Consider the following 133,593-nt stretch of genomic DNA (forward strand, 5'->3'; position numbering starts at 1 on the left):
GCAGTAACGAAAGCCACCTGACAAGTGCAACAATGCTTAATTATTAATTAATAACAGGGCGTGAATTTTTCACTTTGGCGACCAAATCCTGAAGATAAGTCACCAAATTGGCGACTAGAATGTTTCATCATAACCTTACCTAGAGATATAGTGAATTAAAAAGGTTTGCAAAGATAAATCCGCAGCAAACTTCCTCGTTAAGTTTGTTTCCAAAACGCAACACATGCATCTCGATCGATAACTAGACGCCATCTTAGATTTAGGTGATCTTGAATGACATGTATATCATCCATCCTAGTGTCCACTTTGTAGCACGTTAAAGAATAGGACGATTCTTCTGACTTTGGACACTTACGTCTGTTTAGGATGAGTCCGTTTGATTTAATTTCGAACACTTGCATATAATTTTCTTTGATTCCCTTTGATCAGGATCAACTGCGTACGTTTTCAGACAGTTTTTTAAATAAAGGGTTTCGACAACTGTTTTAATAAATAAGCTGCTGCTGACGATGTAACTGGCAGCCATGCCCAGTAAAGTCGTAAGGTGAAACCCAAACTGGAGAGCCTGCTCACAGGCGAAACAGATGGCGGTAAGAAGTCCTGTAGGCGGCGGCAGATCGACGGTTACCGGCTTTTATTGAGACCTCTCTCTTTTGGCCGTTCTAAGGAGAAAGAGAAAAAATTTCCCTTGTTGAATTAGTGATTAATTTTGACTTCAAAAACAGAAAGAAAACGTTCTTTCGGCCTTCTTGACTTTTAAAGCGTATGTTCTCTCGTTTTTAATTTATTTGGAAGAAGATTGGTGACTGGGATGCACTAAGGAACAAAGAATGGTAGGCATGTATGATTCATATCTTGGAAAATATACATGAAAGCGGCGTTTTAGGTTCGAGGTACGTGAAAAAACAATAAATACGACGGTTAAACAAATTGTATTGCACTAGATCACTGAAAAGTGTTGCCTAATACCGTGTTTATTCGATTAAACGCCGCGGCGTTTATAAATTTTTCGCGATTCGAGTGCGGCGTTCAGTTTAAAACCCAATTCGTTAACAATGTGTGTTCTTGAAAGCTGTAGATTGAAACACGCATTGTTTGAAGATGCTGAAGTCCCAGTTTTCAGCGTCATAGTTTGTTATTCTGATGCATAATACATTGTAAGTGAAACGAGAATATATACATCGAACAAATCGTATATATTTATTGCACTAGATGATTGAAAAGTGTCGTCTAACGAAAAAATTGACGTTACAGATAACGCAGTGTGAATGAAAAGATAAAAGATTTTGTCTAAAGAGAGTAACTTTTTCACTCTATAACTGTATTTAGTGGTATGAGTCTTACTGCTAAATGCACAAAAGAGCAAAAAGAACAACTGGTGTAAGGCGATGTGTTTGTGTATTTTTGGCAGTTATTCAACATGATTCGTTTGAGAGAGCGAATTACAGGTGAGCTGCATTCAGTCTCAGATAGCTACATGTCGTTATAAGGATTTTTCCCTTAAGTTCCTTGCTAGGTCAAAACATTTTTTAAGGACATAGATTAAAAAATTCATACTTCTACACGTAATCAAATGAATTTCACAGTCCTCTTCCCTTCATTAGGAGCCTAGCAACGCAGGCTACGGTTTTCTGATGGGGTCAATTATTCATAATTTATAGGCAGAATGTATAAAACATGTATTTAGAGCTAAAATTTTATTCATAAAAAGCTCAGTTGTCATTCAATTTTAAAAGGAACTTGCTGTTCTGCTCTATGTCAAACTTTTATCATTCAAAATTCTTTTGTATATAATAAGAGCCATTACCTACATATATTTTTGATATTAGTATTTGGATGGGAGGGAGAATTAGGAAAATTATAACTGCCAGTGAGGGGAGGAATCTGGTATATTTTCTCAACGTCCGTCGACAGAATCAGGTGCTCTTAAACATTTCTGCATTATTCTCAATTGAGGAAGCATTCTTGTCTTCTTAATACGCAAGAAATATTTTGCTCACAAGATTTTTAACAATGTATAAAGCGCCCTGATTATTATTCAGTGCATTTTCGCTGCACCTGAATGAAGAATTTAATATGCCTTAAATACATGTGTTGTCAATCAACCCTACGTGTGAGTTCTTGAGATGACACCTCTCTGCGTGTGAAGTGAGGGAACTTTAAAAAAACAACCGGCGCCCAAGTGATTATAAATTGGTCTATATTCATAGGAATAGCTGGCCTTAATCCTTTAGAAATTTATTACTGCATATCATTAAATGCATTGAAGCCTCTTAGTTTACAATTTTCTGGAGAATAAAAAGCCATATGCTTTGTAGAAGTCAAAATTTGAAGGCAAAAATCAACCTCCTTTTGTTCCTAATGAAAATTTTACATGCAAAATTAAATTCGTTTAATTATATTTAAAACACAAGTGTTTTCTATAGCACTCTTTACAAAAGTTTTAATTTGCAATTTCTAGTTCTGGTTTGAGTTGGCTTTATTTGTTATTATAATTTTTTGTGTCTTATCTGAAACTGTCAACTGTTCGACGTTTATGGAAAATACGACAGTGTGCACATCAGAATATTAGATCTCAAACATTTTCTTACCATTAAAAATCAACATGTTTTTGGTTACTATTATTCGTTTACGTAATGATTTCTCTTGGTTTAACGACGAGCGGAAGTTTGTTCTATAATTTGTCTTCCGCGTACTCGAAAAGTGCGATTAAATGCTTCATAGAATTTGCTGTTTCGCAAACAATAAACCCACGGGTCGATTGCCGCGGAAGTAAAAGCAACCGCCTCGACAATAGTCCAAACCTTATGATACATGGTGGAGTAAACCACATATTTGCTCAAATATTGAGTGAAAGAAGTCACTAGACTCGGCAGCCAGCAAACAACGAATAGTCCCACCACAATACTAACTGTTTTAGCAGCTTTTAAGTTCTGTTTTCGTCTGTTCACGGATTCTTGATTCTGTAAAGTGACAACATTTATTCTCCTGGACTGCGTCGCAGAGGCTTTCAATATTCGAATGGAACAGAACACAATGATGATCATAGGAATTAACACTGTTATGATTGTAAAAGACAACCACAACTCAATAGAATCATCTCTCACAAAAAACCTTGAACAGGGGAGAAGAAACGACAAGACCCATACAGAAGCTATGATGAGATAACTTCTCGTGTTAGTAAGAAGCTCTTGATAGCGGAGCGGATGAATGATGGTAATATACCTGTCCAGACTAATGCAGCATAGGTTGAACGTTGTAGCTACAGTGGTGTGTATCCACAGATAATCAATAGCTTTACCGTAAGTTTTCAGATAACTGTCTTCGTCATAATTGATGCACCTGGCCGTTGCCCATACAGGGTTTATAACAAGTCCTACCGACAAGTCCGCCACAGCCAATGAAGCAATGAAAAAATTCGAAATTATTCTGAGGGAATGATTTCTGGCGATCAACCATAAGACAACAGTGTTGCCAATTACGGCCACCAGACCTGTGACACTGAACCAGGCTGCTAAAATGATCCTTTCTTCTTGGTTAAACTCTTCAATGATGCTGTTCATATTTCAACGGCGTCTTTCACAGGACTGCATGCGAACTTGGCGTGAATCCTCTAATATAAGATGACAAAAAGGGTTCATAGATTTAGTACAATTTTAATAGATTTCACATATTGTTGAGTCCAACTGATAAAAATCACCATCGAAGAACATAATTAATTATTTAGGAAACACCGGTGGCCTGCTTTCAACTGCAGTGCCTGAGTGGTGAATCATTTTCAACTTTGCTATGCTGTCGCTCTCGCAACAGTGTTAACTGGCAACCTCTCAAATTTCTCATTAACTAAATTTTTGGAAGGACGCAAGTCGAATAATATGTCGAATGTTGTTACTGAATAATCATTTCGCCCGTCAAAACATTCAACAACGGTCAATTGTAATACAAATGGCCAGTATTTGCAAGCAAGGTGACAAAACTACCCCATGTCGAATGAAAACATGACGTCCCACTCAAGTGAGAAATAACAAATTTGATGTTTGTACTACAATTCCTTCCCGTCATGGAAAAATTCTAGTCTATAGAATTTGAAGCTACACGAGTGCACCAGACTGCCAATTAGAAGATCATGAAGACGAAAGCTTAAAATGAAGAAGCGCGCTGTATTTATATTAGCCTCTGTATGATCTCTTTAGTAGTTCTTTGACATTCATGTTGTTCTAAAGGTCTATCAAGTCTTTCCTTCTCTTCTTGCAGTGCCTTCGTTAATGCTGGTAAACTATGTATGTCGTATCATAAATATTTACAAGATCAATTGATAAAATCAACTACAAGTCATGTTTTCATGACGATTCTGCTCTCTTTCTTTTTTCTCAAACTCGCTTTTTACTGGTCTTGAAGAGCGCAGACAAACAACTTTACAGTTACAATTTTACTTACCCGACTACTTGCCCTTTTAACGTCAGTGTAAATTTGGCCCCACCGGAAAAATCCACATTGATTAACGAGGTAAGATCACAGAAATGTTTCCAGAATTCTGACTAAAAACGGAAAGGAACGGGATCACATTGAGCCTGTGCATATCAATATTCTTCTGGTGTAGCTATAAATAATTTAAATGCGGCAATTGTTCAAACGGCAAACACATCATTTTGTTTACTCAGTTCCCTTTATTTATTCCATGAATGCAACATTATCTGTTTGTCAAGAGAAAGTCTTTTTGCCTAACGTATACAAAATAGATGCAAGAAGATTGATTTCTTACCCACCGAGCGCGAGGGCCGTACTGAGGATTATTGGCCCAAGGTAATGGCAGAGCCGACCGAGCACAGCGAGGTCCGTACTGAGACGACCGAGAGCCAAGATTCCTCAGTACAACTCGAGCTAGCGAGGTTAGTAGATAGTTTATCATATGGCACTCGGATTAAACTTGTTTCTTTTGAATTTGCTGGATTTCAAGAACTTTAAAAAATTAAACGATTTATCTAGACTAAGTAAGCCCATGTTACAATAAATTTTTCATGTAATTTTCTGGCACGTGTTGTTCAACCATGAGCATTTACGATAAAGATTCAGTTGATAACTCTCCAATTACTTGCTATAAAATTCTTTGTAAACACTGCCAAGTTCAGAAAACTTCATATAATATCAACTTAAACGAAATTTCGTCTGGATCGCTGATAAGTTTTTCTCATACTATTTTCCTATTTCTGATTTTGGAACATAATTTATTGCAATTACTTGGATTAGTTTCCTGGCCAATGGCCATTGCTTCAACACCCCGAGGAAATATCATCGAAAGTCTCTGAAAAACAACCTCTGTAAAACAAAATCGTCCACTGAAAAATTCCACTGAAAAACAAAGGTCAATTCTACCCAATTACCAAGTTAAATACTAAACCTTTGCCGAAAAAAAATAACTTATAACTTAGGTAATAAATGATTGACAAGCCTAATGGTTTAAGAAATTAATATTCATTCCCAAGTGAAAAGCTTTTATAGTTTTGACAACAACTTAATTCAGTGTAACCAGCTGTTTCCCTAAACTTGAAAATAATTATTTACCGAGCAACTATCTTACCAAGCTACTCTAGATGTTTCTTTTTTTCAGCGGATAGCCTGAAAACAATTATTGTGTGTTATGAATATATACAGTCAGGTCCCTGCAGTCTTTGAACCAAAGACGGTGTCGTTCCTCAAATATAGTCTTTTAAGAAATCGAAATGAGCGTGATAATGCTTCATAGAACTCGTTGTTTCGCAAACAATACACCCATGGGTTGAATGCAGATGAGGTAAACGCCACTGATTCAACAAATATCTACACGGAGTAGTAGGCTGAGTTATAGGACACTTTGTTGCTGAAATAGTGCGCGAAACCAGTGATAGGATTTGGAAACCAGGAAACCACAAATAGCCCCACTATGATACTAACTGTTTTAGCAGCCTTGTAGTTCTTTTTAATTCTTCTAAAAATGTCTTGATGAAATGTGTCGATTTCTCTATCAAACTTTGTTTTTACTTCTTGTCAAAAATGTTCGAAGAAAGTGAATTGTCCATTACTTTGGACAAACTTTTAAATTAAGTTGCAGACCTCAGTTAAATGTCCAAGTACTGTTTACTACGATGCGGATGTGGTTTAAGCCAGACTTTCGTCGCTATTGTTTCGATCTTTTGTTATGTTCATACCGTGAATATGAAAGCGATCTTCGCAGTAATGAATACTACTTGAGCAGTAGTGAAATATATGACTTTCATATATTTACCGTCATTTATGTTCATACCATTTTGTCATATTATCTTTTCCGTGGGAAATGACCGTTGTTATTAATTCCCTGCTGTCAAGCATTGTTTCTCTTGACCGATGGTTTTCGCTACAGCTTATTTGCATTAATATTTTGTTTATAGCTCGAAAGACAGATCTGCGTGGCCACTTAGCATCAAATTGTTTTCACTGTTTTTATTGGACTCGCATGACGGACCTCGCCTCGCTCGGTAAAGAAATAGAAATGACAAAAAGGGGACTCAGAATTTTTTCTTTGTCCCACGCTCGTAACAAGACGAAAAAACCATCTTTCTTTATTTCTTTACCGAGCTCAAAACTTACCACCTCTCTTATTTCTACCTACAAACATTACGCTATCGACATTGCTGATCTTAGCAGTATGCAAGAAGCGTGTCATGAAACTCGTAATAGACCTCGCTCACTGTGGAGTCACTGTGACTCAGTGGTTACAGCATCTGAGCGCAAAATCCGAAGGCCTGAGGTTCAGTTCCTCATGGGGACTCTGAATTTTTTCTTTGTCCCACGCTCGTGACGAGATGAAAAAAAATCTTTCTCTATTGAATGTCTGTCATGAAAATTAAATTGGCCGATATGGTTAGTCCGTTATCAAGACGACTACTTTTTCCCCATATGAAGATATTTTGCATATGCGTGGACTTATTTTAACTAGCCACAGCGGGGCTTTCCTACAATGTTGTCAAAAATATGTCCAAATGGGTTCTCGAGTTTGGAAGAGTTGTGCTGCAAATTCATTTCCTCGTGACAGCTTTGACAAATGCAGCAAAAAAAAAAAAGAAATGAAGAAACTTCCTATAAGCAATCTACTACCCAGGAAAAGGTTCGAGGCCGATTTAAAATATAATTCATGAAGGAGTCTCTTTTTGAAAACACCTTTAATTCAGCTGTGATTAGTTTGAAGAGACTAACAAACGAGATCAAAATGGCTTTCAGGAGAAAGTCAAGATGGCGCACGTGAAAAAACCAAGTACTGTTCTAAATAAGTTCAACCATTGACTGCTTTAACTTCGAAAAAACTGTTCTGAGTAATCAGACCACTGAAGGTCTATACAATTCTTAATTTTTTCAGGCCTGTATAGAAATACTGGCTAATCCTTATTTGTGATGCGAGTCGTTTAAGTCCTGTTAAAGCTATTTTGATTTGTGTCTGACAAATCCGAGTTTTGGATCGAGCCTTACCGTCTCAAGGCAATCAGTTGTTCCTTTGGGAAATAAATGATATGTCCACTATGTGTGGTTAAGCTTTCATATATTTGAAACATAAGAAATTGCCAGTATATCCATTGTTTTTTCATCAATATCTCATAACTTTAAATTTTAACAGAAGCTGAATTCAACCCTAGTAAAGTAACGAATGCTTTTCATGAAAATGTAATTGGCCGATTTGATAAGCCCATTTACCATGACGACTGTTACCTGCACATTGAAGACATAAATGGTATATTCAGCGTGCGTGTTTAACTTTTCACTTATCTGAATATCTATATAACAATCGTAGTTACGAAAGTTTGGCCTAAATCTTAGTCTGTGGACTAGGGGAGTGAATAACATTTCCAGTAAAACATTTATAAGCCATTAGCAAAGTACCACTTGAGATGCGCAAAGTTTTGGGAAAAAAGCTGCTTTTGGCGGCACCAGTGGGAACAATGAACAAGATGAACTAAGTATGTGTAGTGCGCTGAAGATTGTTCTACAGCTGAGTGATAAAGCAGCGACCAACGAAACTCAGAAATTTGCGATTCAGTTTCGTGTTAATCCTTATTACCTGTTAAGAAAATGGGATATTAAATGTTGTAGACGTAAAAGCGCAATGTTCAAAGGTGCCCCCCTTCCGGCTCTTAAAATGCTATATTTTCTAGGGCTTATATATAACGAGATAAAAGTGTTGCCGAAAAAGCTTTAAGAGTGAATGTGCTTTACAAAATTCCTTGTGTTTTTTGACAGACCGCTATTTGAAAGCCACACCTGACCCTTCACTCAAGAATTTTGAACTGTAGCTGAACAGCAGAGTCGACACTATTTAATAGCTGAGGCGATTCAACCCAGTGTTCGTTAGGATTTGTATTAGAGGTATCTGACAAATGCTGTTGAATCTAAATAGCTAAATCGCAGCAGGGTCTAATCTGTTTTGCAGTCGACATTGGGATGGACAAAATTTTCTCCCTTGGTTTTGCACATCTCCTGCCGTCTCGTAAGTGGTTCTTTCCATATATCTTCCAATCGCTCTGACGAAGGGCTAACGCTCGAAACGTCAGCTTTTTTACTCTTTACGGTGGCTAATTTACGTCTTCAACCCAGTTGTTAACACTAACTTACCTGCTATACTCTCCCACCGACGCAGCACCACAGTTTCTTTAGAAACTTACCCCTTTATTCTTTCCATATAACCGACTCTGGAAAATCTTTTGATTTTAGTCTCCCTTGAAAAGGACACATCCCTCCATCCGCCATCAAAACTTCTGCTTCGCACTTTGACAATAACCGATCTTTATTCCGGCCTCATTTCAAAGCCGCTAACGTTTACCCTACTCTTGTCTGCTATCACCTAAAAGTGGCGGACCCTCTGTCGTACGGCTAAATATTCTGTATGTGTAGTTACCACGATTTTCTCAGCGGTATCCCTTTTGATTCTAACCTCCATGGCAGTTGACAAACTCCAGGCCCTTAAACAGGAATTAGATATAGCGGCAAATTGCAAATGTCAAGAGAATACGCGTGATCGTCCTGTTAATGCGGATGAAAAGCACTCTAATCGGTTTACTTTACCTTTGGAACATGACATTATATTTCCTTTTCGCTGAACTATTTATAGCAATACTGGTGATGATTTCAACCTTCTACTTCTTACTTTCGAGTAAAATTTATCGCGTTTCCTCAGTGGAATTTCCTAAGATTTGCTGGACCGTTAAACATATTTTTGCCCTTCCTGGTGCCTGTACATGTTGATTATGATTCCATAAGCTCAAATTTAAGATAGTGGAAGAAAACACAAATTGCAAATAGCGAGGAAACTGCCCTTGTAACTCCTATTTTTTTCGGCTTTTAAGGGATCGGCAGGACAATTTTCACAAATTGGGAAAATTTTTAGAGATTTCACCGAGACAAATTGAAGAAAATCAAAGGTAAAGCCAAATTATCGCTGGCGAGCGCCTCTCTTCGTGGAGCCATCGCTTAATAACGAAAGTCATTTTGACAATATTTACAACAGTAAACGATAGTCCGAACCTTACTCATTGCCTTTTGATGGCTTTTAGTGACCATGAAAGGCGAAAACATAAACATTTTCTAGAAAAATATTACGCTGGCGCGCGCCAACATTCAGCAAAAACCCTATGGAGCCTCCTTAAGAGATAGTTGATGGTTTTGAAATGAGCTGTTAGGCCCAGTCTTACAGGCGCTAAGCTATATCCTGTTTTACTGACTGATGGTGATTTGAATTATTGGCTAAATATTGATCAGTGTCGTATCAATAAAAGGGAATGGTGTTATCTTTCTCGACTCAGTGCATCGTGCGCTCCATAACTTCTTGTTTCTAACAGATATCCGCCCACATTTGTACGAAAGATACCAACGACAAAAAGATCAACAACAAATGAAGAGCTCGCGCAAGATTTCAAATTTACAGTGTTTCTGCCCTACATTAAAGGTGTCTCAGAGGTTCTTCGTCGCTACTTACAGCAACAAGGACTGCACACAGTCTCTAGATCTGACACGCGCGATATCGATGCTCAAGTCACTCTAAAGCGTTGCCATAAAATATAAACCCATTTAATTTGTTTTCTCTTTCGAGATATCAACAACAAATCGATAGAAATAAGCAGTAACGAAACACCTGACAAGTGCAACAATGCTTAATTATTAATTAATAACAGGGCGTGAATTTTTCACTTTGGCGACCAAATCCTGAAGATAAGTCGCCAAATTGGCGACTAGAATGTTTCATCATAACCTTACCAAGAGATATAGTGAATTAAAAAGGTTTGCAAAGATAAATCCGCAGCAAACTTCCTCGTTAAGTTTGTTTCCAAAACGCAACACATGCATCTCGATCGATAACTAGACGCCATCTTGGATTTAGGTGATCTTGAATGACATGTATATCATCCATCCTAGTGTCCACTTTGTAGCACGTTAAAGATCTTTTTCCTAGCTTAATTTTGTTGTGTCTATTTAGAACGTTGACAGCGTAAAAAAAAGGTTTTGATCACTTTGCATAGAAATGATAACGACAAATGGACCTTATAAACATTATAAACGACGGCAAAAATAGCTCCGGAAGATTAACTTCTACTAATCAACATCAGAGCCAACAGTGTCGCGACGAATTGGCAGTCAAAGTCTCAAAAATTAATTTCAAATGTCACACAGAGTGAAGTACAATTCGTAATCAGCAAATGTCTTTGATCAGAAGGGGAACTGAAGGTTGATATAGAATATCGGCGAAGAGGAAATGAACGCCTCCTGGCGAGCGCAACAATGCCTAACAGCATGTAACTAATAATAACGATCACTTCGCATAAAAATAATGATGACAAAACGTTAAAAAAAAATTTAAAGATATGACCAATATCTGCCGAGAACAGAATTCGACCAATCAACGTCAAAACTTTAAAAAATTTCTAAAGATATGACCAATATCTGCCGAGAACTGAATTCGACCAATGAACGTCAAAGCCAACTATATCTTGACGAATTGACAGCCGATGTCTCATGAATGAATTTCAAATAACACTCTAGATTAGGTAAAATTCGTAATCAGAAAACGTTTTTGATCAGAAGAGAAACAGGAGGTCGATAAAGAAGTCGACGCTGTAGAAATGAACGACACACGCACTTCGGGAAATCAAGGTAAACCGCTACCGTTAGAGGCAAAGATCGCTTTAGCAACGTGGTTGGGTGTCGCAGGTTTAGTGACAATAGTTGGAAATGGAATTGTCCTGTGGTTGATTTCCAAAAAAAGATCTCTAAGAACAATGTCTAACCTATTCCTGACCTCGTTGGCCGCTGCAGACTTTTTAGTAGGACTTGTTATAGACCCAGTCTGGATAGTCATACGATGTTTGGGTTATAATTCTAATAAAGCCTACATTGAAACCTTCGGTAGGGGTATAGATTATCTGTGGATCCACACTACTGTGGCAACAACATTTAACTTATGCTGTGTTAGCCTGGACAGGTATGTAGCCATCATTCATCCTCTGCGCTACCACGATTTTCTCACCAACAGAAGATGTTATTTACTGATAGCTAATGTATGGTTTATGTCCCTTGTCTTACCCTGCTCAAGGTTCATGGTTCAGGATATAACAGCTTTATCAACATTGTATATATCATTTACAGTTATGACAATATTATTTCCAATGTCTATAATCATGTTCTGTTCTATTCGAATTTTAAAAGCCGCCTTAGGGCATTACAATAGCATAAACCCGACGAGCAGCTGTGAGCAGAATCAAGACATTATTAGAAGAACTAAAAAGAACTACAAGGCTGCTAAAACAGTTAGTATCATAGTGGGGCTATTTGTGGTTTCCTGGTTGCCAAGTCTCATAACTGGTTTTGTACATTACTTCAATACCAAAGGGTCTCATAACGCAAACTACTACACCGTGTGGACATTTGTTGAAACAACAGCGTTTACTTCATCGGCAATCAACCCATGGGTGTATTGTTTGAGAAACGACGAGTTCTATGAAGCACTATCACGCACATTTCGATTTCTTGAAAGACGGTGATTTGGAGAAATGTTTTGTCTTCAGTTCAGAGACCGTTCAAACGGGGAGCTGGCTGTTTAAATTCATAACGCATAACTGATATTTCGTAAAACAAAAATGAAGAGTAGCTTAGTTAGTTGGTAACTGTTCCCCCTAGAGACTGGCCTAAAACTGATTTTCAAGTTTGTGAAAACAACTGCACGGTTACACTAAATCAAGTTGTTGTCAAACTCAGAAACGGCTTGAATATAAATTTCCTAACTCCATCCAACCTGTGAATAATAATTACCTATTCAATTATTCTAGCTTTAGCCGCAAATTTTTTTTTGGGTTAGAATTGATTTTCACTTTTCAGGGAAGTTTTCGTTGACTTTTTGTAGTACAGATGTTTTAGAGAGTAATATGTCAATATTTTCTTTGGGTACGGAAGCATTAAGTTCATTACCACGAAAGTGTGTGTGTTTTTCAATCAATATTCAGAAAACAGGCTATGGAAATAATAATTAAAAAGACATCATTTATTCAGACGGTACCTCTTTGAAGTCGGTATTACATCACGTTTTCTTTAAATGTTTACAAGGGATTGTATTGCAAGTCAAGAGAAAGTTGCTAACCGGATCTTTGTAGTGTAAAAATATATTTCCCTAACAAAGACATATTTCAGAGGCCAAGAATGGTTATATCCCTACCCTTTTGCTAATTATTAAGGTCTCTCTGAGTAAAGGCCAGAAGTAAGGAAATTGTTGTGTGAACTACACTCGTTAACCCCTCACCCAACCTTTTTTACATGACGTGGTTGATGAAAGGGTAAGTTGTAGGGTAAGCAAAACTTTGCTGTGGAGTTGTTTATCGATGCTTGAACATGATCAGTAGGGAGCGTATAATGAACTTAACAAACAATAAAGTGATTAGAATCTACGATTGATCATATTTATATTTACGACTACCTGTTACGCACCGTCTATAGCTTACCAGCATAAATAAAACCACTGTAAGAAAAGAAGGGGAGATTTGACGAACCTTAAAAATCACCTTGAATATCTGGGAGGTCTTTTAAAGAAAACATACAAAGACTAAAACTATTAAATAAAGCGCAATTCTACATCTTTTATCGTCATGGAGATCTTCTGTTTGGGAACCTGCTGCTTCTGTAGCACAGACAACTCTGCGTCAGCGGACAGCGACGGGAATTGGAAAGAGTGTACCTTATTGAATCGATCCGCCTACTAATTATTCCCCTTGGCGGAAACCATAGAAAATAGGGTGGATCTCCGCTAACGGAAGAAACAAGAAGGGAAGTAGACCATGACCATTGCGGCCATAAAGTGACATTACAAATATAATATCGGACCTTGTTAATGCCAAACAAACGGACACCCTGCTCTCCCGCGGAGAAATGGAGATTTGACAATACTGATCCGCACTGCTCTGCTGCTTTGGTCGTATCTCCGTTGATTTGCAAATTAAGACAAATTTCTTTGCCGAGAGTCCATTATTGTGCATGGTGCATTTGCTTGAGAGAGAGGGAAAACAAAAGAAAAATCTAAATTTCCCCCTTGACAAGGGTCAGCGTCCGCTTATGAGAGAGTGTCCGTCTCCGGGAGTGTGTTAAAACAGAGTTCAATTGGGAAGTAAAACGGGAACAAGATGCATAACTACGTGAACTCGGGCTTCTTACGGAGTCTCGAACTATAATACGCGCTTGGTAAAATATCTAGTGAACTCCCTCAATGTTCGTTCCTTGAATCTTAATATGCAATACGCGAATCCGATAAGCGGTTTTCTACCGGTTTTACGGCTGATTATTTAGATTGACAGAGGTCTCCTCGATCTTATGGTTCTACTTCACCCATTTGGTGACCTATTATTTATATATATATATATATTAATAGTGTATCATATGAATGTAACATTGCAGCTCGGAAGACTTTGGTATACTTGGAAGAATACACTTGTAAACAAATTCCTTTAGTTTTGTGCTCTTGGTCCTCAGACATTTCAGGATTCGCACTGGTATTTTACTGGATTCTCGATCACGTCTAAATACACGATAATGTCTACGTAGCAGTAAATAGCTGTTATAACATAACGCGCGTGCTCGCCCTATATAAGTCCTATTGAGCTGCTATGAACAAAATCTTTATTTACGCACGCCCGTGCGTAAATAAGATGACGTGAGCATTTTTTTTTACCTGGGTTCAGAGTTTCCGTCCTGTTAAGCTGAAGTGCAGTTTTCCTTATCTTTGAAATATGGAAGAAACCAGCGAAAAACTTCCCAATTTTACTATCGGCATTGACCTTTCAGATCCTTATCCAACAAGCAACAAAACTAAAGCCGAAAAAAACTCGCAAGTTGCCCGTTTCGCAAATTTGTCGGAAGACCAGCTGCAGCAAATTTTGGCCGAAAGACATTCACTGGGAACAAAAAAAGGTCACCAATAGGTCATTAATAACATTTAGAGGTAAAATTTTCGCTTTTATTGTTGTTTTTAAATTTGTTTAACCTGGGGAATAAAGTACACAGTTGTTGATTGGGAATTTACCAAAACCAAAATAATCACAATTGCACTCTATCACAATAAAAGGCTTCTTCGCGCAGATCCTTGCTGTCGCTCTGTTATAAAAGAATTTACTCATGCTTTTAGCCGTGCGTATATCGAGTTATGGATGCACTTGGGAAGTTTGGAGAGCACTCAAAAAGCTAGAGTTACCCTCGGCTGCGCCTCGAGCTACTCTTACGCATTTTTCGTGCTCTCCAAACTTCCCGCGTGCATCCACAACTCGATACACGCACGCTAAGCATGAACAAATTCTTAAATGTGATATTGCACAACCCTTGATAGAACGTTCACTCATAATAGTTCGCTCGTAAATTGATCTCTCATAAAGTTCGCGGACTGCGGGTTTACCCCGAACTGTGTTTACCTTTGTACGTGTTTTTATCGCCTTAGACTCCATACTATTCACTCTTTCTTGGTTCAGCGACAACACCTTCGATAAATCCGCCATTGCCCAACCGTGTGAGCATTCTATGCTGACTACGCATGCACTTCAGCACGTACCCTCACGCGTGCGCTTCAGCGAGACGGCAATTTGTGATTGAACGACAACACTAACAAGAAAGCCCAATTTATAACTCATTCTGCGCAGCCCGAGAAGTGAATGAGTTGCCAGTAATCGGATCCTCATGTTTGCGCAGAGATTTCTGGGTTCCCCACTGGAAACACATTACAGCTCGCTAGAAAGAAATGTATGTCGAAAGGTTGTTTGAACAACCATGAAATATGTGCTAAAATATACCGATTAACTTTTGCCATGCGCAAGGTTTATCGTAAACTTGATATGGCGTAATGGTCTTGAAATTTAGAAATATTACCTATAAATCGCCAAGAAATAACTCACCAAAGCCTTTTCATTATTTTTAACGCGTGTTAAGTCTACGTGGTAATTCTATTTTGATCAAGGCAAAGTAAGAGAGGATAAAGTATCCCCTCTAGGCCAAAAATAATTGACATTATAGTGAAATTATGGCACTCGTCGTTTAAAAAACTTCTTTAATTTCTTGTCCTATCGTTTGAAATGTTTGTAGACGTGAGTTTTTGTAAGTGGATAAGATGTTAGGGCCAATCTAAATTTTTTGTGACGAGTACAACACTGTATTTTCGGTGACCGTCGAACAGTGGGGAGTCTCAGACCTCACACACGAATTATAATAACAAATAACTTAAAAAAAAAAAAAAATTTTAAATAAAATCAAAACGATGTTAATTTTTTCTTTAAAGCTTTAACAACTGCATAGCCTCTTAACTTAGAGGCCCTAATTTATTCAGTTTGATGATGTGCAATAAGAAATATTTTTTAAGAGGAATGATTGCGATTCTTACGAGTTTAGAACGATTGGTATCCACTAGTTTAGGCGCCGGCTAGTTTTTCAAATCTCCAAACTTCATACACAAAAAGGTCTTCTTTTTAGTCACCATGCCCATAGGGTAAACTGACATCGCATATGTGTGGGGTGTATAGGTACTGTATAAATGCACTGCCGATCGACTGAAAAAAAAAAATTTCAGTCATGCTTAGTATAAAATTATAACGTTAAATTATTTTGGGATCTCAAACATAAATTATCACTGGTCTCTTTAATACAAACGTTCTAGTGTCCGTAAAATAATTTTTTTAATTTTCTTTAATCTTCGGCCTTCTAATCTAACGCGATCTGAAATACTTTTCACTGATCGTGTAAAACACGATTTATCTAGACGATTTATTTTCGTTACACATAATTATATGAATGCATATTAGATTTAAGTTGAGAAACCAGTGAAAAATTATGTTATGGTTTCCTTCACTGCTCCTCGAATTCCCTTTTCCAGCGGTAGGACTTGATTCAGCGACGAGTTGGGTTTCACTAAACATACGGCAAGTGCTTCAGCCAGGAAAAGCGACGAGTTTAGCTCTTGAATAAGGATTATAGCTGTCACAACACAAAAAGGAAGATAACAGACTGCGAATGTAAGGTGAACTTATAGCCGAGCATCGATGACCGTCTTTTTATATCGCGTCATGTTTGGCGAGGTTCCTGCTCTTTTCCCTGCTAATTCATTCTGCACTTGCATTTATTGACGTCGAATGGTGCAAAATATTCTGGAGTAGGAATGCGTTGAAATCATCAGCTCTAATGTCATCAATACTTCGCTTGAAAGGAGGAATGATATCGTATTCTAAAGCTAAAAGTAGGCCGACCGCAACATTTTCATCTATATAAACAGGACGACCGTGAGAGTTCTCCTGACAATTTCAACTTGCCCATATCTTATCCCTAAGAACAGGGCGAGGAGTCTCTCCACTGCAATGGAGGTCAGTGTCGCTAGAGATACACCAAAGAAAACCGTGGTCACGATATATGCAGAATTTTTAGCCTTACGACAAAGGGTCCAGTTTTCCGTAATAAGAGACAAAAATATTGTCATCGCTAACGGCTGTGAAATGAGGCCAGCGCAAAGATCGGTAATCGTCAAATTGCGAAGCAAAATTTTCCATGTTGGACGAAGGGATGCGTCCTTTTGAAGTGCGACCAGAATCACAAGGTTTTTCATTTCAAGCTGAGAGGATCTTCACTGCATATGTTTTCCCACCAGCGTGGGACAACAACAAAAATCTGAACAATAAATCGAATCCCAAACCTCCGAGTTTCGGGGCGCGATGCAGTTCACCACTCAGGTAGTTAGACATGGGTGCTACGTCACTGCTAAGTTCATATATGACAAGCATTAGTTTGGATGACCCTTATGAGCATGAACCCACTTTTATTCATTAGCCCATGAAAATAAAGCTCTTAAAACGTGGAGCAGCGGTACCTCTGAATACCGCAAAATTAAATATCACAAACTGTTAACGAAAGAAGCTGTTACTCGTCTAAAGACCATTTTTAAGTGTTTTTACGGACAACAATCATTTCAAGCTAAGATGATCGTCACAGAAACACTCTAGTTAAAAGAACAACTGGCAACTCTTAAAACCCAGAGCAGCGCCACCTTTTTAAAAATGCGCATTTACAAGTGTAGCACTCCAAGAACCACACAATGCCAGCAAAACGATAACTAACGAACTCTTTTATACGTTTTCTCACCAACGTGGGTCAACAACAAAAATCTTAAAAAGAAATCGAATCCCAAACTCTGGGTTTCGGGCCTCTCAGCCACAGAACAATGCGTGCTGCGTCTCATACTACGTTCATATATGACAATCATTCGTTTGGATCGCCATAACCCCGATAAAAAGAAATTGCATTGCATACATCTACTTTTATTCATCAGCCTCTAGATAATAAAGCACTTAAAACGTAGAACAGCGGCACCTTTACACGGTGCAAAATTTAATATCACAAATTGCTAACGAAAGAAGTTGTCGCGCGTCTAATGACCATTTTAAAATTTTTCACGGAAAAATTTACCTTTTTCCTTAGAAGTTGACTACTGCAAAGCCTATGGTTCTTTAATACGGGAAAATTTTAAATCTAAGAGCAATAATGCACTTAATGATGTGCAATGCTTAACTTTTAAAGGAGGAATGATTGCAGCTATTACAAACTTGGAACGATCGGCTACGCAAAGAGGTATTCTTTGAAGTACTCTTATGTCGAGTTGATTGACATGGCATATACGTGAGGACTATTTCAGAGATTCTTTCAGATTTAAATTCTACGTAAATGCATTTCACATGCGGAGCAACAAAAATCATGTCATTCTTTGTATCAGACATGGTCCTCATTTAATGTTTCTATGAAGTTTTAAAATTCTAATGTTCGATCAATTTGCGAACTTCTATGAACGTTCGATTGAATGAGTTTCAAGCAAGATTTTTTCCCAACGCGCCCGGGTTACCTGGGCGATAAATTATGATTGTCTCTCAAATTCAAACTTTGTGGTGTTCATCAAGAGATTATAATCTCTTGTGTCCGTTGAATACTTTTCTTCAAGTGCAAAAGTATGAATTTATGGAATCTTTAGCCTTAAACAAATATTTGGATTCAACAAGGAACTATCGGCAACTTTAATAATCGCCAAACTCTGTCCCATAAAATTATCACAGCTTTTCCATTTTTTCCATTACACTTGTTCATTAAGAAAGAAGTTATTGCATGACACCCCCAACACATTTGTCTACTGCTCTAAGACGTATTTTGTTCTTTACATTTACTACATCCATTTTGAAACCACTGCTAATCCTTGTAATCTGATTGGCTCTCATTAGCGCGATTTATTCACGAGTCGCACCATTTTTGCTCTAAATCGCATCTTTTTCAAGCCAGTGAAAAACCTTTACTACTACTTGACTGTTTAAAGAAACCAAAAATATTAGGGGAAAATGAAAGACAAATTTTGCAACTTTTCACAAACCACAAGATTTCGTTACGCAAACCGTTATGTATATCAAGTTTACGTGCATATAGAAGAATAAATTTCTGTTATAATTTCTTCACTGATCTTCGATTTCGCTTGATTTTCCAGCAATAAAGGACAGGATTCAGAAAGAATTTGACGTAAACTAAACATAATGCAAGCTCTTCGGCCAGGAAAGGAGTGGAGGTAAGCCTTAGGATAAGGATTACAACCGTCACTACAGTAAAGGGACGATAACCGACTGCTAATATAAGTTGAACCCACAAAGCATTGATGACCTTCTTTTCATACCGCATCATGTTTGATGAGGTTCCTTTTTTTTCCCAGTCAATTCACCCTGCACCCGTATTTGCTGACTTCGAGTGACGTGAAAGATTCTGGAGAAGGAATACGTTGAGATCATCAGCTCTAATATTATCAATACTCCACTTGAAAGTAGATATGATATCTTTTTCCAAAGGTAGGTGGAACCAACCACACTGAATTCTTTCACCCATATTGGTAGATCGGCACTGCAAACTCTTGCCTGTATCTCGTCCCTGATAACAGGGCGAGGAGTCTGTACACCGAAACACTATTAAGGATAAAGGAACATGTAAGACGGCGTGAAATTTGTAAACTGAGTGAGGTAATCTTCTCCAACCCAGTGTCGATTTTAAAACAAATTAGACCTAGAGATTAAGTTACATAAGTTCAACATAACTTTCAAGATACCTCTCATACAGGTCTTAATTAAAATTGGGTTTAAAGGTTTCGTTGCCAGCATAAAATAGGGTCAATTCTGCTGTTTAGCAACAGTTCAAAATTCTTGAGTGAAAAGGTCAAAGGAGAGGTTTGTCCGAAACATCGCTAATTAAGTACTAGGGATTATAACTATCATTTCAAGCTGAGAGGAACTCCCTTGCCACTTGGTTTTCACTGCAACACTCACATTTATCAGTTCATGCATTGTAGTAAGCTCCCGCGCACCTTTTAACAATGCATGTTTACATGTATATGCAGCATTGAAATAAACACTCATTGCTAGGGAAACGATCATTAACGAAAGTTTGAATACGTTTTTTACCAGTAGGGGACAACAAGAACAACGACAACAGAACGCTTAAGAAGAAATCGAATCCCAAATTTTTGGGATTTTAAAGTGTCAGCAAACGGAAAATTCATTTTCACCCCTCTAAACCTTAATCATTTAAACACATAACAAGTTAACGACGCGCACTGAATACATATGCCATAAATATCTTCATACATCGGCTGATTGAATTCTCACGAAAGGGCATCTGTTACTTTACCAAAATTATTTTACAAGTTCGAATTCAACCTTTTTGAGACCAAATATTTTTAGCGTTATTTTTTATTTCGGAGGTTGAAGTAGCATTTCACCTACGCGATGGAGATCGATTCTTTGTATTTCTTTTTTTCGTGCATTATTTTTATACTCGTTTTGAATTTATGTATTTCATTAATATTTATAAGATAAACCAAATATTACAAGTCCGATCGATCGTGGGTACAATTTATCAAAACTCGTACATAAAATTTGAATCCATGCACTGCCATTCGAAATCTTTAGTATCATCTTAAGAACCCATTCACTCTGCTTTCTCTTTTGAAGTACAATGTCATCGACATAAATTTAAACTTAAGCAAGTGTGAGAGTCACTTGACAAGCGCAACAATGCTTACCAGCAGGCAGTTATTAACAAAGATCACTTTGCATAAATATGATAATAACAAAACGTTAAAACCATTTCTAAGGATGTTAAAAATAGCTGCGGAGAACTAACTTCAAACAATCAATATCTTGATAAATTGATAAAATGTCCCTCTATGTAAGGTATGATTTTTAATTAGAAAACGTATTCGATCAGAAGAGAAACAGAAGGTTGAAATCGACGCAGAAGAAATCGACGCAGTAGGAATGAACGACACACACACTTCGGGAAACCAAGGTAAACCGCTACCTTTGGAGGCAAAGATCGCTTTAGCGTCGTGGTTGGGTGTCGCAGGGTTACTAACCATAGTTGGAAACGGAATTGTCCTGTGGTTGATTTTCAGAAAAAGATCTCTAAGAACAATGTCCAACCTGTTCCTAACCTCGTTGGCCGCCGCGGACTTCTTAGTAGGACTTGTTATAGACCCAGTGTGGTTAGTCGTAAGATGTTTGGGTTATAATTCTAATACCTACTTCGAAACCTTCAGTAGGAGTATAGATTACCTATGGATCCACACCACTGTGGCAACAACATTTAACTTATGCTGTGTTAGCCTGGACAGGTATGTAGCCATCATTCATCCTCTGCGCTACCACGATTTTCTCACCAACAGAAGATGTTATTTACTGATAGCTAATGCATGGTTTATGTCCCTTGTCTTACCCTGCTCAAGGTTCATGGTTCAGGATATAACAGCTTTATCGACATTGTATCTATCTTTTACAGTTATGACAATATTATTTCCTATGTCTATAATCGTGTTCTGTTCTCTTCGAATTTTAAAAGCTGCTTTAGTAAATTACAATAGCATAAAACCGACGAGCAGCTGTGCGCAGAATCAAGACGTTATTAGAAGAAGTAAAAAGAACTACAAAGCTGCTAAAACAGTTAGTATCATAGTGGGGCTATTTGTGGTTTCCTGGTTGCCAAGTCTCATCACTGGTTTGGCGCACTATTTCAGCAACCTAGTGTCTTACGACTCAGCCTACTACACTGTGTGGACGTCTGTTGAAACAGTGGCATTTACTTCATCGGCAATCAACCCATGGGTGTATTGTTTGCGAAACGACGAGTTCTATGAAGCATTATCAAGCACATTTCGATTTCTTAAAAGACGATAATTTGGAAAAATGTTTCATGTACAATTCAGAGACTGTACAAACGTGTGGACATTTCTTGAAATAATGGCGTTTACTTGATCTGTAACCAACTCATGGGTTTATTGTTTGCATAACGAAGAGTTCTATGAAGCATTATCACACACAATTCGATTTCTTAAAAGACGGTAGACTGACCTTATGAAGTCATATCGCACGATGCAATAACTTTTTTGTTCACAAAAGTAAAAGGTTGTTAAAAGGTTGGTTAAGTGGTAAGCTGTTTTGCCAACCATGAATATTGGTTATTATCATGGTTGGCAAAACAGCTTTTAGCTGTAAATTAAGTTTTTTGTCAAAACTCGAAGTGCTTGTCACCTGTCACTTAAAGAAATTTCCATAAACCATTAAGCCTACAATAATAATTACCTAGTCAATTATTCTAAGTAAAACCTTAATTCAAACAGCTAACTTTGTGTTTGGGTAGAATTAATTTGCGCTTTTCAGAAAAGTTTCCGGCGATTTTATCTTGTATAGGGTAGTTTTTGGGGACTTACGATGATGTCTATAATTCCTCTGGGTGCTGAAGCATTAGATGTATCACTACGAAACCTATCTTTGTTATTTCAATCATTTATCTAGAAAAACTGCTACTTGTGAAATACCATGTGCAAGAAATACACGGGAAGCATTTATTACCTTTTAATTTGCTCGACAAAAAGACGCTTTCGTCACAAACAGATAATTATTCAGGTATAAAATAAATAAAGGGGAGCTGAGTAAATAACAAGTCAAAATCATGCGAAGAACGTTTGCTGAGTTTTAATCATTCAAATTTAGCTCAGAGTGATATTGACAAGCACAAGCCGTGGCCGGTCGCTCCTCTTTCCTTTCGATAGTTTGTAGGATTCGTCAGAGTTTTAGCCAGAATTTAGAGCGTTTTTTGGGATCTACACTTGTTAACGATTTAGATTTTTCCGGCGATACCTCACTCAACTTAATTCACAAAAGGGGTAGTTAATGAAGTTTTGAGAACGGAGGTGTTTATCTGCGCTCGTACATGATCAGTGAGAATGATTTAAATAAATGAGAAAGATAAAAGGATCTTTATTAAAACATGACTTATGGCAGGTGAATTTTTAATTCCCACTATTGATTTGTGCTTTCATCAATTGATAATCAGATATCAATAGTTATGATGATATAGAAAACACTATTCATATGGCTCCAGCATTAACAAAGAAATTGCCAGAAAGGAAGGGAAGATATGGAAAAACCTTGAAAGCCTTAGATGTCTAACAGTTCACTTCTAAAGAAGAAATAAAGAGCTCAAAATAAATAAAACGACGTTCCAATATATTTTACTTGTCGTAATGATCTTGGTACTTTTACGATCGGTGTCTCATAATAATTCACCCATGTAGTCTTTAGACTATCACATAATTTTTCATTACTTGTACGAACAGTAGCAAAAACTTCAAAATGAAATATTTCTTCTTGACTGGGAACTCACCTTTTCACTCGAGAGGGGATGGATTTTTCACTTGGCATGACTGTACTTCTTTTGTGCTACAATTGACTATTATTCAATGCTCGACGTTTTGACGGGCGAAATTATTATTAAACAAAAGCATTCGACATAACATTCGACTCACTGAGTTAGTTAATACGAAACTCGACGCGTTGGCAGCTCACACTAATGCATGGACGAAAGCATAGCAACTAGAGGTTGAAGGTGATTCACCACCCAGACATTGGCTTGAAAACCGGCCACCGGTGTTTCTTTAATAATTTATTAAGTTCTTCGGTGTTGATCTTTACCTATTGGGCCAAACAATATGCGAAATCTATTAAAAGTGTTTTAAATCCATAAATTGTTCGTCATCTAATATCAGAGAAGAACTCACGCCAAGTTAGCAGAATTGAAAAGACGCCTTTACAATATGAACAGCACCAGGGAGGAGTTTAGCCAAGAGGAAAGGATCGTTTTAGCAGCCTGGTTCAGTGTCACCGGTCTGGTGGCCGTAATTGGCAACACCGTTGTCTTATGGTTGATCGCCAGAAATCATTCTCTCAGAATAATTTCGAATTTTTTCATTGCTTCATTGGCTGTGGCGGACTTGTCGGTAGGACTTGTTATAAACCTTGTATGGGCAACGGCCAGGTGCATCAATTATGACGAAGACAGTTATCTGAAAACTTACGGTAAAGCTATTGATTATCTGTGGATACACACCACTGTAGCTACAACGTTCAACCTATGCTGCATTAGTCTGGACAGGTAAATTGCCATCATTCATCCGCTCCGCTACAAAGAGCTTCTTACTAACACGAGAAGTTATCTCATCATAGCTTCTGTATGGGTCTTGTCGTTTCTTCTCCCCTGTTCAAGGTTTTTTGTGAGAGATGATTCTATTGAGTTGTGGTTGTCTTTTACAATCATAACAGTGTTAATTCCTATGATCGTCATTGTGTTCTGCTCCATGCGAATATTGAAAGCCTCTGCGACGCAGTCCAGGAGAATAAACGTTGTTACTTTACAGAATCAAGAATCCGTGAACAGACGAAAACAGAACTTAAAGCTGCTAAAACAGTTAGTATTGTGGTGGGGCTATTCGTGGTTTGCTGGCTGCCGAGTCTAATGACTTCTTTCTCTTAATCTCCTACATCATTCGACGTTACCAAAGAGAGGTACAGGATAGTTTGGGAGATCAAACAACAGAGAGCGCTCCACCCAATATGGTGGTGTATAAAAAATCAGTTAGGAATACACTGTGGATTCACTCTACATTAGTGACATGTTATTTACCCCACCTTGTCGTATCTGCTATAATGCTCAGGTCCCAAACCAGCCTTTCAATTTTAATCGCCCAAAGATTGACTGTTAATCTAATCAACCGAAATTCTTTTTTGAATCCAATTCTTGGCTGCTGGAAAATCAAAGAAATTCGACATGCGGTAAAAAGAACGTTTCAAAAAATTTCTGTCTTTTTTTCTAGTTGAACAAGCACAGATAAACGAGGTTGAATATCTTTAAATTATATTTTTTGACTCGTTCTCATCCATGGCTGTAGGATATCGACAAAACTTGCGCATTGAAGGTCATAATGTGCAGTTTTGATGATTTTTCTTCTTTTATTTTTTAATCGTACACACATGTGAAGAAGTCTAAAAAATAACCTGGAAATTATTGTTTCGCGGTGACCAAAGCATAAATGAAACATAATAAATGGTTAAGTAAGGTAAATACTTGGTGCAAGCTGTGCATAGTGCAATAAAAGGCTCAGGTGAAAAATATCTTATATCTTGGAATGAAACCACTGTACTCTTAATACATGGCAGAATTGCTTTTGTGATTACAGTAGCAGATAGCATCATGATCAGTCTTAGTATTGTACTACAACTGAGTAACATGAAACACTGCGTTTGTTACAAATTAATAGTCAGTGTCCGCTAGTTCAGTTAAAATTTTCCTCGGAGTTGTCGCAAATTTACCAACACCACTTCCCAGCCAGGAGCTCGCCAATACGCCAAAACTGGAAGCCCTTAGTTAGAAACTCTGTCAGTTATGCATGATAAATCTGAGGACTGGAGAAGTAAACCACCTATAGCATTACAATCTTAAACGTTTTGCGATCAGTCTTATTTCCGTTAAAAGAAGACAGAAATAATTCTGGAACAAAAGGAATACCTGGGTTTGGAATTTGACAGACAGTAATGATCCGAATTTTTCATGATCAAGGACGATCTCTATCTAATTAACGTCAAAGCTTTAAAAGTCAAATAACAGTATCGACACAAACCTGATAACTGAAGAGACACTCTCCTCAATAAGCCATTCAAATTTTATTTCCTTTAGGGGAATTTTTTTAAAATACTCTTTCTATTACAGTATTTAGTAGTTTAGTGTAACTCTTCTCTTAGTCTTACTCTGCTACCCGGAAGTATTATCACCAAGTACTGTTAAGCAAATTTACAGAATGGATTGTTCCCTTATTTACAAATTAAGCATTCGGCAAATTTTTAAATGTATTTACATATATGTGTTATAATCTCAAGCAACAGCCAAACTCTAGAATTTACAGCATTAGCACATAATTATATTCAGTTTTCGGCAGTTCCTTTAACCGTAAAAACAAGCGCAAAACTGTGTTATCGTTTCTTTTACTGCTTTTCGAACTTCTTTAATCTTCCAACAATAAACAATAGGATTTAGCACGGAATTGAGACTAATCAAACCAACAGCTACGATTTGTGCCACGAAAATTGTGAAATTTAATCCACGAATAAGCATTAAAGTAGTTACTACTGCAAAAGGAAAATAGCATGTTACTAATGTTATGTGGACCCATAAAGAGTTGATCACTGTCTTTTTGTATCGTGCCATCACTAACAAAGCAGCTGCTCCTTCTCCTCTGAGATCTTGCACGGCTGTTCGCCGACGCCAAATATTTTGAAAGATTCTTGTGTAACAGTAAGTCGAGATTGTCATTTTTAAAGTAACTAAAAGACCGCATACAAAAAAGAACGCTTTCATGTTCCAGAAAGAAACGGCGCCCACTAAAATGCTTTGGATCCACATTAGAAAGAGAACAACACGGATTCGTCTTCCAGTTATCGTTTGTTTGTATCGTATTCTTAGCAAAAGGGCCATGAGTCGATCCACAGAAATAACAGTCACAGTCGACAGAGATAAACCGGAGAAAATCGCTGTTAAAAGAAAAGCTGTGTATTCTACCAAAAGACATCGTTCGCCACCAATTTGGTCTCTTCCTGCCAAACTGACAGCAGCTGATACTGGCTGTGAAATTAAGGCAGTACAAAGATCGGTGATCGTGAGATTGCAAAGCAGAAGTTTTGAAGGAGGATGAAGACATCTATCTCTGCGAAGGGCGACCAGAATCAAGATGTTTTCTAAAGCAGTTGCAACAGATAGTAAGCTATAAATGACTGCCATAATTAATGCCACGGTAGGTACATAATATTCATCGTCATAATGTCCATTGCAAAACACCGATCGGTTGGTTGCCTTGCGGAAATTCATGGATTTTTCCCTAAAAAGATGAATCAACGTTTGGTTACTCAATTATGGATGCTAGGATCAGTTCCCTTAACCTAATTGTCAGAAAGCTGATAAGTTTTTTTTTTTTTGAGAGGGCACAGTAACGAATCTTGCAATCTGATTGGTTCTTTACCCGGTCAGTATTTTCCTATCTCTGCCCACGGGCCACGGTAACGCTTTCGTGAGTCGCCAAGTACATTCCAACTTTCGTTGCCATTTTTCATAAATATACCTCGTTTTTCCGGCTGGGAAGTATTTTTAAGCAAACACGTCGGTCACCGATGAATAACTTATAAATCTTCTCTTTTTTCTCACTCAAATCACTTTGGTTGACAGAAAAATATCGGTTTCAGAATTAATTTGTATAAACAATAATGTCATTACGTTGGTTGACAAGCGGCCTAAAACTCGTCTGCAATTAATTTTAATCGTTCACAAAAAGTACCTAGAAAGTTAAAATGTAAGGTATTTGGTTACAATTAAACTGAACGATGGAACTTGCATTCATTTAATACCTGAATTTTCTCAAGCAATTTGTTCGCAGAGAAAGAGCGAGCGAAGTTTTAATTTAAGTTCTACAACAAATATACGCTCTCGGTGAGTTTTTCCAAGTCCATTCAATTTGAACATTTGTATCGTAAATTGCACAACAGAAACTGACGGAATTTTTGAGAAAAGACCGCATTAAATCCCCTTGTGTCTCGTTGGAGTGTGCCATTCGAATTTAGTTTTTGTGAAGGAAAGACCAGATTTACACACGCCATTGCAGCAAACAAACGAGCAAACTCTCACAATTTGAAAATAAAAAAATTGAATTTACTCACAATTACTTTCCTCGCCGTTTACTTAATGAACAGAGGTAAATCTTCGTACATGAATGAATCATCGATGAGAGTGAATAATGCTTTCCGTCAGATCATTGACTGTTTTTGAAGAAAACATTGTCGTGACAGTCCTTGCCAAACTAGTTCCTTTGTTTTTCAAATGTTCTTACCCTTTTGTTTTACTTACGCGCTCTGTAATTGACAGGTGTCAGATTGTGACAGATACTTGTAAAAACAATGTTTCAAAGTTTGTTTGGAAGCCTTCTAAATTATCGTTACGGAAATGAAAATGTTTCGCTGAGGCATCTCTCTTGAATTTGCATCACCTCTATTTTAACTACCATTTACTCGCTCAATAACTGTTCAGTTTATGGAAGATCTTGCCGTATTTACAGCCCTAAATAATTCGGGTTCTTTCGGAAAGAATTTCGTAAAGTTTCAAAAAAATAAATATGTTATGTACCAGCTAAGGGTCAGTCAGTTTTTCACCATACGGACCTCCCAGCCGGAAAATAACATATATCTACTTCCTCATTATGTCTGCAACATAAAGTTTGGGAATTGCAATGTTAAATTTCGTGATAAAACAACTAGAACGTCTCTCGAAGATAGACTGTACGGATCAATATCAGTATCTGGGCAACTGCCCACCTACCCCTCCACTAACCCAACATTAACCTTAACTTGTTGTCAATTGACTGTTGTCGTTCATTTACGAAGATATGAATGATATGTTCAGTTCTCGCGATTAATTGAGATGTTTTTCAGAACAGAATAAACCTTTGTCTTTCATTAATATCACTATGATAAATTTTGGGCTTTGTCTCACACTGTGGCCTAGAGGGGTGAAAATGCAAGTTTCTGGTCAACGACCCTAGTGTTCAGCAGGTAATTTCTCCCTGTGTTTCGACTCTCTTGTGCGTGTTGTCATCGTTTCCAACGAAGGCCTGCAGCAATTGCAATCGGGAGCAAAGCAGATCCCATATACACAGCTTTCGGAACTGTGATCAATTTCGGTGACAGAATGAAGTGGTCCTCATATTTTTCATTATCGCGGAGGAAACCAATTGAAAGAGATAATTGAAAAGATTCTTAATTGCTGGATGAAATATCAATTCTACCTGAGATTTTTCAAGACTAGATGAAACAATTGTTTTCAATATCATGTCACTCTAACAATTTTACCAATAAAAAGCGATTTCAGGAGCATATTGTTAGCAGAATAGTAATGAATAGAGATATCATTTCCTTGAAAATTAATATCATTAATATCATCACTATCATTAATATCAACACTAATACAGTACAAGAGATCTAAAAAAGAAAACACATCTCTTATTAAGACTGATATGTCTCTTTAGGGGCAAACGAGATCTTCTTAATAAGGCCTGTCGAAGGGCTAACGCTCGGAAAGTCAGCTTAGAAACTCTTCACGTTGGTCAATTTACATTACTCATTCAGCTACAGTTGATCAAACCAAATTATTGTGTTACACTCTCCCACCGACGCAGCACCACAGTTTCTTAGAAACTTTCCCCTTTATGCTGTGATGCAATTCAGTTTCTCTCTGAGGGTTTACATGGCAATCCACTGCATTGCTTGCCATATATATATATATGAACCAAGTATGAGGCCAAGGAGACGCCTCTGTAGCTCAGTGGCAAAGCATCGAGCCGCTAAACCCAGAGTCTGGAATTCGATTACTGGTTACGAATTTTTCACTTTTTACCACGCTGGCAAAAAACATAATTATTTTCGTTAATGATCGTCTCTTTGAGAATGTGTGGTATTTCAATGCTGCATATGTAAACGTGTATTGTATTGGTTAAAGATGCCGCTTTTCTGGTTTTAAAGTGTTATTGTTTATACTCTGACAAATAAGTGTTGGAATAAAGAGATATGGGATTACACGTATCGAAGTTCTTGGAGGTATGAAGTTTAACAAAGTGCATCCTTCTAGGCCTGGATTTTTGTAGGCTTCTTTTCTTGCCAGTAAGAATCATTTCTTCACTTGAATTTCATTCGCAGGTGAAAATATAATTTCCACTTTTAAAATGGTGAAAGTAAGCTCAATCCGATAGGTGAACCTCTTTCATTCCAGCAGTTTGTTTAAGAGAAGCGGTTTCATTGGTTGATACTAGGAAAGCACCAATGCAGAAAAAACTTTCATTTAACGCTTAAAGGGTTCAGTTCATCATCTGGGTGTACCAGCTGATCCAACGCGTACTGTCTTTCTCCCTTTTTTCGTAAAAACACGCATGTACCGTGTCACTCCCGACTCCCCTGAGTAGGATTTTGTCATTTTTGCGGTCACGTGACCACGCGAGCAATCTTGTTGTATTCGCCATGTGCTTTCAAGTGCCAGATTTATTTGTTATTAAATACGGAGTTTACAGAGCTTATTTCGTTTATTTTAAACCGAGAGGCCATACAGTTCGGTAAGTGGACATTTGTGGACATTTGTAAACGTTTTGAAGAACATATAAGACATTGGACATTTATATTTTTTGCAGAAAACCACTCGCATCGCCTTTATGTAAACAAGGAACGTGTCGATTGTGAGTTTTCACTGTGTGCCTCGGATTGTGCAACTGTGTTATATTTTTGTGGTCCGTGGCCGTACGGACTTTGAACATTTGGAGATATTTGTGAATAAACCAGTACGTTACTGACATACCGGGATGCATGGAGACTACATGGTATTTGGTACATGTTGCATGTCATCCTGGACTTCGTTTTTAATGGCTAAGATGCATACATTGCGACAAAAGCCTCTGGACTTTTATTGTTACATTTTAAGTGTGCACATCTCTGTGTTATGTAAAGTTTTATCTCTTGAAATCCAATATGCATGTTAGAAAACCGTGTGAATTTTAGGGCAAAAGAATTAATATTCTCTTGTTTTAAGGGTATTTACAAATGCAACAAATTGAAACGAGGCTGTGTGAGACTGATGAAGCTGATATCAAGAATCCGAAAACCACATCTTTAAATCAAACATTTTCATAAATCATACAAATTTCTCTTGAAACAAATCGATCCTAGCTTAAGTTTAAGAATTAATCCCTTCTCTCGTCATCAAAGCCTTTGCGTTACGTCCTGAAAATAACCGAACTTTGCGTCGATTAATCTCCTTAGGAAGAACTGGTGAATCTCGACAAATCACAGAACCATACAATGTTTTGCGATGGATTATGGGACTACATATCTCAAGTACCCAACTTGCCAATATTCCTCACGGCCGTCTACAGTTTTCAATCCATTAGTACCACTTTTAAAAGCACTTTGACCCTCGTCGCGCTTCGCAGAGATAAGAGTCTTTATGCTGCATCAAACCTACTTCTTTGTAATCTTTCGCTCATTGACCTTGGAGCTGGTTTTATTTCACATCCACTATCAATTGCTTTTTATCGCACAGCAATAAGCCAAAGCAGCTGGGAATACTGTGAAATGTTAAAATACTCAGCCTTACTTCCAGCTGCTATCTTCTCCGGTATCTTTGTCGACGCTAACGGCCATTTCAGGATCGACTTTTGGCTCTGTTCTTAGGAACAAGATATCGACATTTTGCAACTGTAAGGCGAGCTCGTGTTGTTGTCTCTTTAATCTGGGTCCAAAATATTTTAATAGGTGCCGTTTCGTTGTGGAACAAGAAGGCATTCTTTATTATATCTTGTGTATCAATTGTTTTAAAGAAGCCTATCTCAACTTATTCCTAGCCAATAATCTTTCACTTTATATGGCATCGACGAAAGGTCGTGCAAGGAGCAGGAGATACGCTAACAATGGCGCGATACAAAAAGTCGATAATAAATTCACTGTGGGTTCACTGAACGTTAGTAACATGCTTTGTTCCTATTGCAGAAGTAACTGCTTTAATTCTTATTCTTGGGTTAAATTTATTTCTTCTTGTAGCACTTGCCTCCGCAGTTGCTTCAGTCAATCTAAATTCACTGCTAAATCCAATTATTTACCGCTGGAAGATTAAAGAAGTTCGAAGTATGGTAACGAAAATGCATGATAGGACAGTTTTCCACTTTTTTTTTTTTTTTTCGCTTAAAGGGACTGCGGTGACCCCTTGATTAGCGGCGCAAGAATTCAAAGTCGAAAGGAAAGCTCATCCAGCATTACTAATCTTGAAAATAAAGTGATTCGCAAACGGTGCATAACTCAATTTTTCACCATTATTGGTATTAGATACAAATATGTGCTATTGTTGCGAAGTGTAGAATCTGGGCGTAGTCTAAGATTGATAAATATCAAGAGAACCTGATATAATCAGTTTATATTCTATCGCACATACTTAAGTAATGGAGGACTTTTTCCCTGATTACATCGACTTACCTAGGCACGAAGGTTGTTCAGAGGATTCGAGAAAGTTGTGCAAAGCTGTAGCGCACTATTTCATATAACCACACCCATCGCAGAACGAATAACCACACCTATCGCAGAACGAGAGCGCGGTTACCACTTAAAATAATCCCTGAAAAAAGGATGTAAAAATTTGAGCGTTTCTCAACCTGTTAAAAGGATATATGTAAATATCGGAAATATTTCTTTGCGATAGGTGTTTCGAGGAACACAGTAAGGCTGAAAGTGCTGTTACTCCTTAGCTAATGATTATTGTAATAAATAGAACTGTGAGAAAATCAATGAAATGTACGCACATTAAGTAATCTAATGTTATAGATGTGCTCGGGGTGTACTATTAATACACTGAATTTAGATATTTATTTTTTCTATCCCAAGTTCCATACAATATCACAAATTGGAACTTCTACCATACATAGTGACATCATTAGTCTTCACTCTGATGCATTTAATTTTACCCTGAGAATAAATGCAAACAAACTAATCGGTTATTTATCTGGCTGCAGTCTCGATCAAACATGGAAACAGTACAAGACTAAAGACGCACTGTGACCGAATGAAATATTTTTGTTTTCTAAAGTCTAATGAAAAAAGAATCGCAAGATTAACAGTAGCTTATTGCGATGGATGCCCCGTCGGTTAACATATCCGTGTACATACACATGTACACACAGTTAACATCAAACGATGCTTAAAACCTCAACATAGCCTTGTCCTCCCCTTTCTTCATCGCTGTGCGCAATGACGCCGGTCTCCTTTCCAAACTACAGTAATTCTCTGCTCTGGTTCGCGTCACGGCGAGGGTGATCAAGCCGCTTTAAATGGTTAGGAGGAAGGTCTGCAAGTAAGTGAAAGTCTATCAGATTTCTCAAAGTGATCTTGCACTGAAAAAAATGTTATCGGTTCTCAAGTTTGCTTTACGTCGTAGGCATCACAAATTACCAGCAATATAAATAATCTTTTCCCATGACCTCATTCAGGTGGTCGTGTCCGAGACTTAATCATTATCAAGTTTAGATTTCCTCTATTGTTATTGTAAGAGGGCTTTAGGAAGATCTCAATTGAAACTTCTCCGGCACATAATTATTTCGCAAACTATCATTTCCTAAAGTACCATATCCTTCAATATCATTTCCTAAAGTACCATATCCTTCAATACCATTTCCTAAAGTATATATTCCCAAAGTACCATTTCTTAAAGCATCATTTCCTAAAGTACCATTTCCCACGTAACTTTTTCTAAAATACCAATTCGCACAGAATTATTTTCCAAAGTACCATTCCGGAAAAAGATGAATTTTTCACAGCGATGAAGACATGATGTCGGACAGGAGAGCATATTTCTTCAAAAGCAGATGCGGTAGGTTTTTCTTTTAGAATGAGGCACTTGTCAGCAAAATTGCCATCAACTTGGTCCAATATGTGAAAAAAAAGGGCCACCACTCAAAACGTTTTCAGCACTTGATCACGACAAATACGATTTGAGCACAAATTTACTGTTCATATGATGATTAACTGTTCTTTATAATACTTTTAAAATTGAATGGCGTTGTTATTAGGAATACGATATAGACAACTTATCAATGGAACGATATGAAGAGACAGTTATCAATTCTTTGTGGGTTCATATAATATCAGTAGCATGCTATTTCCCTTTTACATTAATAACAGTTATAATGCTTACTAGTGGATTAACCTTATAACTTTACAAGGTACAAGTCTTGACAGTTGCCTTCAACAACTTTAATTCCTTTCTAAATCCAATTCTTTACTGTTGGAAGATCAAAGACATTCAAAACGTAGCAAAGGAAACTATAACACAGTTTTGTGCTCTTTTGTACGCTTAATAGGACTGCGGAAAAAATGAGTAGAAAGTGAGAAACTAAATTCCACATGCTTAGTAGGTCAATGTCCTCATTGCCGTCGCCGTCGTAATTTGCTTAAGGTCTCCATTTTGTGACGCGACCTTCCGAGATTCGCCTAAAATGTAGAGCTTCAAAGGCGGCATTTTGGCGGAATTCAGATATTATCGATTTTCTCGAAAATAAATCGATATTCAGCCAAACGAAGCATGCAATGGTTTGTTTCTCTCTAAGGCCTACCTAACTTTGAAATATGAGCAAAATTGATTTTTTCAGCTGTTGCCACCAATTGTTTGACCATTGGTAACATTCACTCTTATGAAAAAACACTAGTTGAAAATACACGTATCATGTTTTGATCACATTATGACCATTTAGCAAATTAAGATTTCGTAAAAGTACAACGGCGCAAAGTACGATTTCGTAATAAACTAGTTCACAAAATACCATTTCCCAAAGTTTAATCGCAAATTGCAATCTCGCAATGTGCCATTTCGTAAAGTGTCATTTCACAAAGTACCATTTCGTACAATTTTAATTTAGGAAAGTGTTACTTCGCGAAATACCATTTAGCACCATAGTACCATTTGGTAGAGTACCATTTCTCAAAGTAATATTTCGTTAAGTATCATTTCGTTTCTCTCAATAAGTGCCATACGTGGCCTTTTTTTGGTTGGACATAGCACATTGCAACGTGCCACAAAACACACGAGCGTGGAATCGAAGGAAGAATATTACAGAATTTAAAATGTAAATTAAAATGGCCACGTGGTACACTTGTCCTCTCGCCAGGTCCTTAAGCTAAGCACCTTTCAGTTGTCTTTATCTCTTCCGTGGACTTTTGTTAGAAACTGAAATAAATTGAAACTGTTCCATTTGATAGCGCATTTAAATGAAAATAACCTCACCAATCAACTCTCTATAAAGTGACAATACTTGGAGTGATTGTAATGTTGGAGAACTGAAGAACCAAAGACATCATTTTTCTCGTTGAGCTTAAACATCACTTTCTGAAACATCCGACCTTTGCGTTGACTCGTGTTGTTGAGAAGAAATTATGAATTTCCTCGGATTGACAAATCGATCGGTGTTTTGCTACGGGCATTATGGCAATAAACATCATCTCCTTACCTTGGCAATATTTTCTACGGTCATGTATAGTTTTCTTTCTGTAGCGACTACTCTGGCAAACATTTTGATTCTGGTCGCCCTTCGCAGAGAAAACAGTCTTAATCCTCCATCCAAACTGCTGCTTTTTAATCTCACAATCACTGACCTTTGCGCTGGCTTTATTTCACAATCAGTATCAATTGCTCTCACTCGGACAGGAATAAGCCAAAGCACCTTTGAAGAATGTCGACTGCTGGAGTACGTAGCATTTCTGTTAAGTACAATTTTCTCCGGTGTATCTTTGTCGACGATAACCGTCATTTCTGTGGATCGACTCATGGCTCTCTTGTTAGGAATACGATATAGACAAGTTGTCACCATAAAGCGAGTTCGTATTGTCGTCTTTTTACTGTGGGTCCAAAGCGCTTTGATGGGAGCCGTTTCGTTCTGGAGCATCAGGGCATTCGCAATTGCGAGCGGTGTAACGACCACGTTGATGATAACAATCTCGACCTACTCTTACACAAGAACCTTTCACTATTTTCGATGTCGGCGAAAGGCCGTGCAAGATCATGGGTGCCCAGGAGCAGGTGCCAAGCTGATGATGGCGCGATACAAAAAGACAGTCATCAATTCGCTGTGGGTTCACTTAACTTTAATGTCATGCTATCTTCCTTTTACATTAGTCACGGTCATAACGCTTATTCGTGGATTAAACTTAACACTATTTGTGACACAAGTCTTCGCGATTATTTTAGTCAACCTTAATTCCTTGCTAAATCCCATTCTTTACTGTTGGAAGATCAAAGAAATTCAAAGAGCCGTTAAGGAAACGTTAAGACAATTTTGCACTTGTTTTGTCGCTTGAAAGGACTACGGATAAAAAAGAAAAGAAAACGCTTATGTCTAAAGTTTTTGTGATTACGCATCATAACCAAATAATAGATTCGCTGATAGTGACAATATCATGACTTTTGTCGCCCTGGTAACTACCCAACATTACAATACAAGATTTTAACTGTCTCATTAACGACGACGATGATGATAAATAACTAGACGAACATAGCACGAGCTTTAAAAGTGTTAACATGCTAAACAAACATGGCGGCTCGATACGATCGCACGATTGTTACCCGAAAAGGTGTGTTAAAAACAGTTTAACACAATAAAGTTTCTATGTGATGGAATGTAGCGTTTCCAGCAACTGCACCCATAATATTCATAGGCCTTCTACGCCTGAAAAAGAAGTCAACCGAAAAGAAACACCGTGGGAAAGATTGCCAATAGGCGACAGATTCGAAAGTCAACGGATGCTCAGATATAAATCTTGGCGAAGTTCTATTCCATAACGTAATGTTTTGCGACAAAGAAATTAGGGATCTTTTGAGTAAGATTTATCGCATTTCCTTCAGTGGAATTTCCTAAGATTTGCGTGGAGCCTTCGCTTAATAACGAAAGTCATTTTGATAATATTTACTACAGCAAACGATAGTCCGAACCGTACTCATTGCCTTTTGATGGCTTTTATTGACCATGAAAGGCGAAAACATACACATTTTCTAGAAAAACATTACGCTGGCGCGCGCGGCAACATTGAGCAAAAACCCTAAGGAGCCTCCTTAAGAGATAGTTGATGGTTTTGTAATGAGCTTTTAGGCCCAGTCTTACAAAAACTAAGCGATACCCTGTTTTACTGACTGATGGTGATGTGAATCATTGGCTAAATATTGATCAGTGTGAGTCGGTATCAAGAAAAGGGAATGGTGTTATCTTTCTCGTCTCAGTGCACCGTGAGGTCCATAACTTCTTGTTTTTAACAGATATCCGCCCACATTTGTACGAAAGATCCCAACGACAAAAAGATCAACAAAATATGAAGAGCTTGCGCGAGATTTCAAATTTACAGTGGTTCTGCCCTAAATTAAAGGTGTCTCAGAGGTTCTTCACCGCTGCTAACAACAACAAGGGCTGCACACAGTCTCTAGATCTGACACGCGCGATATCGATGTTCAAGTCACTCTTAAGCGTTTCCATAAGAGATAAACCCATTTAATCTGTTTTCTCTTTCAAGGTATCAACGACATATCGATAGAAATAAGCAGCAACGAAAGCCACCTGACAAGTGCAACAATGCTTTATTATTAATTATTGACAGGGTGTGAAATTGCGCCCAATACAGGCGCCAATACGCATAAATTTTCCCTTCGCGACTAAATCCTGAGAATAAGCCGCCAAATTGGCAACTAGAATGCTTCAACATAACCTTACCTAGAGATATAGTGAATTAAAAAGGTTTGTAAGGATAAATCCGCAGCAAACCTCCTCTATAAGGTTGTTTCCAAAACGCAGCAGACGCATCTCGATCGATAACTAGACACCATCTTGGATTTAGGTGAGCTTGAACGTTGTACATCATCCATCCTAGAGTCCACTTTTTAGCACGTTAAAGATCTTTTTCCTAACTTAATTTTGAAGTGTCTATCTAGAACGCTGACAGCGTAAAAAAAGTTTTGATCAATTTGCATAGAAATGATAACGACAAATGCATCTTATAACATTATAAACGACGGCAAAAAATAGCTCCAGAAGATTAACTTCTACCAATCAACATCAGAGCCAATAGTGTCGCGACGAATTGGCAGTCAAAGTATCAAAAATTAATTTCAAATGTCACACAGAGTGAAGTACAATTCGTAATTAGCAAATGTTTTTGATCAGAAGGGGAACTGAAGGTTGATAAAGAATATCGGCGCAGAGTAAATGAACGCCTCCTGGCAAGCGCAATAATGCCTAACAGCAGGCGATTAATAACAACGATCACTTCGCATAAAAATAATGATGACAAAACGTTAAAAAAATTTCTAAAGATGTTAAAAATTTCTGCCGAGAACTTCGACCAATCAACATCAAAGCCAACTATATCTTGACGAATTGACAGCCGAAGTCTCATAAATGAATTTTAAATAACGCTCTAGATAAGGTATGATTCGTAACCAGAAAACGTTTTTGATCAGAAGAGAAACAGACTGAAGGTCGATAAAGAAGTCGACGCTGTAGAAATGAACGACACACGCACTTCGGGAAACCAAGGTAAACCGCTACCTTTGGAGGCAAAGATCACTTTAGCGACGTGGTTGGGTGTCGCAGGGTTACTGACAATAGTTGGAAATGGAATTGTCCTGTGGTTGATTTTCAGAAAAAGATCTCTAAGAACAATTTCCAACCTGTTCCTGACCTCGTTAGCCGCTGCAGACTTTTTAGTGGGACTTGTTATAGACCCAGTCTGGATAGTCATACGAATTTTGGGTTATCACTCTAATAAAACCTACATTGAAACCTTCGGTAGGAGTATAGATTACCTATGGATCCACACTACTGTAGCAACAACATTTAACTTATGCTGTGTTAGCCTGGACAGGTATGTAGCCATCATTCATCCTCTGCGCTACCACGATTTTCTCACCAACAGAAGATGTTATTTACTGATAGCTAGTGTATGGTTTATGTCCCTTGTCTTACCCTGCTCAAGGTTCATGGTTCAGGATATAACAGCTTTATCAACATTGTATATATCATTTACAGTTATGACAATATTATTTCCTATGTCTATTATCGCGTTCTGTTCTCTTCGAATTTTAAAAGCCGCCTTAGCGCATTACAATAGCATAAACCCGACGAGCAGCTGTGAGCAGAATCAAGACTTTATTAGAAGAACTAAAAAGAACTACAAGGCTGCTAAAACAGTTAGTATCATAGTGGGGCTATTTGTGGTTTCCTGGTTGCCAAGTCTCATGACCGGTTTTGTACATTACTTCAATACCAAAGGGTCTCATAACGCAAATTATTACACTGTGTGGACATTTGTTGAAACAACAGCGTTTACCTCATCTGCAATCAACCCATGGGTGTATTGTTTGCGAAACGACGAGTTCTATGAAGCATTATCACGTACCTGATTTCGATTTCTTAAAAAACGGTAATTTGGATAAATGTTTCGTATTCAATTCAGAGACTGTACAAACGGGGAACTGGCTGTGTAAATTCATAACACACAACTAATATTTTATCAAACAAAAATGAAACGTAGCTTGGTTAGTTGGTAACTGTTTCCCCTAAAGACTAGCCTAAATTGATTTTCAAGTTTGTGACAACAGCTGCACGGTTACACTAGATCAAGTTGTTGTCAAAACTCAGAAACGGCTTAAATAGAAATTTCCGAACTTCATCCAACCTGTAAATAATAATTACCCATTCAATTATTCTAGCTTTAACTGCAAATTTTGTATTGGGGAAGAATTTATTTCCACTTTTCAGGGAAGTTTTCGGCGACTTTTTGTAGTACAGGAAATGTTTTACAGGGTACTATGTCAATATTTTCTTTGGGTACCCAAGCATTAGGTTCATTACCACAAAAAGTGTTTGTGTTTTCAATCAATATTCAGAAAACAGGCTATGGAAATAATCATTAAAAAGACTTATCATTTATTCAAATGGTACCTCTTTGAAGTCGGTAGTACATCACGTTTTCTTTAAATGTTTACAAGGAATTGTATTACAAGTCAAGAGACAGTTACTAACTGGATCTTTGTAATGTAAAGATATATTTCCCTTACAAAGAGATATTTCAGAGGCCAGGAATGGTAATATCCCTTCCCTTTTGCTAATTATTAGGGTTTCTCTGAGTAAAGGCCAGAAGTAAACTACACTTGTTTAACGTGTAACAAGTGAACTACACTTGTTGACGCCTCACCTAACTTTTTTACATGACGTGGTTGATGAAAGGGTAGTTCGAAGGGTAAACACAATTTTGCTGTGGAGTTGTTTATCGATGCTTGTACATGATCAGTAGGGAACGTATAATGAACCTATAAAAAACAATAAAGTGATTAGGATCTCATGATGAACACACAACTTAGAGCAGTTAAAATTTAAATTCCCATCATATTCGTGCTCTAATCAATTGATCCTATCTATATTTATGACTACCTGTTACGCACCATCTATAGCTTACCAGCATAAAACAAACCATCGCAAGAAAAGAAGGAGAGATTTGACAAACCTTGAAAACACCTTGAATATCTGGGAGTTCTTTTAAAGAAAACATAAAAAGCCTAAAACTATTAAATAAAGCGCAGTTCTACATTTTTTATCGTCATGGAGTACTTCTGTTTGGGAGTCAGCCTGCTTCTATAACACAGACAACTCTGCGTCAGCCTACACCGACTGGAATTGGAAAGAGTATACGTTATTGCATCGATCCGCCTACGATAATTATTCCCCCTAGCAGGCACCATAGAAAAATCGAGTAGATGTCCGCTAAAGGAAAAAACAAGAAGGAAAGTTATGACTGACCGCTGTTTTATCAGAAATGGGTTTGGGTAATGTTTATAGGAGGAAAGCGTAAGTTTTTATTTGAACAACCATGAAATATGTACTAAAATATACCGATCAACTTTTCTCCATGCGCAAGGTTTATTGTTAACTTGATATCGCTTAATGGTCTCAAAATTTAGAGATGTTAGCCATAAATTGCTAAGGAATAACTCACTAAAGCCTTTTCAGTTTTTTTGACGTGTGTTTTACTCTACGTGGTGATTCTTACAAAGACTTACAGTCCTTACACTTCCCTCGTATCAAAATTATCTTTATCCATTTATGATAAAACTGCGGCGAAGAAAGCGATAGTCTCTATTAAAAACCTTTTTTTTTTGGATATCGAAACAACCTTTCGTCTTATATTTCCTTCTTGTAACATGCAATGTTTGCCCCGTGGCAATCCCAGAAATCTTTGCGCAAACGCAAGGATCCAATCACTGGTAGCTCATATTAATTCAAAAGTGTCAGTAAGTGGAGCAATCTGAGTGTCCATTGGCGGAGAGTTGGTAATATTTATTTCATAACAATTCACTCATGTAGCTTCAAATTCTATATACCAGAATATTCCATGAATTAAAGGAATTGTAGCACAAGCACCAAACTAGCTGGAGGATGTGAAGCCCACGCAAGCCAAGAATTTTGCCTCCGCGTTTTGGGTAAATCGTACTGATATGGATGTACATTTTTCCTCCCACACTGAGGCCCAGAAATAAAAAAAAATTGTCAATAATCCGTCGCTATTTTGATCAAGGCAAAGCAAGAGAGGATAAACTATCCCCTCTAGGCCAAACTTAATTCGCGTTATTGTGAAATTATTTGGTATTCGTCGTTTAAAAAACTTCTTCGTTTCTTGTCCTAGCGTTTGAAATGCCTGCAGATGTGATTTTTTTGAAGTGGAGAAGGTGTTTGGACTTTTTGTGACGTGCAAAACATCGTATTTTCGGTGACCGTCGAACAGTTGGGAGTCTAAGACCAAACACACAAATTATAATAACAAATAACTGAAATTTTTTAAACATAATCAAAACGAACTTAATTTTTGGTTTAAAGTTTTCACAATTGCATAGCCCCTTGACTTAGAGGTCCTAATTAATGCAACGTAATGATGTGCAATGTGAAATACATTTTGGAGGAGTGATTGTGATTTTCACGGGTTTAGAACGATTGGTAGCCACTAGTTTTAGGCGCCGGCTGTTTTTTCAAATTTCCAGACTTCACACACAAAGAGGTCTTGTTTTAGTCACCATGCACATAGGGTTAACTGACTTCGCATATATGAGGGGTGTATAGGTATTGTATAAATGCACTGCCGATCGACTTGAAAAAAAAAAACCAAGTCATGCTTAGTATAAAATTATAATGTTCGATTATTTTGGGATCTCATACATAAATTATCATTGGTCTCTTTAATTCAAACGTTCTAGTGCCGTAAAATAATTTGTTTAAGTGTTAAAGTATGAATTTCTTTAATAATCGGCCCTTAAATCTAACGTGATCTGAAATACTTTTCAATGATCTAGTAAAACACGATTTATCTAAACTTTTTACTTTCGTTACACAGACATGAATGCATATGAAGTCGAGAACCAAGAGAAAAATTCCTTCACTGCTCTTCGAATTTCCTTGATTTTCTAGCAGTAGAGAACTTGACTCATCGACGAGTTTAGGTAAACTAAACATACGGCAAGTGCTTCGGCCAAAAAAAAAATTAAAATTGTGTTTAAAGGTTTCGTTGCCAGCATAAAATAGGGTCAATTCTGCTGTTTAGCAACAGTTCAAAATTCTTGAGTGAAAGGGTCAATGACGAGAGGTCTGTCCGAAACATCGCTAATTAAGTACTAGAGATTATAACTATCATTTCAAGCTGAGAGGAACTCCCTTATCACTTAGTTTTCACTGCAACACTCTCATTTATCAATTCATGCATTGTATTAAGCTGCCGGGCACCTTTTAACAATGCATGTTTACATGTATATGCAGCATTGAAATAAACACACATTGCTAGCGAAACGATCATTAACGAAAGTTTGAATACGTTTTTCACCAGTAGGAGACAACAATAACAACAACAACAAAACGCTTAAGAAGAAATCGAATCCCAAATTTTTGGGGTTTTAAAGTGTCAGCAAACGGAAAATTAATTTTCACCCCTCCAAACTTTAATCCTTTAAATACATAACAAGTTAACGACGCGCACTGAATACATATGCCATAAATTAAATATCTTCTCACATCGGCTGATTGAATTCTCATAAAAGGGCATCCGTTACTTTACCAAAATTAGTTTACAAGTTCGAATTCAATCTTTTTGAGACCAAGGTTGAAGTAGCATTTCAGCTACGCGAAGATCGATTCTTTGTATTTCTTTTTTTCGAGCATTATATTTTTATACTCGTTTTGAATTTATGTATTTCATTAATATTTATACGATAAACCAAATACATATTTATACGATAAACCAAATATTACATGTTCGATCGTGGGTACAATTTATCAAAACTCGTACATAAAAATTTGAATCCATGCACTGCCATTAGAAATCTTTAGTGTCTTCTTAAGAACCCATTCACTCTGTTTTCTTCTTCGAATTACAGTGTCATTGACATAAATTTAAATTTGAGCAAGTGTGAGAGTCACTTGACAAGCGCAACAATGCTTACTAGCAGGCAATTACTAACAAAGTTCACTTTGCATAAATATGATAATAACAAAACGTTAAAACCATTTCTAAGGTTGTTAAAATTAGCTGCGGAGAACTGACTTCAAAAAATCAACGTCAAAGCCAACAATATCTTGACAAATTGACAAAATGAACCTCTAAGTAAGATATGATTTTTAATCAGAAAACGTACTTGATCAGAAGAGAAACAGAAGTTTGAAATCGACGCCTAAGAAATCGACACAGTACAAATGAACGACACCCACACTTTGGGAAACCAAGGTAAACCGCTACCTTTGGAGGCAAAGATCGCTTTAGCGACGTGGTTGGGTGTCGCAGGGTTACTGACAATAGCTGGAAATGGAATTGTCCTGTGGTTGATTTTCAGAAAAAGATCTCTAAGAACAATATCTAACCTGTTCCTAACCTCGTTGGCCGCCGCGGACTTCTTAGTGGGACTTGTTATAGACCCAGTGTGGTTAGTGGTAAGATGTTTGGGTTATAATCCTAAAACCTACTTCGAAACCTTCGGTAGGAGTATAGATTATCTATGGATCCACACTACTGTGGCAACAACATTTAACTTATGCTGTGTTAGCCTGGACAGGTACGTAGCCATCATTCATCCTCTGCGCTACCACGATTTTCTCACCAACAGAAGATGTTACTTACTGATAGCTGATGTATGGTTTATGTCCCTCGTTCTACCCTGCTCAAGGTTCATGGTTCAGGATAAAAAAGCTTTATCGACATTGTATCTATCTTTTACAGTTATGACAATATTATTTCCTATGTCTATAATCGTGTTCTGTTCTCTTCGAATTTTAAAAGCTGCTTCAGTACATTACAATAGCATAAAACCGGCGAGCAGCTGTGCGCAGAATCAAGACGTTATTAGAAGAAGTAAAAATAACTACAAAGCTGCTAAAACAGTTAGTATCATAGTGGGGCTATTTGTGGTTTCCTGGTTGCCGAGTCTCATCACTGGTTTGGCGCACTATTTCAGCAACCTAGTGTCTTACGACTCAGTTTACTACACTGTGTGGACATATGTTGAAACAGTGGCATTTACTTCATCGGCAATCAACCCATGGGTGTATTGTTTGCGAAACGACGAGTTCTATGAAGCATTATCACGCACATTTCGATTTCTTAAAAGACGATAATTTGGAAAAATGCTTCATGTACAACTCAGAGACTGCACAAACGTGTGGACATTTCTTGAAATAATGGCGTTTAATTGATCTGCAACCAACTCATGGCTTTATTGTTTGCATAACGAAGAGTTCTATGAAGCATTATCACGCAAAATTCGATTTCTTAAAAGACGGTAGACTGACCCTATGAAGTCATATCACACAATGCAATAACTTTTTTGTTCAAAAAAGTAAAAGTAGCTTGGTAAAGTGGTAAGCTGTTTTTCCAACCATGAATATTGGTTGTTTTCATGGTTGGCAAAACAGCTGTTGGCTCTAAATTAAGTTTGTTGTCAAAATTCGAAGTGCTTGTCACTTGTCAATTGAAGAAATTTCCGTAAACCATTAAGCCTACAAATAATAATCTCCTAGTCAATTATTCTAAGTAAAGTCTTAATTCTAACAGCTAACTTTATATTTGGGTAGAATTAACTTGCGCTTTTCAGAAACGTTTCCGGCGATTTTATCTTGTATAGGGTAGTTTTTGGGGACTTACGATAATGTCTATAATTCCTCTGGAAGCTGAAGCATTAGATGTATCACTACGAAACCTATCTTTGTTATTTCAATCAGTTATCTAGAAAAACTGCTACTTGTGAAATACCATGTGCAAGAAATACACGGGAAGCATTTATTACCTTTTAATTTTCTCGACAAAAAGACGCTTTCGTCACAAACAGATAATTATTCAGGTATAAAATAAATAAAGGGAAGCCGAGTAAACAACAAGTCAAAATCATGCGAAGAACGTTTGCTGAGTTTTAACATTCAAATTTACCTCAGAGTGATATTGACAAGCACAAGCCGTGGGCGGTCGCTCCTCTTTCCTTTCGGTAGTTTGTAGGATTCGTCAGAGTTTTAGCCAGAATTTAGAGCGTTTTGTGGGATCTACACTTGTTAACGATTTAGATTTTTCCGGCGATACTTCACTCAACTTAATTCACAAAAGGGGTAGTTAATGAAGTCAGCAAATATCTGTTTTGTGAACGGAGGTGTTTATCTGCGCTCGTACATGATCAGTGAGAATGATTTAAATAAATGAGAAAGATAAAAGGATCCTCATTAAAACATGACTTATAGCAGGTGAATTTTAGATTCCCACTAATGATATGTGCTTTTATCAATTGATCATCAGATATCATGTTGATCTAAAAAACGCCATTCATATAGCACCAGCATTACCAAAGAAATTGCAAGAAAGGAAGGGAAGATATGGAAAAAACTTGAAAACCTTAGATGTCTAACAGTGCACTTCCAAAGAAGAAATAAATAGCTCAAAGTAATTAAAACGGCGTTCCAATATATTTTAATTGTCGTAGCGATCTTGGTACTTTTACGATTGGTGTCTCATGATAATTCCCTCATGTAGTCTTTAGACTATCACATAATTTTTCATTACTTGTACGAACTGTAGCAAAAACCTCAAAATGAAATATTTCTTCTCGACTGGGAATTCACCTTTTCACTCGAGAGGGGATGGATTTTTCACTTGGCATGACTTTACCTCTTTTGTGCTACAATTGACTATTATTTAATGCTCGACGTTTTGACGGGCGAAAACAAAAGCATTCGACTCACTGAGTTAGTTAATAAGAAAATCGACGCGTTGACAGCTTACATGGACAAAAGCATAGCAACTAGAGGTTGAAGGTGATTCACCACCCAGAAATTGGCTTGAAAACCGGCCACCAGTGTTTCTTTAATAATTTATTAAGTTCTTCGGAGTTGATCTTTCCTATTGGGCCAAACAATATGCGAAATATATTAAAAGTGTTTTAAATCCATAAATTGTTCGTCAGCTAATATCAGAGAAGAACTCACGCCAGGTCAGCGGAATGGAAAAGACACCTTTTGCAACATGAACAGCACCAGTGAAGAGTTTAACCAAGAAGAAAGGATCATTTTAGCAGCCTGGTTCAGTGTCACAGGTCTGGTGGCCGTAATTGGCAACACTGTTGTCTTATGGTTGATCGCCAGAAATCATTCCCTCAGAATAATTTCGAATTTTTTCATTGCTTCATTGGCTGTGGCGGACTTGTCGGTAGGACTTGTTATAAACCCTGTATGGGCAACGGCCAGGTGCATCAATTATGACGAAGACAGTTATCTGAAAACTTACGGTAAAGCTATTGATTATCTGTGGATACACACCACTGTAGCTACAACGTTCAACCTATGCTGCATTAGTCTGGACAGGTATATTGCCATCATTCATCCGCTCCGCTACCAAGAGTTTCTTACTAACACGAGAAGTTATCTCATTATAGCTTCTGTATGGGTCTTGTCATTTCTTCTCCCCTGTTCAAGGTTTTTTGTGAGAGATGATTCTATTGAGTTGTGGTTGTCTTTTACAATCATAACAGTGTTAATTCCTATGATCGTCATTGTATTCTGCTCCATGCGAATATTGAAAGCCTCTGCGACGCAATCCAGGAAAATAAACGTTGTTACTTTACAGAATCAAGAACCTGTGAACAGACGAAAACAGAACTTAAAAGCTGCTAAAACAGTTAGTATTGTGGTGGGGCTATTCGTTGTTTGCTGGCTGCCGAGTCTAGTAACTTCTTTCACTCAATATCTGAGCAAAAATGTGGTTTACTCCACCATGTATCATAAGGTTTGGACGACTGTTGAGGCAGTAGCCTTTACTTCCGCGGCAATCGACCCGTGGGTTTATTGTTTGCGAAACAGCAGATTCTATGAAGCATTTAATCGCACTTTTCAAGTTCGCAGAAGACAAATTATGGTGTAAACTTACTTTCGTCGTTCAACTGACAGAAAAGCGCTCGTAGAAACGAATAACCACTAGCTTAACATTTGTTAGTAAAGAAAAGTTGAAGGGATATCAAATTTTATGACGGGCAGACCACTTTTATTTTCCCTAAACGACGAACAGTAAGGATTTTCAGACCAGAAACTCATGGATTAAAACGTGAATAAAGCCGATTCAAATTGTGAATAGAACCAGATAATGCAAATTTAGATCTTTTTAAAGAATGTTATAGACAATATATACGTTATAAATGTATATATTTCATTGAATTTACCTTTAAAATATTTACTACAGTATATGGTGGGCTTCTTTGATATCGAGAAAATTTCAAATTTAGAGGCATTAATGTGACTGACTAATGTGCACTGATAAATTTTAAAAGGGGAGTGTTAGCGACTAATGAATCTTAAAACAATTGGCAAACATAAATTCGAGTGATTCATCAGAGCCGGCTGTATTTCAAATTTACTTAATTCACACGCAAATAAGTCTTCTATGAGGAATTGGAAATAGGTTTCAATGACATCGAATATATTTGAGGCACATTAGTTGCTGTATGAGTGTCTTTGGCGAGTAGCAAAAAAACAAGTTATGCTTGGAAACAGCGAAGATTTTTCTATGCAATAGCAGTGATCAATTATATTGGAAAACGCTGACATCTCTATGATTTGAGTCTTCGAATAGATAAGTTAGACGTAGTTTTTAACATGTTGGGGTTATACAGTGTTGTTCAAAAGTAATGTAAACTTTCATTGGCCAATAACGCGCCTTATTTTTCCGATGTATCGACGATGAATCGCGCATTTTATGCAAACATTAGAACAATTAATCGACCAGATATCGGAGCTTTCTTATGTTGAATGATGGATGCGACGCGACATATCGCTCTTTAAATTACAAAGCTTTCAAGGATTGGATGGCCACTTTTTAAATACTACGGATAAAAAGAAAAGATACAAAGAAAAGAAAAACGCTCCACAGAAATCCCATGCTAAGGGCACAATATTTTCCGTCAAAACGAAAGCTATTCCCGCATCATTAATTTGATATAGTGTGTCGTGAAAGTCAAGTGATTCGTGAACATTGCAAAACTTAATTTTAACCATTATTTCAGAACCCGAAGTGTAGTCTAAAACTACAGAAAATTTAGTACAATGTAAAAATTTGAAACTGAAAGTTTCATGTATAAAAAAGTTTAAGGGTGATGGATCAAACTTTAATCGGCCTATATAGTAATTATTACATTGACACTACAAGTTGTACTACCCTTAACCAATGTTTATGTCGATGTCATTTATTTTGAAATTTACCCAAAAGCCTCTTACTATGCAGGAAGTGCTCAGAGTGTATTATTTATACGCGTCAATTAGATTTTGGAGAAGTGGTCAGAGATTGAAAAAATTAATGTCAAGGTACTACATTGCACATAAGTATATGTCAAAAAACTGCTTGATACAGCGTATTGCAGAATCCGAGAAAGTTAAGCAAAGCTGTAGCGCATTTTTTCATATAACTACACCTATCGCAGAACGAGAGCGCGGTTACTACTTAAAATAATCCCTGAAAAAGGATGTAAAAATTTGAAAGTTTCTCAATCTGTTAAAAGGATATAGGTAAATATCAGAAATATTTCTTTGCGATAAGTGTTTCGAGGAACACAGTAACGCTGAAAGTGCTGTTACTCCTTAGCTAATGATTACTGTAATGAATAGAACTGTGAGAAAATCAATGAAATGTATGCACATTAAGTAATCTAATGTTGTAGATGTGCTCGGGGTGTATTATTAATACACTGAATTTAGATGTTTATTTCTCTATCCCAAGTTCCATACAACATTATATATTGGAACTTCTACCATACATAGTGACATCATTAGTCTTCACTCTGATGCATTTAATTTTACCCTGAGAATAAATGCAAACAAACTAATCGGTTATTTATCTGGCTGCAGTTTCGATCAAACATGGAAACAGTACAAGACTAAAGACGCACTGTGACCGAATGAAATATTTTGTTCTCTAAAATCTAATGAAAAAAGAATCACAAAGAACCAAGTAGTTCAATTAAATGTTTGAGAGATCAAATATTAACAGTAACTTATTGCGATGGATGCCCCGTCGGTTAACATATCCGTGTACATACAGTTAACATCAAACGATGCTTAAAACCTCAACATAGCCTTGTCTTCCCCTTTCTTCATCGCTGTGTGCAATGACGCCGGTCTCCTTTCCAAACTACAGTAATTCTCTGCTCAGGTTCGAGTCACAGCGGGGGTGATCAAGCCGCTTTAAATGGGTAGGAGAAAGGTCTGCAAGTAAGACCTTGCGAGGCGTGAGTAGTCCAGTGGTCAGTGTGCTGGACTCTGGGTTCAAGTCCTGGCTGGGGCATGACGTTGTATCCTTAAGCAAGACGTTTCACTCATTGCTTCGTCTTCTCGGATAGGACGTAAAACCGTAGGCCCCGTCTCCTGCAGGGTTGGGGTAGGAGACGTTAATTTCCCACGCACGAGATTACTGTGTGGTGGATGTCCTCCCCTGGGGTGGGATGGGTGGAAGAGACACTAAATCTAAAGCGCTTTTGATTATCTAAATGTGAAAGGGCGCTATAGAAGTAAATAAATTATTATTATTATTATTATTATTATTATTATTATTATTATTATTATTATAAGGTCTATCTGATTTCTCAAAGTGATCTCGCACTAAAAAAAAAATGTTATCGGTTCTCAAGTTTGCTTTACGTCGTAGGCATCACAAATTACCAGCAATATAAATGATTCTTTCTCATGACTTCATTCAGATGTTCTTGTCCGAGACTTAATCATCATCAAGTTAAGATTTCCTCTATTGTTATTGTAAGAGGGCTTTAGGAAGATCTCGATTGAAACTTCTCCGGCACCTTATTATTTCGCAAACTATCATTTCCTAAAGTACCATATCCTTCAATACCATTTCCTAAAGTACCATCTCCTTCAATACCATTTCCTAAAGTACCATCTCCTCCAATACCATTTCCCAAAGTACCATTTCTTAAAGCATCATTTCCTAAAGTACCATTTCCCACGTAACTTTTTCTAAAGTACCATTTCGCACAGAATTATTTTCCGAAGTACCATTCCGGATAAAGATGAATTTTTAACAACGATGAAGACATGACGTCGGACAGAAGAGCATATTTCTTCAAAAGCAAATGCGGTAGGTTTTTCTTTTAGAATGAGGCACTTGTCAGCAAAATTGCCATCAACTGGGTCCAATATGTGAAAAAAAAGGGCCACCACTCAAAACGTTTCCAGCACTTGACCACGACAATTACGATTTGAGCACAAATTTACTGTTCATATGATGATTAACTGTTCTTTATAATGCTTTTAAGTTTGATTATTCAAACGAATGACGTTGTTATTAGGAATACGATGTAGACAACTTATCAATGGAACGGTACGAAGAGACAGTTATCAATTCTTTGTGTGTTCACATAATATTAGTAGCATGCTATTTTCCTTTTACACCAATAACAACTTTAATGCTTATTAGTGGATTAACCTTATCACTTTACAAGGTACAAGTCTTGACAGTTGCCTTCATCAACTTTAATTCCTTTCTAAATCCAATTCTTTACTGTTGGAGGATCAAAGACATTCAAACGTAGTAAAGGAAACTATAACACAGTTTTGTGCTCTTTTGTACGCTTAATAGGACTGCGGAAAAAATGAGTAGAAAATGAGAAACCAAATTCCACATGCTTAGTAGGTCAATGTCCTCGTTGCCGTCGCCGTCGTAATTTGCTTAAGGTCTCCATTTTGTGACGCGACCTACCGAGATTCGCCTAAAATGTAAAGCTTCAAAGGCGGTATTTTGGCGGAATTCAGATATTATCGATTTTCTCGAAAATAAATCGATATTCAGCCAAACGAAGCATGCAGTGGTTTGTTTCTCTCTAAGGCCTGCCTAACTTTGAAATATGATTAAAATTGATTTTTTCAGCTGTTGCCACCAATTGTTTGACCATTGGTAACATTCACTCTTATGAAAAAACACTAGTTGAAAATACACGTATCATGTTTTGATCACATTATGACCATTTAGCAAATTAAGATTTCGTAAAAGCACAACAGTGCAAAGTACGATTTCGTAATAAACTAATTCACAAAATACCATTTCCCAAAGTACCAAATTGCAAATTGCAATCTCGCAATGTGCCATTTCGTGTCATTTCACTTCGTACAATTTTAATTTAGGAAAGTGTTAGTTCGCGAAGTACCATTTAGCAGAGTACCATTTCTCAAAGTAATATTTCGTTAAGTATCATTTCGTTTCTCTCAATAAGTGCCATACAGGGCCTTTTTTTGGTTGGACATAACACATTGCAACGTGCCACAAAACACACGAGCGTGGAATCGAAGGAAGAATATTACAGAATTTAAAATGTAAATTTATATGGCCACTTGGTACCACGTGGTGGGACAAGGCTTGTCCTCTCGCCAGGTCCTTAAGCTAAGCACCTTTCAGTTGTCTTTATCTCTTCCGTGGACTTTTGTTAGAAACTGAAATGAATTGAAACTGTTCCATTTGATAGCGCATTTAAATGAAAATAACCTCACCAATCAACTCTCTATAAAGTGACAATACTTGGAGTGATTGTAATGTTGGAGAACTGAAGAACCAAAGACATCACTTTTCTAGTTGAGCTTAAACATCACTTTCTGAAAACATCCGACCTTTGCGTTGACTCGTGTTTTTGAGAAGAAATTATGAATTTCCTCGGATTGACAAACCGATCGGTGTTTTGCTACGGGCATTATGGCAATAAACATCATCTCCCTGCCTTGGCAATATTTTGTACGGTCATGTATGGTTTTCTTTCTGTAGCGACTACTCTGGCAAACATTTTGATTCTGGTCGCCCTTCGCAGAGAAAACAGTCTTAATCCTCCATCCAAACTGCTGCTTCTTAATCTCACAATCACTGACCTTTGCGCTGGCTTTATCTCACAATCGGTATCAATTGCTCTCACTCTGACAGGAATAAGCCAAAGCACCTTTGAAGAATGTCGACTGCTGGAATACGTAGCATTTCTGTTAAGTACAATTTTCTTCGGTGTATCTTTGTCGACGATAACCATCATTTCTGTGGATCGACTCATGGCTCTCTTGTTAGGAATACGATATAGACAAGTTGTCACCATAAAGCGAGTTCGTATTGTCGTCTTTTTACTGTGGGTCCAAAGCGCTTTGATGGGAGCCGTTTCGTTCTGGAGCATCAGGGCATTCGCAATTGCGAGCGGTGTAACGACCATGTTGATGATAACAATCTCGACCTACTCTTACACAAGAACCTTTCACTATTTTCGATGTCGGCGAAAGGCCGTGCAAGATCATGAGTGCCCAGGAGCAGGTGCCAAGCTGATGATGGCGCGATACAGAAAGACAGTCATCAATTCGCTGTGGGTTTACTTAACTTTAATGTCATGCTATCTTCCTTTTACATTAGTCACGGTCATAACGCTTATTCGTGGATTAAACTTAACACTATTTGTGGCATTAGTCTTCGCGATTATTTTAGTCAACCTTAATTCATTGCCAAATCCCATTCTTTACTGTTGGAAGATCAAAGAAATTCAAAGAGCCGTTAAGGAAACGTTAAGACAGTTTTGCACTTGTTTTGTCGCTTGAAAGGACTACGGATAAAAAAGAAAAGAAAACGCTCATGTATAAAGTTTTTGCGATTACGCATCATAGCCAAATAACAGATTCGCTGATAGTGACAATATCATGATTTTTGTCGCTCTGGTAACTACCCAACATTACAATACAAAATTTTAACTGTCTCATAAACGACGACGATGATGATAAATAACTAGACGAACGTACATAGCACGAGCTTTAAAAGTGTCAACATGCTAAACAAACATGGCGGCTCGATACGATCGCACGATTGTTACCCGAAAAGGTGTGTTAAAAACAGTTTAACACAATACAGTTTTTATGTGATGGAATGTAGCGTTTCCAGCAACTGCACCCGTAATATTCACAGGCCTTCTATGCCTGAAAAAGAGGTCAACCGAAAAGAAACACCGCGGGAAAGATTGCCAAAAGGCGACAGATTCGAAAGTCAACACATGCTCAGATATAAATATCGGCGAAGGTCTATTCCATAACGTAATGTTTTGCGACAAAGAAATTAGGGATCTTTTGAGTAAGATTTATCGCGTTTCCTTCAGTGGAATTTCCTAAGATTTGCTGGACGGTTAAACATATTTGTGTCCTTCCTGGTGCCTGTACATGTTGATTAAAAAAATCCATGAGCTCAAATTTGAGATAGAGGAAGAAAACACAAATTGCAAATAGCGAAGAAACTGTCTTTGTAACCCCTATTTTTTTCGGCTTTTAAGTGATGGACAGGACAATTTTCAAAAACTGAGAAAATTTTTAGAGATTTCACAGAGGCAAATTGAAGAAAATCATAGGTAAAGCCAAATTATCGCTGGCGAGCGCCTTCCTTCGTGGAGCCTTCGCTTTATAACGAAAGTCATTTTGATAATATTTACTAAAGCAAACGATAGTCCGAACCTTACTCATTGCCTTTTGATGGCTTTTACTGACCATGAAAGGCGAAAACATAAACATTTTCTGGAAAAAAATTACGCTGGCGCGCGCGCCAACATTGAACAAAAACTCTATGGAGCCTCCTTAAGAGATAGCTGATGGTTTTGTAATGAGCTGTTAGGCCCAGTCTTACAAACATTAAGCGATACCCCGGTTTATTGACTGATGGTGATGTGAATCATTGGCTAAATATTGATCAGTGTGAGTCGGTATCAAGGAAAAAAGAATGGTGTCATCTTTCTCGTCTCAGTGCACCGTGCGGTCCATAACTTCTTGTTTCTAACGGATATCCGCCCACATTTGTACGAAAGATCCCAACGACTAAAAGGTAAAAAACAAATGAAGAGCTCGTGCAAGATTTCAAATTTACAGTGGTTCTTCCCTACATTAAAGGTGTCTCAGAGGTTCTTCGCCGCTGCTAACAACAACAAGGACTGCACACAGTCTCTAGATCTGACACGCGCGATATCGATGCTCAAGTCACTCTAAAGCGTTGCCATAAAATATAAAGCCATTTAATCTTTTTTCTCTTTCGAGGTATCAACGACATATCAATCGCAATAAGCAGTAACGAAAGCCACCTGACAAGTGCAACAATGGTTAATTATTAATTAATTAACAGGGTGTGAAATTGCGCCTAATACAGGCGCCAATGCGACTAAATTCATTTTGGTGACCAAATCCTGAAAATTGTCGCCAAATTGGCGACTATAATGCTTCAACATAACCTCACCTAGAGATATAGTGAATTAAAAAGGTTTGCAAAGATAAATCCACAGCAAACTTCCTCTTTGAGTTTGTTTCCAAAACGCAACACATGCATCTCGATCGATAACTAAACGCCATCTTGGATTTAGGTGACCTTGAACGTTGTATATCATCCATCCTAGTGTCGGTGCAGACTTTTTCGTGGGACTTTTTACAGACCCAGTCTGGATAGTCATACGAATTTTTGGGTTATCACTCTAATAAAACCTACATTGAAACCTTCGGTAGGAGTATAGATTATCTATGGATCCACACTACTGTAGCAACAACATTTAACTTATGCTGTGTTAGCCTGGACAGGTACGTAGCCATCATTCATCCTCTGCGCTACCACGATTTTCTCACCAGCAGAAGATGTTATTTACTGATAGCTAATGCATAGTTTATATCCCTTGTCTTACCCTGCTCAAGGTTCATGGTTCAGGATATAACAGCTTTATCGACATTGTACATATCATTTACAGTTATGACAATATTATTTCCTATGTCTATTATCGTGTTCTGTTCTCTTCGAATTTTAAAAGCCGCCTTAGCGCATTACAATAGCATAAACCCGACGAGCAGCTGTGAGCAGAATCAAGACGTTATTAGAAGAACTAAAAAGAACTACAAGGCTGCTAAAACAGTTAGTATCATAGTGGGGCTATTTGTGGTTTCCTGGTTGCCAAGTCTCATTACCGGTTTTGTACATTACTTCAATACCAAAGGGTCTCATAACGCAAACTATTACACCGTGTGGACATTTGTTGAAACAACAGCGTTTACCTCATCTGCAATCAACCCATGGGTGTATTGTTTGCGAAACGACGAGTTCTATGAAGCATTATCACGCACATTTCGATTTCTTAAAAGACGATAATTTGGAAAAATGTTTCATGTACAACTCAGAGACTGTACAAACGTGTGGAAATTTCTTGAAATAATGGCGTTTAATTGATCTGTAACCAACTCATGGCTTTATTGTTTGCATAACGACGAGTTCTATGAAGCATTATCACGCAAAATTCGATTTCTTAAAAGACGGTAGACTGACCCTATGAAGTCATATCGCACAATGCAATAATTTTTTTGTTCAAAAAAGTAAAAGTAGCTTGGTAAAGTGGTAAGCTGTTTTGCCAACCATGAATATTGGTTGTTTTCATGGTTGGCAGAACAGCTGGTGGCTCTAAATTAAGTTTGTTGTCAAAACTCGAATTGCTTGTCACTTGTCAATTGAAGAAATTTCCGTAAACCCTTAAGCCTACAAATAATAATTTCCTAGTCAATTATTCTAAGTAAAGTCTTAATTCTAACAGCTAACTTTATATTTGGGTGAAATTAACTTGCGCTTTTCAGAAAAGTTTCCGGCGATTTTATCTTGTATAGGGTAGTTTTTGGGGACTTACGATAATGTCTATAATTCGTCTGGGTGCTGAAGCACTAGATGTATCACTACGAAACCTATCTTTGTTATTTCAATCAGTTATCTAGAAAAACTGCTACTTGTGAAATACCAAGTGCAAGAAATACACGGGAAGCATTTATTACCTTTTAATTTACTCGACAAAAAGACGCTTTCGTCACAAACAGATAATTATTCAGGTATAAAATAAATAAAGGGGAGCTGAGTAAACAACAAGTCAAAATCATGCGAAGAACGTTTGCTGAGTTTTAACATTCAAATTTACCTCAGAGTGATATTGACAAGCACAAGCCGTGGGCGGTCGCTCCACTTTCCTTTCGATAGTTTGTAGGATTCGTCAGAGTTTTAGCCAGAATTTAGAGCGTTTTTTGGGATCTACACTTCCGGCGATACTTCTCTCAACTAAATTCACAAAAGGGGTAGTTAATGAAGTCAGCAAATATCTGTTTTGTGAACGGAGGTGTATATCTGCGCTCGTACATGATCAGTGAGAATGATTTGAATAAATGAGAAAGATAAAAGGATCTTTATTAAAACATGACTTATAGCAGGTGAATTTTAGATTCCCACTAATGATATGTGCTTTTATAAATTGATCATCAGATATCATGTTGATCTAAAAAACGCCATTCATATGGCACCAGCATTACCAAAGAAATTGCAAGAAAGGAAGGGAAGATATGGAAAAACCTTGAAAACCTTAGATGTCTAACAATACACTTCTAAAGAAGAAATAAAGAGCTCAAAGTAAATAAAACGGCGTTCCAATATATTTTAATTGTCGTAGCGATCTTGGCACTTTTACGATTGGTGTCTCATGATAATTCACTCATGTAGTCTTTAGACTATCACATAATTTTTCATCACTTGTACGAACTGTGGCAAAAACTTCAAAATGAAATATTTCTACTTGACTGGGAATTCACCTTTTCACTCGAGAGGGGATGGATTTTTCACTTGGCATGACTGTACTTCTTTTGTGCTACAATTGACTATTATTTAATGCTCGACGTTTTGACGGGCGAAAACAAAAGCATTCGACTCACTGAGTTAGTTAATAAGAAAATCGACGCGTTGACAGCTTACATGGACGAAAGCATAGCAACTAGAGGTTGAAGGTGATTCACCACCCAGACATTCGCTTGAAAACCGGCCACCAGTGTTTCTTTAATAATTTATTAAGTTCTTCGGTGTTGATCTTTACCTATTGGGCCAAACAATATGCGAAATATATTAAAAGTGTTTTAAATCCATAAATTGTTCGTCATCTAATATCAGAGAAGAACTCACGCCAAGTCAGCGGAATTGAAAAGACGCCTCTGTAATATGAACAGCACCAGTGAAGAGTTTAACCAAGAAGAAAGGATCATTTTAGCAACCTGGTTCAGTGTCACAGGTCTGGTGGCCGTAATTGGCAACACTGTTGTCTTATGGTTGATCGCCAGAAATCATTCCCTCAGAATAATTTCGAATTTTTTCATTGCTTCATTGGCTGTGGCGGACTTGTCGGTAGGACTTGTTATAAACCCTGTATGGGCAACGGCCAGGTGCATCAATTATGACGAAGACAGTTATCTGAAAACTTATGGTAAAGCTATTGATTATCTGTGGATACACACCACTGTAGCTACAACGTTCAACCTATGCTGCATTAGTCTGGACAGGTATATTGCCATCATTCATCCGCTCCGCTACCAAGAGTTTCTTACTAACACGAGAAGTTATCTCATCATAGCTTCTGTATGGGTCTTGTCGTTTCTTCTCCCCTGTTCAAGGTTTTTTGTGGGAGATGATTCCATTGAGTTGTGGTTGTCTTTTACAATCATAACAGTGCTAATTCCTATGATCGTCATTGTGTTCTGCTCCATGCGAATATTGAAAGCCTCTGCGAAGCAGTCCAGGAGAATGAACGTTGTTACTTTACAGAATCAAGAATCCGTGAACAGACGAAAACAGAACTTAAAAGCTGCTAAAACAGTTAGTATTGTGGTGGGGCTATTCGTTGTTTGCTGGCTGCCGAGTCTAGTTACTTCTTTCACTCAATATCTGAGCAAAAATGTGGTTTACTCCACCATGTATCATAAGGTTTGGACGACTGTTGAGGCAGTAGCCTTTACTTCGGCGGCAATCGACCCGTGGGTTTATTGTTTGCGAAACAGCAGATTCTATGAAGCATTTAATCGCACTTTTCAAGTTCGCAGAAGATAAATTATGGTGTAAACTTACTTTGGTCGTTCAACTGACAGAAAAGCGCTCGTAGAAACGAATAACCACTAGCTTAACATTTGTTAGTAAAGAAAAGTTGAAGGGATATCAAATTTTATGACGGACAGACCGCTTTTATTTTCCCTAAACGACGAACAGTAAGGATTTTCAGACCAGAAACTCATGGATTAAAACGTGAATAAAGCCGATTCAAATTGTGAATAGAACCAGATAATGCAAATTTAGATCTTTGTAAAGAATGTTATAGACAATATATACGTTATAAATGTAAATATTTCATTGAATTTACCTTTACTACAGTATATGGTGTGCTTCTTTGATATCGAGAAAATTTCAAATTTAGAGGACTTTAATGTGACTGACTAATGTGCACTGATAAATTTTAAAAGGGGAGTGTTAGCTACTAATGAATCTTAAAACAATTGGCAAACATAAATTCGAGTGATTCATCAGAGCCGGCTGTATTTCAAATTTACTTAATTCATACGCAAATAAGTGTTCTATGAGGAATTGGAAATAGGTTTCAACGACATCGAATATATGTGAGGCACATTAGTTGCTGTATGAGTGTCTTTGGCGAGTAGCAAAGACAAGTTATGCTTGGAAACAGCGAAGATTTTTCTATGAAATAGCAGTGATCAATTATATTGGAAAAAGCTGACATCTCTATGATTTGAGTCATCTTCGAATAGATCAGTTAGACGTAGTTTTTAACATGTTGAGGTTATACAGTGTTGTTCAAAAGTAATGTAAACTTTCATTGGCCAATAACGCGCCTTATTTTTCCAATGTATCGACGATGAATCGCGCATTTTATGCAAACATTAGAACAATTAATCGACCAGATATCGGAGCTTTCTTATGTTGAATGATGGATGCGACGCGATATATCGCTCTTGAGATTACAAAGCTTTCAAGGATTGGATGACCACTTTTTAAATTGAAAGGTTTTTAGATGTCAAAGATTAAAAAACTTAATCGCCACTCAGGTTAATGGCATTTGGAGATTGGTATACTTTATTTTCTTACCTTGTTAATTTCCTCTTGTATCGCCAGCGAAGCACCTAAGGTAATCAGATGCGTGTTAAAACCAATTTTTGCTCTTGATTGAAAATTCCTAGTTTTAAAACATAATTTTGATGTGTTTTGAAACAATCTTTTTTTTTTTGATCCGGAGAAATCTTGAATTTAATTTAGCCGCCATCAAACTATGCTTTATTATACAAAAAAAATTCAACTCCTCTGCTGAGTTCATTTTACAATAACTGAAACAGCGAACGTTTCTTACTGGGTGTAAGCGGGCAGTAATCTTTTTCGAGTGAGTAGAATTGATGATGAATTTGAGTGAACGGACAAACCAAATTATGTACGGCTGTCCAAGATTCTGGCATAATAACCAATATTTCCCCGGCCTTCTTAAATTTTTGGTGATTATTTCCAGCCTTCTATCTTTTACAACAGCCCTAGCGAATATTTCGATTCTGTTCGCTCTTCCTGAGGTAACATCTGTTCACCCGCCATCGAAACCTCTACTTCGCTCTCTGACTATGACTGACTTTGGGTCTAGCCTTATCGCACAGCCATTAGCAATAACTATGATCTTGTCTTCCTTAAAAGGAACTGGAATCTCTGTGATGTTGATCAGCCTTTATTGCATCTACAATTTTCTCCGGTGTATCTTTGTCGCAATTGACCACCATTAGTTTGGACAGACTCCTGGCTCTTTTGTTGGGGATAAGGTACAGACATGTGGTAACTTTCAGGCGAGTTCGTGCGGTCGTCTTTTTTCATCATGGTTAAAGGCCAGTTTTGTTGGATTCCTCTACGTTTTGAATCCAAGAGTTTACTTCATCGTAAGAGATGTGGTTGGAACATTGAATTTGATCGTCTAAAGTTACTGCTACACCATTCGACGTTACCAAAGAGAGGTAAAGGATAGTTTGGGAGATCAAACAACAGAGAGCGCTCCACCCAATATGGTTGTGTATAAAAAATCGGTTAGGAATACACTGTGGATTCACTCTACATTAGTGACATGTTATTTACCCCACCTTGTCGTATCTGCTGTAATGCTCAAGTACAACCCAGCCTTTCAACTTTAATCGCCCAAAGATTGACTGCTAATCTAATCAACCCAAATTCCTTTTGAATCCAGTTTTTTACTGCTGGAAAATCAAAGAAATTCGATATGCGGTAAAAAGAACGTTTCAAAAACTTTCTGCCTTTTCTTCTAGTTGAACAAGCACAGATAAACGAGGTTGAATATTTTTAAATTTCATTTTTTGACTCGTTCTAATCCATGGCAGTAGGATATCGACAAAACTTGCGCTTGAAGGTCATAATGTACAGTTTTGATGATTTTTCTTCTTTTATTTTTTAATCGTACACACATGTGAAGAAGTCTTAAAAATTACCTGGAAATTATTGTCTCGCGATGACCAAAGCATAAATGAAACATAATAAATGGTTAAGTAAGGTAAAGACTTGGCGCAAAAAATAGGCTCAAGTGAGAGAGAAGGAGATCCAATTTGCAACTCCCCCTCTACTTGCTATGCAGTTCGTTGCACGAAAGTTCAGCCGGAAAACTTAGTGATATGTCATCTTCAAACTTAATTGTCGGAAAGCTGATAGGTTTTTCTATTTCCTCATTATGTCTGCAACATAAGGTTTGGGAATTGCAATGTTAAATTTCGTGATAAAACAACTAGAGCGTCTCACGAAGAGAAGTTCACTTAAAAAGTCAATTCCACCCGAATATAAAGTTCACTGTTGAACTTTGCTTTGCACAACAAATGAGTAAAGGAGGTAAGGTTCTGAAACAAAACTGTGGTGCGAAGTGAGGCTCATTCGATTGAAACAATAAAACAAGGTCTTTCTAGGGAAACTTTCCCACTTGAAAAAAATTAAACTTAACCCTATTAATGTTGATTAACTAATAAATGCCCTTCATGAAAATCAATTCGGACATGTTTATCGAACTTTGGTTACCACGGCGACTATTTTTTTTCATTCACGAAGATATGGATGATATGTTCAGTTCTCGCGTTTAAATTGAGATGTTTTTCAAAACAGAAAAACCTTGCTTTTCAGTAATATCTCTATGATAAATTTTGGGCTTTATCTCACACTGTGGCCCAGAGGGGTGAAAGGCAAGTTTCTGTATAACTTTACGGCCACTAGTTGAGCATCACTTGAGGCGCGTAAAGTAGAATTTTTTATCACCATGATGACGCAAAAAAATCTTCTTTCAGCTTTATCGTGGCTCTAAGAAACAATAGATTACATGCAGTTTCATACCAAGTCGATGTATTATTGCATCATTCGGTGACAGAATGAAGTGGTCTTCATATTTTCCATTATCGCGGAGGAAACCAATTGAAAGAGATAATTGAATAGATTCTTAATTGCTGGATGGAATATCAATTCTACCTCAGATTTTTCAAGGCTAGATGAAACGATTGTTTTCAATATCATGTCACTCTAACAATTTTACCAATAAAACGCGATTTCAGGAGCATATTGTTAGCAGAATAGTAATGAATAGAAATATAATTTCTTTGAAAATTAATATCATTGGTTTTAAGTTTTTAAGACACTTAGAAAAGTACAAGAGATCTGAAAAAAAAAACACATTTCTTATTAAGACTGATATGTTTCTTTTTTCCTTTTTATTCCTGGTGAGCCGGTTACCTCAGGGGAAAATTAGAAAGACCTTTGACTTCCTCTCGTGTAAATCGCTGGGAGATTACGTTATATTGATCTTTCTTTAAGCTTGTAAAAGATATGCGGGAGAAAAGTAGGGAAAATAATGGTGATGAAATCGCTGTTCTTTTTCCTGAAGGACATGAAGCAATCCAGATAACATATTAACCATGGGAAGTTTCGTTCAAGTGACAAGTTGCGATTTGCGTGTGGATAATAAATTAAAAATAAAAGCTAAGTTTTTCGTTTGTCTCACGATGTAGTCATGTGTGATGTAGATCGCGACGTTTCCGGTTTCGACTGCATACTGCTAGTCTTCTTCAGGCGATGAGGTCGACTGGCCTGCGTGATATTATAAAGCATGATGCTCTGCTTTGATTAGTTGTTCTTCAACAGCTCTGATTGGTGCATTTTGATCCTTGCTGATCAGGGATTTGCTCCCTCGGCGGTCCGCTGTCACACGGCTCTCCTGTTGTTGTGTTTTTTGATCGTGGGCATCTACGCTTCCGGAATTTCTATTCCCCTATCCCTGTTAATGTTGTTAGGGTGAAGTCTTCTGTGAATTGCCTCTTTGACCTTGCGCGTGTAGTAATAAGGATCACGATCAATAAACTTTACTTCGTTCCAGAGTGGCTTGTGTGCGGTGTTGTGGGCATGCTCTGAAACGGCGGAGGTCTCCGTACGGGCGAGTCGAATGTCTCGATCGTTAGCTTTTATTGTTATTCACCACGATGAATAATCACAACCTTTTCTACGGATAAAAAGTTGTTTAAAAGGTGGAATTATGACATTATGATTTCATTAAATCTTTTATTTCGAGCTTTGTTATGATTTTTTCTTTATCAAGACATGGAAGGAAACATTGATTGACTCGATAGCACTGCGGCGGTAATAAGTCTCTCCTCGTCATATCTTATGCAAATTTTCTAACAGTTTTCTGACAGTTTTCAGATGATTTGAAATATCTTAGTTCCTGTCACAAGGAAATGATAACTGCCCGAATCTGCTGTTTGTCAGGAGATGCCTCTGTCGTTCAAATTGCTATTATTGCAACTGGGTTTTACATGTAGTACTGCCGCTGACAAGTTACGATTTATACTCTTAGATTCTCAGTGTTTACGAGCGTTTAATCAAGGTTTTCCTCTTTTTTTTTTTTTCGGTTGTTTTTACTTCAGAAAGCGGAAGTCTTCTGACGTATATGAAAAATATCAATTTCCTGTCTTCTTTGGAGCGACCGATGGAAACTTCATGGAGAAATACAGCGTAACGCAATCGTGATAACGTACATGTTTATGACAAATGACCGGTGTGAGGATACTTTCGTGTAGATCAGCCGACTCCAACATGTTTCAAATGACATACAAGTATCAGTGTGTCTTCAGAGGACTTCGGGTTGCTCAAATTCCCATGAAAGAAGGTGCAGCACTCGGAATCTGGATGATATGCACACGATTTGAGGTATATGTTTGTAGTTACGTCGAGTAGTCCTTCATGAAGGTTGAACAATTTTTTTTAAAAGATGACAACCAGAGGCGAGATTTCTCTTCGGGATATTCCTCATAAGATAACATTCTTCCAAAGCCTCGCACGTTTCATTTGTCTGAAACATTTGTTGTTGAGAACATTAGATGTAAACATCGCCAAATTATGCAATATCTGATTTTGAGCTTTTTTCGCCCCTATAAAAAGTAGAGGCAGGCCTGCAGAGATTTTTACATATTTAAAAACTAGATTATTATAACCAGCTAGGTGGGTGGTTTCAGTTCCAAAATCGGTGTACTTTTGGAGAAATTCAGATAAAGATTTTCCCTGTTTTACCCGACAACAAAAATGACCGAAACTGTACCGAGATGAATAGTCTACTGGTGTGTTCACATTCATTCTCAGAGAAAATTGAATAAATCAAAGTGAAGATGAATGATGTCACTATGTATGGTAGAAGTGCCAATTTTTAATGTTGTATTTAGCTCGAGATAGAGAAATAAACATTTCACTCTTTTTTTGCGACGTTTTTGTATGAAAATGAGGTCCCAGGCCTCGAACAAGCAGCCGTTGTTACCATCATGGCAACAAGAGTGCTGCGACCTTTAAAAAGGATATTTTTGTGCGTCCCACCTGAGCGCCTAACTGCATGCAAAATTTGAAGGGAGGCTGAAAATTTTCATTTCACAAGATGTTTGATTCTTACAGAGACTCGTTCTTAAAGGGTTTCAGTTCATCATCTGGGTGTACCAGCTGATCCAACACACACTGTCTTTCTCCCTTCTTTCGTAAAAACGAAAAACGCATGTACCGGGATGCATGGAGACTACATGGTATTTGGTACATGTTGCATGTCATCCTGGACTTAGTTTTTAATGGCTAAGGTGCATACATTGCGACAAAAGCCTCTGGACTTTTATTGTTACTTTTTAAGTGTGCACATCTAGTAGGTCTCTGTGTTATGTAAAGTTTTACTGATCTCTTGAAATCTAATATGCATGTAAGAAAACTGTGTAAATTTTAGGGCAAGAGAATTAATATTCTCTTGTTTTAAGTACCACTTTTAAAAGCATTTTGACCCTTATCGCGCCTCGCAGAGATAAGAGTCTTTATCCTGCATCAAACCTACTTCTTTGTAATCTTTCGGTCATTGACCATGGAGCTGGTTTTATTTCACATCCACTATCAACTGCTTTTTATCGCACAGCAATAAGCCAAAGCAGCTGGGAACACTGTAAAATGTGATAATACTCAGCCTTACTTCTAGCTGCTATCTTCTCCGGCATCTTTATCTACGCTAACGGCCATTTCAAGATCGACTTTTGGCTCTGTTGTTAGGAACACGATATCGACATGTTGTAACTGTAAAGCGAGCTCGTATTGCCGTCTCTCTAATCTGGGTCCAAAATATTTTAATGGGTGCCGTTTCGTTGTGGAACAAGAAGGCATTCTTTATTATATCTTGTGTATCAATTGTTTTAAAGAAGCCTATCTCAACTAATTCCTAGCCAATAATCTTTCACTTTATTTGGCATCGACGAAAGGTCGTGCAAGGAGCAGATGCTACGCTAACAATGGCGCGATACAAAAAGTCGATAATAAATTCATTGTGGGTTCACTGAACGTTAGTAACATGCTATGTTCCTATTGCAGAAGTAACTGCTTTAATTCTTATTCTTGGGTTAAATTTATTTCTTCTTGTAGCACTTGCCTCCGCAGTTGCTTCAGTCAATCTAAATTCACTGCTAAATCCAATTATTTACCGCTGGAAGATCAAAGAAGTTCGAAGAACGGTAATATAAATGCATGATAGGACAGTTTTCCCCTTTTTTTTTTTTTTTTTTTTTGCTTAAAGGGACTGAGGTGACCCCTTGATTGGCGGCGCAAGAATTCAAAGTCGAGTTTCTATCGCACATACTTAAGTAGTAGAGGACTTTTTCCCTGTTTACATAGCCTCATAGCTTCATAGCCTAAACACAAAGGTTTTTAGGAGAATCCGAGAAAGATAAGCAAAGCTGTAGCGCATTATTTCATATAACTACACCTATCGCAGAACGAGAGCGCGGTTACTACTTTAAATAATTCCTGAAAAAGGATGTAAACATTTGAAAGTTTCTCAATCTGCTAAAAGGATATATGTAAATATCAGAAATATTTCTTTGCGATAAGTGTTTCGAGGAACACAGTAAGGCTGAAAGTGCTGTTACTCCTTAGCTAATGATTACTGTAATGAATAGAACTGTGAGAAAATCAATGAAATGTATGCACATTAAGTAATCTAATGTTGTAGATGTGCTCGGGGTGTATTATTAATACACTGAATTTAGATGTTTATTTCTCTATCCCAAGTTCCATGCAACATTACAAATTGAAACTTCTACCATACATAGTGACATCATTAGTCTTCACTCTGATGCATTTAATTTTACCCTTAGAATAAATGCAAACAAACTAATCGGTTATTTATCTGGCTGCAGTTTCGATCAAACATGGAAACAGTACAAGACTAAAGACCCACTGGGACCGAATGAAATATTTTTGTTTTCTAAAATCTAATGAAATATGAATCACAAAGAACCAAGTAGTTCAATAAAATGTATGAGAGATCAAAGATTAACAATAGCTTATTGCGATGCCCCGTCGGTTAACATATCCGTGTATATACAGTTAACATCAAACGATGCTTAAAACCTCAATATGGCCTTGTCCTCCCCTTTCTTCATCGCTATGCGCAATGACGCCGGTCTCCTTTCCAAACTACAGTAATTCTCTGGTCAGGTTCGCGTCACAGCGAGGGTGATCAAGCCGCTTTAAATGGGTAGGAGAAAGGTCTGCAAGTAAGTGAAGGTCTATCTGATTTCTCAAAGTGATCTCGCACTGAAAAAAATTTTATCGGTTCTCAAGTTTGCTTTACGTCGTAGGCATCACAAATTACCAGCAATATAAATGATTCTTTCTCATGACTTCATTCAGATGTTCGTGTCCGAGACTTAATCATCATCAAGTTAAGATTTCCTCTATTGTTATTGTAAGAGGGCTTTAGGAAGATCTCGATTGAAACTTCTCCGGCACCTTATTATTTCGCAAACTATCATTTCCTAAAGTACCATCTCCTTCAAAACCATTTCCTAAAGTACCATTTCCCAAAGTACCATTTCTTAAAGCATCATTTCCTAAAGTACCATTTCCCACGTAACTTTTTCTAAAGTACCATTTCGCACAAAATTATTTTCCGAAGTACCATTCCGGATAAAGATGAATTTTTCACAACGATGAAGACATGACGTCGGACAGAAGAGGATATTTCTTCAAAAGCAAATGCGGTAGGTTTTTCTTTTAGAATGAGGCACTTGTCAGCAAAATTGCCATCAACTGGGTCCAATATGTGAAAAAAAAGGGCCACCACTCAAAACGTTTCCAGCACTTGATCACGACAATTACGATTTGAGCACAAATTTACTGTTCATATGATGATTAACTGTTCTTTATAATGCTTTTAAGTTTGATTATTCAAACGAATGACGTTGTTATTAGGAATACGATATAGACGACTTATCCATGGAACGATACGAAGAGACAGTTATCAATTCTTTGTGTGTTCACATAATATTAGTAGCATGCTATTTTCCTTTTACACCAATAACAACTTTAATGCTTATTAGTGGATTAACCTTATCACTTTACAAGGTACAAGTCTTGACAGTTGCCTTCATCAACTTTAATTCCTTTCTAAATCCAATTCTTTACTGTTGGAGGATCAAAGACATTCAAACGTAGTAAAGGAAACTATAACACAGTTTTGTGCTCTTTTGTACGCTTAATAGGACTGCGGAAAAAATGAGTAGAAAATGAGAAACCAAATTCCAAATGCTTAGTAGGTCAATGTCCTCGTTGCCGTCGCCATCGTAATTTGCTTAAGGTCTCCATTTTGTGACGCGACCTTCCGAGATTCGCCTAGAATGTAAAGCTTCAAAGGCGGCATTTTGGCGGAATTCAGATATTATCGATTTTCTCGAAAATAAATCGATATTCAGCCAAACGAAGCATGCAATGGTTTGTTTCTCTCTAAGGCCTACCTAACTTTGAAATATGAGCAAAATTGATTTTTTCAGCTGTTGCCACCAATTGTTTGACCATTGGTAACATTCACTCTTATGAAAAAACACTAGTTGAAAATACACGTATCATGTTTTGATCACATTATGACCATTTAGCAAATTAAGATTTCGTAAAAGTACAACAGCGCAAAGTACGATTTCGTAATAAACTAATTCACAAAATACCATTTCCCAAAGTACCAAATTGCAAATTGCAATCTCGCAATGTGCCATTTCGTAAAGTGTCATTTCACTTCGTACAATTTTAATTTAGGAAAGTGTTAGTTCGCGAAGTACCATTTAGCAGAGTACCATTTCTCAAAGTAATATTTCGTTAAGTATCATTTCGTTTCTCTCAATAAGTGCCATACAGGGCCTTTTTTTGGTTGGACATAACACATTGCAACGTGCCACAAAACACACGAGCGTGGAATCGAAGGAAGAATATTACAGAATTTAAAATGTAAATTTATATGGCCACTTGGTACCACGTGGTGGGACAAGGCTTGTCCTCTCGCCAGGTCCTTAAGCTAAGCACCTTTCAGTTGTCTTTATCTCTTCCGTGGACTTTTGTTAGAAACTGAAATGAATTGAAACTGTTCCATTTGATAGCGCATTTAAATGAAAATAACCTCACCAATCAACTCTCTATAAAGTGACAATACTTGGAGTGATTGTAATTTTGGAGAACTGAAGAACCAAAGACATCACTTTTCTCGTTGAGCTTAAACATTACTTTCTGAAAACATCCGACCTTTGCGTTGACTCGTGTTGTTGAGAAGAAATTATGAATTTCCTCGGATTGACAAACCGATCGGTGTTTTGCTACGGGCATTATGGCAATAAACATCATCTCCCTACCTTGGCAATATTTTCTACGGTCATGTATGGTTTTCTTTCTGTAGCGACTACTCTGGCAAACATTTTGATCCTGGTCGCCCTTCGCAGAGAAAACAGTCTTAATCCTCCATCCAAACTGCTGCTTCTTAATCTCACAATCACTGACCTTTGCGCTGGCTTTATTTCACAATCGGTATCAATTGCTCTCACTCGGACAGGAATAAGCCAAAGCACCTTTGAAGAATGTCGACTGCTGGAATACGTAGCATTTCTGTTAAGTACAATTTTCTCCGGTGTATCTTTGTCGACGATAACCATCATTTCTGTGGATCGACTCATGGCTCTCTTGTTAGGAATACGATATAGACAAGTTGTCACCATAAAGCGAGTTCGTATTGTCGTTTTTTTACTGTGGGTCCAAAGCGCTTTGATGGGAGCCGTTTCGTTCTGGAGCATCAGGGCATTCGCAATTGCGAGCGGTGTAACGACCATGTTGATGATAACAATCTCGACCTACTCTTACACAAGAACCTTTCACTATTTTCGATGTCGGCGAAAGGCCGTGCAAGATCATGAGTGCCCAGGAGCAGGTACCAAGCTGATGATGGCGCGATACAGAAAGACAGTCATCAATTCGCTGTGGGTTTACTTAACTTTAATGTCATGCTATCTTCCTTTTACATTAGTCACGGTCATAACGCTTATTCGTGGATTAAACTTAACACTATTTGTGGCATTAGTCTTCGCGATTATTTTAGTCAACCTTAATTCATTGCTAAATCCCATTCTTTACTGTTGGAAGATCAAAGAAATTCAAAGAGCCGTTAAGGAAACGTTAAGACAGTTTTGCACTTGTTTTGTCGCTTGAAAGGACTACGGATAAAAAAGAAAAGAAAACGCTCATGTATAAAGTTTTTGCGATTACGCATCATAGCCAAATAACAGATTCGCTGATAGTGACAATATCATGATTTTTGTCGCTCTGGTAACTACCCAACATAACAATACAAGATTTTAACTGTCTCATAAACGACGACGATGATGATAAATAACTAGACGAACGTACATAGCACGAGCCAAAGTGTCAACATGCTAAACAAACATGGCGGCTCGATACGATCGCACGATTGTTACCCGAAAAGGTGTGTTAAAAACAGTTTAACACAATACAGTTTTCATGTGATGGAATGTAGCGTTTCCAGCAACGTTAACTGCACCCGTAATATTCATAGGCCTTCTATGCCTGAAAAAGAGGTCAACCGAAAAGAAACACCGCGGGAAAGATTGCCAAAAGGCGACAGATTCGAAAGTCAACACATGCTCAGATATAAATATCGGCGAAGGTCTATTCCATAACGTAATGTTTTGCGACGAAGAAATTAGGGATCTTTTGAGTAAGATTTATTGCGTTTCCTTCAGTGGAATTTCCTAAGATTTGCAGGACGGTTAAACATATTTGTGTCCTTCCTGGTGCCTGTACATGTTGATTAAAAAAATCCATGAGCTCAAATTTGAGATAGAGGAAGAAAACACAAATTGCAAATAGCGAAGAAACTGTCTTTGTAACCCCTATTTTTTTCGGCTTTTAAGTGATGGGCAGGACAATTTTCACAAACTGAGAAAATTTTTAGAGATTTCACAGAGGCAAATTGAAGAAAATCATAGGTAAAGCAAAATTATCGCTGGCGAGCGCCTTCCTTCGTGGAGCCTTCGCTTTATAACGAAAGTCATTTTGATAATATTTACTAAAGCAAACGATAGTCCGAACCTTACTCATTGCCTTTTGATGGCTTTTACTGACCATGAAAGGTGAAAACATAAACATTTTCTGGAAAAAAATTACGCTGGCGCGCGCGCCAACATTGAACAAAAACTCTATGGAGCCTCCTTAAGAGATAGCTGATGGTTTTGTAATGAGCTGTTAGGCCCAGTCTTACAAACATTAAGCGATACCCCGGTTTATTGACTGATGGTGATGTGAATCATTGGCTAAATATTGATCAGTGTGAGTCGGTATCAAGAAAAAAAGAATGGTGTCATCTTTCTCGTCTCAGTGCACCGTGCGGTCCATAACTTCTTGTTTCTAACGGATATCCGCCCACATTTGTACGAAAGATCCCAACGACTAAAAGGTAAAAAACAAATGAAGAGCTCGTGCAAGATTTCAAATTTACAGTCGGTGTGGTTCTTCCCTACATTAAAGGTGTCTCAGAGGTTCTTCGCCGCTGCTAACAACAACAAGGACTGCACACAGTCTCTAGATCTGACACGCGCGATATCGATGCTCAAGTCACTCTAAAGCGTTGCCATAAAATATAAAGCCATTTAATCTTTTTTCTCTTTCGAGGTATCAACGACATATCAATTGCAATAAGCAGTAACGAAAGCCACCTGACAAGTGCAACAATGGTTAATTATTAATTAATTAACAGGATGTGAAATTGCGCCTAATACAGGCGCCAATGCGACTAAATTCATTTTGGTGACCAAATCCTGAAAATTGTCGCCAAATTGGCGACTATAATGCTTCAACATAACCTCACCTAGAGATATAGTGAATTAAAAAGGTTTGCAAAGATAAATCCACAGCAAACTTCCTCTTTGAGTTTGTTTCCAAAACGCAACACATGCATCTCGATCGATAACTAGACGCCATCTTGGATTTAGGTGACCTTAAACGTTGTATATCATCCATCCTAGTGTCCACTTTGTAGCACGTTAACGATCTTTTTCCTAACTTAATTTTGAAGTGTCTATCTAGAATGCTTACAGCGTAAAAAAAAAAAGGTTTTGATCACTTTGCATAGAAATGATAACGACAAATGGATCTTATAAACATTATAAACGACGGCAAAAATAGCTCCGGAAGACTAACTTCTACCAATCAACATCAGAGCCAATAGCGTCGCGACGAATTGGCAGTCAAAGTCTCAAAAATTAATTTCAAATGTCACACAGAGTGAAGTACAATTTGTAATCAGCAAATGTTTTTGATCAGAAGGGGAACTGAAGGTTAATAATGAATATCAACGCAGAGGAAATGAATGCCTCCTGGCGAGCGCAACAATGCCTAACAGCATGTAACTAATAACAACGATCACTTCGCATAAAAATAATGATGACAAAACGTTAAAAAAAATTTTCTAAAGATATGAACAATATCTGCCGAGAACTGACTTCGACCAATCAACGTCAAAGCCAACTATATCTTGACGAATAGACAGCCGACGTCCCATAAATGAATTTCAAATAACGCTCTAGATTTGGTATAATTCGTAACCAGAAAACGTTTTTGATCAGAAGAGAAACAGAAGGTCGATAACGAAGTCGACGCTGTAGAAATGAACGACACACGTACTTCGGGAAACCAAGGTAAACCGCTACCTTTGGAGGCAAAGATCGCCTTAGCGACGTGGTTGGGTGTCGCAGGGTTACTGACAATAGTTGGAAATGGAATTGTCCTATGGTTGATTTTCAGAGAAAGATCTCTAAGAAAAATGTCCAACCTGTTCCTGACCTCGTTGGCCGCTGCAGACTTTTTCGTGGGACTTTTTACAGACCCAGTCTGGATAGTCATACGAATTTTTGGGTTATCACTCTAATAAAACCTACATTGAAACCTTCGATAAGAGTATAGATTATCTATGGATCCACACTACTGTAGCAACAACATTTAACTTATGCTGTGTTAGCCTGGACAGGTACGTAGCCATCATTCATCCTCTGCGCTACCACGATTTTCTCACCAGCAGAAGATGTTATTTACTGATAGCTAGTGTATGGTTTATGTCCCTTGTCTTACCCTGCTCAAGGTTCATGGTTCAGGATATAACAGCTTTATCAACATTGTACATATCATTTACAGTTATGACAATATTATTTCCTATGTCTATTATCGTGTTTTGTTCTCTTCTCTTTTCTCGACAAAAAGACGCTTTCGTCACAAACAGATAATTATTCAGGTATAAAATAAATAAAGGGGAGCTGAGTAAACAACGAGTCAAAATCTTGCGAAGAACGTTGGCTGAGTTTCAATCATTCAAATATAGCGCAGAGTGATATTGACAAGCACAAGCCGTGGGCGGTCGCTCCTCTTTCCTTTCGATAGTTTGTAGGATTCGTCAGAGTTTTAGCCAGAATTTAGAGCGTTTTTTGGGATCTACACTTGTTCGGCGATACTTCACTCAACTAAATTCACAAAAGGGGTAGTTAATGAAGTCAGCAAATATCTGTTTTGTGAACGGAGGTGTTTATCTGCGCTCGTTCATGATCAGTGAGAATGATTTAAATAAATGAGAAAGATAAAAGGATCTTTATTAAAACATGACTTATAGCAGGTGAATTTTAGATTCCCACTAATGATATGTACTTTTATAAATTGATCATCAGATATCATGTTGATCTAAAAAACGCCATTCATATGGCACCAGCATTACCAAAGAAATTGCAAGAAAGGAAGGGAAGATATGGAAAAACCTTGAAAACCTCAGATGTCTAACAGTACACTTCTAAAGAAGAAATAAAGAGCTCAAAGTAAATAAAACGGCGTTCCAATATATTTTAATTGTCGTAGCGATCTTGGTACTTTTACGATTGGTGTCTCATGATAATTCACTCATGTAGTCTTTAGACTATCACATAATTTTTCATTACTTGTACGAACTGTAGCAAAAACTTCAAAATGAAATATTTCTTCTTGACTGGGAATTCACCTTTTCACTCGAGAGGGGATGGATTTTTCACTTGGCATGACTGTACTTCTTTTGAGCTACAATTTACTATTATTTAATGCTCGACGTTTTGACGGGCGAAAACAAAAGCATTCGACTCACTGAGTTAGTTAATAAGAAAATCGACGCTTTGACAGCTTACATGGACGAAAGCATAGCAACTAGAGGTTGAAGGTGATTCACCACCCAGACATTGGCTTGAAAACCGGCCACCAGTGTTTCTTTAATGATTTATTAAGTTCTTCGGTGTTGATCTTTTCCTATTGGGTCAAACAATATGCGAAATCTATTAAAAGTGTTTTAAATCCATAAATTGTTCTTCATCTAATATCAGAGAAGAACTCACGCCAAGTCAGCGGAATTGAAAAGACACCTTTGCAATATGAACAGCACCAGGGAGGAGTTGAGCCAAGAGGAAAGGATCGTTTTAGCAGCCTGGTTCAGTGTCACAGGTCTGGTGGCCGTAATTGGCAACACTGTTGTCTTGTGGTTGATCGCCAGAAATCATTCCCTCAGAATAATTTCGAATTTTTTCATTGCTTCATTGGCTGTGGCGGACTTGTCGGTAGGACTTGTTATAAACCCTGTATGGGCAACGGCCAGGTGCATCAATTATGACGAAGACAGTTATCTGAAAACTTACGGTAAAGCTATTGATTATCTGTGGATACACACCACTGTAGCTACAACGTTCAACCTATGCTGCATTAGTCTGGACAGGTATATTGCCATCATTCATCCGCTCCGCTACCAAGAGCTTCTTACTAACACGAGAAGTTATTTCATTATAGCTTCTGTATGGGTCTTGTCATTTCTTCTCCCCTGTTCAAGGTTTTTTGTGAGAGATGATTCTATTGAGTTGTGGTTGTCTTTTACAATCATAACAGTGTTAATTCCTATGATCGTCATTGTGTTCTGCTCCATGCGAATATTGAAAGCCTCTGCGACGCAGTCCAGGAGAATAAACGTTGTTACTTTACAGAATCAAGAATCCGTGAACAGACCAAAACAGAACTTAAAAGCTGCTAAAACAGTTAGTATTGTGGTGGGGCTATTCGTTGTTTGCTGGCTGCCGAGTCTAGTGACTTCTTTCACTCAATATCTGAGCAAAAATGTGGTTTACTCCACCATGTATCATAAGGTTTGGACGACTGTTGAGGCAGTAGCCTTTACTTCCGTGGCAATCGACCCGTGGGTTTATTGTTTGCGAAACAGCAGATTCTATGAAGCATTTAATCGCACTTTTCAAGTTCGCAGAAGACAAGTTATAGTGTAAACTTACTTTCGTCGTTCAACTGACAGAAAAGCACTCGTAGAAACGAATAACCACTAGCTTAACATTTGTTAGTGAAGAAAAGTTAAAGGGATATCAAATTTTATGACGGGCAAACCACTTTTATTTTCCCTAAACGACGAACTGTAAGGATTTTCAGACCAGAAACTCATGGATTAAAACATGAATAAAGCCGACTCAAATTGTGTCAGAATTTTCCGGAACCAGATAATGCAAATTTAGATCTTTGTAAAGAGTGTTATAGACAATATATACGTTATAAATGTAAATATTTCATTGAATTTACCTTTAAAATATTTACTACAGTATATGGTGTGCTTCTTTGATATCGAGAAAATTTCAAATTTCGAGGCATTAATGTGACTGACTAATATGCACTGATAAATCTTTAAAAGGGGAGTGTTAGCGACTATTGAATCTTAAAACAATTGGCAAACATAAATTCGAGTGATTCATCAGAGCCGGCTGTATTGCAAATTTACTTAATTCACACGCAAATAAGTGTTCTATGAGGAATTGGAAATAGGTTTGAATGACATCGAATATATGTGAGGCACATTAGTTGCTGTACGAGTGTATTTGGCAAGTAGCAAAAAAACAAGTTATGCTTGGAAACAGCGAAGATTTTTCTATGCAATAGCAGTGATCAATTATATTGGAAAAAGCTGACATCTCCATGATTTGAGTTATCTTCGAATAGATGAGTTTGACGTAGTTTTTAACATGTTGGGGTTATACAGTGTTGTTCAAAAGTAATGTAAACTTTCATTGGCCAATAACGCTCCTTATTTTTCCGATGTATCGACGATGAATTGCGCATTTTATGGAAACATTAGAACAATTAATCGACCAGACATCGGAGCTTTCTTATTTTGAATGACGGATGCGAGGCGATATATCGCTCTTGAGATTACAAAGCTTTCAAGAAGTGGATGACCACTTTTTAAATTGAAAGGTTTTTAGATGTCAAAGATTAAAAAACTTAATCGCCACTCAAGTTAATGGCATTTGGAGATTGGTATACTTTATTTTCTCATCTCGCTTATTACCTCTTTTATAAAGTTGAACAATTGAGTTTGAACTCGGATCGCCAGCGAAGCACCTAAGGTAATCAGAGGCGTGTTAAAACCAATTTTTGCTCTTGTTTGAAAATTCTTAGTTTTAAAACATAATTTTGACGTGTTTTGAAACAATCTTCTTTTTTTGATCCGGAGAAATCTTGAATTTAATTTAGCCGCCATCAAACTATGCTTTATTATACAAAAAAAATTCAACTCCTCTGCTGAGTTCATTTTACAATAACTGAAACAGCGAACGTTTCTTACTGGGTGAAAGCGAACAGTAATCTTTTTCGAGTGAGTAGAATTGATGATGAATTTGAGTGAACGGACAAACCAAATAATGTACGGCTGTCCAAGATTCTGGCATAATAACCAATATTTCCCCGGCCTTCTTAAATTTTTGGTGATTATCTCCAGCCTTCTACCTTCTAGGTAGCATCTGTTCACCCGCCATCGAAACCTCTTGGGTCTAGCCTTATCGCACAGCCATTAGCAATAACTATGATCTTGTCTTCCTTAAAAGGAACTGGAATCTCTGTGATGTTACAATTCTCAGCCTTTATTGCATCTACAATTTTCTCCGGTGTATCTTTGTCGAAATTGACCACCATTAGTTTGGACAGACTCCTGGCTCTTTTATTGGGGATAAGGTACAGACATGTGGTAACTTTCAGGCGAGTTCGTGCGGTCGTCTCTTTTCATCATGGTTAAAGGCCAGTTTTGTTGGATTCCTCTACGTTTTGAATCCAAGAGTTTACTTCATCGTAAGAGGTGTGTTTGGAACATTGAATTTGATCGTCTAAAGTTACTGCTACACCATTCGACGTTACCAAAGAGAGGCAAAGGATAGTTTGGGAGATCAAACAACAGAGAGCGCTCCACCCAATATGGTTGTGTATAAAAAATCGGTTAGGAATACACTGTGGATTCACTCTACATTAGTGACATGTTATTTACCCCACCTTGTCGTATCTGCTGTAATGCTCAAGTACAACCCAGCCTTTCAATTTTAATCTCCCAAAGATTGACTGCTAATCTAATCAACCTAAATTCCTTTTTGAATCCAATTCTTGGCTGCTGGAAAATCAAAGAAATTCGATATGCGGTAAAAAGAACGTTTCAAAAACTTTCTGCCTTTTCTTCTAGTTGAACAAGCACAGATAAACGAGGTTGAATATTTTTAAATTTCATTTTTTGACTCGTTCTAATCCATGGCAGTAGGATATCGACAAAACTTGCGCTTGAAGGTCATAATGTACAGTTTTGATGATTTTTCTTCTTTTATTTTTTAATCGTACACACATGTGAAGAAGTCTTAAAAATTACCTGGAAATTATTGTCTCGCGATGACCAAAGCATAAATGAAACATAATAAATGGTTAAGTAAGGTAAAGACTTGGCGCAAGCTGTGCATAGTGCAATAATAGGCTCAAGTGAGAGAGAAGGAGATCCAATTTGCAACCCACCCTCTACTTGCTATGCAGTTCGTTGCACGAAAGTTCAGCCGGAAAACTTAGTGATATGTCACCTTCAAACTTAATTGTCGGAAAGCTGATAAGTTTTTCTATTTCCTCATTATGTCTGCAACATAAGGTTTGGGAATTACAATGTTAAATTTCGTGATAAAACAACTAGAGCGTCTCTCGAAGAGAAGTTCACTTAAAAAGTCAATTCCACCCGAATATAAAGTTCACTGTTGAACTTTGCTTTGCACAACAAATGAGTAAAGGAGGTAAGGTTCTGAAACAAAACTGTGGTGCGAAGTGAGGCTCACTCGATTGAAACAATAAAACAAGGTCTTTCTAGGGAAACTTTCCCACTTGAAAAAAATTAAACTTAACCCTATTAATGTTGATTAACTAATAAATGCCCTTCATGAAAATCAATTCCGACATGTTTATCGAACTTTGGTTACCACGGCGACTTTTTTTTTTTTCATTCACGAAGGTATGGATGATATGTTCAGTTCTCGCGTTTAAATTAAGATGTTTTTCAAAACAGAAAAACCTTGCTTTTCATTAATATCTCTATGATAAATTTTGGGCTTTATCTCACTGTGGCCCAGAGGGGTGAAAAGGCAAGTTTCTGTATAACTTTACGGCCACTAGTTGAGCATCACTTGAGGCGCGTAAAGTAGACTTTTTTATCACCATGATGACGCACAAAGTTGAAAAAAGGTGTCTTCTTTCAGCTTTATCGTGGCTCTAAGAAACAATAGATTACAGGCAGTTTCATACCACGTCGATGTATTATTGCATCATTCGGTGACAGAATGAAGTGGTCCTCATATTTTCCATTATCGCGGAGGAAACCAATTGAAAGAGATAATTGAATAGATTCTCAATTGCTGGATGGAATATCAATTCTACCTCAGATTTTTCAAGGCTAGATGAAACGATTGTTTTCAATATCATGTCGCTCTAACAATTTTACCAATAAAACGCGATTTCAGGAGCATATTGTTAGCACAATAGTAATGAATAGAGATATAATTTCTTTGAAAATTAATATCATTGGTTTTAAGTTTTTAAGACACTTAGAAAAGTACAAGAGATCTGAAAAAAAAACACATTTCTTATTAAGACTGATATGTCTTTTTTTTCCTTTTTTTTCCTGGTGAGCCGGTTACCTCAGGGGAAAATTAGAGAGACCTTTGACTTCCTCTCGTGTAAATCACTGGGAGATTACGTTATATTGATCTTTCTTTAAGCTTTTAAAAGATATGCGGGAGAAAAGTAGGGAAAAAATGGTGATGAAATCGCTGTTCTTTTTCCTGAAGGACATGAAGTAATCCAGATTACATATTAACCATGGGAAGTTTCGTTAGCACTCGCCTCCGCGGTTGCTTCAGTCAATCTAAATTCACTGCTAAATCCAATTATTTACCGCTGGAAGATCAAAGAAGTTCGAAGAACGGTAATATAAATTTCATGATAGGACAGTTTTCCACTTTTTTTTTTTATTTTTTTTGCTTAAAGGGACTGCGGTGACCCCTTGATTAGCGGCGCAAGAATTCAAAGTCGAAAGGAAAGCTCATCCGGCATTACTAATCTTGAAAATAAAGTGATTCGCAAACGGTGCATAACTCAATTGTTCACCATTATTGTTATTAGATACCAATATGTGCTACTGTTGCAAAGTGTAGAATTTGGGCGTAGTCTAAGATTGATAAATATCAAGAGAACTTGATATAATCACTTTATATTCTATCGCACATACTTAAGTAGTAGAGAACTTTTCCCTGTTTACATAGCCTCATAGCCTAAACACAAAGGTTGTTAGGAGGATCCGAGAAAGTTAAGCAAAGCTGTAGCGCATTATTTCATATAACTACACCTATCGCAGAACGAGAGCGCGGTTACTACTTTAAATAATCCCTGAAAAAGGATATAAACATTTGAACGTTTCTCAATCTGTTAAAAGGATATATGTAAATATCGGAAATATTTCTTCGCGATAAGTGTTTCGAGGAACACAGTAAGGCTGAAAGTGCTGTTACTCCTTAGCTAATGATTACTGTAATGAATAGAACTGTGAGAAAATCAATGAAATGTATGCACATTAAGTAATCTAATGTTATAGATGTGCTCGGGGTGTATTATTAATACACTGAATTTAGATATTTATTTTTCTATCCCAAGTTCCATATATACAACATTACAAATTGGAACTTCTACCATACATAGTGACATCATTATAGTCTTCACTCTGATGCATTTAATTTTACCCTGAGAATAAATGCAAACAAACTAATCGGTTATTTATCTGGCTGCAGTTTCGATCAAACATGGAAACAGTACAAGACTAAAGACGCACTGTGACCGAATGAAATATTTTTGTTCTCTAAAATCTAATGAAATATGAATCACAAAGAACCAAGTAGTTCAATAAAATGTATGAGAGATCAAAGATTTACAGTAGCTTATTCCGATAGATGCCACGTCGGTTAACATATCCGTGTACAGACAGTTAACATTAAACGATGCTTAAAACCTCAACATAGCCTTGTCTTCCCCTTTCTTCATCGCTGTGCGCAATAACGCCGGTCTCCTTTCCAAACTACTGTAATTCTCTGCTCAGGTTCGCGTCACAGCGAGGGTGATCAAGCCGCTTTAAATGGTTAGGAGAAAGGTCTACAAGTAAGTGAAGGTCTATCTGATTTCTCAAAGTGATCTCGCACTGAAAAAAATGTTATCGGTTCTCAAGTTTGCTTTACGTCGTAGGCATCACAAATTACCAGCAATATAAATGATTCTTTCTCATGACTTCATTCAGATGTTCGTGTCCGAGACTTAATCATTATCAAGTTAAGATTTCCTCTATTATTATTGTAAGAGGGCTTTAGGAAGATCTCAATTGAAACTTCTCCGGCACCTAATTATTTCGCAAACTAACATTTCCTAAAGTACCATCTCCTTCAAAACAATTTCCTAAGGTACCATCTCCTTCAATACCATTTCCTAAAGTACCATTTCCCACGTAACTTTTTCTAAAGTACCATTTCGCACAGAATTATTTTCCGAAGTACCATTCCGGAAAAAGATGAATTTTTCACAGCGATGAAGACATGATGTCGGACAGAAGAGTATATTCCTTCAAAAGCAGATGCGGTAGGTTTTTCTTTTAGAATGAGGCACTTGTCAGCAAAATTGCCATCAACTGGGTCCAATATGTGAAAAAAAAAAGAGGCCACCACCGTGCTTCATATTCCTATTTTGCACGCTCATGTCAGCAAACAAACCCCTCGAGAAAAACAAATTTTCCATCGGGTTGAAAATGTTATAAAACAATTGGTTCATACGTCAGCTGTGCTTTCATCGAAATATGAAGTACTTGGGAAGTTTGGAGAGCACTCAAGAAGCTAGAGTAAATGTAAATAGAAATGGCCACGTGGTACACTTGTCCTATCACCAGGTCCTTAAGCTAAGCACCTTTCAGTTGTCTTTACCTCTTCCGTCGACTTTTGTTAGAAACTGAAATTAATTGAAACTGTTCCATTTGATAGAGCATTTAAATGAAAATAACCTCACCAAAGAACTCTCTATAAAGTGACAATACTTGGAGTGATTGTAATGTTGGAGAACTGAAGAAACAAAGACATCACTTTTCTCGTTGAGCTTAAACATCACTTTCTGAAAACATCCGACCTTTGCCTTGACTCGTGTTGTTGAGGAGAAATTATGAATTTCCTCGAATTGAAAAACCGATCGATGTTTTGCAACGGGCCTTATGGCAACAAATATCATCCCCCTGCCTTGGCAATATTTTCTACGGTCATGTATGGTTTTCTTTCTGTAGCGACTACTCTGGCAAACACTTTGATCCTGGTCGCACTTCGCAGAGAAAACAGTCTTAATCCTCCATCCAAACTGTTGCTTTTTAATCTCACAATCACTGACCTTTGCGCTGGCTTTATTTCACAACCAGTAGCAATTGCTCTCACTCGGACAGGAATAAGCCAAAGTACCTTTGAAGAATGTCGACTGCTGGAATACGTAGCATTTCTGTTAAGTACAATTTTCTCCGGTGTATCTTTGTCGACGATAACCGCCATTTCTGTGGATCGACTCATGGCTCTCTTGTTAGGAATACGATATAGACAAGTTGTCACCATAAAGCGAGTTCGTATTGTCGTCTTTTTACTGTGGGTCCAAAGTCCTTTGGTGGGAGCCGTTTCGTTCTGGAGCATAGGGGCATACGGAATTGCAAGCGGTGTAACGATCATGTTGAAGATAACAATCTCGACTTACTCTTACACAAGAATCTTTCACTATTTTCGATGTCGGCGAATGGCCGTGCAAGATCATGGGTGCCCAGGAGCAGGTGCCAAGCGGACGATGGCGCGGTACAAAAAGACAGTCATCAATTCGCTGTGGGTTCACTTAACGTTAATGTCATGCTATCTTCCTTTTACATTAGTCACGGTCATAACACTTATTCGTGGATTAAACTTCACACTTTTTGTGGCACACGTCTTCGCGGTTGTTTTAGTCAACCTTAATTCCTTGCTAAATCCCATTCTTTACTGTTGGAAGATCAAAGAAATTCAAAGAGCCGTCAAGGAAACGTTAAGACAGTTTTGCACTTGTTTTGTCGCTTGAAAGAACTACGGATAAAAAAGAAAAGAAAAACGCTCCACAGAAATCCCATGCTAAGGGCACAATATTTTCCGTCAAAACGAAAGCTATTCCCGCATCATTAATTTAATATAGTGTGTCGTGAAAGTCAAGTGATTCGTGAACATTGCAAAACTTCATTTTAACCATTATTTCAGAACCCTAAGTGTAGTCTAAAACTACAGAAAATCTAGTACAATGTAAAAATTTGAAACGGAAAGTTTCATGTATAAAAAAGTTTAAGAGTAATAGATAAAACTTTAATCGGCCTATATAGTAATTATTATGTTGACACTACAAGTTGTACTACCCTTAACCAATGTTTATGTCGATGTCATTTATCTTGAAATTTACCCAAAAGCCTCTTACTAAACAGGAAGTGCACAGAGTGTATTATTTATACGCATCAATTAGATTTTGGAGAAGTGGTCAGAGATTGAAAAAATTAATGTCAAGGTACTGCATTGCACACAAGTATATGTCGAAAAACTGCTTGATACAGCGTATTGCAAGGAGTTTAGTTTAAAATTGAATAACACATAAAAGAAAAATTATCACTCAAATCGGTCGCGCAATAGGGCATCTTTTCTTGCAGCAGTAGCTTATTAGATAGTTTCTAGAAGCTTTGAAATTGCAGCCCTAGCACTGAATCAGCTACGACTTTACATCTGCAGCTACAATTGCTGTGGCCAATTTTTCTTTTTCGCGTGGAGGGGAAGAAGGGAAGACTATTTGCCATCGTTTGAACAATCTTCTCACTCCGTTTCTGAGGGTGAAACACAGACAGGGCTAGTTCCCCCATGAAAAACTTTGCATTTCTGACAGCATTTATTTACGTTTTCCCAAATATTGTTTTTGTTCTGTTATATATAATATATTACACTCCAAGCTTGTGTCTAAAAATGTGCAACCCGCCAAAGTTATAATTCATTCGATTGATAAATAACAATGATTTCAATAAATCATACTCTTTCCATGGATTTCATCACGTCTTACATAAATTTCATTTTGACGTCTTGTATTAAAAACACTTCCCAGAAGATATTTCACCTTCCCTCACAATATTTTCAGCTGTAATTGTCCGGTTAACTATATTTATAAGGAGCTTTTTCTAGCTCCCAATCCAATTTCATTCTCAGTTCTTGGAACTGATAACGCTTTTACAAAAAATTATTTCGTCTCCTGACTTTTCAGGAAAAATTTGTTTATTGATGTCACATTTTTATGCTCAGTTTTTCATAATTCCCTTATCCTTTTGAATATTAACTCTGCTACTTTTATAATATATCTTTGCATTTTACAAGAAAATTGAGACGGTCGTGGGTTAGGGAAAAAAAAAGGAGGAACTGAAGTATTTAAGGTGAAAATCTATGGTGCATCGGTCAATGAGACAGAATTTCACAGCCACCACGTATCGTGTGAAAAAGAGGATAAACCCTGAATTGTTTTCTTTATTTACGTCCTTATTACAACTGCAATCTGCAACATAAATGTTTATGGCAAGTTAGTTGAGCACTGAAGAGCGAATGTATATTACAGTAAATGCGTGAATTACGACAATAACGCAGCTCGCATTGACGACTTGGGTTCACGAATATTGGGTTAATAAGGTTGCTTTTATTATTTAACCTACAAGATTTTTAATTGTACCAACGAGGCTTTGTTGTGTAAATTATCAAATAAAAAAATGTAAAGAACAGTTATTGAGGAAAATTACGGCGGAAGAACACCCAAATATTTCAGTTTTGACGAAAAGCAACCTTAAGGCAAGGAAAAAAATCCTTTAGTAAATACTACACGGTTACGTTATCATTCAGACTTACCTAAAACGAACAACATTCATTTCTAAAAATCCTAATCTAATGGCAACTGAAAGAAAACAAAAATAAAGGCATTACTTGTCATAATAGTATAAACTTGTAGGATCTTTCTTGAATTGAAGTCTCCCCGCTAACTGATGCAAGTCTACACACAGAATACAATGCTGTACGCAGAAGAAACGTAGCTGTGCTTAACACATGACTCGAAATTTAAAAGTATTTCTTTGTAAGGAAGTTGCTGTGCGTAATAAGTCCAATCAAGCTACAACAACGTTCGCCCCTGTAAAAACACTGACGACGACGACGACGAAAGTTGCAGGAGCAGCTGGTAAGGGCACTCACGAACTTTTCTCCAAATACAAAAAGTTGATTATAAATTCATTGTGGGTTCACTGAACGTTAGTAACATGCTATGTTCCTATTGCAGAAGTAACTGCTTTAATTCTTATTCTTGGGTTAAATTTATTTCTTCTTGTAACACTCGCCTCCGTGGTTGCTTCAGTCAATCTAAATTCATTTATTTATTTATTTATTTAACAGCTTTATTGGGTACGTCTACAAGCTCAAAATGAGTACATATACAAGGAAAGAGACAAAAAATGGATAGACATACGCCAAAAGGGTCAGTGCGAACGGAAAATGAAAAATGTAAAAACTTACAGTGAAAAAGTGCTAGATAACTAATTCACTACTAAATCCAATTATTTACCGCTGGAAGATCAAAGAAGTTCGAAGAACGGTAATGTAAATGCATGATAGGACAGTTTTCCACTTTTTTTTTTTTTTTTGCTTAAAGGGACTGAGGTGACCCCTGGATTAGCGGTGCAAGAATCCAAAGTCGAAAGGAAAGCTCATCCGGTATTACTTATCTTGAAAATAAAGTGATTCGCAGACGGTGCATAACTCAATTTTTCACCATTATTGTTATTAGATACAAATATGTGCTATTGTTGCAAAGTGTAGAATTTGGGCTTAGTCTAGAATTGATAAATATCAAGAGAACTTGATATAATCACTTTATATTCTATTGCACATACTTAAGTAATAGAGGACTTTTTCCCTGTTTACATAGCCTCATAGCTTCATAGCCTAAACACAAAGGTTGTCAGGAGAATCCGAGAAAGTTAAGCAAAGCTGTAGCGCATTATTTCATATAACTACACCTATCGCAGAACGAGAGCGCGGTTACTACTTAAAATAATCCCTGAAAAAGGATGTAAACATTTGAACGTTTCTCAATCTGTTAAAAGGATATAGGTAAATATCGGAAATATTTCTTTGCGATAAGCGTTTCGAGGAACACAGTAAGGCTGAAAGTGGTGTTACTCCTTAGCTAATGATTACATGGAAACAGTACAAGACTAAAGACGCACTGTGACCGAATGAAATATTTTTGTTTTCTAAAATCTAATGAAATATGAATCACAAAGAACCAAGTAGTTCAATAAAATGTATGAGAGATCAAAGATTAACAGTAGCTTATAGCGATGGATGCCCCGTCGATTGACATATCCGTGTACATACAGTTAGCATCAAACGATGCTTACAACCTCAACATAGCCTTGTCTTCCCCTTTCTTCATCGCTGTGCGCAATAACGCCGGTCTCCTTTCCAAACTACAGTAATTCTCTGCTCAGGTGCGAGTCACAGCGAGGGTGATCAAGCCGCTTTAAATGGGTAGGAGAAAGGGCTGCAAGTGAAGGTCTATCTGATTTCTCAAAGTGATCTCGCACTGAAAAAAATGTTATCGGTTCTCAAGTTTGCTTTACGTCGTAGGTATCACAAATTACCAGCAATATAAATGATTCTTTCCCATGACTTCATTCAGGTGGTCGTGTCCGAGACTTAATCATTATCAAGTTAAGATTTCCTCTATTGTTATTGTAAGAGGGCTTTAGGAATATCTCGATTGAAACTTCTCCGGCACCTTATTATTTCGCAAACTATCATTTCCTAAAGTACCATCTCCTTCAATACCATTTCCTGAAGTATATTTCCATCGGGTTGAAAATGTTATAAAACAATTGGTTCATACGTCAGCTGTGCGTTCATCGAAATATGAAGCACTTGGGAAGTTTGGAGAGCACTCAAGAAGCTAGAGTTGCTCTTGGCTACCCCCCAAGCATCTCTTAAGCATCTTTCGTGCTCTCCAAACTTCCCACGTGCTTCATATCTTGATGAACGCACGCTGACGTATGAACCAATTGTTGCGTAATAAACTAATTCACAAAATACCATTTCCCAAAGTACCAAATCGCAAATTGCAATCTCGCAATGTACCATTTCGTAAAGTGTCATTTCACAAAGTACCATTTCGTACAATTTTAATTTAGGAAAGTGAACTTAAAATGTAAATTGAAATGGTTACGTGGTACACTTGTCCTATCACCAGGTCCTTAATTAAGCTAAGCACCTTTCAGTTGTCTTAACCTCTTCCGTGGACTTTTGTTAGAAACTGAAATGAATTGAAACTGTTCCATTTGATAGCGCATTTAAATGAAAATAACCTCACCAAGGAACTCTCTATAAAGTGACAATACTTGGAGTGATTTTTCTCGTTGAGCTTAAACATCACTTTCTGAAAACATCCGACCTTTGCCTTGACTCGTGCTGTTGAGAAGAAATTATGAATTTCCTCGAATTGACAAACCGATCGATGTTTTGCAACGGGCCTCATGGCAACAAATATCATCTCCCTGCCTTGGCAATATTTTCTACGGTCATGTATGGTTTTCTTTCTGTAGCGACTACTCTGGCAAACATTTTGATCCTGGTCGCACTTCGCAGAGAAAACAGTCTTAATCCTCCATCCAAACTGTTGCTTTTTAATCTCACAATCACTGACCTTTGCGCTGGCTTTATTTCACAATCAGTAATGATTGCTATGACTCAGACAGGAATAAGCCAGAGCACCTTTGAAGAATGTCGACTGCTGGAATACGTCGCATTTCTGTTAAGTACAATTTTCTCCGGTGTATCTTTGTCGACGATAACCGCCATTTCTGTGGATCGACTCATGGCTCTCTTGTTAGGAATACGATATAGACAAGTTGTCACCATAAAGCGAGTTCGTATTGTCGTCTTTTTACTGTGGGTCCAAAGCCCTTTGGTGGGAGCTGCTTGGTTCTGGAGCATAAGGGCATACGGAATTGCGAGCGGTGTAATGATCATGTTGAAGATAACAATCTCGACTTACTCTTACACAAGAATCTTTCACTATTTTCGATGTCGGCGAATGGCCGTGCAAGATCATGGGTGCCCAGGAGCAGGTGCCAAGCTGACGATGGCGCGGTACAAAAAGACAGTCATCAATTCGCTGTGGGTTCACTTAACGCTAATGTCATGCTATCTTCCTTTTACATTGCTTTCAGTCATAGCGCTTATTCGTGGATTAAACTTAACACTATTTGTGGCACACGTCTCCGCGGTTGTTTTAGTCAACCTTAATTCCTTGCTAAATCCCATTCTTTACTGTTGGAAGATCAAAGAAATTCAAAGAGCCGTCAAGGAAACGTTAAGACAGTTTTGCACTTATTTTGTCCCTTGAAAGGAGTACGGATAAAAAGAAAAGAAAAACGCTCCACAGAAATCCCATGCTAAGGGCACAATATTTTCCGTCAAAACGAAAGCTATTCCCGCATCATTAATTTGATATAGTTTGTCGTGAAAGTCAAGTGATTCGTGAACATTGCAAAACTTAATTTTAATCATTATTTCAGAACCCTAAGTGTAGTCTAAAACTACAGAAAATCTAGTACAATGTAAAAATTTGAAACGGAAAGTTTCATGTATAAAAAAGTTTAAGGGTGATAGATCAAACTTTAATCGGACTATATAGTAATTATTATATTGACACTACAAGTTGTACTACCCTTAACCAATGTTTATGTCAATGTCATTTATCTTGAAATTTACCCAAAAGCCTCTTACTTTGCAGGAAGTGCCCAGAGTGTATTATTTGTACGCGTCAATTAAATTTTGCAGAAGAGGTCAGAGATTGAAAAAATTAATGTCGAGGTACTGCATTGCACATAAGTATATGTCGAAAAACTGCTTGATACAGCGTATTGCAAGGAGTTTAGTTTAAAATTGAATAACACATAAAAGAAAAATTATCACTCAAATCGGTCGCGCTATAGGGCATCTTGTCTTGCAGCAGTAGCTTATTAGATAGTTTCTAGAAGCTTTGAAATTGCAGCCCTAGCACTGAATCAGCTACGACTTTACATCTGCAGCTACAATTGCTGTGGCCAATTTTTCTTTTTCGCGTGGAGGGGAAGAAGGGAAGACTATTTGCCATCGTTTGAACAATCTTCTCACTCCGTTTCTGAGGGTGAAACACAGACAGGAGTAGTTCCCCCATGAAAAACTTTGCATTTCTGACAGCATTTATTTACGTTTTCCCAAATATTGTTTTTGTTCTGCTATAAATAATATATTACACTCCAAGCTTGTGTCTAAAAATGTGCAACCCGCCAAAGGTATAATTCATTCGATTGATAAATAACAATGATTTCAATAAATTATACTCTTTCCATGGATTTCATCACGTCTTACATAAATTTCATTTTGACGTCTTGTATTAAAAACACTTCCCAGAAGATATTTCACCTTCTCTCACAATTTTTTTCAGCTGTAATTGTCCGGTTAACTATATTTATAAGGAGCTCTTTCTAGCTTCCAATCCAATTTCATTCTCAGTTCTTGGAACGGATAACGCTTTTACAAAAAATTATTTCGTTTCCTAACTTTTCAGGGAAAAATTGTTTATTGATGTCACATTTTTATGCTCAGTTTTTCATAATTCCCTTATCCTTTTGAATATTAACTCTGCTGCGTTTATAATATATCTTTGCATTTTACAAGAAAATTGAGACGGTCGTGGGTTAGGAAAAAAAAGGGATTAACTGAAGTATTTAAGGTGAAAATCAATGGTGCATCGGTCAATGAGACAGAATTTCACAGCCACCACGTATCGTGTGAAATAGAGGATAAACCCTGAATTTTTTTTCTTTTTTTTACGTCCTTATTACAACTGCAATCTGCAACATAAATGTTTATGGCAAGTTAGTTGAGCACTGAAGAGCGAATGTATATTACAGTAAATGCGTGAATTACGACAATAACGCAGCTCGCATTGACAACTTGGGTTCACGAAAATTGGGTTAATAAGGTTGCTTTTATTATTTAACCTACAAGATTTTTAATTGTACCAACGAGGCTTTGTTGTGTAAATTATCAAATAAAAAAATGTAAAGAACAGTTATTGAGGAAAATTACGGCGGAAGAACACCCAAATATTTCAGTTTTGACGAAAAGCAACCTTAAGGCAAGGAAAAAAATCCTTTAGTAAATACTACACGGTTAGGTTATCATTCAGACTTACCTAAAACGAACAACATTCATTTCTAAAAATCCTAATCTAATGGCAACTGAAAGAAAACAAAAATAAAGGCATTACTTGTCATAATAGTATAAACTGGTAGGATCTTACTTGAATTGAAGTCTCCCCGCTAACTGATGCAAGTCTACACACAGAATACAATGCTATACGCAGAAGAAACGTAGCTGTGCTTAACACATGACTCGAAATTTAAAGTATTTCTTTGTAAGGAAGTTGCTGTGCGTAATAAGTCCAATCAAGCTACAACAACGTTCGCCGCTATAAAAACAATAACGACGACGACGAAAGATGCAGGAGCAGCTGGTAAGGGCACTCACGAACTTTTCTCCTACTACAACAATAAGCTCAGTCCATGTTCAAACAAACCTTCCATTCCATAGCTTCCCTGACGCATGCGTGCTCTTTCGGGTTAAATCTTAATAAATGACCAATCACGTTGATTAGCTGACGAGACTGAAAAAGTAACAAAGGCAAGAAATTAGATCAGTTAATAACTAAAGGCGTAATGGAACCGACTAACATTTTTAAAATCTATCGCCACAAAAACTGTGAAGAAACAAGAGGAAAAACAACTCGACTTTTTTGTCGAATTCAGTTTGAGAAGTAACTCTTAACTGATTACTACCGGTCAGGTCGCACTCCCCCACCCCTTCGGAAAAAAAAATTGGAAAACGGAGAAAAAGATATACACGACTTTTCCGAGAATGCTGCACACCAGCACGGATCCCAACCAGCTCGTCAAAAACAAACACAATGATTACCTGCTTGTTTGTACTACACATGTATTTTAAAACTACGTGTTTTAAATATCTAACGTTTAGTTAAGGTGATGTGTTCACAACAGCAACTTATAATGATGCAATAGTAACGAAGATCCCAGAGAAACTCCCTCAAACAAGTTCCCCAAAATGAAACTGATCATTTAAGGAAACCAATCGCGATCGACCGAACGAAGACAGATCACGCAATTTTAAGAACGACCGACAGAAGGAAGTATGAACAAACGAACGGATAGGGTGACCGACTGAGTGACTGAAGATAATGTCTGCCAGATTAACTTCTTGACTGGATGACGGACTAATCAAGCAACCCTCCGCTCAATCGCCTAACTAACTGAACAAATTATCGACTGTCTACGATAGATTAATCAACTAAAGGAAGAAGAACAAGAGGACATATGGATAACTGGTTTATTGGAATGTATGCCTCGTAATTTGTAAGATCTGTCTCGATACTTTAAACATCAAAGGATACTTAAAATTAACTTCGAGATAGTCTTGTCTTTCTTTTTCTTCATCGCTGTGTACAATGACGTCACCATTCGGAGTTCCAGGACTTCTCTGCGCAGGTTCGTCCCCTGGAGCAGCCATTTTCTTACAAATATAAAAAGGCACATTTAGTTGCCAGAGAATTTGTGTCTATTTGGTTCTTTCCTTTTTTCAGTTTATAGAGCTGACTTCAGCCACAATTAAAAAATTACCAAAACAAATAATCTTACCAGCTCCCGTTGGAATGCTTTCTTTAATTCTATATTTTTAGCTTGTAGAAGTTTTATTTTCTGTGGAGATAGAGAAATCGCTACTGTAAAACGCAAGGTAAGACAAAACGGGAACAAAAACATGGCTTATTCAGCGCGCTCAACGAAAAGTATTAGTGAAACTTCGTAACAGTTAGTACGTATTGAAAAATAAGTCTGCAGCGTTTTCGTGTATGGCTTAAGAGTTGTGCTTACCATTCATTTACCGGCTATTGTAAAACTTAAAACGCAATAAAATGTTGAGGTGCAAAAAGTAGCTAACGTCAATACAAGAGTTGTAAAATTTGCATTCAAATGAACAACTATTTTGAACTAAACAGTAAACTCAGCACAAAGGGACACGAGATCAGACAGTAGAGAATATTGTTAGCAAAGCAGATTCTGTAGCGTTTTCTTTTTTTCTATCATGATTTTTAGAATGGAGTAATTGACAGTTTAAATGCCATCAATTGGGACCACTCACTTAATTATAAGTGGCCAAATATTAGCATTATCACACTCACGAAAACTCAAGATTGTGCAAAGTTTCTTGTTCAAATGTCTCGTGGTAAGTAACTTCTTTTGTAATGCTATTATTATAACTATTCAAACGAACAAAATAAAGTATAAAATTGATGCAAAATTAAATATAGTTTTATACTTCTTCCGGTACCATACTGTATTTTCCATGAATGTCAACGTGCTGCTTTTATATGTCTGATATGAATTACTACTGCACAGCCTTTATTTGTTTTCTGTTCAAGGTCAGGGTCATTTTGGTGCGGTGATCGTAGAATGACAGAGCAAACAAATTATGGATGCACTAAAAAACGAACGACAATAAAAAAAAAGGCAAACCCCTTTCGCGAGATTTACTTATTTCAGAAAATTTCTAATTATTAGAATTTCTTTCGCGGCAGGAAGAGGACGAAGTAATGAGTGTCCCGACTCAATATCGGCCTCAGGCCCCAACTCCCACCCCACCCCACCCCACCCCCATCACCTTGCGTTCCAATATATCGTCATGGTTACCTTGTCCTTGTCCTCCAGGTCTTTTTCAAGTCGATTGTTATCTTTTCTGAGGTCACGTAACTGGAGTCATAAAAAAACTTCAAATATTAAACGATAAATGTACAAAGCAAACACTAAGCATGGAACAACAAACAATGATTAAAATAGAAAAATCGAGTAAAGCATACCTCGTTTTCATCCAAAAGAAGCATCTGGAAAGAAAGAAAAAATGAAAGTTGTAACAATCTTCCAATAAATAACACATTACTTCATAATCTACATAGTGAATTTATTCGTTCCACAAAAAATAAAACTTTTTTCTGCTCATCTAAGGCGAGCTAAAACCTTCTTGACGCAAATCCTATAAGTGAACATTGGAAAGTGAACAAATGAAGATTTATCATGGTTGGGCGGTGCTAACCAAAACAAAACGCCACTAAAAAGCACTGACTTATCGATAAGAATATGGAGTTCTCTTAATCCTGATCGCCTACCTCTCTTTCTTGAAGCTGCTCTTCCAGTTCCTTAACTCTTTCTCTTAAATTTGTGATTAACTTGTGTGAATCTTTAACGGTGAGAGAAACAAGATGTCATCATGATTTCCATCACTATCTTAACACACGTGTAAATTTCGAATCAAACGGGAATGAGGTTGGAAAATAAAAGTATTATGCTGGTTGTTCTACATATAACCGAGTGTATTTATAACACAAGTTCAACTCGTAAACCAAAATCAAAGTAATAACGACGGCCAAGTAGGCCAAGGAAAATACCAAAGATAAATCGACGAGAAATCAGAGGAAAAACGAAAAAACTGCCTGAGGGGCGGGAAAACGCGGGTGACCCAATCGTGATTAGTGTTAGGCCTTGCACGTGATTGTTTTGGGAGAAAGGCATGGTTTTCTAAACCAATCACAGAGCGAATACAGCAAAAGTAATTTAATGTCGAATTGCCCCTAACATAATTGAAAAATTTCTCCAATATTGGTGATTATCTTTTTCTATTACCCTGACTGTAAACATACATATACATGTTGGGATGGACAACTTGCACATATGATTACAAATTACAGCTCAATTTCTTTTAAGCCCTGTAAAGAAAACATGCACTGCACACCCGTATGCAAACAGCGTCACGGACATTTCAGTTGAACTGAACAATGAAAACTACCGAATGACAAAAACAAAAACTACAAGTGTAGGACCAATCACTAGGACAACCAAACTGCTCACTCACCTCTGCTCTCTGGACTATAAATTCTGTCATTTCCTATATATCTGTTATTTTCTTCATATTGCCTTATCTAAAGACAAATCACAAGATATAATGAATTAAATCTGCTATCAATAACATTTAAACTGTTGTTTGAGGACCGAAACTGGTGCAGAATAAGAGAAGGATGCAGTTGTGATCGCGATCTAGTAAACTGTTTGAACAGTTTTTTAGTAGAGTGTCGAAAAAAAGGAAACCAAAATAATCACAACGGCCAAACAGAGTGAAGGTTAAAATCAACACTGGCCAATGAAAACTTAAGAGAGAGACAGGCAAACTGCTTGAGTCAAGGGAGACACGAGGGGCCACGTCACGATTAATTTTGTTTTGCATGCGATTGGTTAAAAGAATGGCGCCAGTTTTCTGGACCAATCACTAAGCGAAATAAAGCAAAATAGAAAAAATTCCAAGATCCTTTCGATATTCTATTAAAAATTGCTCTGACGCAAATATTATGTTGCATATGGTAGATATTTTATTTGCACAATACTCGTGTTCTCCATAGCAGCAGTTTCAGTTTGATTTGAATTGTTTCAGTGGCTAACCCAGCATTTGCACGAAATGTTTCCTTGGAGGAAAGCGACGACTACTTTTTACGACTGACATCTGACATCCTTTTTAAATCGCATAACTTGATGGTCACTTTTGTTACCTTTGTGGTTGAACGATTTAGTAACTCCTCCTTCTCAGCAACAGCTTTTCGTAGCTCAGATATAGTCTTTTCTCTGTGTTGAAGGAGAAAAAGAAGAAAAAAGACCAAAGGAAGATAGTCATATATATACGAAGGAGGGTGAAAACGGTTTTTCTCGATGACTGCTGTTTGTAACGAAAACTAAGCACCCAACATCTAGATGACAAAGTTTGAACGCCGAAACAAGCCAATCAGGGTCAAGTATCATGTTACCAACTCCTCCGGGTTACCTGAGAAACGTCTCGCTAATCATAATATAATAATAAAAATATATTTAAAATAATACCTCTGTTTTAAAACTTCTTCTGCATTCTGGTAACGATCCTTGAGAACAGAATTAAAACTGGTTAATAATACAAACAAATTCTGAAATTCAGAATGATCAATATAAATTGCATATCCTAGTGATGTGTATACTGAAATTGCATTGATAAGATATGTTTAACTGAACGTTATAGCGTGTTTAGGTATCCCAAAGACTGCTGTTGGTAGGTAAGGTTGTATTGTGACCAAAAGCTGAGTACTTCATTCTACCCTAACTTATTCTTGTGTCAGTGATACATAAAGCGACTAGATGAAGTGTGCTTCCCCACGGATGGGACGCTACTACATGGCAGGTTTATTCAAATGTCACTAAAAAGTGAGTTAAACCCCGGAGAGCACCAATGAAGAGGAGAAGCTCAAATGGGCTTAAGGGAGATAACTAGTAAAACGTCCTCTGCCGTGGTGAACGTTTCAACCTAGAATTATTCATCACCGTGTCAACCATCTCTCGTTTGTACAGCAATGTGACATGAAGCCAGGTAGTACCTTTGTGTTATTCAGCTCTTCCTTGAGGTTCTCGAGTGCTTCAGGACCGAGGTTACTCACAACATGAGAAGGTGAATCAAGCTGTAATCGCCAGAGAGATAACAAAATGAAAAGAGTTGCATGCACACGAAAAGTGTTTAACGCAGTTCCCGAGGATTGTGCGTCAACACGCAGCAAAAGATGAAATAAAATTGAGAGAATATTTCTTACATTTTCTATTTTATCAAAGTAAAGGGTGCTCTCTAGTGAAGGTTTAAAAAGAGAAATGGGAGCCAAAAGTTAAAGCTACGCTGACATTTACGTGATATATCGGTATACAAACGAAATCAGTCTAGAGAAAGAATCGAGAGAATGTCTGCCGTAAGGATAGCTCATTTTATTGGGCTGATGTTTCATTGGGAAGCTTAACTCAATGGATAGAGGCAAGGATAGAAACAGAATTTTGGGAGCAGAACAAGGATTGTGGAAGCATTCTCTGTCGCGATGCACCTTGTTCCACAACATTTGTAAAAAAACATTTCCAGGTCTCCTCCCTCGTTTAAAATCGTTGCTTTCTCACCTTACTCTCTTTAAAACAAGTTAACAGATTATTTTTCTCCTTTAGTGTCTCCTCAAATTTAGCAATCTGAAAGCATGGCAAATTACGTGCAAGTTCTTGAGTTAATTCAGTTGAAACGTAAAACAGATTATTAGTTAAGTCATTTAAGACTTAGAAGTGCAACAAAGACCAGAGAAATTTAAATCTAGATTCATTTCAACTTCCATGTACATTTAAACTCGCATTTCATAATGGAACTTAGCTGACAGCTGATAATAAAGATTTTTATTTTATTTTCTTTAATTAGTGATTACCTCCCCAATGTAAGTGCTATACATGAACAAGAAACTTGAACACTGTGCAAGTCAAAGAGGTTTAGATTTGGTAACTTTTATATTGGTAAGACCTGACTTTTTAAGTTTACATTCACTGATTGAACAAATCTTAAACTCTAGCCCTTATCCGGGAGCTTTGCAAAAATTTAGGGCTATATGTACAGTTAGAGCTGCCTTTCACAAAACGATTTCAGAATTCAGCTCTAGAACTTTATCAAAGTAATCATTCTATCTTCATTAGTTTCACTCCCACCACATTACTAACAAGTATAAGTATGCACACTGTGCTGCGATTTTTCAATTTCGTGTCTTTGTGATTTCAAGCAGTTTCATTGAACAGAGATTGGCTAACCTGGCTTTTGAGCTCATTTGTTTCCCTCATAGCGTCCTCCAAGCACAGTGAAACTTGCCTGTTCTCCTCTGCCTTGGACAGAAGTTCGTTCTGTAGAGAAACATCAATATCTATTGACTTAATGAACTTCATTTTGTATCGATTCTATACACGAGAAATCTGACTGTACTGCCTGGAAACTGAATCTGTTCTCTATTCAAGCCCTTAACCCGATGCGGAAATTACACAAATACATGATAATTTGATAATAAGACTAGAATCGTTTTTTCCCCTAAACTTCTCGAGACGTTTTGCCTTTTTCTCTGTGCTCTCATTCTATCTGTCATCAAAATATTTGCAAACTGAGACATCCGATGATACACCCCAACAGTTCGAATTCAGGATCTCCATCAAAGTTCTTCGAATCCTAAAAATGGATGATCGACTCTTCTTGCACCTTGTGTCAGTTCTCCTTAGAATGGCACTTCAACAGCCCGCCCATATCACATGAACCCTCCACTGAACTCAGTTCCCGATTATTGTGCTCTCCATATCTGCGGTCTGGGCACGATCCAACACTTAAATACTTCACCACTTGATTCTTTAAACTTCCTACCTATTCTCGAAAATGTTAAGTTTTTTTTTTTTATCTCAAAAGGTCCTAAACAGAGTGTGTCTCTAGCCAGGAGTTACTCATTTCACTATTCCCACCTGTAGCTGCTCTTTTTCCTCCTCCAAGTCAGCTATTTGTTGCTTATACGCGTCCTCCTGTCTGGAATACTCATTCTCGATCATTTTTAGCTGGTCCTATCAGAAAGCAATTACAAGAAAATACTTTGATAAAGTTTAAAACGAGGCTGAGTTTCTCCCTCTTGTTATTTCAAGACCTGTACATAACTCACTTTCAATATGATGATCAAAAAAATTTTTAAAAATTGTTTCGAGGGCAAACGCTTACTGCTCTTACCAGCTTTGTTTGCATTTCACTCTTTTCTTTTTCCCGAGCAGCCTCCAAACGCATCACCTTATAAAGAAGACGGGGTGCATGTGGTTGGATGAGAGAGATAATCACTACATAGAAATACTGTGGAAAATAAACCTAAATAGCTGTCTCAATTGCCTCCAATAAAGCACACAAAAAGCTAACCGCACTTTATAGGTTCTTGAAAGCTATAGTTGGACTAACTATTCATATGCAAGACGTTCGCATGCCTGCATAAACAGTGCACATAAAAAAAAAGGTCAAAAGAGCGGTATAAGCAGTATAAACAAGTACCTGTCCTTCTAAGCTCGCTGTTTGTCTGTCTGAGGAGCGTTTTCCTGACAACGATTCCTCCTTTAATATGGCCAATTCCTGCTCAAGTTGAAAGTTCTTCAAAAAATATTTGAAAAATAATGCCTTTTAAAAAAGTAGGCGGCAAAATGTCTCTAGAATTTGAGCCAAGCTCGCCGGAGAACAAAACATGCAATTGGTCGACCAACACTGTGCTCCAGTTCGACTGATCGGGTTATCATCCTATCAGTAACGAATTTCTCATCATGACGACCTCTTCTACTTTTAGAAACAGAGTAAGTTGCTTTGCAGTGATACTTTATGATATCTTAAACTTTTGTGGCAGTTTTCATACTGCTACCGATGCACAACCGACATCTTATTCGCAGCTTAATTCTGCTCATATCTGCAACAGGCACGGTCTTTTACAGGAACTTGTTTTTTTTCATTTTGTCCCGCTTAAAAAGAAGTTAGGTGCTTTAGGTGTCAAGGATCTTCTAGTGAAAAGACACCCACTGAGCTCGTGGTCATGAACTTGATTAAACTTTTATCGAGTCAATACAAGTAGTTTGCCCTGTTTATCAGAAAGTTATTGAAAACCAATATCTAATTAACGTACAATGATCACCCTGGGTGATGATGGGTAATTGCCGTACAGAACACGCCCCTGGACAGTTTGTCGCAGCTTTCCAGTGCATCGGGTTTCAGGTCGCTCTGACGCTCTGCCAGTTTCGAGCTAGTCAACGCTTTCCCGCCCACACCACCCTTATTTGTTTAGTTTGTTGATCTCTAGCGCCAGCGTCTCGTTCTGCTTGTCAATCAACTGTGTTACCCAAACATTGTGGTCTGTGTTTGATATGAATAGTAATTAAATGAAACAGCACCAGTGATAACATACTTGACTTTTCCAGCTTTCGTAATCCTGGTCGTATCTTCGTTTGCACTCGGTAAGTTCTGATTCCTTTCTTTCCAATCTTTCATTTAGAGTGCTAACCTAGAGAGTACATTTAAATAAACAGAATAAAATTCTAATTCTTTGACAGTTCCAATCTCAATATTTAGATATAAGTCCTCTGATTTTCTTAAAATGATTGTTCTTCTATACCATACTGTTAATTAAATCAATAATAAGAAAGAGTTCAGGTAATCTTCACAGTCTACCATTACGACAACACAAATGTGCAATAAATAAAAGTTTGAAAGGCCCAAGGAATTATGGAGTCTTAAGTTAAAGAACTCTTACAATTATGAGGAAAGAAATTCCTTGAAAATATTCTGTTTTCGAAAGAACAAAAAAAAAACTAAAAAAAACGACAAGAAAGATTATTACCAGAGATCCCAGAGTGTTAGTTCGATCGTTTGAGTTCGCCCTCAATTCATTGAGTTGATCACGAGTTTCACGGAGCCGATTCTCAAGCTGCTCTCTCTGCAATTAAGATTGAAACCAACAAATTATTATACCACATGGAGAAGAAACGAGAACTTCTTATAATCACATGTACAGTCACAAGGAGCACTATAAACCAACATGTACCTCTTTTTCAATAGCTTGAACCTGATCGTTACCCGAAAGCTTGCTATCGTCAACTCTAGAACAGGGAACAAAACTCATCAGAATAAAGAGAGGTACGTGGAAAAGATACATAGTAACCACATTTAGTTGGAATATTGCTAAACTGTGCAGCAGGAAAAAGCTCACAGAACATTTTGTTTACTGAGTTACAAAAAGAGTGCCAAAAAGCTTTTGAAGACTTGCAACTGCTTGCCGACATACATGTGAATGTGCGCATTGTATGCATTTGTGCACGAAAACACGAAAAGACAAATCGCATAGAAGGTGAAATTGTAACACGCTACTGGAGAAAAGGCCTTGCATCTGCTTTCTATTCTTGTCAGAACCACACCAAATTTAACAACTCTAAAACAAAAGCTTAGGAGATGAAACCACTCTCACCTTTGTTGTAAATCGCCTACTCTTTCTTTCAACTGAGCGATTTCTCCTTCGTTTTGCTCCAGTTCCATCGAGACCTATGGTTACGCAAAAAGTAGTAAGGCTTTAAGAAAAAAACAAAAAACGCAAGTCGGATTCCTGACAGGTGCGATAAAAAATTATATGTAGCTCATCATACCTTGTTTTTATACAAAGCGTGCGTCTGCCTCAGGTTAGCCAATTCCTCGTCTTTAAGACGAAGGGACTTTTCGACTCTATCGAGCTGCACTGATTTCTGCGAAAACATATTTATTTTAATAGGTATGTACACTTTTAGGTATACTGTATTGACCACTTCCCTGATAAGGCTTTTCAGGACAAAGAAAAAAAAGTGAAATATTGTGAATAACATAGCGTTTTAAAACTCCAGCTGTTAAAGCTTGAGATTATCCATAACAGAGAAATAAAAAAAAAACGAAGCTCAAATCAATTAAGTAACGTTTGAATATAAAATTCAAAAGTTTATCTATTCTTATATTACAGCCTACAACGTTTATGAACATCAGAACATTGTAGTATACCATGACGGTATAAGGGTCACTGCATTTGAAGCTAACCAGCTTTGTTAAAAAGTTAAAGCCGCGGCCCTACACCTCAAGACAAGTCCTGTCTCTCTTCTGGGCGTACATGACATGCAGACTGTCGATAGCGTTCTTACCTGTGTTAATTCATTCACAGTGTTTTTAAGTTCGTCGCAAAGAGAGGTCTTCTCTTTTTCGAGACTTGTTACTCGTGCCTGCTGTTGTTTGTCACGGGACTCGAACTTTGTCCTTTCAAAACAAAAAGAAGCGCCTCAGACAAGGACAAAAACTGGCCGCGACATTGTAAAGGAAAACAACAGTTTCTTGTGTCACTTCAGAGGCCGTGTGCATCACTGATACAACAGTTAAGAACAAACAAAGAGAGTGCACATCACAAAGGCAAAGTGAGCACGCATCACTGACGCAACAGTCAAACACAAAGAGAGCGCGCATCTCTGACGTAGCATTCAAAAACAAAGGAGCGCGCATCTCAAACACAACAGTCAAAAACAATCAAAGCACATATCTGACGTAAAAGTAAAAATAAGAGAGAGCAACACTGGCCTTGCAGTCAAAAACAAACCGAGTGCGCATCATTGACGCAACAATTAAATACAAACGAAACGGAACAGTCAAACACTGATTTTGTCTGCTCCAAACATCCTCTGAGTGCAATACTATTAATTTAGCGGAAGATCAAGGAAAGTAAGATGAATCATGAAATGTATAATATACCGCTTTCGAGTAGTGTACTGTGGAATATTCCTGGAATAAATTATTTTCTGAGTATACGTGAGTCTCAACATGAGCGCGTTTACCGTTCACAAACTTTTAGCGGGTATAAGATCGCAACGCAAGCTACGTGTAAAACTGAATAAAGGGGTAAGTTTCTAAAGAAACTGTGGTGCTGCGTCGGTGGGAGAGTATAGCAGGTAATTTATTGTTAACAACTGGGTTGAAAACGTAAATTAGCGTTAGCCCTTCGTCGGAGCGAAGGGCTAACGCTCGAAACGTCAGCTTTTTTACCCTTTACGGTGGCTAATTTACGTTTTCAACCCAGTTGTTAACAATAAATTACCTGCTACGTGTAAAACTGTCGCATATACAACGGCTTTCTTGCTATCTGATTGGCAGTTCCTATGGTATGGAATGGATTGCACACATGTACATGTAGTAAACCGACACAAGAAAATATTAAATACTGCACATGAACACAAACCTTTCTCGAGCCAAGTCATCTAAACGCTCCTGAAGAGAAGCCAATTCTCCTTTCTGTTCAAGGTAAGATTTGTCCAAGTCCTCTATTTGCTGTAGCAAAAAGACAACATAGATATGATTTTCTACAGTTGAGGAAATCCATTATTTTACTTTCATTACGATTTAATATCCTAATCTAAGAGATCAGCATAAAACAATCTGAAGGATCTGGAATAGAATCGATTAATACGATAAACATTCACAATGGGTAAAATCTCTAGTAATAATGCACTTGACTTTAGTTTAAATTTAGCCACTAGCATTTATTACTTATTTCAAAACCTAAATGTGTGAAAGCTTAGTGAAAAAAATGACTTTTTAAATATATTTAATTCAATGTGTCAACTCGTTTTAAGTGTATAACAATGCTGTTTGTAGCAATTCACTGTTATCAAAAAATTTTTAAGATTTCTTACCTTGCTTTTTTCAAATATTTCTGCAGCTTTGCGAGTGGCGTCGGTTTGGTACTGAATAAACTATTTAGAAGTTATAAAATGGGTAATTTTTACGGATTCTATCAACTGGATTCCGTCAAGTTTACCATGTGAAGTATGTAAGTTATACAGATGTTTAAAATTGTACAGATCTCCACTTTAGGTGAAAGATGCGATATATGACTATGGTATGTTTTAAGAAGTCTTTACTCTTTAGAGCACAAAAGGGATGAACGATTCCAAATATAAAACCCGAGATTTTTTAGCAAACTACCTCCTAACATTAGGGAGTCTAACACCTTGTCAGTCTTCCGCAAGAAATTGTTTACTTATTTCTAGGATACGTTCAGTGCTAATTTTTTATCGTAATTAATTATTTTTATTATGAGTTAAGAGCAATTTTTTTGGTAATTAGTCTTTGATACTGATTTTTTTGAACAAGGTAATTAATTAACTATTAGAAACTTTGATACTTCAAGGCGGTTTTGTAAGGATATAAGGAATCTTGTACAGCTGTCCACAATTCATTGGATTGACTTGTGCAATGTAATGTAATTTGAAATTTGTATTAAAGATTACAGAGATGAAGTTAGTTCTCATTTTATAACCGAAGCTGAAGCATGTCATAATACAGGCTGGCCAATTTGTTTGTTGACAAAAAATTAATCACAATAATTATTTCAAATTGCTGTGTTCTCGAGAGCTTTGACTGCATTGTCACCCTAAGGATGTTCCTAAAAATGTATCGATTTGCCTCTATCTGATGTACAGAGTAAGTGTTTCATAACACTTTAAAAATAAACAGCATGGTACTGTAAAGACACATGCAATAGTACTCTTTTTTTGGTATCTTCAAAAATTTCCATGAGTGATAGCAAACTGGGCTTCAAGAGTACTTCAACAATATCTTTTCTTCCTAATATGCAATTTCTTAAATTAAATCATTTACCAAGACAAATTGTGATAAAAAATAATAGAGAATGTGTTTGGTTGCTAACTAAAAATGTGTAAAAGGATCTTTATGCTTAATAGTCAAGTCAACTGATGTAAGATCAGACAACTCAACTGTTTTTTGTCCAGGAATTTATTTTCTCACATTTGTTAATTCATTTGCTTAATGACATTTCTTTTTATCGCAACCAATTCATTCTTTATAACTGTGATCATTTATTTATTTATTCATTTGCATATATAATCATTTATTAAAGTTTTAACTTGCCTATTTTTTTTCATTCAGTCATCATGATTCCATTTCACACCTTTCAATTTAAATTTTTGTTACAGTTGCATTGGAACAAGAAATAATAAGACCTTGTCACAATGCCTCAAGTGTCATTGCAGAATGATTTTCAAAAATTCATGTCTGATTTAGTAAAGAAATTCCAAGGAGAGGTCAAGAGCACAGAAATCAAGCCATATTGACTACTTACCACATAAACACCTGTGGAATTATTTCTCTGGTTCATCACTGATGACATTTACAGTTTAAGAATTCTTAATAGCAGCGCAAAAAAGCAATACACATGTAATACTGTTAAACAGTGGAACAATGTTAATGATTTAGTCTGCTTTCCCACTTTGACAAAGTAAAAGGGGAGTTACTTTCATTGATTTTGGCATGAAGAAATCCATGCCTTACAGCTTCAGAATTGGTAGCAAGGAAAGTTTAGCTATTTAATTAATTCAACATTCTAATATTTTGACAATTTAGTATTTCATAGAGCCATGGAAGAGACTAACGCCTTTGGCTGTTATTAGGTGCGCTATCCAAATAAAATTTCAGTACTGCTACAGTTTAAGGGTAGTTGCAAAATGCAAAACCTACCAAGGACTTCATCTTGGTGAGTTCTTGCTGTTGGAGTTGGTTAAGTTCATTCAAGTCTGCATAGCGAGTGCTTTCCTAAACCACCAGAATGTTTTATAAACTTAGAACTGATATCTTCAAATTTTTAAATTTAATTGCCATGTACCTTATTTTAACTTATAACACAGCTTTACAAAAGCACATGCTCTGACTGACTATAATATGCATGACCCATTTCCTATGTTGGTTGCATGCTGATATCAGTTTGTTTTGCTTTTTTTTTCTACTGGAAAAGGAAGATGTAGTACAAGATTTATTTTCATCGAAACAAATTCCACCAGTGCCCTGTAATGCCATTGTCTAAATTGCAAAATACTCAAGAAAAGTGTGTTTGAATTTGATAATTCATGCAGACTCCAGGTATTTACAGGTAAATCCAGGACAAAAAATTATTATACAAATGTAAACAAAAGCTCTCTCAAATCAGTGAGTACATTCTTTAACCAATAATAATCATCATCAATAACAGCAGAGCCAGTTAATTTAGGTCTGAGCTAGATTTTTAGAGATTTTAAAAAAGGCAACAATCTGATCTTACCAAAGTTAATTCCTTTAGTTTACTTTCAAGTTCCTAAAAGTTTAATTCCAAACATTTTAATGATTTCATACTTTGATAAACAGTAGTTCAGAAAATGAGGAAATTTTAAAATAATTATTTCATTTTAGAATCAGTTAGTATAAGGCAGGACAAGAGAGTTGGTACAATATTAAGTCAGACTTTTTTATATTTCCCAATCTTGCGACTCCACAGAAATTCAAGACCTGTATGGCCCAGTTGTTTGAAGGGTGGCTAACACTATTCCCTGAAAAAATCTCTCTTTGCGGTACACTTCTGATAATACTCATCCTCTGGGTAGGGGTTTATCTGCTGGATAGCGTTTTCCAGTCTTACAACAAGTAGGCCTGGGTGTGTGACACCATGGAGAGACTGCTAAATGTTGCTGTGCATATCCAAATACAGTATATTCAAAGTGTCTAAACTATACTTTTCTTTAATGCAACTTTTAGAAATTTGATTTCACTAAAAATTCAAGGAACAGTCTGCATGAACATTTCTAAAGTGTGCATGAACATTGCTATTATAAAACATAGTAACACCACACACTGTAGTTTTATAATCTAACACATTGTAATATTTCTCTTACAGAAATCAATAATTCTTTGGACTACATTATTGCACCTATGTGTAGGGCAGTTTCATTACCACTGTCAACAAATATAATCTGTCAGCAATTGGAACTTTTGCAAAATGGCAACAGGAGATTTCATAGTAATCTCAAACTGTATGTCTGAGTACAGCAGCTCATGTACAATGAACATGTAGCTACTGTTCATTTTACAGGATTGAATCAAAGTATAATGTGCTGTAATTGTATGTGGCATACTTGCATGACATAACTCTCTGTTGTGTACTACATTCCACAACAGCATAAAAACACCATCCTCTGAATTTAACAACAATCTTGAAAATCAATGAGAGAAAAAATCTGCTATAAATCCTTAAATATGGAAAATTCTAACGCAACTGTAAATAGCATATTTGTAAATTAACTGTATTCAAAATTTAAAAATAGCATTTAACTTTCAAACAATTAATTATGAAAGCTAGAACCATAAAAACAAAGATCATGGGAACAAAAACTAGTTAAAGTTTAATACATCTATACCATTATTACTTGATATAAAGTTACAAACACACTGTTAGTAATACCTGATTTTTTTCATCTAGAGTCTTTTCAAATTCATTTTTCATCTTCCTGGATTTCTCTTCAAACTCCATATTCATACTTCTTAATCTCATAGAGTGCTCTGTAATGTAAAGTTGACATTTCAGTTCAAGGTTTACTTTATAATTTGTTATACCGTCCAGCCATCAGACTGGATCTGAGGTGTCTTCAGTTTCTTAGCATTGTATAAATGATTATGCTTTTCTGATTGTTGCACAAAACATATTTTACAACTATACAAGTCATGTATGTAGTGATTTGACAATGAAAACACTCATGACAATCAGAGTAAACTATATGTCATGCAAATGGAAAAAAGAGCAAAAAATATATCTGTCATTGACACAGTGTTGCAAAGGAAATAAACAAAGGCCAGAGAAATGTCAACTAAATGGTAAAAAAGAGGAACAATATCTCAGTCACAGAATGCAACAAAGGGAGAATTAAGAATAGCCTGAAAAGGCAGGGTAAAGTATTTGATCTTGAGATTTTCAAACAAATCAAGCTTGTATCACAGACCAAATTTAGTTTCTGTACCATTGTGATGAATGGTAGTAGCATTCAAGGTGTTTACCAGCCATCAGATATTAGAAAATTTCCCGCTGCAGCACAAATTCTCAAGTTGAATTTCTTTGATTAAACCAATTTTTGTGGAGAATGTCCCATAATGATTGCCTCACACTTTTCTCCTTTTGTGGAGAATGTCCCATAATGATTGCCTCACACTTTTCTCCTGAAAAGTTTGAATATCACTGCTTATCAAGAAGGTGCATCTGGTTTGGGTAATATTTTTTAGTTGTATTACACATGGCATGCACATACATTCAAAAATTTGTTGCTGTGATTACCTTCCTTCTGCTTTTCAAGAGCACCTTCAAGGGATTCCTTAACTCGGGTTTGCTCCCTCAGTAGACTTGCCATATCTAGAAAAACAGGTAAAACAGAAACAGCAATGCAACTGAGCAAGTACAGCTTGAAAGATCATAGAGTCATAATGTTTGCTGCTTACCCTGATCACACTGATCAACTACATGTGTAGTACTTAATAAATCTACAAACAGGATGGGTTCATTTAAAGGAGTTTTTGAATATCTGTTCACCTGCAATCTTTGCTTCCAGTTTACTGACTTGATCCCCTTTCTTCGCCAACAAATGAAGAATTTCTTCCTTTGATGACCGAGAGTTGACCTGCAACAACAAAAAAAATATACATTTTCACACAGTTCCAGCTCCTCCAAATGGACACCACCACAAGGAATCAAAAAAGTTGTGGTAATTAAGGTTTGAAGCTATAATCTTTAACATATGCCTAAGAGACCTCTTTTTGTGATTAAATATAGCATATGAAATTTAATCAATTCTCGCACCACCCCCAAAATGTTTCTTTCCTTGTTGATATGCATTGTTGATAATAGTGATTTGTCTGTACTTTTACACATATATCAACATTCTTCTGCTTTACATGAGATTTCAAATTACATGTAGCTTATTTAAGGCATAAAATTTTGAGACTGCATAAATGATCTTTCACAAAGGATTAAATTTGAAGATTTAATTCTAAAAGAAAAGTTTTGGCAATTAAAGAAGACAAAGGATGTTTACAAGTTTAGTATTTTAAATATACATTTAAAGAGAATCTTAATGAGCTGAGTGCTTAAGTATCCTTTTATACCAAAAAGAAGTTATAGATCACAAATGTAATTACTATCATTTTCCATTTCAAAACAGGTAAAAATTGGTTTACTGATTGGTGTCAATTATGCATAGGGAAATAATGAGATGAGAAACATCTTAATAAGATCTCTTTCAGACCAGACAGAATGCCAAGTCTTTTCTTTGAAATCAGCCATTACAGATTTGAAGGAAACCTGTGGTAAAAACACTGTACCTAGGAGCACTACATTGTGCACCAGAGCATGAACAGCCATAAACCCACCCAAGCAAGGATGAGGTAGATACATGTACAACTTTACATGTATGTAAATCAAAACCTTTTATTTACAAATGTAGAGGAAATTTGGTGACATTTGCTAAAGTATAACTCTCAATACAACTTTCAATCAAATTTGAACCTATATACGGTCGAACAAAGTGAATCACTCCTACCAAACATTCGTGATTCATTATTTATGACCTCTGTTATTTTGAGTCAACTTACATCAGATCAACAACAGAACGCATTTTTTAAAAAGGATAGCTTTGTCGTGTTACTGTATTGCCCTGCTAACACATTCCTTGAAACGATAAGGGAATTCTTCATCACTATTTTTACCTTTAAAGAGTGGTAATGAGTTGGCAACGTGGAATATCTATCATAATTTAATTCACCGCGACCAAGCCACAATTCTCGCCATATGGGCAAAAGAGCATCAAGCTTTAGTACTAATTCAAAAGAAAGTATTCCTCCATTTACAAAGTCACCATTTTTTGCCGAAACAAATGATATCCTACAACTTTTTCGGCTCTGGGACATGGTGTAGTCAAGGTCACAGCGAAACAATGCATGATATTAAAAAGTCATGAGAGGAAAGGCAACAAGACAACGAGAAACAGAGCTCTAATGGTCAAACTAACACTACTACACACCGAAAAACCCGGAGGTTCGATGGGCGTCCCAACTGGAGTCGCGGCTGATCTGCTCGTGAAAGAAGCATGTCTTGATACATTAAGCCCTGATGAAACAGTACTGCTTTCGCTGAGTAGTGATTCCCTTGATTCGTACAAGCTACTCGCATTGCTGAGTCTTCGCCTTTCCCATTTGTTCTCCGTCCATCCATTGACTTTAGCTCGTCGAACACTCGGACTAGAAGGCAAAGAGCGGCTGGAGTCTGAGGTTGATTCCTCTTCGGCGATTTTCTGCTTGAGTTTTGCAAACATTTATCGAGAATTTTAAGAGACTTCGCTAATTCTTCCACTCATAGTGTAAGCGTGCCGCTCTCAGCTGTTGATCCAGTCTAATTCCGTTTCCGCTCTGGTCCCCGGCCTTTGTTTACGCATCCTCTACACAGGGCGCTGCTCAGGATATTGCAGGCTCATACGGAAGCGGAAGTGAAAGATGTTTCGTTCACTTCCTTTTCCTTGATAATAATTTACCACCAAATTTTGAACCCATAAGCTTGGAAGAAACATTTTTCACGCGGAAAGCTTTAACTTTCTGTGATGTAAGCAGGAATGTTTTTCCTTTGTTATTAACCGCAGAAACTAAAAGTTTGTTTTTTCAGTATACGTTATTTAGTAACATGGAAAGTCTAACCCCTGTATGATCCTGTATGTCTCTGGTGGAAAGAATAGGAAACTTGCCATAGATGACGATGACTGAGACTTCTAAGAAATTTTCTTCTCTCTTTGACAGTAATCTGTAATCTAGGCGATGTTCAAGGTAATTTAGGATGGGACTGGGAGAGAAATAAAAGAGATCAAGAGATTATGAGGCAACCTTTTTTGGCTGAAGAAAGTCAAAGAAGCTTACGTGGCTGGAAAATATGCAGGAACAAGGGAGGTCAATTACAACGGTATATCGGTGAAAGACTCTTGAGAAAAGCCAAGGCATTAAATTATAAGTCATTCACAATAAAACACAAGCACCTGGGCTCGGTTGTTCAAAAAGCGGTTAGTGATATTCCAGGGTTGACAGTTTAACTTTTCCTCGATTTCTCTCGAAATAAAGCGTGTTGTAGGACTTACATTGGGGTTTTACCTCAGCGCGAGAAAAACTAAAGGAGAGACAAAAGAAACAATTAAAATTGTTTGCAAAGCTTCCACTGACTAAACCAGAAATTGTTAGATAGCCCTGCGTTCGCTTAATCAATCTTAATCTTTCTTTAAACAACCGGGCTACAGTCTGAAAGTAAGTTATTTTTGTTTACATCTTTAACACATTAGTTCTCCAAGATATATATTATGTGCAAGTTGCAAAGATAAAATATTACTCCAAACACTATATCCATCGCGGAGTCACTGTGGCTCGGTGGTAGATCATCGGAGGGCAAATTTTGAAGATCTAAGTTTCAATTCCTAAAGGGAGACTCCGATGATTTTTTTTTCCTTTGTCTCATGCACGGTTGTTACATGAAATAATTATTACTATTCCCACACACAAAAAAGAACTTGTAAAAGAGTCTTTGTTTTTATTACCTTGCTAAATTGTATTAGCCACGCCTCTGTTGCTGTTGTTTTCTTTTTTTTAATGCTTTTCACAAAAAATTGAGGCCGAAAACCTCCTTTGACCTTTTCAAATAAAACAGCAGTAACTTAACCACAAAAAAAAGCAATACAGAGGGGTAGAGTTTTAGGTTTGAAGCAATGAATTAACATATTCCATCGTTTCCACCTCCCCGGCAACAGGACTAGCTGTGATTAGTATGGAACTTCTCCTCGTAATACTTGTACATTATAAAGCAAATTGGTAATGAGAAGTCAAACAATCATCATTTGTAGAAGATGATAAATCCACTTTTTTTAATATACATGGAAATTTATGTTATAGATAAGAAGGGGGAGATCAGATCTCTTCAGATCTTGAGACGTAAAGGACTACAAAAATAGATGAGAACCGAGAGTGGCAAGCTCTAAAGACTTTGCTTTTCTCCAGGGAAGAAAAATCTTTGCTCAAAATAATTTCCAACATAAATAAAATCAAACTTTAACAATTCTTTATGGCCGATTGACCTCAGGCGAGGAACAATAAAGTAAACATCTCAGGTGGTCTGATATCTTGTTTAAAGAAAAGAGTTCAAAGTACGCTAAAACGTTCTTAATTAACCACGTGGGAGTCGCATGTCATTATATAATTAACTCATTGTGATCTGAGTCTCAGAGATCAGAGCCCTTAACCAATCACTAAGCGAGAATTCTCAGCTATTTTTGGAAAATAAAAAATTTTACCGTCAGTCAAAGTTTGAGAGCACATGGCTTTCTAAGTTTCATACAAGGAGATTTGTTCAAACTTGAGGGATGATGCTGTTTGCAATTTTTGTCCTCACAAGGTCTATGCTGTTAATTATTACAGGTAATTAAGTAGCACTAAACAGTTACTTGCACCCGAGCTTAATGAATGTACCACCGGCATGGCCGGCACATGTACACTGAATAACGGTATTGTTAAAATCTGAGTCGAATAGTACTCACTTTCATAGCTGGTAACACCTAGCTCACAATTTGCAAAAGAGTGCTTACATCAAAGTTGGGATAATTGTGCAATCTGTCCTTAAAATTGAGAAATTGTCATATGAAAGCACGTGGAATCGAGTCTCGGAAAGCGCGTGAAGGGTCTCCTTATCGGACGCATCAAATTCGTCATGGTGTTCTCCAATCTTAACGGTATTCAACCCGCATCATTTTCCTTACCCAAAATGATATTTTCAGGTCCACCCCAATCTTTTCAGTATCAGTCGCACACGAAACAAATTATTTTCGGAGAGCGGTTACGTAACATTCGATTTAGTCGCAAGCAACTTGAAACAGCGTGGCTTCTGCTAACTAGTTATCACAATTGAAGGGAGCACGTGAAAGCTCGGTCTCAGCAAATGTGGACAGCTTTTAGAGCGAAGATAACCTTTTCATTTCACCTTTTTGAGTTAAATCTCACCCAGCTGTATGTAAGATTAAATCTGCAATGAAAGAGGCAACGAAAAATTGAGGATGCAAGCCGTGGTTTAAAGTAACGATGATATCAGCTAGTACATTTTACAAGTGGAAATATGATGTTCAAGTTTGGTTTTTCAATAATCGGAAAGTAAAAATATCAGTTCAAAGCTTTCTCAACATAAATTAAAGAAGGTTATGAATCCTATTCTTACACTATTACTATAGTGACATTGTGGTGGTTGTGCGTGTTTCCTTTCAACGTCACCAAATTATGGTAAAAAAAAAAGCCAGAAAAAAAAATGCAAAATAAAAGTCACAACACAACCTTATCATACTTCCACGAGCCTTTTCTATAATCAAAATTACGATTTTCATAAAAATATTTTTAGACCTTTGAGTTTGAATAAACTGGAATTAGTTTTCTGCTAAACCAAAATACCCACTTAGCTGAAAGTAAGACACAGATATGATGAAAAAAATCAAAGGTAGCTAACAACTCAAAAAGAGAAAGAAAGCAAGTGACATTAGAGCCAATGATTGAAAATAAAAAGAAAGGGGCAGGGTCTGGCTGTGGCCGCTAACAAGAGTTTCAAGAAAAGCCGGCTGTTGACATTCTATCGCTGTCTATAAGACCTCTCACCGCCGTATGTTAATCTTTCGAGCTGGCCCTCGTGTTTGGGTTTCGCCTTACGACCCCTTTTCCGGGCTACCCCTGAGGTAAGAGTGACAGATTTTCGCTCATGGAAACCGAAGAATCATGAAAGCAAAATCTCTTTTTTTTGCACTTTTCCCTAATTAAAAAATCGCATCGAAACTATAACTACCGCTCAACAATCATCTGAGACAAAACTACGTTTACCTCCTGGAATCAGTGGCTGCTTTCTCTATCTAAGCAAGAACTAGACCTTAAAGATCGCTCCTAAACGCCTCATTTTTTAGCATTTTCTGGCTTGAATACAACATGGGGACACATAGACACTAACGACAGCAACCAGCTGCAAAGCGCCCAAATTCAACATGAGTACTGAAGCTAAATCGAAAGCAAATCTTGTGAAGAATCTCCATTTGATGTTGTTTTTCGACCTCCGTGTTCTTTTTTAGACCCGCGAGGAAACTATTCAGTGATGTTTTATTTCTCACAAAGCTGAAAATTGATTCGAAGCATAGCAAACAAGATGCTGAAATGAACTGAAATACTGATAATTGGAAGAACGAGATTGACATTACATTAATCAAAATGAAAGATTGGAAGAGTAAAACCAAAACGAATCCAAGCAATCCCTTAGTTTAACTGACTTATCAGAAATGGGTAAGTCAGTTTCAATCACGTACTTTTAACCGCCCTCTTCCCCCCTCCCCCTCGCGCCTTTCCTTCCACTCTATTAGAAGTTGTACCATAGTATAGGCATGGAGGGAGAAATGACCTTCAAATTCAATCACGCAATACGTTTCTTCGTAGGGTGGGTGGGTGGGGAAGCCATGGCATTAAACAGTGAAGTCTACAAAATGGCCGAACCCGGACACTCCAAACACATTAGATGGTACGGGAATTTATTCATTAAAATTAAACTGTACTTAACTACAGGATTATGTTTGCATACCTTGTCAACAATAATTCTTTCTGTTTCCATTTACCCTCTTCAGTTTTCGATAAAAATACAACATGTCTTTTCTCAGTCTTAAACACTAACTAGGTAAAACTTGAACTGACTCCTAGCAATAAACTTAACCTCGAGACATGTTTTGGCTACTTGTCAAATAGTCTTAGTGGGGGTACGTTTGGCAAAGAACATCTGATCAACCAACTGGATTAATAATGACTTTGAAATGTAAGAAATAGGCTTCCATCTTACTCCTGATCACCCCAGCTCATGCGATAAGGCAGCTTGTTTATGTTTCACTTCCGCTCCGATTATTTTGAATCTATTTTTTTGGACAATCGTAACAATTTGAGAGCTCGTAGCAAACGATAAGAAAATGGAAAAGGTATTTTGATGTGACAGTTATGTCGGGGCGTACTTTGATGAATTACAGCCCAATTCAATCACGCCCAATATCCTAGCCACAGGAAGGTCTCCGCGAAGATAAAAGAAAACGTTTTGCCCAAACACAGAACTATTTGACAATTCAAATGCTCTCATGCACACAGCAATTTATCTCGTTATATAATTTCATTATAGTTGCATAATCATTCACGTGTATTCAAGACAGGTGGAAACGTTCATTTTCAACAAATTCATCCCCATCGCACGTTTAACTGCTCTACGTAACTGAATGTATTCGACAAAAGTCTCGTCACCAGGAGCACCTCGGTTTTCAAACTGGCAGCGGGTATATTGTCGCCATTTTGAGAAGCGAAATACTCTAAGGACGAGGTAACTTTGACGAAATGTCTAGAAAAACGGCCTCAAAACTAGTAACGACAGACCTACAGTAACGAAGACGCAACTATTAAAGTCTCATCTTCATCTTCTTCAGGGGTTTTAATCTCCGCCAATGAGAAAACTGAAGAGAAAATTCAAGTGAGGATATTTCGCGACGCCTGCTTTAGTTTGAAGTACCCCGGATTCCCAACTCGTCTGGAAGAGAATGAGATTGTTTATGTCGAATTAGAAGGTATTAAAACGCAGATGGTTCATGTTACCACAGTGCTTTGAATCGCTACAATTCTTTATTTCCCGGTGTATTTTTGAAGTAAGATGAGCAACAAAGAGAAGTTTTCTGAACTTTAATCATCTCTTACTTTTTGCTGCAGCCATCGATGATTATCATGTCGCTATTCCTGAGGAGTGTTACGTGAGTGCCAACAAGAAACACGACCATTGCCCCACACAAGGATATCAACTGATCAGCGATTAGTGAGTAAAGTAATTGTAGATACAAAGATAGAAGACAAATGCTGTTTGTTACACACATTGAGTCAATTAATGATCGGGTCGCTATAATAACGCAGATCTAGAAAGTAGAAAGGAGGTTTAACAGAATTTTTAAGCGAGTCTTCCCACAAACAAAATCACAAGACAGCAAAACAATGAATGTCACGCACAGTTAACACAATGATGAATCATTACATCCGTCTGAAACTGAAGGTCTTTGGTGACTAAAAACTCTCCATCAGTAAGTCAAACATGTCTTTTGAAATATTTGACCAGTTTGGCATCCTTTCCATCCTACTATTACGCTAAGGAGTATAAACTTTTACAAAGTGCCACAAATCCACTCAATTTACAGTTGCCCGCGAGCTCTTCACTGTAACTACTTACCGACAAGCAACAAGTCCATACGATTTCAATTCTCCAATGTCCAGTTCTTTGGCCCGAAGAAACAATTCATATATCTCCATTGCAAAATGACAACATGTCGGACGCCATTGGTGCCCAAGCCACACAGGTTCAACTGTGGAACACAAGCGCTACATTGTCCACAACGAAAGGATAGCCACGTGACTGTGGGTCTCTTTGTGTCGTGGCCGACTAAAGCTAAGTGCAATCAATCGGATCCGGGTCCAACAACCAGTAAGTGATATAAAGACAAAGGGTAATGTAAAGAGGGCATATGTCAAGAGTGGATTTTTCGAATTACTTATAGTTAAGAACCCATTCTCAAATTCCTTTCAAGGATCCGGGTCACCCCATTCGAAAATTTGACTAAGACATATTATTTGTACTGAGAGGCGTCCAACGAAGCAATTTCATCATCATCCTTAAACTTCATGAGTCGGAATTTGTTGCACCACAGATCCACACAACGCGCAGCCCCCGAATGGCTCACCTCAGGTTTGCCAGTCAAATCCTTGTGTCTTGAGATATCAACTGTAGAAAGGTTATATTCTGACTGTACATGTGGAAGTTTGGGTTGAGGAGAGATTGGGTTGAGGCATTTTTCTAAGTGCATCTTTTGGATTGAATGTCGATATATCTACACATTTTAGTAACATTCGTTTCTTTATAAAAAGTTCCAAGAAAGGACCGTTTGGAAAGAGGCCAGGGCTTATCAGCTGGAATGATAAGTGATCAAGGTAAGGTTTCAGTGTGTCGTTATCCATTATTATCAAATTACCCTCAAGAATTGACAAATAGACTGAAATAAGTAATATGGGGAAAAAAAGTGGGTGTCTAAGTAGCAGCATCCAACTGTCTGATTTCAGCCGTTCAATTACATCAAAGTTGTCATATTTATTCTGACTGTCAACAAGAGATCTTTATTAATTTTGCTTCGGGGTTTACTTAAGAATTATAGGAAAACTGATTAAAGTGGATGTGTATTTTTTGTCGTTTGCTATTGTCGTAAACTTCATCCTTAAACACAAAAATAATCATAACGAGAGCAATGATATTAACAACAATAACAGTATGGTTTGATCCAAAAACGTTGTCACGGTTCCTGAGAGTCTCTAAGCTAAGAAATTAATCTCTTTTAGGGGCAAATAACACAAGACAAGGAGAAATTCAAGTCGGAATATTTTCAAACAACTCCTTCACCAAAGAGTTTGAGTACATCAGATTTCCCATTCATTTGGACGTAAACTCAAATGTTTTCGTCAAGGTGGAAGGTATGAAAACGTTCCTCTAGGAATAATATCGAATTTTTTTTTCTGTTTGTGGTAATAAACAAAAGCAAAACCTAAGGAAGAGATAAATGAAAATTATTAGTAACAACCATAAAGCTTCCTTTCAGGGCGTGGCTTCAGTGTGACGAAGCAAACAGCGGATCTTTCTGTTTTCCATCCGATAAAATTGAAGAATGCAATTACCTCTTGCTTTCTTTTTCTAGAGCCCATTCTATATGGTTTCCCTCTTAGATTTTAGTCACACGCGTTCAGTACCACACATTTGCAAATGGAAAGAAATATATTGTCAGTACTGTCTTTTGTCAATAGCTAGTGTCTAATTGGTGATAAAATAGCTACGTGACTCTTAACGGTGTTGTGTGTGTTACCTGTGCAAAGAAATGACGACTTGATCAAAATCTAAGGTGCAGTAGATAAAGTGTTTAATGAGGTTGTAAATATCAAAGATTAGCGCGAGCTGATGATATGTATTTTCCGTGCGCTAATAATCTGTCTGCTTGACAGTTAAGGCGATATCAATTCTTCGTTATTCATGGCAGTGAGAGCATCAATAAACCGGCTTCTAACTCTACTCAAATTCAATTTTCAGCAACGGAAAAGGGCCAAATAGCTATTCCGAAAGAATGTCATGTGAGTGCATTTAAGAACTATAACCACAATCCAGTGCTGGAATACGGACTCATCGAAGATTTGTAAGTGAGGTGACTGGACATGGCTGGGAAGCGGAAAGGGAGGTTATGAAATTACTGCACTGAACTTAACTAAGAGAAGCGAATAGTTTTACGGGTGGAAAGAGTGAACACCCTTACTGGATGCTTTTTGATAATTTTATTGTTTTAGCTGATCTGAATTGAAAGACAGTCACGGTAGATCAACCGTGAGTTTATTTTCATGGATACTACGGGCTCTAAAGTTAATCTAATTAGCCATAATATCGTCATGCTCTCTGTACTCCTTACCTATTTATTGTTTAATTCTTCACCTGTAGAATTGACATTGAATAAGATAATTTTCACCCGATTACATTCTGTTGCACTAAGACCATGCCACATCATTACAATGTAAAATCCCTCACCTGCCTATAATTTTACCAAACGGTGAATATCAGGAAAATTCCCTGTTCAAATATCGTTTTCCTATTGCGGAGAACGTACGTGACATTCGGTATTTACTATAGGCAAATACAAGAACAACATGGTGTTCATGACGCCTGAAAAACTGCCCTGTATACAGTCCGTTTTCTCATCGGTTATCCAACGTGAGTTGACACAGTGTTTGTCAAGTGTTTTCCTGAAATAGTTAACGCTGTAAAAACATATTCGACAACGGTTTTGAACGAGCATTGCACTTGCTAACATCCTGTTTTCGTAAATTTTTCCTCCGTTTTCTGATGTATTTAACCCGATATTTTCTGTGCGTTGCCACAATCCATGAACGAAGTGAAGACGAGATATTCAGCTGTGGCGGTTGGAAGTGTTGAGCCGTGAGAAGCACCGATAGGCTAAATGCTATTCGATCTACAGAGGAATCTAAAACTAATCGTTGTATTTCGTCATGTATCTATTTCAGCTGTCCGGACAAGAATGAACTTAGCTACCTTGAATCAAATGCAGTGAGCCAGGCCGTAAGATTCAAATTCCCCATAAGGCAGTACTTTGGGATTGCAGAACAATTCCTGTTCATCCACTTCAAGGTTACCATATGTCGGAGAAAGCAGCCACCGAAAATGACAGCAATCAACTGCAAGACGCTGGCACAGTTCTGTCCCCACCGGCGAGAGGAAACTATTATGACAGTGGGTCCATTTGTGGTTTTACCAGAGGAAGGTAAACAAGATAAAGAGATCAGATTAACAAATGGTTATTGAAGATAAATTTTTTTACTCCTCGCCTGCCCATGATAAGTGAAACTTTTATAACCAGTCTTTTTTTATAATGCGAGCTCAGCGTGATAGCTTTGGGAGGAAGAAGTAACGAGGTAAAACAAGATTTCCTCTCATACCTTACCCCATAGTTGCCCGCGTGCAACGTTCTTGCATTTCTTTGCCAGCACCTAAATTAAGAAATATATATGATAGACTGAGAAGAGATAATTATCCACATTCTGTAGCAATCTCTTTATAGTCTCTCTATTTCCCTACGCTTATTTTTACACTTTTTTCCCAAAGGCAAAATTTACACGAATGAAGTAGATCAAGATGAAGTGCGTGTCAAACTCTTTGACAGCAGCTGTTTTTCTCAAGAGTACCCCAAGTTCCCTATTCATTTAGGGATGTGCAGCTATGTTTACATAGAAGTTGAAGGTGAGGAAAAGTTGCTCAAAATCTGAGTATCAATCCGAACTGTGAAGTGCGGCAAGTCGTAATTTCAGGGTAATTTAGTGCGATCAACTGAGTTGAATACGTAAATCGGCCACCGTAAAGCGTTTAAAGGTTTAGCCCTTCGTCAGAGCGATTGGAGGAATTGTGGGTTGCGTGGGTTTATTGTAGAAAATGGAGCTACGCGATTGGTGTGAATATGTTGACGAGAAAACAAGAATAAATTAGTTGAATAAAAAGCGCTCGTTGACACCGTTGGGATTAAGAGTGCCGATTTGGAAGATAAACTTTTGTCATAGAGTTTTGTGGCTTTCCGAACTGCCTAGATATAGGGAAAGGCCGCAAACTACTATATGTTGTTTAGGTAGATTAAAGCGACTAGCGACTGGTTTGGATGCGTCCTTGTCATTTCTTTCTACGTCGCGAAGGTGTTCTTGGAATCGGTCACCTCGTCGTCTTCCTGTTTCATCAATATATAACTTTTTGCAATAAGTCGTAATTTCAGTCTAAATGACCAGTAGCAGCTTAGGGAAGAAATTTTTTCAGGGGAAACCTTAACAAAAACCTACGATAATAAACCTCGTTGTCCTCTTTTCCGATTTGAACCGCTGATACTCTAAACTTAAACTGACCTCCGTTTTTACCAGGTCATAACTGTTGTGGTTTTTTGTCCGATCACAATCACGTGCAGGATTTTTTATCCAAAGCTAGAATGCTTTGACCGAATGTAGTCAATGTAGCAGTGATTTGTTTCCCACCTTGTTCATTGATAGTAGATGATATTGATCAGCTAAGTCAAAATAGACTCATGTGATTTACACTGATGTTTTATTTCATTTTGTTTATTTTATTCCTTTTCTTTTAGCTACCCTGGTAGAACATGTAGTTATTCCCAAGAAATGCCGGTTGAGTCGCTCCAAAAACTTCACTGATCACCTTTCCACGAAAGGCTATACATTACTGGAAGACAGGTGAGTATAGGGAAAGATATTAAGAGAAAACTGATTCAAATTAATTAATCAGATACAGCTAGAAATTCAATAAGCAAACGGTGGAAACTCCGAGTGAATGAATGCCCCAGAATGGTTTTTCCGGCTGGCTATCAGACTGACTGACTAGCTAACTCAGTGACTAAAATAAACTTGCTCGTTCGATCGATCAACTGACTGACTGGCTGATTTCACAATTTTTTCGATGATAGATCAATTGATCGACGGATTTATGGGTAGATAGATAGATAGATTGATTGATTAATAGACTTAACTGAATTCGTTTTTCAGTTGTCCGTTAGGTTTAGAGTTTGATTATCTACCAACACGCAACAGGGCCGTACGGTTCCGATTTACTTTTGACCATTTCTATGCATCTGCGAAGGAATGTCTTTACCTTCATTGTTTAATGATCACGTGTCAAAGGAAAGAAGTGCCCAGGATGATGCGCTTTAATTGTCTGACGCAAACACAGTACTGTCCACACCACAGAGAAAATGAAGTAACCAAGGGCCCGTTTATGGTGTGGCCGGAAGAATGCAACCAGGGAGAAGAGAGTCTGGACAAGAAAACTGTTAATTCTAATGAATTTAAGGGTAATTTTTTCAATTTCTCTTTTTTCTTCTTTCTTAGCCTTAGGTTTTTTATTAGGATTTCTTTTGGCCCCTTGTCGTTTCATTATCCAAAACCGGACATTAATTTTCTAGTGTTTACATGTGCCTTATGAAAACGGTCAACATAAATGCTCTATAGAAATCGCTCCTTAAGGTAAATGTTTATTGAAAATGGGAAAGGAAAAGCAATGCTTTCGAATTCTGATTACTCCTTACACAAAACAGTGACGGGAAAGGTCTTAACGCTTCCGTTTTGATTGTGCTGTCCGAAAACGTATATTGTGATTTGTAGAGCAAATTAAGCACCCCCCCAAAACATTTTAAAGCTGACTTTTTGAGCGTGAGCCCTTCGTTAGCCCGTCCTTGCTCTTCCAGGGGCTTATGCTCGCAACGCCAGCTTTTGAAACAGCCCTTGCGGTGGCCAATTTGCATTTTCAACTCAATTTATCAAACCAAATTATGTTGTGATACCCCCACTACAGTATCTTTGGAAACTCACACCCCCGCCTAGCTCATAATATCTTTTCTGGAGCCATTCTGTGTTCATGAATGAGGTCTCTAAATGAAAAGTAAATAAATGGAACCAACAATTACCCTGCAAACAAAATTAAATGCATAAACTAATTTCTGGAAACAGGAAGAATCTCAAGCGGTTCGTTTTGTTCGCTTTTGTACAAAAAAAACGTGCTTTTCTTGATCGTTTTTCAACATTTTCCATTATGAATCGGTGAAAATAGATATTTTCGTTTTTAAGCACGTCTCATCTTGTACCAAAGCGCACAACAGTTTCTTGTACATTTCGTAAAAGTATGACGTCACATTCCGTGGTAAAGTTTCGAGAGACTGCACGTGGCCCGGCTGTGTTCAGATCAGTTTAATTTTCTACTGCACTGAAAGCTCAGGGAAAGAAAAGAAAAAATGTCTCACAGTTTGATTGTTGTGTTCATCATAATCGGACTTTCAAGTCTGTCAGGTAATCTTTAAATTGAAGGTAACTAATGTAATTAATGCGATTGTTCTAAACCAGTCCTTGCACACAGAACTTAGGCAACGCTACAGCACTGACCGAAATATCTTTTGAGGTTCTATTTGATAACGAAGGACGCTGAGTGCCAACGAGATTCAGTTCAGATTTCGAGCTTAAATATACCATTTATGGCTATAAAACGGAACATTTAATATATTGAATACCACGCAAATACAGGTTGCTTTGGCAGAAACACGCAATCTTAGAAATATTCAGCCATCGTGCATCGTGACGCCGCCAAGCAAATCTTTTGTCCTGACTTTTTGTTAGACTTAGAAAGAGTGCCATTACGAATCAATCGCCAAGGACACTTATACAAAGGAAGAACTCCGATTACCATTTAATCTCCTAAAAACAGTCAATACAACCGCGTACCGCCTCGCAATGAAAATTATTTATTTTGAAACTCAAACCTGGTCGTGGAATCCCTGATGTTCTGAGGTAAATTCATGAATGCAAAATTTAGATGTAACATTATTACTTTTCTCAAGAGAAAGGCTAATCTCGTAATTCATATGTTTTGGTGATTTTTCTCTCTTTGATTTAAATTTTGAATGAAAGCTCAAATGCCGGGGTGAAATTTTTTGGGTACGTGACCCTGAAAGAAAAAAACAATAGAAAAAGTTGTCAGATTAGTGTTTTGTAGTTTAGAAAAGGAAGAAAAAATTTTCTGTGAAATCGAAACAGTTGAAAGAACACTAAAAAATTCGCACCACCATGCAGATACTTGTGGAAGTTGTGGCACACAACTTTACCGCAACCGACCTCCCGTGATTGACAGCTGCCATTCTTGCATGTTCATTGGTCATGCAGGATGTTTTGGAAAAATTTTGAATACATGAAATAATTTTTCAATTTCTTTCCCATAAATAAAGTCTAATACTCTATTCTATGAATGAACTTTACGATCGTTGTAATGATTGGGCCTTCCTGCAGCAGCGGACAAAACTAGAATTGTTCCGACAAAATCATCAAAGACATTTCTTGCCTTTCTGGCAAACTCATTTCAGTTACAGGCTTGTCGTATCTTTAACGACAAATGTTAGACAAGTTTATCACAGTTTGTCCAGTTTTCACCCGTGATAAATTTGGGTGGCGGTGCATTCGAAGATTAATCGGCATCGGCCAAAATTTGTCAAGTCGCGACAAACCATCCGCACTTGTAAAATGTTGGTGATGACAGAAAATTTGTCAAAATAAACAACTTTTTAGCAAGTGCGGAGAGGCCCTTTCTTCGGAAATGGCTTTACAATCTTTATATATTATTGACATTAACCTCGATTTCAACTGCTTTAAAGACATTTAAATTTTTTCAGGCCTTATTTTCACTACTGCTTAAGTAGTGTTCATAACTGCGAAGATCACTTTCATATTCACGTCTTTATCCGTAGTTCAAATATGACTTTCATATATTCACAGCCGTTTATTTACCACTTCACGGGTTTATTTGGAACCAACACAGTGACCAGCTCCCTGTTGGCTTGTTAACTCAGTTGGTAGAGCACTGCACCGGTATCGCAAAGGTCATGGGTTCAAATCCCGTACGGGCCTGAATTATTTTCAGGCCTTCACTTCTGCTTAAGTAGTACTCATTACTGCGAAGATCGCTTTCATATTCACATTTTTGACTGTACAATTGAAATAGATGTTTGGGGATTATCGTATGTGACGACAATTCAAACCCTTTTTATTAGTTTCATTTTTTCAAGAAAAAATAGAAAATAACAATGCGATAATTTTTCTGGATTAGATAACTGAAAACTTCCTGTCGACTTCTTAAGACAACAAGCAAGTCATTTTCATCATTATAAAAGAAATTTCATGTAAAAACTGTATTCTCTCTGTTAGGAGCAAATAGTTCGATCTTTGGAGAAGTTCAAGTGGAATTATTTTCGAACTATTCCTTCACCGAGGACGTCAAGTACAACAGATTCCCTATCCATTTGGACTTGAGCTCCCTCGTCTTCGTTGAAGTAGAAGGTAAGAAACTATTCTTCAATCAATTGCTTTTTTGAATATAGAAATGCAGTTTAGCTAGGATAAGATCAGTAAATTGGTCGTAAAATAGGCACCGGTGTTAACAATGATGTAAAAATATTTTCGAAGAATGATCAAGAATCTACTCATAGTTCTTACCCAAATGGAAGAAAAGAATCCGGGGTGCATTTTTTTGCCTACGGTATTTACGATTTGGGTCACCTGTGCTGCTTTCGTGTTCTTTGGATGACCGGAGGCTTCACTTCGGTACATGGGGAAGAACAGCGAGTGTTGAATTCAGTTTCGTAAAGGAAAATAATAACAGAAGAGAAAAAGGAAAGCATTGGCTCACCAAATCGACATTATGATCAATATCGAATAATACTTCTACATCCTTTATTTTAGCCATCTGGCAGGAACTTGTAGCCATTCCCAAAGAGTGTCACGTGACTGCATACAAGAACTGCTCAGATCACCATCCTAACTTGGGATATAAACTCATTTTTGATTAGTAAGTGAATTGAGTTTATTTTTTCATTAGATTTTCTCCGCTGAATGAGCAGCTGGACTGATAAAGTTCATAAGATTGCCAACTAAAGCGCAAAGTTTTGATCGGAGACGCAGAACGTGATTATCTGGTGGGCTTCGATGGAAATTAAACGGACAAACCTGCAGTTGCGCTTATAATTCCGTCTTCTGATGATCCAGTGAAAATAAGATACAAAATTGTTAGCAGACGAAGAAGAACATGTCATTACTTACTTTCCTCCATTCCAGTCTCCTAAGAAGACAAGAAGATTTATTTTTCTTATGGTGTCTAGTTGTGTAGACTTCCGGCGCCTGTTTTAGGCTCGATTACCCCCATTCCCTCGAGTGCAGTCTTCTATCCTCTTGATAGTAGGGCGATGTAATTTCCCGAACAGCGACTGGTGATCGAGCTGACCGTTGTTTTGAATGCCATCCGAGGCAGCTGCATGTACGCGACATCCTATAAAAACGGCTACGAAGAAGACTGCTTCGACGCCCTTAATTTAATTTCAAAGGGGTGAAATCAGATTTCTTCAAAAGTTGGCGCTGTTTGTTACTAAATTTAATCACATGACACCGTCGAGCAAAACCATAGAAGTTCCAAACAACGTTAAGCACTCAATACTTTTGCCACAATTACCCTTTTTTAACATAAATTTCTAGCTGCCCTAATGATTTAGAAGTTGACTACCTCCGATCACCCACGGGAAGCCGGGCTGTGCGATTCAAGTTTCCTATAAGACAGTTCTTCGGGATAGACGAACAATTCCTTTACCTCCATTGTAAAATGACCACGTGCAAGAGGAAGGAGCCAGCCATGTTAACTGCGTTTAACTGCCTGACGCAGTCTCAGTACTGTCCTCTCCGAGAAGACTTCGACGTCTCAGTGGGACCCTTCGTAGTTTGGCCAGTAGGAATTAAACGGGATCGGGAAATCAAAGAAAACGGTTAGTACGATAAACGATGTATTGTAATCCCCAAAACGGTATATTACGAAAAGGCACCACCCTAAAGCCTACTCCCCAGGGTCCTAGTAAACAAGTGTCCAAATTTAGAGAGAAGCGTCCAATTTTAGGCACTAGTGTCCGAATTTAGACAGAGGTGTCTGATTTTTGTATTTGAATTAAAACAATAGAGTCCGAATTAAGACGGCAGTGTCCCATTTTAGACACCAGTATCTTTTTTTAGACTCTAGTGTCCGATTTAAGGCCAAGTGTTCGATTTTAGAGACTAGTGTCAAATTTGAGATATTAATGTCTGATTTTGGTTACTAGCGTCCAAATTTAGTTACTAGTGTCCGATTTTAGACACAAATGTCCGATTTTGAACGTTAGTATCTGCTTTAGACACCAGAGACTGCATCTAGACACTGCTGTCCGAATTTGGACACTGGTGTCCAATAGAAACATTAGAGTCCAATTTCAGACGCAGTTGTCCAGTTTTAGACACCACTGTCCTATTTTTCAATCAAGTGTCCAAATTTAAACAGGAGTGTCCAATATTTGACTCTAGTATTCGAACTTAGACACTTAGTGTCCGATTTTAGACACGTGTGTCCTAATTTACTCCCTAGTGTCTGCATTTAAAAAGTAGCGCCCGACACTGGTATCAACATTTAGACACAAGTGTCTATTTCTGGACACTAACAACGGGTTTTTGACTTCAGCGTCCGATTTCAGAAACTAGTGTCCGAATTTAGACGCAAGTGTCCGATTTTAGACGCAAGTGTCCGCTTTTGGACTTGGTTTCCTTTAGAGGTGTAGCATCCTTGTATGGGTTACAGTAGAGACCACTCTCCAGGTCCTAAAACCATTTCTTTCCGATAACGTTAATGACCAGAGCTCTTATGACGACTCTGCTCTCCTGGCAGTTAGTTCAGTTGTAATGACGAGAGGAACAATCAACCACACCACGATAAATGACGCGTTTTGGCACTTTGGTGACAAAAAAATGGCACGAACTTACATTTTTGAAGCATCTACTTTAGCTATCGGTTAATTTTGTCTGTAAACCTAAATTAGAGAAAGTTTATCTCCATAGCGAGTGACAAAGCTAAGTCGGAGATTACATCCCTTCCTTATCGGCTAAACTTTAAAAAAGGGCCTTCCTAAACGATGCACGTCCTGTATTTCCAGCAATATTTTATTTCCTAAAATTTCTCTGATAGGACTTTCAGGATTCCTTTCCAAGTGAAGAGCTCTGGTTATACCAATGACTAACTTGATCTAACCTAACCTCTTGTTACAGCAGCCAAACCTACGTAACAAAACAGGAAGCTTCATCGGAATTTTCGAGCACAAACACAGATGAAAGTGAGTGTAGAAACCCTGAGGATTTTTTATATTTAACTAGTTCTAACGAGATGGATATTGACCCTTCACACCCTAACATCAGTATGCATATTTTCCACACTGTTCGTTGTACATTTCTTTAGGTTCTAACAAAGAGAATTTGTTTAACAAACAAGAGTTTCTTTGATAGGTGATCATTTCCTTTATTCTCGTTACCCTAATGTTTGATTCAGGGGTAATATTGTAAGGAGAAATTAGATGATAGTCACTCCTGGGGGTCAAAGGGTTAAGACAATCAATAGTACCCCCCACTGGCTTCGAGAAAGCTCAGTTCCCTTGTAGCAAACCAGCAAAAATGGTGAAGTATATACAAAAGATCGAAGTGAGAACCGCCAGAACAGATCTGTTTCTCAACGCATTCAGCAACTACCAGTATTAAAAGTTCCCCCTTAATCAACTGAAGTTATTCAAAATTCCTTTAAGTCTTCCTCGCGGCACTCATTTATGCCCCCAGGCGGAGAAAACTGAAAAGTTAAAAAAGCGCGGATTCCTCAAGGTCTATGATACGACGTAATTTCCCACTCAGCGCTTCGACTTGGACCTATTAATCGGCTGCAAACATTAAGCATTCACGATTCTTTAAAGAACTTTTCGATTGAGTGTCGTAAAACCAAAACGAAAGTAATTACAACCGCCCAATGAGAATAAAGAAAGGAAATACCCTGGGAACCAATGGGAACTCAAAGAAAAAACAAGCAAACCGCCCATGCAATTATAGAGAGCGGGAAAACCTGGGCGACCAAGACATGATTGGTTCTAGTTTTTCATCTTATTGGTTGGCAGAGTGTTGCGAGTTTTCTGGACCAATCACAGAGCAAAGCAAAGCAAAAATTGCAAGCCTGGATAACTTTCGACACCCAATTGAAAATAGTCCATTTTACAGTTGTATGCTTGGTTGCCTAGCCTTTGAACAGGAATGAGGCTAAGTTGACCTTGTTTTGACACAAACCTTGCTGCTTTTCAATGTAAACTACTTCGTAATCATGCAAACTAAATACTGGTCTCTATCACAGCAGGTAACCTTTAGCCTCACTCCAAATCAAAGGCTTGGCAACTAAGTACACAACTATAAATGGCCCATTGATTTATGCAGAATAGAATTTCCTAGAGCTAAGCTGCTTTTCTTTTTCTCTCTTCTCAGTAGTGTTTCTGACCTACACGGAAGTTATCATGTCAATACTCGGCCCACTTGTCGCTCTTGGTTTGATGATCGCACTCCTCGCAATCCTCAGGAAGTCTTGCATAAAAGGAAGGCGGGAAATAGAGACGGCAGTGGAAATGGAACAAGTGTAAACCAGTCAATACCCAGTACTGGACTCTTGTCTTTTCACGTTCACTCTCAAGATCCAAATACAAATTCTCTGCACTGTCTGCCAGACAGCTCCGAAAATTTGGTGTTTAATCAAACAGTATCCCCTACTTGATATTTTTGTTTCATCTCTTAACCTTTCTCTTTGAGAATGTATTGACATTGTAAGGAGAAATTTCCTTCTAGTCCCTCGTAGTAGTGGCTGGGTTTTTGAAAGAGGTTGTCGATGAAAAATTTTTACGCCTAACGGCTAGAGTTTTTGGCCGTTTACAGCTTGCGTTTACCCCAATTGGGGCCCTCTTAAAACGGAGCCACCCGACAGGAGACTATTTGAAAGGCTCTTTTCATAGCACGCGATGATTCGAACCGAAGTGGCTTTTGTCTGCATTTATTTTTCTAAATTAGCCGACGAACCAGCGGTAACTGAACTTGTGTAGCATACAATTCTTCCAATTAGTACTATCACAATCACGAACATGCTTAAATAGGAAAGTACCAGTGGTTTAAAATTGATATCATGACGGCTCAAGAAGATTTCGTTCTCCTGTATCCGTTATTTTGATCGGCTGGGTTTTAAAAAGACTTTGAACCTATATATTTCAGTTTTACCCCAAATTTTTTTCCATTATCTAGGTGGCTACAATTTCGGTAGATGCGTTGCAAGATTAATTTCATGTTACGTTGTAGAAATCTTTAAATGTTATCTCTCTTGTAAGGTCGTTGACTAAGCATCAAAAACATATCAAGTTGTGTTTTATTTTCATCAAACGTAGCCACGGACGATTCGGTGATTATGAGCCACTATTTGATATGCCCCTTCCATTTCTGATGCTCGTCAATCTCGTTCTCTGGGCCTTTCTTTTAGAGTTAGGAAACATCCTGGGAAAAAGTTGGATGCCCTACCGCCTCATGGCAGGGGTGAACGAAGTCGAGCCTTTATAAAACGTTCCTAATGAAAGGATTGCGATAAGTCTAAATTGCTTTTCAGATATCTTGACTAAATTTTGACGCTGCGGTATTTTAATACCAGCTTTTGACTGATAATCCACGCGGAAAAGATAATCCTGTGTTTGTTCTGATTATGCCTATGTAATTCCGAACACAATTATCGATTATCATCAGCACTATAATCAAATTTATTGAGGTATTTAGACTGTATTTAGCCATTGAGTACGTAGCAATTATGATGATTTTTAGTAACTTTAATTTTCTAACGCTATATCAAAGAACTAACAGCATGATATTAAGCAACCCACCTGAGGCTTTCGACAAGCTACTGTTGCCGCATTCAGTTGATTATGCACAATGAAAAACCCGACTTAGAACAAGAGATTTTAATCTCTTGCTCAGACCCAGTAAGCAAGCACCATTTGAATACTGGAGTGATCGAAAGACTTAAACAGACATAGTTGAGCATGCGCCATGTGAAATGTCATCTGCCTTGAAAGTCTAACGCGTTGTCCTTCTTGGCCATCAGACGCTTGATTCAGTTGTGGAAATAAAATATAATTAAAGCTGCTTTGATCTCTCTTGTATTTCCTAGTTTATTGGTCTGTCCCATGCAGGGATGTGTGGATTAATATCCGTGTATCCAACACTAGCCTATAAGCTTACTAGGGTCGCTGTGAAAGCTTAAGAAAAGAGCGGAGCAAATAGAATGAGCATTTTCAAAAGTCCTTACTACTGAAAGATAAGTCAGTACCGAGACTATTTACTAATCAACAGGCGGGAGATTGATTTGCGATTACCAGGAATCAAACATTCGCGAAACAGAACTGATTTACACTAAATAGCTAAATTTTTTTCCTGCTCCCAGGGGTTGAGGTGAAATATTTTGTATCTTAAGACTCGACTATTGAGTACTTTGTCAACAGGCAGTGGAGCAAAAAAGGAGCCCTATCAATAAGTTAAAATCGAGAAACCGATAAAACACTAAAACCCAATTCAATGTTAGATGTCTGGCCCACACCCACTGCGTTCTTTAACAACCGATTGCGTGTAAAAACGATGGAACTTGCTAAAAAAACCGAGCGCAATTAACCACAGGAAACCAGAGCACATGTAGCGAACCGCCCCTAAGGTAGCTCTGGCATGATGGGAAAATTCAAACGGATGACTGACTCGAAAAATGTAGGCTTAACTATTCACTGGGTGGAAAGACCGTGACCTGTGTTTATTTGCGAAAAAGACATTTTCAATTAAGTATCGAAATTAATCCAGGATTGCTTTTTCTTTGCTTCACTTTATTATGTGACTGGCGCCACTTTCCTCAACCAATCAGATGCAAACTAAGACCAATCCCGACTTGGTCACTCGCGTTTTCCCGCGCCTCAGGCAGTTTGCTTGTTTTTACTTCAATTTCTCATTGGCTCCTCGAGATATATTCCTCGCTATGATTGGCTGTTGTGGTTGTTTTGATTTTGGTTTTATGACATTCAATTGAAAAGCGCTCTGTACGATAGGTTCGATCCTCACAGTTTGCTGCCTTTGTCTGGTGCAAACACGAGATACTTTGATCGTTACTGTTTTTTATAGTAATCTGCTAATCAACATTCCGTTGAATGACCTCACTCCTTTTGACGATTTAAATCGAATCAAGGTCGACAAGAATGTTTACGTGCCCCCTTGTGGGATTTTTGCGGTATCACAACACTCCGATGCAAAAAGAAACCAAACAACGATTGTTTGGAATAAAATTTGCTCTAAGAGGCCGATCCATTCCACGGCTCTGATCACGGAACTCTAATGGACGATTTTTGCGACCTCTGCGGGGAATAGATAACTTGGAAACTACTGTGTCAACTAATACCGGTACACCCTGCAGTGTTTTTAGAACCCTGGAAGGCTTTGAAAATGTTGTGCTTTCGACGAAATGCGTAATGTAACACCAAAATGCCGTGGCCAGTTTCCAATACTCATGAAAAAAACGTAAAGGAATTATTTATTGAAAAAAGACTGGTAATCCTTGATGTTTGAAAGACGGCGTACAATTTCTTATCCTAATAATTGTATTAAAATCCTCACAGCCTTTTGGCTTTAATTCATTATTTCAGCTGAAACAACAATAAAAGCTGTCACAACCCATTTAATCTATCACCATTCCTCTTTAAATCCTCAAACCCACCAATTGATGACGTAAAAGTGTGCTCGCCAGACCTTACCTAGGTCACGAAGAAGAAGTAACCAACTCTTGAGCGACGAAAACTGATCTAAGTGCAAAGAATCGTATGATTACGATGACTGAACCATGTGAACTTTCCTAAACATTAATTTGTATTGTTATCTTCGTGTGTGAGATTAATATTGTGATGTGTCTAATTGTTTTGTTTGTAAATCTGGTTTTCCAATCAACCTCAAAACAACAAACGGTTGCTTGATTTTCAAGAATGACCCTGTCACAAAAGAAATTTGCCCTTTGGCTATCAGTGGCTTCCCAGTGGGACACTAAAGAAAAAAAACGCTTGGCATTGTTCAATGTATATGCGGTGTATGACCGTTTAAGTACCTTATGCTAATACTGAGATAGCTTAAATACTTCCCACACAGACGGGACCAAATTGTATCGACTGACGGAATTGTTATGCAAACGACTACCCTCGACACGACAGAGATTTTCGTTGAGTTGTCAAATACCATGGCTTTGTCTCACGGATAGTTATTATAAAATCACGGGGTCGACATAAGTACATTCGGCGTTAATTCGTCATGGGAAAGAACTCCTCGTCGTGGCAACAATATACTGTTTTCTCCCAACAACTTGATCATAACGCCAGCAAAGCTCGTCATTTAAACAAGAGAGCCGAAACCGCTTGCAAATCCGTAAAGGTAGCTTGGAGGAACAGCAGTCCCACAACTGCAATCGCTTGACTACGAGATGCGACGCCTGAAACATGAGTTGAGGAGATCACGCAAACTCAGGTAAATTAGAAATGAGAGATACAATAATCGAGCGGCCAATACCGGGTAAAGTTGACAGCGATAACAATACAAGAAGAAAAAGTCTCAAAGAGCAGCGTCTACAAAAACATCTCGACGTCGACTCAAGGAAGGTTGGAAACTCTATCGGCGCAGCTTTTGAACAATGATGATGCGCAGGATTCGCGACTTAAAAGTTTGTCGTTACCGACGCTACCTTCATGAGTACAGCCACTCCACAGCTTACTTCTCGGACTGATTTTTCACGAGTGGATGAGAACGAAATCGACGAATCATTCACATCACCGCGAGTTTTTTCTAAGCCAAGAGAAAAAAGAAACATTCGCGCAGTAGAAAACTTAACCTCGATGTGTCGCCCGCGGCACAAAACCTCGCAAACTCCACCGATGGAGTAACGGTAAACGTCTCTATCACAAATACAAACGGTGACACAGAACGACTGCGTCCCGTTTCGCCTCAAGGCTCGTCTAAAATCGATTCTTCGCTCGTAATGTTAACCTCGTTGCAGTCAAAGACAGGATTCAAACTAGACTTTCTCAACCGACTATGAATAAGGTGAACGACGGTGAAGATGACGATGAGCCTGATTATACACAGTACCTTCATGTTCCCCCCGATGGGTTACCTCGGACTGTTTACCTGCTACCTACCGCCGTTAACAGATCTTCTACAAGAGGCTAAAAAGGCCAGGTACATACGAAGGCCTAGAAAACCTTTACAAGAACTGGAAGGATGATCCTGATAGGGAATTAGGCATTGATGAAATATTTAGCAAGAAAGGTTAGCTTGGTATGAAACGCACACTGTAAATGTCAATACCAAGCAAAATGATTTAAACGTCTTTTTAAGGGGTACATAGTCAATATCTTATAGACAGCACGTTAATCAGATTTATGATATAGTCCACACTAAGCATTCATGCGTCTCTTTTATTCTCCAAGAGTTTTCGTCTTCGATAGTACTCATATCGCGCAGTCGTCACCAGTTTAGCATGCTTGGCTTTGCGCAATTTTTTGGGTAGTTTCTGTCAGGGATGAGTGAGTTATTAATTAAGTCCTTAGTTTCTGATGACTATGGAACGAAACGACATTGAAAGTGGCACTCTGCGCTACCGATAGTTCCAATAACAACTGAAAACTTCATCGAAAATAACGCAAAGATATCGTGAAATCTGATCAGACTGATCTTGTCAGAATTGCTCCTGTGGTCAAACGACTGTCAAAGACGTCCTTAACCAACTTAGAGGACAATATGTGTGGCGCGCCTCAGCGCAAAATAGCGAAGTTTCTTTTCTTTTCCAAGTAAACATTGTCCCCCTTAATTACCCCGACGTGACAGACTAGTCATTCACACTCCTTTGCGAACTTTGAAATCATCACTCAGTCATGTTTGGTTATTAAAATGTACAGGCATTATCTTAAGGTCGTGCGAATGTTGCTCTGACTCACAGCTGGCAGTAATACAGCAACTTGGCTTGAACTTTCGTTTCCCAACTGAATTTAAAAGGAAAGATATCACATATCGACATCGGTCACACGAATGATATGCAATTTTCAGATTGTTTTTATCAAAGCGGACAAAATTGTTGCAAAGCTAAATCTCCCTAAAGGAGCACAATTTTCTAGCATGCGTCTATTGAATACAAAAAATTTGAAGTCATACTTTGAAACTTCAGTTGTTACCTCCTGAACTAGTTTCACAAATGCGAAATAAAAAAAACCAACACCACATTGCATTCTGTAGGAGTTAAAAAAGTTGGTGCCGTAAACATTAGACGGAAAGGAATCAAAATGAAATCCAGCTTACATTAACACCTTTAAAGGTCCCTGGAGTACAAAGGGTTATTGTCACCTCCGGGTGGTAGAGCGAACTATTTAACAATTAACACCTAATTAAAAAAGTCTTTAAAACGGCCACAAAAACAAATGAAACACTCGCTGAGTATTCACCAAAGTCCGCTTGTGCTGCAATCGTTACCTGATCTATAAGAAGCCAAGAATTTCAACAAAACATTTTTATTTGTGTGAGACTACTTCCAGTATTTCTCTTTTCCAACATAGGACCCCTTCAGCTGTTAACACCTCTCAGGAAAATAACTATTTAATTGAGCAAGGTATTTAATCCACGCGAATTTTTTTATATCTAATACATGAAAGCATACAATACTGGCAGGGAAGGGCAATCCGTAGGACGAAAAGGCCGACAAATTGGATCCAGTTAGCCTGCACCCTCTTTTTTTTCTGTTTTGAACTCTTCAAGAATGTGTTTGCGTCAGAAACTGCATCCATTCCTTAGTTGCTACGTTAGGAGTTATCTATTCCTACACAATCTCGAGCTGTCCATGAACCTGGCCACGTTGTTAAGATAATTAAACAGAACCCTTTAGTTATTAAAACGAAGAACACACTAGCATTTGCTTTGTTATGCGCTAGGCTCTCTTCAGTCCCACGTACCTTTTAGGATCGTATAGTTTCTGTGCTATGAACACCACGGCTGCAGCGTTTCACGCGTAGGTTTACAAACAATTCGAGTGTAGTGAGAATAGCTTACTGTCATATCTTGGCAACTTTGGAATTGGGTACAGTTCTATCGTAAATGCATATTAAGGCTATCAAGAAACAATCGCTGGGTGAACTGGATCAATTACTCGCAATTACCGTCTAGATTTTGTACCGCAGTACCCATAATGGTAAAGGAAAGTATATGAAACACAGTAACCAAGGCTGCATTAGAGTCTGTAAAACTGGGGTTGGAAGTTAACTTCACATCGACGGGGGAATCCTTTAAGTACTAAAGAAACTACGTTGCAACCCACCAAAAGATAGATATACGAGAGCTTAGAGTTCCCCAAACAAACTTTAATAAGTTAATTACAATTATCAAACAATACCATAAAAATCATTAACCTCAAGAAATTGCCATGACAGTAAAAGGTAAGTAGGGAAAATACAAGACCCTTATGTAGTACCCCCAACAAGATAAAATTTGTTAAAAGATCCCTAGCAGTGCCTGGGAATGGGATTATTTACATGGGGTTTTTCGACAGAGTTTTTTAAGCAGCCGAGGGAGAAGAAAATACAATTTAAAACAGCCATGTGAGAAGGTTGGATTAGGATATCATGACGGAAACAATACATGATCTTCAAGTTTGCCGACACAATTAATTCTCTTCTTAGAAAGGCTGCTAACCCATGAAGGTAAGCCTACAGGCCATTCTCAGGTCCACTAATACCTTTTATACTCTTCGGAGGAGAAAACATTTTAAGAGGAATGTTTTTTTCCAAACCAGAATATGGTTTAACTTGGTTCACTTCTGATTAAAAATTTGTATAAATCAAATGAAGATTCTTTTTTCCTTAATTCACAAACAGATAGAAGATAAGTTCATATTTTGCAGAAAGTAATCAGCACCAAAAGTAATCATATGATAATATCTATGGTATAAAAGCTGGTAATGACTGTCCTGCCATTAAAGTCCCGTCCTGTGAGCGCACTGTGGGCCCGCGAGCAGTCGTCAGCATAGAGAACTCGACAAACACCTACAGAGCAAGAAAGCAGACTATGATGCATTTTAAAGGCTAAAAGATTCGCGTTTTGAGGAAATTTTCAACTGAATGTCGTTTATTATTATTACGGAAGGCAATGCTCCATAACTGAATCTACATCTCCAAGTTGGTCGAAAAAACCCGATATACTGTCAACTAAATAGATACTAAACTAAAACCGCTTGCTACTGGCTTTTTCCCGGCAATTCATGCAGTCCTAAGGAGTTCTCGCTTCCTTTAATCTGATTGGCCATAATAAATTCTTACACACGTTTGACTTAAATCAATGCGCGCGCGCTCCATCTAAGATGCTGTTAGACAAGTAACAGAGGAAAACTTAGAGTCGAATGACCCTCAAAATGCTGTATTTTGCCCGTGGTACAGCCGAAGTGGAGTCGTAAGTACCTTCTAACGCACTAATCTACGGGCAGCCATCTATCACCTAAACCTTGCCTGCTAACCATTGCACGGTAACTTGCATTGTTTATCGCTTCGTGGTCGCCCTTCGCTCATGAAAGTTAAAGCCTCATTGCAATTTCACTCTCCCTCACCCTGGTTACCTTATATCCTGTATTTGAATCACCAGTAAACTTGAATCCCTTCACAGCACCAAACTTTGCGCACTCCTCCTTCACATCCATCATCCGTCTGCAAAAAAATAATTTTAAATATAGTTTAAAACATTAAATATACAAATCAAATGGAAATTTTTAATGAACCATGAATCACTGAGCTAAAAAAAAAACAATGAACCATGAATCTTGA

At 37.6% G+C, this 133,593-nt stretch overlaps 10 protein-coding genes and 4 pseudogenes across 12 annotated transcripts; 12 read left to right on the plus strand and 2 right to left on the minus strand.

Annotated features, from left to right (window-relative positions):
• Window positions 1-2,471: 2,471 nt before the first annotated feature.
• LOC131785685 (beta-1 adrenergic receptor-like) lies at window positions 2,472-4,526 on the minus strand. The gene is made up of 2 exons (XM_059102616.2): window positions 4,438-4,526; window positions 2,472-3,613 (listed from the first exon to the last, which is right to left on the minus strand). The coding sequence occupies exon 2, from the start codon at window positions 3,561-3,563 to the stop codon at window positions 2,652-2,654; it is 912 nt and encodes a 303-aa protein (XP_058958599.2). The 5' UTR covers window positions 3,564-3,613; window positions 4,438-4,526; the 3' UTR covers window positions 2,472-2,651.
• Window positions 4,527-11,117: 6,591 nt separating this feature from the next.
• LOC131785683 (beta-1 adrenergic receptor-like) lies at window positions 11,118-12,035 on the plus strand. The gene has a single exon (XM_059102614.2). The coding sequence runs from the start codon at window positions 11,118-11,120 to the stop codon at window positions 12,033-12,035; it is 918 nt and encodes a 305-aa protein (XP_058958597.2).
• An 8,712-nt stretch (window positions 12,036-20,747) lies between these two features.
• On the plus strand, window positions 20,748-21,841 carry LOC131785698 (beta-1 adrenergic receptor-like). The gene has a single exon (XM_059102633.2). It carries the CDS (start codon window positions 20,838-20,840, stop codon window positions 21,750-21,752), a length of 915 nt encoding a protein of 304 aa, XP_058958616.2. The 5' UTR covers window positions 20,748-20,837; the 3' UTR covers window positions 21,753-21,841.
• Window positions 21,842-23,671: 1,830 nt separating this feature from the next.
• LOC131785682 (5-hydroxytryptamine receptor 4-like) lies at window positions 23,672-24,387 on the plus strand (annotated as a pseudogene).
• A 13,629-nt stretch (window positions 24,388-38,016) lies between these two features.
• On the plus strand, window positions 38,017-38,913 carry LOC131785680 (beta-1 adrenergic receptor-like). Its single transcript, XM_059102610.2, has one exon. It carries the CDS (start codon window positions 38,017-38,019, stop codon window positions 38,911-38,913), a length of 897 nt encoding a protein of 298 aa, XP_058958593.2.
• A 4,201-nt stretch (window positions 38,914-43,114) lies between these two features.
• LOC131785696 (beta-1 adrenergic receptor-like) lies at window positions 43,115-44,533 on the plus strand. Its single transcript, XM_059102630.2, has one exon. The coding sequence runs from the start codon at window positions 43,244-43,246 to the stop codon at window positions 44,156-44,158; it is 915 nt and encodes a 304-aa protein (XP_058958613.2). The 5' UTR covers window positions 43,115-43,243; the 3' UTR covers window positions 44,159-44,533.
• Window positions 44,534-46,046: 1,513 nt separating this feature from the next.
• LOC131785675 (beta-2 adrenergic receptor-like) lies at window positions 46,047-46,940 on the plus strand. The gene has a single exon (XM_059102606.2). The coding sequence runs from the start codon at window positions 46,047-46,049 to the stop codon at window positions 46,938-46,940; it is 894 nt and encodes a 297-aa protein (XP_058958589.2).
• Window positions 46,941-51,808: 4,868 nt separating this feature from the next.
• On the plus strand, window positions 51,809-55,568 carry LOC136280274 (beta-1 adrenergic receptor-like; annotated as a pseudogene).
• Window positions 55,569-57,048: 1,480 nt separating this feature from the next.
• Window positions 57,049-58,155, plus strand: LOC131785679 (beta-2 adrenergic receptor-like). The gene has a single exon (XM_059102609.2). The coding sequence runs from the start codon at window positions 57,063-57,065 to the stop codon at window positions 57,942-57,944; it is 882 nt and encodes a 293-aa protein (XP_058958592.2). The 5' UTR covers window positions 57,049-57,062; the 3' UTR covers window positions 57,945-58,155.
• A 13,218-nt stretch (window positions 58,156-71,373) lies between these two features.
• LOC131785672 (beta-1 adrenergic receptor-like) lies at window positions 71,374-74,089 on the plus strand (annotated as a pseudogene).
• Window positions 74,090-85,826: 11,737 nt separating this feature from the next.
• Window positions 85,827-86,651, plus strand: LOC136280275 (melanocortin receptor 4-like). Its single transcript, XM_066165268.1, has one exon. It carries the CDS (start codon window positions 85,827-85,829, stop codon window positions 86,649-86,651), a length of 825 nt encoding a protein of 274 aa, XP_066021365.1.
• Window positions 86,652-86,676: 25 nt separating this feature from the next.
• Window positions 86,677-107,036, minus strand: LOC131785664 (golgin subfamily A member 1). 3 transcript variants are annotated; one of them, XM_059102595.2, is made up of 30 exons: window positions 106,666-107,036; window positions 105,180-105,267; window positions 104,928-105,002; window positions 104,064-104,161; window positions 100,471-100,530; window positions 100,017-100,105; window positions 98,935-99,046; window positions 98,416-98,511; window positions 98,241-98,314; window positions 97,821-97,875; window positions 97,617-97,712; window positions 97,185-97,280; window positions 96,290-96,385; window positions 95,981-96,037; window positions 95,725-95,820; window positions 95,035-95,124; window positions 94,369-94,434; window positions 93,810-93,890; window positions 93,286-93,323; window positions 92,961-93,033; window positions 92,273-92,339; window positions 91,530-91,600; window positions 91,224-91,247; window positions 91,057-91,116; window positions 90,007-90,066; window positions 89,763-89,881; window positions 89,270-89,318; window positions 88,875-88,961; window positions 88,491-88,536; window positions 86,677-88,146 (listed from the first exon to the last, which is right to left on the minus strand). In XM_059102595.2, exons 1-29 carry the CDS (start codon window positions 106,954-106,956, stop codon window positions 88,522-88,524), a joined length of 2,379 nt encoding a protein of 792 aa, XP_058958578.2. In that variant the 5' UTR covers window positions 106,957-107,036; the 3' UTR covers window positions 86,677-88,146; window positions 88,491-88,521. The 3 variants fall into 3 exon arrangements, with proteins under 3 accessions (XP_058958578.2, XP_066021990.1, XP_058958579.2); XM_066165893.1 differs by lacking the exon at window positions 94,369-94,434; XM_059102596.2 differs by lacking the exon at window positions 100,471-100,530 and having other exon boundaries at window positions 86,679-88,146.
• Window positions 107,037-113,014: 5,978 nt separating this feature from the next.
• On the plus strand, window positions 113,015-125,851 carry LOC131785671 (uncharacterized). Its single transcript, XM_066165269.1, has 12 exons — window positions 113,015-113,180; window positions 114,086-114,217; window positions 114,825-114,927; window positions 115,805-116,094; window positions 116,403-116,537; window positions 117,418-117,523; window positions 117,833-118,137; window positions 121,031-121,162; window positions 121,565-121,670; window positions 122,351-122,638; window positions 123,938-124,005; window positions 125,180-125,851. Exons 1-12 carry the CDS (start codon window positions 113,015-113,017, stop codon window positions 125,329-125,331), a joined length of 1,983 nt encoding a protein of 660 aa, XP_066021366.1. The 3' UTR covers window positions 125,332-125,851.
• Window positions 125,852-129,014: 3,163 nt separating this feature from the next.
• Window positions 129,015-130,327, plus strand: LOC131785642 (uncharacterized; annotated as a pseudogene).
• The last annotated feature ends 3,266 nt before the right edge of the window (window positions 130,328-133,593 follow it).

This window comes from Pocillopora verrucosa, chromosome 4 (assembly GCF_036669915.1).
Source record: "Pocillopora verrucosa isolate sample1 chromosome 4, ASM3666991v2, whole genome shotgun sequence".
Classification (NCBI taxonomy): domain Eukaryota; kingdom Metazoa; phylum Cnidaria; class Anthozoa; order Scleractinia; family Pocilloporidae; genus Pocillopora; species Pocillopora verrucosa.

What these genes read in the sequence shown, in the direction of transcription:
- LOC131785683 (XM_059102614.2), top strand. Translation starts at nt 11,118, where the DNA reads ATGAACGACACACGCACTTCGGGAAATCAAGGTAAACCGCTACCGTTA.
- LOC131785671 (XM_066165269.1), top strand. Translation starts at nt 113,015, where the DNA reads ATGACAACATGTCGGACGCCATTGGTGCCCAAGCCACACAGGTTCAAC. An exon ending in TGTTTTCGTCAAGGTGGAAG is followed by an intron (nt 114,218 to 114,824) that starts GTATGAAAACGT and finishes TTCAATTTTCAG; the next exon opens with CAACGGAAAAGGGCCAAATA. An exon ending in AAACACAGATGAAAGTGAGT is followed by an intron (nt 124,006 to 125,179) that starts GTAGAAACCCTG and finishes CTCTCTTCTCAG; the next exon opens with TAGTGTTTCTGACCTACACG.
- LOC136280275 (XM_066165268.1), top strand. Translation starts at nt 85,827, where the DNA reads ATGTATGGTTTTCTTTCTGTAGCGACTACTCTGGCAAACATTTTGATC.
- LOC131785698 (XM_059102633.2), top strand. Translation starts at nt 20,838, where the DNA reads ATGAACGACACACACACTTCGGGAAACCAAGGTAAACCGCTACCTTTG.
- LOC131785685 (XM_059102616.2), bottom strand. Translation starts at nt 3,563, where the DNA reads ATGAACAGCATCATTGAAGAGTTTAACCAAGAAGAAAGGATCATTTTA.
- LOC131785680 (XM_059102610.2), top strand. Translation starts at nt 38,017, where the DNA reads ATGAACGACACACGCACTTCGGGAAACCAAGGTAAACCGCTACCTTTG.
- LOC131785696 (XM_059102630.2), top strand. Translation starts at nt 43,244, where the DNA reads ATGAACGACACCCACACTTTGGGAAACCAAGGTAAACCGCTACCTTTG.
- LOC131785679 (XM_059102609.2), top strand. Translation starts at nt 57,063, where the DNA reads ATGAACAGCACCAGTGAAGAGTTTAACCAAGAAGAAAGGATCATTTTA.
- LOC131785664 (XM_059102595.2), bottom strand. Translation starts at nt 106,956, where the DNA reads ATGTTTGCAAAACTCAAGCAGAAAATCGCCGAAGAGGAATCAACCTCA. An exon ending in ACGAAAGCTGGAAAAGTCAA is followed by an intron (nt 96,386 to 97,184) that starts GTATGTTATCAC and finishes TATTTTTTGAAG; the next exon opens with AACTTTCAACTTGAGCAGGA. An exon ending in CAGCGAGCTTAGAAGGACAG is followed by an intron (nt 96,038 to 96,289) that starts GTACTTGTTTAT and finishes CTTCTTTATAAG; the next exon opens with GTGATGCGTTTGGAGGCTGC.
- LOC131785675 (XM_059102606.2), top strand. Translation starts at nt 46,047, where the DNA reads ATGAACAGCACCAGTGAAGAGTTTAACCAAGAAGAAAGGATCATTTTA.